Below are 144,179 nucleotides of genomic sequence, written 5' to 3' on the forward strand. Positions count from 1 at the left end.
AGCCAAGATCCATTTATAACCTGCACTAGATGGAGGATTAATGGGGCCTATAAAATCCAACCCCCACTGGGTGAAGGGCTGATCCACCTGAATAGGATGAAGAGGAAGAGCTGCAAGTCTCTGTTTGCCTGAGAAAAAAGCACATTTCTCACATTTCCTCACATACTTGTAACAATCATGGAACAGAGATGGCCAATAATATCCAGCCCTCATGATCTTCATGGCGGTTGTTCTTGCAGAGAAGTGGCCACCATCAGGGCCATCATGAAGTTCTTTAATCATCCTCTCAACTTGATCCTCTTCAATACATCTCAACATGGTCCCATTAAAATCCTTTCTGAATAGGATGCCATCAATTACAACATAAGGGATGGACTACAGTCTATATTGTCTTCTTTTAGCTCTGTCCAATCCCTAAGGGTATCCATTCCCTGATAAAAAATTCTTCATGTCATTTATCCAGCTCCTTGGACCATTAGCATTTCTTTCCTCCTGCTGCTCTACTATTAACATGGCAACTTCTTCATCTGAATTCTGATCTGATAAAATTTCTTTACATAATCCTCTTCCTCTTACTAATTTAGTAATCTGAATATCAACATCATATTCCATTACCCTGGTGATCCATCCAGCCCTCTTTTCACTGATGTCCTTGCTTAACAAGAAGTCTTTTACACTTGCATGGGGCACCAACAAATGGATCTTGTTGTGGGATAAAAGGTGTCTAAATTTCTTCAAGGCTCTAATGACTGCAAGGGCTTGCTTCTCCACAAAGCTGTATTTATCTTCATATTCTTTAAGCCCTCCACTAAAGAAGGCTATGGGCTGCTCCTCATTCTTGTCATTTGTTTGAGTCAGGACAGCAGAAATACTTGACTCACCACCTAAAGTGTAGAGGATGAAATCTTTCTCAAAATTTGGGTTCATGAGGGTAGGGGCCGATGCTATGGCTGCCTTGATCTTTTCAAAACTCTCCTTCCCCTCCTTGGTCCACGAGAAGACCATATCTTTCTTGAGCATGGCTGTAAGGGGTTTCACCATGGTAGCAAGATTAGGAATAAACCTTCTTACAAAATTTATCCTACCAAGGAAACTTTGCAGCCCTTTCTTGTGTTTAGGGAGAGGAAGGGCAAGTATTGCTTTTGTTCTTTCTGGATCAATGGTTAATCCATATTTAGATACAATGTGTCCCAATAGTTTCCCTTGGTTTGTAGCAAAGACACATTTGGCTGGGTTGAGAGAAACCCCAAACTCTTTACATCTTAGAAATACCTGTCTCAAATGATCAAGATGATCTTCCACATTCTTGGAATACACAGTTATATCATCAAGCTATACTAAGACAAACTTGTCAATTAATCTTTTGAAAGCTACCTCCATTGACTTTTGGAATGTGGCACCTGCATTTGTTAATCCAAATGGCATTTTTCAATAAGAATAGGTGCCCCATTTAGTAGTAAATGCTGTCTTGTATCTATCAGACTCTTTAACCAGCACTTGGTTATAACCAGAAAACCCATCAAGAAAAGAGAATCTCCTTGATCCACTGACCTTGGACAAAATTTTCTCCATAGAAGGAAGAGGATGGTGATCCTTAAGGGAAGCCTGATTGAGATCCCTAAAGTCCACACACAATCTGATTTCTCCATTCTTCTTCCTCACAGGGACAAGGTTAGCCACCCATGATGAGTGTTTAATAGGAAAAATTATGTTAGCTTCAATCAACTTGGATAGCTCTTTCCTCATCAAAGGTTCAATCTTGGGATTCACTGGCCTCTGCTTTTGTCTTACTAGTTTGACCCTATCAACCAAATCTATGGTATGCTAAAACAAACTAGGGTCAAAACCTTTTAAGTCATTATACGTCCAAGCAAATACATCACTAAATTCTTGACATAGATGAATGAAATTTTCTTGCTCAACTTTAGAACATACCTTCCCCATGTTAAGAGATTTTCGATCAGCAATAGTAAGTGGGGCATGGTCATCCTTTTCTGCAGCTAGATTCATCCCTTTATCCCTTGACTGATCATCAGGATTAAAGACACTCTCCAAGGTAATGAGACCCTTGGGCAGCTTGTTGGAACTGAGATGAATGATCTGATCACCATATTGATCTTGTAGTCTTGACTGATTTCTCTCTGAAAATTCTACTTCATTCTGCAAGAAGCTCACAATTTGCTCATCAGACTCAAACACTTGCCAATGAGTATTATTATAAGGAATAGCAGGCCTTACCACTACCCTTATTTATTGTTTCTTATCTTCCTCAAGATTCCCTGGCACATCATATGATGCACCCACTACTGCAAGTCTATCAGCATGTTTATTTTCTTTCCTAGGAATGCTCTGAATATTAAATGCATTGAAACCCTCAAGCAAATCCCAGACTCTGTGTTTATAAGACTTGAGCAGGCCATTTTTGGTGATATTCTGTTTTCTCACTTGGTTCACTACCAACTCACTGTCCCCATATACTTTCAAGGCTTGAATTCCCCTATTTTGGGCAAGTAGGAGACCCTGGATCAAGGATTCATACTCGGCCACATTATTGGTACAACTAAATTGGAACCTAAAAGAGAAGTAGTATCTTATTTGTGCAGGAGAGATCAACATAACACCAGCCCCCGATCCATTTCTATTCCTTGAGCCATCAAAGTACATACTCCATACTCCATTTATGTCATCATTAGTCCTAACAAGGTCAGGAACTTGAACCTCTTTCTCTATTATGCAATATGTGCTAAGGCCTGTCTCAAGGGTTTTCGACATAGGCTCAAACTGACATGTATTTTCCCACTCATCTAAGAAGAAATCAAGAATCTCTGTTATGGAAGTGATAGGCTCGTTTACTATGTTATTTTCATCCACCTCTAGGATAGGGCAATTCATATTGATGAAGTTGGGAGTGTATGGTTCAGTGTGATGAAGGGCTTGAGGTTCTGCTCTTATTGAAGCATTGGCCCCATATCTGGTCTTAAATGACATGTAAGACCAATCAGCAGATATGAATCCACCAATTTGAGCAGTGAAGTCTCTTGAAAGACAGATGGCAAAATAGGGCTTAACCTCAGCAACAGATATGTCTTGAATCATAGTACAACCAGGGCATGCATGTAGGGCCATTTCCACACTTCTAAGGATGCCTACGGTTTTGACAGTACTCACATCTAGTTGTAACACATCCCTAACAACAGGCTCATATTTCATCCCTAAAGCATCAAAAACACACCTAGGCATTACTGAGCTACTAGCCCCCGAATCTATCATGCAATTATGGACTAATTTGCCCCATATAATCAGAGAAACATAAAATGGAGGAGGTCTAACTTTTTTATTTGCCTCCACATCTCCTGCTAGTTGTACTAAACTAGTGGCACTCTCCATGGTAGATGACTGATCCTTGGGTTCAATCCTCTCCAATTCTTGCTGCAGCATCTTCCTCTGCATTGGTATGGTAGCAACAGCATCCCACATGGAAATTTTTACATTGGTCTTCTTCATTTTCTCTACCACACTCAATGGTGCACTAGGAATTTTGGTAGAACCTTGGGGGCTGCACTTATAAGAGGTTGAGATGGGGCAACAAAATTATCACTTGCATCCTCATTTCTTGGACCTTGCTTTTGCTGTTGTGAAGTGTTTGTCTGCTCATTTGCTGTTTGTGTATGAGGTGTAGGACTTGAAGTTGAGGCCTGCTTAGGAGAAGGAGGAGTAGCATGTTCCATGGCTCTCTTCTTGCTTCTTGTGTTATGAGCAACGGAATCCTGGTTTACATTACAATGCTCCTCCATCTGGTGATTCATGAAAGAGCAATCACCCTGCCTCTGAATAAATGAGGCCTCCTTGGTATGATCTTCTTTGTACGGTTGCTTTACTGTGGACTCCTGGACAGTTAGGGCCAAATAAGATTCTGCTTTCTAACATAGGCAGTAGTTATAAGAATAGTTACATGAGGGACAAAAATCTTGGTCTTGGGCCAAGTTATTTTGAGGGACTAAAGCTCTATTCTGATTTGAGCTTGAAGCAACAACATGACTATTTTGCCTATTCTGATCAAAAGAGCTATTCCACTGATTAGGAGGCCTACCACCACTTGGAGCCTGATATTGCAATTGGGGAGGCTTGCCACCTTGGGCTTGTTGCCTTTCTAAGGCCACCACCTTGTTACTCATCTTTTGTATTAGAGAAAAACTATCCTCTAATCTCTTCCCTTGGTCCTTCAACTCCCTCCCCTGCTCTTGTAATTTTTTATCCAGGGTCTTCTCTTTTTTGTCTATGCTCAGCACTAGACCTTGGAGTATTTCCTTGAGTTCATCTATTCCGTTTGAGGATGTGGAAGCTTGGGGAACTGGAGTAAGGGCTTGTGACGTAGGAGTTGTAGGAAGAGGGGCTATCGCTGGTTGGTGGTTGGGAACATTAGGAAAGAAAGGCATAGGAGGCCTTGGAGCCAACTTTCCACCTTGTATTAGGATATTCTCAACTTTTATAGCTGTCTCATAAGCATTAGGTAATGTATCTCCTCCCATAGTTTGGATTGTAGTGGCAATATCATTGTTAAAAGCTCTAAGGTAATGCAAGAAGGCATTACCAGGGGTAGGTTTCACTATAGTAGGTATTCTATCCCATGTCTTTTGGAATCTATAATTAAAATCAGTCATACATTCATGGGGGGCTCTTTTTATTGTAGTCAGCTGTTCCAGTAGTGACAAATGGTCACTCTTATCCTCAAAATGTTTACATAATCCTGCTCCTAGTCCATCCCAATCAGTTATGGAACCATGAGCTAAGCCTCTATACCACTGTAATGCTTTTCCTTTTAAAGATGAGGCTAGAAGTCTGACATCAACATCATCTTCTGTAATACAATGAATATTACAAACATTTGCTACTTCTTGGATATGCTCTAGGGGGGAAATAGAAGTTTCACCAGTAAAATCAGGTATGCTTTTTAGTGCAGCTACTGGTATATCATGTCTTTGGGCTAACAATAGAGGACTTCCACCATTAAAGGTGGCAAAAGCATGAACTCTTGGCTGTGCCATATACGCAAGTGTTCTATTGATGAGTGCTGATGGCAGTCTAGGCTGAGTTCGGACAGTAGGAGGAGTAGAGACAGATCTTATAGGTATATTAACTATTATTCCACCTCTAGCTGGTGATAATGAAGCTCTAGCCCTCCTTCTTCTAAGACTTGAAAGTGATAGTTCTTGATATTGAAAATTACCTCTAGAAGATGCCCTTGTTTCAGCCCTGGGCATGAATTTCTGCAACTTTGGCTTGAAACCAGATTTGTTGATGTTCAGAGTCACCAAGTATTTGATGAATCAGCCTCTTGAAGGCTTGAATACTGAAGCCAACACTACTTCTTCAGCATTAATCTCAAAAAATCTTTCTTCTTTTGACACCAGTAGACATGAAATCTTCTGGTATGAGTCCCACCGGGCATGCCAAAAACTGTTGTCACTTAGGTTTGCACCCTTGTCCAAAGCCTATGCGTGAGGACAACCTAGTGAAACATGGAAACAACCTCCAAGCTGTGGGACTTGAACTACGAGGTTGAGTCTTCGGAGAAGGCCGGCTTCCTCTTACTGTCAAGGTGCACCTATCTATTCTCAGAAGGGAAAGGGAGAAAGAGAGCGTTAAAGCAAATCTACCTAGTCTAATCTAAGGCAGTGATGCACCAAAATAGAGTGTTCAGACTCATTCTTGCCCATATATACACTACAAAACTAGGGTAACATACAAAAGTCATACACATCCAGACTTATATCGATCAATAATCACATACAGATCAGAGGACCAACTGAAAGACACCAGGAAAAGGGGATCTCACTTGTAAATTATCCAATAGGCCAAAGATAGATACAGTATGCAGATCACTGATCTCAACAATACACCAATGGGAGGAAAAATGATGCTCATGCACACTGATGGCTGAAAGAGATGATACAAGGTATTACATGGCTCAGAGGAAAAGGGATTTTACACTGCAAGTCTGCAAGTAGTAGCAGAGAAAATCAAGAAGAGTCCCCAAGAATAGATCACAAAATGGCCTTTATAGCTTAGGCATAACTAAAGATTTCTGCATTACATTCACTTCTCACCTATTGGCATTAACTCCATACTAAAAATCCAATCGGAGATCTGATTGAAACCTGAATTGCATATCAAGAGATCTCATATCCTTCTGAGAAGGAGCCCGGAGGAGACAGAACGGTGCCACAACATTCCCTGACAGGGTAGATGAGCTGACTGAATGGGTGGAGTGTCCTTATATCTTGCATTTATTCCTGGTAGGTCAAAAATGATCGCGAAGATCAGATCGCAAGATAACGTCGATCATCTTTGCTTCTTGGTTCATGAATCAACCTAGCCTATCAGTTGACCAGGCTTCTTATATGTCGACTAGGCCACGCGGGCCAATCGTATCTCTTTGTTTTTCCACCTGGAGAGTCCTTCCGCGGTTGACCACCTTCATCAGACTGACCGCGCCACCTTTAAATATTGTCACGACTGTGACGGTTACAATAACCGCTAACCACCAGCCGTTAGCTAACTGGACCCATGAGGACACGTGTCCTCCGAGCGCTAACTCGCCATTGTAAAATCCACACAATTACTCTATGGCGAGATAGCGTCGACCCTAGATTTTTGCAGATCTGATGGTAGAGAACCCACCCCTTAATGCACTGGTCATATCAAGAAAGTTGGCCCCTCGACATATCTGTGTTCTGACTCGGCACACATGGTTGTTTCTAATTCTCCGTGGACCCTCCTTCCTGCGATTGGGCCCATCCAAATCGGTGCCACAAAAGTGATGCATCCGGCGAGACCTGACCCCACCGACACGCATCAATTGGGCGCGATGTCACCATGGTAAAAATCTTGCAGCTTCGCCATAACATGATGGCACCTGCCGTCGATTGGCCCTGATCTATCAAGGAAGATCTTAAAGCTGGCTATGCTAGCTGTGCTATCAAAAATTTTGGCTTGGTTACACGTGGTGGTTCCTTATTGGCCCAACGCAACACCACCTGACAAACTTGCGACTTGGCCTTATAGGGGTGACCACGTGTCAACCAGGCACCATGTCGCTATGGGAAAATTGAGGTTAAATTCCCATAGTGCCATAGCGCCCAACCGATGACATGTCCCTATCCATGCGTGGTCCCTTCTGATTCGCTGTTGTGGCACCAGGCTCCGCCAATTGGGCAGATGAGGTACATAATGGGGCCCAATGTTTTGCCTGAAGTTCTTGCTGTTTATCTTCTCTAGCCCACCAACCTTTACCTGACCGCAACAACATTTTTTCGGCAACGTGACCTATCCGCCGTGAATATTTTCGTCGGGCGCTATGTCGCTATGGAGATTTTTTGGTTAAAATGTGATAGCGACATAGCAAAATTCTGGACCCCACCTCGCGACGTGTCACCAGGGCGCAATGTCGTTGATATAATCCTCGCACAATTCTGCCATAGAGAGATAGCGCCCTTCGCTGATCTCAGGTTATCTAACGGCCAAAAACTCACGGGTCGTAAGAATATATTATAAGATTTAAAACATTGGTAATTCTAATATCTCCATGGGTATTTGAATATGGGCATATCGAAGGCAGGAAGGGCAATATAAAATGCGAATTTTGGCCGGAATTGGAAATAGAATAGTCAACTTTACCCATTCACTAATACATTTTATTGCATCCTTGGATCTCAGCACTCTCTTGGGACTGTGTTATCACCAATGATACGTTTATCATAATTATACAATTATCATAATTATCATAAGGTGCTAAAGAAAATTGGCAGAGAAATTATACACACTCAGCGTCTCACCTCATTGTAACTGAGCCTAAATTGGAGAGTTCAATCTTCAAAAAAAATTGCAAACCTTACTTTGATTTCCACTTTTTTGTATCATGGATTGTTTAAGCAGTATACAAATCTAGTCCTAATGTCATTATTGTTTTTTCTTGTGAAGGTATATGGGCAGGTATGAAAACTGTGTGCTATTTTGATGGGAAAACTTATGAATGGGTGGGAATAAGCTGATAGCGTAGTATTATGGGTAAGGTAAGTATTATCTTCATGCTCAATTTTCCTTATCCAAGTAGAAAAGTATACTGTTTAAAAAAATTTCCAATCTAATTATATAGCTCTGGAAATAATGTATTCATAAGGAAGAATGTTTACCTATCTCATCTTTTAGAATTGTCAATTGTATCTCTCAAATCTTAGGAGATTAGTTTTATGTGATGATAAAAATCTTAACTGAATTGAATCTAGAAACCAATCCCTATAACTATAATAAATAGTAGAAATTTAATATCTAATTCTCTATGATTATAACTAAGAAGGATATATATGATATAGATTTCATATATATTTTCTTTACAATGTTGTTTAGATGAAATTGGGAGGGTTAGGAGAAGACAACATATGTACTGATTAAAGTTGAATCATTGTAGTTATTTTGGATTGGATGACTTAAACATCACACATTAAGGCTTGATTTTTAGGCTAAAAATATTAAATAATCCAAGTCTACTTATTTTTTAAGCTTTATTTTTCTCTTAATGTCTAATGTTTAAGAATGGCCGTTCTGAATTATATAAAATTTTATAAGAAAGAATGGCATGATGCAATTTTGATTTGGTTGATGGCAGTCTTATGTGATTTCCATGGGAGAACATTATAAAGGAAGTGTGAGGGCTCATTTGGCTGCAGAGTCTCATTATGAAGTCATGTCATCTGTTTTGGGAAGGTAATAGATATAAAATTTAGAGCCCTATTAGTCAGATATATTTTTTATAAAACTAAAAATAATCCTCTGGACCCATTGCTTTACAAGAGTCCATTAGATTCTACATGGATCAAGGGAAATATGTGAATTTTTGATATTCTTCTTCTTGATTATATAATAGATCAAATTATGCATTGTAATTTGAGTCCTTTATAAAAAAAAATTCTATGCTTATGTAATACTGACAGTTCATTTTTCAAATTCATTTACATAAACCAGATGTCACATATTTTTTAAAGATTATTTTACCAATCATTTAGATAATCCTCAGAATTTATATTGTTTGATTCAATTCTAAAATCTCAATTTTTTATTCAGTGATTATAAACTTAAAGAACAATATTTATAAAATACAATGATAAACATTTTTTTTCTTGATAAATTTTTGAAATACTTTTGTTTTCTTGTTCATATTATATAGGTCTATTGATATGTAGATTTTTGTCCTGAATTTGATTGTATATTTTTTTTTGGATCAACATTCTGTCATCTTGATGATAGATTGCAATCAAATCGAAAGACAAAAATCTATTATTCAAACTAATCAATCGTTTCTTTCATTTTTTTATCCTTCCAACCATCCATTGTTGAGTTTGATCCCTCTTTATTGTAACTTAATTGAGAATGTGAAATATTTAAAAACCTTCCCAAATCCCTACTTTAGCCTTATCAAGGAAAAATGATATTTGTTCTATTCCTTTGTTTCTATGGATGGCAGTTATTCATTTTTTTCTCATAAATTCTCCATTTTTTTGATTGTTTTGTCTAATTTTTTTAGCAAGGATGCAGTCAAGGAGTCAATCTTCTATTCATACTCTAAAACTATTAATGGGTTTGCTGCAAAACTCTAGGAAGATCATGCTCTTGCCATTTCAAGTAAATTCTTACAACTATGATTTTTTCTTCTCATTATGTATTGGCAAACCATATGTTTAAGATCCCTAACACAATAGTTTTTCTTTAGAGGTCCCAGGAGTAATATCTGTGGTTCCTGATAGTTTGCGAAAGTTGCAAACTACTTATTCATGGGCTTTCTTGGGCCTAGAAAATGTCAATCAACAAATCCTTCTGCAATCACTCTGGAATAAAACAAAATTCAGACAAGATGTCATTATTGCTAACTTGGATTCAGGTAGAAGCTCATCAGAAGCCCTATCATTAGACTATATATACAGGGGATTATGTCATATATAATGCAATATAGCTAATCTTGGTTTGCCTCATGTCAGGTGTGTGGCCTGAATCTGCAAGCTTTAGCAACAAGGGTTATGGCCCCATTCCTTCACGATGGAGGGGAATCTTCCAAAATAACACCGGATTCACTCGCGATAGGTACTCTCTTATACCCATCACAAAATCCAATCTAGTATTCTAAGTTTTCAAAACATTTTTGAGCAATCCAAATGTCAATTTAGAGTAATCAGTGTAGAAGATGCTTTATATTTATATTCAAAGTTTTTGATAGATAAGTGTGTGCAGGATGTTCTAATTGTTAAGAAGAACTAGGGATCTTTAGTAATTAGATAGAGTGAATAAGGATCCGAGCTTTCAAATAATCGCTAGGTTATTGTGCTTGTATATACCCTCGATATAACTAATCCCTAAAAGAGATTTCCAAGTATTAGAGGAAGAATGTCCCTTTTTAATGGATTTGTTGATGAATGTCCCTTCTTAATATCTTCCCATTCATTCTGATGATGGATCACGAAGTATGATCCGAAATGTTGATACTAAAAATAAATATAATCAAATTCAAAAATCTATGATAATAATTATGATTAGATTGTGGAAATTTGATATCTCTGGTAGATTTGTAGAATCAAAAACCTGTGTCTTAAGATTATTTGTGCTCCACCAGGAAGTTGATTGGAGTAAGGTACTTTCACAAGGGATTTGAGGCTGAAACTGGGCCTCTTGAAGGAGGGGAAGAAATTTCAGCTTGAGACATGAATGGGCATGGATCTCATACCTTGTCCATAGCTGGTGGGAATTTTGTGGAAAAAGCAAATGTTTTTGGATATGCCAAGGGAGTTGCAAAGGGAGGGGCTCCTGCTGCTAGAGTTGCGGCCTACAAGGTTTGTTGGAAGTCGAACAATAACAACACAGAAGTTGGATGCTATGATGTAGATATTCTTGTAGCATTTGATCAAGGGATATATGATGGAGTAGACATATTCTCTATTTCTCTTGGAGGTGTTTAGGGTGCATTACTATGCCTTTCTAATGTGGTTTCGATTGGAGGACTCTGTGCTGTCCAAAAGGGAAGGGTTGTGATTTGTTGTACAGGAAACAGTGGCCCAAGTCCAGGTAGTCTGTCGAATGTTGCTCCTTGGATTTTAACCGTCAGAGCAAGTAATACTAATAGACAATTCACCTCAATTGCTTTCTTGGGAAACCAGAAGCATTATAAGGTGATCACTAAAAAACTATTTTATAAACATATCATTTTCATGAGCTTTTTTGTTTTGAAATTCCTTTAGGGTATCATATTTAAATACATATTTTAAGATGGTTATAAATTGAAGGGCATTTTGTTGCAGAAGAAGAGAGATGATCTGTAGAGGGCATTGATGTTTAGTCCAGAGGGCAAGGTTAATATTAAGTTATTTACATCACACAAACACACAAGCACACTCTAATTAGTAGCCATTCCTGGCCTAGACAAAAACCAGAATCTAATTACCAAAATTGTAAAGGTAATCTAAAAGAAGCCAACAATTTGTTTTTTTTTTTTTTACTTTGTATCCGTTGCAATTGTGATGTCAACCACAAGCATTGCAATAGGCTTGTTGTAGTGGCGACGCCCACTGCCATCACAATTGCTAGGGTTTTCGTCGTAATTGTGATGCCAGCCACTAGCATTGTGACGAGCTCGTTGTAGCGGTGATGCCCAATAGCTGTTGCAATTTCTAGGATGTGCATTGCAATTGCGACGCCAACCACAAGCATTGTGACAAGGTTGGAGTCATAATAAAGGGGTTGCATAGCAATGGATAGACATTGTAATTTGCAACGAAAAAACAACGACGTCTATTAGTGTCACAATGACAACACATGGCTGTCGTAATTGCGACATGCAGCTGTCACAAATCGATGCCAAATGTATTAGTGTGTTAGGTGTGGACTTTCTTCACAAGAAAATATTTGGGCTATAAAATTACATCAAATATAAACATACAAGCATTAGTAGTATCTTGTATATAATCGATAATAATAAAATAATAAAATATTACTATCTCTTTAGTAAAGATGACATCTAAGAAAATCAAATGAATTATACAAGATAAATATTGGCATACTCCACCTACCAGGTTGCCTACATACATGTATACATGGAATCGAGACCCTTGAACTACTCACTCTAACAAATATGTAGTTCTAGTTTCTAATTGTTTTGATGTAGCTGTATTCCTATAATCACTGGTGAGCTTTACTCACATATACAACTCTTCACCATCATACACCCACTCAGATGAATCAGGCAGTTTTCTATAATTACAATCCTATAATATCCTAGTGCAACCTTTGTGTTTTAGTTTTTAGTTAACGTAAGGTCAACCTATATACGTCCTAACTCACTCCTTATATAGTTATGTTTAAAAGCTTGTGACAATAATCAATGGTTCTAAATAGATGAGTCAAGTTAATGCTAGCTGGGAGCAACTGATTGTTCATTTTATTGTACCTAATCTATACATACATACATACACACACAAACATACTACATACATCTACATATGCAATTTTATCACCTTGGAAGGCATTTGATTAGAAAGATGTAAAAGTTGTGAAAATTGACAAAAAGTTGTCATCCAACAAATATTGTTACTGAGCAACATTTTTTTCAAATTTGGAAGGTCAACAGTTAGAGTTCTATTTTGATCGAACAAGTAGGAATGAATATGTAAGGTCAAGAGATATAGCCTATAAGTGAAAGTTCATCAACCTAGGAAAGGTTTGGAGTTGATATGTATGGATTTGAATCAATAAGAAAGCAATTTTGGTGGGAAAATACGTGTAGACAACAACTACAATTTTAAGATCTCCTTGCAGTCACTAGTACACTTCACCCTATTTTTCTACCAATTTTTTTTACCAAAGGCCATATTGGCCTATACTTTCATGTTTTTAAAAACTTTTATCCCCATGTTGTTCAAAATTTTGACCAATCTAGGGTTTTATGCCCGAGTTGGTCAAAATTTTGACCAACTCAGGTTCATAACAAAAAAAAGAGAAAATTTGGCATTGGAGCTTTTTGAGGTAAAACTTTCCCTATATTTTTCTAAGGTGGATAAGGGTTAGAAATGCGAATCAATCCTATCTTTTGGCAGTCAATGAGGTGAACTAGACACTCTGGTGCTATTGCCTCTGCTCTCGCTATTGAATGAAATGTAACTGTTTGCGATTGAGTTGATGCCCATGTTGAATTAAATCAATGAATGTTGTTGATGGTGCAAAGTGATGAATCTACAAAGGCAACTACCTTAGGCCTTAGAATTTTAGGGAGGGGTGTTCATGTGGGAGTTCCCACACCAGCTAGGATAGGTTCTTGCCCTACGACCCTTAGGAGCTTGGAAGAAGGTCCATAATGTTGGGGATTTGGGATAGCTACCTCCAGTCCCAATTCTCTCTCCTATTATTGCCCTAACAAGTTAACACTTCCATTCCCCTTCCATCCATAATAGAAATATAATAAGATGGCATGTGGAAGGAAGTTGGGGCCCTATTATTTTAAGTTTGCTACTTCTCAATTAGGGAGGAGGGACAAGTGAAAGAGATATGGAACTCAGGAATAGAGATGAGAATAGGAGCTCCCACTACCTAGGGTAAATGAGGACTAGTTTGACTAGCCAAATGAAGAAATCTCCTATTGGCTGGGGTTCGAGCAGATGGGTTTTTCCAATAGCCTAATAGGGGCATTACAAGCTTTCTTTTCTAGGTGAGTTTTTAGTTTGTAAGTTCAAGAATACATTGCTTAGATGAAAATGTGTTAGACCCACCTGAGATTTGGAAGTGTTACCTATTTCATGAAAGCAACCCATGGCTTGAGAAGAATACCCTCTTATAGGAGTTGAACATTAGACCAACCCTTTAATCATATGCATCTAATCATATATGCTTGATTTGGCCTTAAAATGGGATTTGATCACTTCACCCACATACTGGGCCAGTGTAGACAAGTAAAAATACTCTTTGTATGAGACAAAAGGCTTTTGCCAAATCCTCATTAATTATTCTATCTATACCTTCTTCTTCACTTCTTCTTGTATACCTGATAAAGAAAATCTCTTCCCACATGGGTATTCGATTGCAAGGTTCTTCTTGCACTTTAAGGCATACAAAATTTGAAATCTAAGTCAATCAGGCATACCCATCAAATCTATTGCTTGCAACAGGTCTTTGTAGTTTTGTAGGTTATCAAATTTAGGACATGAGCAAACTTTAGATGTTGTAAATTCTTTCACAGTTTTCATGCATTTTCATACTCTGATTTTTTTTCTCTTGAATTCTAATAGTCTCAACTAAGCCAATGTATATTCTCTAAGTTTCCTCATTTCAAATCATTCAAACTCTGTTGTTTTTTGAATTGAATCAGAGTCAACTACATTAGGCCTCAATTCCTTTTTCTAGGGTTTAACAATCATGCAACTTAATCAAATCTATATTCTTGTGCTCTAAATCATGCAATTTTTGTTAGTTTCAAGGGTTTCATAATCTTAACAACAACACATGGTCATCTAAAACCCTCCATACAAAAACACATTATGCCCCCTACACTTTATTTGTGACTGGGGCCTCAACCTATGGAAATATTACATTTGGAATGGCCTCGAGATTCCCAAATCCAAGTGTTGTTAGTTTCAATAAAATAGGAAATCTCTGCAACTGTTTAACCAAATGAAATATCATGGATGCCAAAATACACTTAAGTTGATGATTTAGCTTATATAGTGCATGGAACTTTAAAATTCAGACATTAACAACACAAATCTAACCATTAAAAACTATAATTATAGTGAAGAGATTCATCGATATGCAACAATATGACTTTATTAATATCTCAATCTACATACATCATGTTTCAAGACAAGCCATGATCTATAGAACTTTACTCTTAATGGCATCACTCCATATACTTGTTGCATACGTCATTCTCCTTGGCAAAGAAAAACATCTCCAAGTTTCAAGGTTCCTTCATGTTGATTACCTTTGGATGATTATATTATCTCTAAATGTTGATTACTTATTGCCTTACTAGAATCAGATGCCCTTGTTCATTTGATTATGTTCTTCTCTCTTGTTCTATGTTATATATTAATGGTCTTGATTCAGATTTGAACTTGTGAGTACATTATTTTTTCACTTGTTGATTAGATTGATGCTTTCATGGATTTTTGTCATGAAAATTTCCACTTTGATGAATACAATACCTTTCAACTCTCTCGATTCCCACATATAACAAACAATAGTATCTTGAATTTAACCAAATACTAATGCAATGCATAAGATATAAGATATTTAGTGCTCATTATAGCTGGTACTTGATTACTAATGCTATAATATTCCTTGTTGATTGCATTTTTGTATCTTTGACAACCAACATCATACTACGATCTTATTGTTCCATAGAAAATTTCATCATATAAAATCATTATTCTAGAGGCAACATCATGAAATCATTCAGTTCAAGACACTTATGATAGGTCCCCCAATCCTATCCTTACTCAATTGATAAACTTCAAGGTTTATTACCTTTATTCAATCACCATATTCACAAGATTGTCATTCACTATGTTGCAATGTTTCTCAAGAGCATTAGTTCAAAGGGTCATCAACTTAATCATCAATAAATCTTACCTTATTAAAAAAATCTCATTCTTTCCATTCAAGGTTTCGAACATATTTATCAATCCAAGATCCTTGTCCAATGTCCTTATAACCTACACACACAAAACCTTTACTCTATTGCCAAGTTTCATTATTAACATACCTTGTCCAAATACTCATTCTAAAAAAAAAGATTCTTACATTGTTGTCAAAAACCAATCACTAAACTCATTATCATATTGACATTATAATCTTCATTACATAATACCTCCAATGTTAAATTAGATATCTTTGAGCATCAAGCACTATCAAACTCTTACAATATCCTTAAGAAACCAACAATGAAGTACAATAACATAATATTGTCTATTAATTATAACAAGGAATATATATTCACTGTTAGCATTCAAACTATGTTAATAAGATTTCATTTAATCTCAACTTTTAGAATCTTCAACATAAGGAAACCTTAGTCCTTCCAATTCATAATCCTTAATGAATTGGTGAATCAAACTTCACAAAAAAATTAATGGTCCAAAATTATTGTAATATTTAGACAACTAAGCTGAAGTTTTCATGAAAATTATATTGTTTATCTTTATTGGAACATCCAACCAAGAGTAGAGAGCACCCATTAAATTTTCCTCTTCCTTATTAACCTATTTTCATTGTTCACAAACCCTTATATAGTATTCTTTTGATTAATAAGACTTGTTACAACTAGAATACATGGATCTTACTATTTTAACCACTAGGGCATCATGACGTTCTCACATGGAACCACTTCTCAATGCAAATTCAAAACCAAGTGAAATATTACTAAGTTTACTATCAAATTTCATAATATTAGAATTTTTGACTAGTTACCTAGTGAGGGTTTCAAAAATCTTACACAAAACATAGATATCTTCCTCATTATTAATGAAATCTAATCCCACAAAAACCACAATGGTGAGGAATCAATGCTCTTTCATGCTATGCAATTGAATCTTCAGAAATAAGTCAAATATACTATAAAGAGATTATGTAAACAATGCTTTAAATATGCTAAAATAAGTCATATTTATATTTTTTTATAGTTAATTTTTTTGTATCTATTCTATGCATTGATGATTGTAAGATCCATTATCTTTAATATGTTAAGATAGTAAATAAAAAGCATCTTGGTTTGGTGACACTGGTTGTCAATTAGTTTTAACAAAGAAATAAGTGATCATTTCTCATTGACAAACCCTTAGGTTGGAGAATAAATGTGACTGTCACCTTAAATATAGTGAAATATGGGTACAAAAACCATCTTTTAGTTGTGAATCATCCTTATCTAAGGCAATCAATGTCCTTTCTCTTCAATTGAATTGGGTGCAGAGGTTGTGTTGCATCAATTGGGTACACTGCATAATTGAGTGGTATATTGAAACAAAGGAACACAACTTCTGCACACTTGATTTGAATAAAGAGAGAAAGCACATGGATCCCCGATGTTTGACGAAGATTCTTCAAGACTGAAAGATGGTATCCTACTATTCATAACTTAAAAGAAATTTCATGATCTAATATGTCCTTCCAATGCATAATGCTCATCTATGTACATTATTGCCAACATGAGTCATCATTAGACTACTCTCATAGTGCATCCACCACATAAGACATCCCATACATCCATCATAACATATATTCAACATCTCATGAAGAGTTACAATGTTCCTTCATAGATCATAGGAAAGATTTTATATGATATCTTGGAAATTCTTTCGAGGCAATGAAGATGGGATATCGTCTTTTGATTGTGAAGCATCCTTATCCAAAGGAGATCAATGTCCTTTCTCTTTAATCAAATTATGTGAACAAGTTCCTTTACATCTATTGGATACACCACATAATTGAGTGATATATTGAAATGAAGCAAAGAGACTTAAGTACATCTAATTCCAATAAAGAGAGAATGTTGTATGATCTCATAATGCATCCAACACAAGCTATCCCATACATCCATCATAAAATATATCTGATATCTCATGAAGAGTTACAACATGCCTTCATAGCTCTAAGTTATTTTCAATCAAGACTTGAAAACTCATGCTGTGTCTATCTAGATTGACTTAAGATCCATTCTAACTTGTCAAAGAACCCATCATATTTTGGGTAGATAAAAAGGAGATAGAGAAAAAGAAGAATACAAATGAGAGTAGAAAGTAAGAGAAGGGACAGAGAAAAGACAGAATAAGCCGTGGGCAACAAGCACAAATAGCACGAGGTCAAAGAGTATCTTGGGTTTGAATTATAATAGGGTCCTAAATGTGCCTTCTTACTTTGGCTTGAGTATTCGATTAATTTTTTTCCCATAAAAAAATTGTGCAAGATGTAAAATATTTTTTATTTTCTTGTCTGGAACCTTTGGTTTGAAAAACAACATATGATTATGTGTAACGCCCCGCCAAGGGATCCAAAATAATTAACCTAAAGTTTTACTAAATTTGCCAAACCTTTTTTTTTTTTAAACAAGAAAGAATAACATACACATCAAACATATAGTAGCAGAAACAATAACATATAATCATCTATAAGCATACATAACAGGTTACATTCCTTAAGGATCCCAAGATGTTGAGTCACATTTAAATTTTAATAAATACTATGATGCAGGAGCATCCTGGGTTTCTTTGTAATCCTGCACATTAGTTCATTCTGCCTAGTTCCAATTGGGCCGACTTTGCTCACATTTAATTTTGGTATAGTTAATTATATTTGATGAGGGCCGACTTGTGGTTTCTCTATGTTCTAGAATTATCTATAAGCCATTTTGTTAATTATAAGTAGGGTGTTTAGGTTTAGGGTTAGGATAGATTTTTGGAGAGAGTTCAAAAGAAAAGAGATATGTGGATTTAAAAAGCTGATTTGGAGATTTGGAAGTTGTACATTTGTAATTGGTCGTAACCTAGAAGGCCTTACAGCTGGGCATGTATGCTGAATATTTGATGAATCAATAAATATATCCTTATTCTCTCTTTCCTTGGCGCTGTTCCTCGTATTTGCTTCCATTGTGTTAACTCTTACAGGTTGGTTTGGATAGCTGGGTGTGCCTTTGGCCCTAGTTATTCATCCCTTTCTTGCATCATACTAAGTCTAATAAATAACACATCCACATGAAAGAATAATTAAAATTCCAAATTCCATTTAAATAATATACATTTGTTTCGAATGCCACTTGGCAAATAAATTTGGAATGCTCAATCATCCACTGTACATGTCACAGGGTATGAAAGGCTAAAAGAATATACATTTATAAAAATAGAATTACATCCTCCTCCTTGGATCCATGATATAAAGTACAATACAATAAATGAAACTATCCATCATAAATATATAACCATCCATCATAAGATATAACCATCCATCATAATGATACAAAGATAGAATGAAAAAAAAAATAGACAAGGAAACTCCAACCACAATATCTACAAATGGATCTCAATGGTAAGAGTAAAAAGCATTACCACCCAACTGTGTGGAACCTAAGTGGCCCACTTCCACCATGCTAAGGAGATAGTCTCAAGTCCCAAATAGTATAACAAACCAAATATCAAAAGTAAACTCTAAGTTTAGGAAACCCTAAAAGCAATCTAACTCAAAGGTTCCAAGATAAATTGACATCTATAGCCAGAGGCACACAGAGACATGTAAGAAACCTACTATGTAAGTGGGAAAATGTCATTGCATGAACCATGCTAGAGTTACCTTAACAGTCTCTCATGACCTCAACCCCCTAGTGATCCCTATGTGGCACTAGTATCCTCTCATATTGACAAGGCATACTAACGATGCAAGGTCACAACCAAGCGTTCTCTCTATTCACATCCTAGTCTGTACTAGCAATCGAGGCATGCACAACAACCTACAAAGACTCTTATTAGGTTTAATTTATTCCCATTTAGTGTAGTATTTTCACTTATTAAACAACTTACAATGGGTTACCCTGACAGCCACTTAGGGCCCCAACCTCCATTGCAAGCCACTTCCTGACATTACATATAGATAACCTACCCTAGGCTCATAAAAATATAAATCAAAGAATCATATAAAATTACCTCAATCCTATATGAGTGACTAGAATGCATCAAAAGATAATTCATAATAACACATCAGTTCTCTATGAGCAACTGGAAAGCATCACCAAGAACAAAGCAAACACCAAACACCTCAATCCTATAAAAGTGACTAGAAAGCAATCCAAACACAAGTGATTAAAGACTGAAAATAGTTATATCAGATAAGTTAGACCTTTCACCTCAGTTTCACAAGAGAACACTAGAAAGCAATACCAATCAATGGATCAACACACATTATAGAGCATACCAAACACATTAACATGGTTGGGTTAAAAAAGATCAAGATAAATTCAGCATAATACCACAATCACAAAACTCCCAAGCCTCTGGTAACTTCCTAAGACTGGTCAAAGCTAGGTCAAACCTTGAAACCCCAAAGTAGAGACAACACAAAGAAAACAAAATAGTCTCACAGTTTGGTTTGATTTGAAAACACGTAGTTGAGTTATATAGTAGGGTTTAAGTTTACAATTTAATATATGTTTCAAGTAATAAGTTTCACAATTACCCCTTACAATTAACCCATTCTTATATTTAAATGAGCGCAATTATCCCAATTTGATTTTAAGTCATTTATTCCAAGTGACTTAAGGGTAATTGTTTAATTAAATCACTAAAATAATACATATTGATTTTTGAATAAACTATGATTTTATTAAAATCAATATCATAATAATAGTTGAATAAATTTAGAACTTCATTGAATAACTTCTAGTATTAATTTAAACTTTAATTAAATTATATTTAATTAAATTAATTAATAATTATATAAAACTATATTATTCATTCATTAATAATTTATTAAATTGAATAATAATTATTAAATAAAATTTATTAATAAAAGTAATAATCATTAATTAATAATTAAAATTACTAATATTTGATAACAAAAATTTTTAATAGAAATTGTTAATTAAAAATAAAACATTAATAAACGACGTTTATAAAATAATATATAATAATTTTTTAAAAAAAAAACCTACCTTTAAACCACACTTGTGACTTTATAATAGTCGCAAGCAGGTTTGTTGTTGGCAGCTCCTGTTGTCGTGACAGCAGGGTCTGCCACGACAATACCCTTGCTGGCACGACAACAGGGCCTGTCATGTAGTTCATAAAGGAGGCCACCATAAGGAGAAAAAAGGGGGAGGTGGGGTAAAACCCCCTCCCCTTTCAATATTAATTTTTTTTTTATATTTTTTTTAATGAATACAACAATACAACCCCCCTGCTTAATATGAATTTTTAAATATATATATTTTAATAGGATTATGACCAAACTCTGATAGGGAAAATTCAACAAACCCAACAAATTTTCATTATAAAATTTCCATATCATTTCAAACCCTTCCCGAATAAAATTGAGACTCCAAATCTACAGAATGAGGTTTGTTTTACTATATTTTAACCCTCCACATATATAGAAGATATTGACATGCATTCAGTAATTTATAATATTGAAATATTCATGAGTTCATCATAGAGAAATTCGTATTTACAATCCACAGTCACGAATAAGACAAGAAAAAAAATAGCGTAAATAATCTGTGTGAATAATCACAAGAATCTACCTGGACTCTAATGCTAATCGCTATGCTCGAAAAGATTGTGAGAGAAATTTCTCCTCTCAAAACCTTCTCTCTTTCGAAATTCCTTTGCCAAAATTTGTCGTTTCTTCCCAAAATTTTGGTCCTTCAAAAATGAACCCTCAAATTGTGATATGGAGTTCTCTCCTAAAATCGGGGCACTAATTGTACGTTCACTTGAGAGGACTCCTTGCTCACTAGACTTTAACTCTTTATTATCTTTTCTTTATCTTTTCCATGCACATTTATTGAATTATAAAATAACTTTATTTAATTTTCACTTTTTCAATCAATTTATTAAATTTTAATCTCATACACACTTCATGGAATCTTAAAATTTTTAATAAATTAATATCTATTTTCACTTTTAATTTGTTATATTTAATCTCATGCATACTTTATGAAATTTTAAAACTCTTAATAAATTAATATCTTTTCATGCTTTAATTAACTTTGAAAACATTAATTGATAAAATATTTATTAACTTAAATAGTAATAGCATTTGGCATTTATTTAAAAATGAACTCTAAATATATTATTATTAAATAAAATAAATATTATCATGTTCTAAAATTATTCTTATAACTTTTATCTTCAAATTTAATTTTGTTTATTTAATTAATCTTCCAATTAATTAAATATAATTAAATATTAAATTACCATAATAATTTTCCATTAAATTAAATCATTAATTTAATAATTTAATTTTACTTAATTAATAGAAAAATACCAAAGACTCATAAAACAAAATATGAAAACTGATCATAGAAAAACACATAAAAGATCAAACTAAAGGGTTATAATCATGAATCAACGTCATTTGATGCATTCAGAGGGTAAACAACTCGGATAATTGTCCTAATTTTCTAGGACAAATGGGTTAAAGGTTTAGGATTTTGACTTAAGAATTTATCTCCCCTCTCTTACCATTGAGATAATGCAATAGGGTATGCTCATCCTACCAATTCAGGCCAGTCGATACTCGGTACTTGCAATCTGCATAAAATCCATACATGTACAAACACAATATTCTAAGCTAAACAGACAATGGCAGGAAATGTTGCATCATGTAGATCCTGATTAGCAGGTGACTACGACTCCCTTCCTTAACCACATCAAAAATGCCATACATAAAGGAAACATACACACACCCCATACACATGCAGTATGGGGTAAGTATCCATAAGAAAACACATGATAATCCATCTAACTAATCATCATCAATAATTGAAATCAATGAATAATCATCATGCATACATGAAGTATAGAGTACCAAGTAATATCATCATATAATCAATTGAATATGAAACAATATTTGATAATCTCAAAATAATACTACTAATAATCAAGCATAAAACTGGCGTAAAAGAGTTTAACAATAATAACAAAATGTAAACTAGGGGCAGGCACTATAGTGCAATATTGCATGATGTTCCAATTTTTAAAGGTTCCCTTAAGTTCATTATTCTAGGTTTTGAAAAATTATAGAGGTTGTCGTACCCTTTCATAAGTATTATCTATCTTGTTTCCTTGGTGTTTTCTCTGCTCAAGAATTGTAGAACGATTTAGATATGATTATCCAATCTTGAAAGAGTGCTTTATATTACTAGCTAAAATGGATGATTCTGTGGGTGAAAAATAGCATGCTGCGTGAAATGTCTTAATCAGTGATTTTCTTGTAGTAGAACTCCAAAATAGAAGGAAGCACATGCTGGTTGCTGAATGAATATGGATGTACACACTACACTAAAACCAAAACCTTTATCAATTTCAAGCATGCCCTATTTGCAAAGGCACGTAAAGTCTCATGACCTTGCTGAAAAGCAAAACCTGCATCACAAGAACCAATGATAGTTAACGTTGACATGTATGATTTCAACATAAAAATTCAAATGGTAGAATATTCCTCTATAGAATCAAGTTTATGTGCTTTGAAACCATCTCAAGAAATATTCATAACCTAACAACAATTTCCATAGACTTAACTAAAATACCTCAAGATCTAAATGATTCTAGAGAAAACAATAATTCATATTATTTCCAAAACTACTCATAGATAGGTAAACAATAAATAACTAAAGAGAGATATAGAGTGACTAGCCAAGAAAGAGATTCGGGGCAATGTAGATTCTATAAAATAATAAAACTACATAACACAATGGCTAATTAGGTAGCATCTTTAAGAAAACTAGAAAATCTGGTTATAATGAATTTTAATGGATTTTGAGAGAAGTAATTATGTTGCTTCTAGTTTTGGGAAGAAAATAGCAACCGCTTTCACCTACGATTTCACCAAACCTATTATTATTGGTCCTTAACATGAATTGATTGAACAAGTTGCTGTTCTATGGGGAGAAATATGAAAATTATGTCCTTGTATATGAAGTTCTAAGTTGATAAGACCAATAAACAACAAACATAAACATATATATACAAAAAGAGAGCATAAAACAACAACAAAAATGGAACATAAAAATAGCATGGCCTAAAGGAACCCAAAATGCAAATAAACCGTAATAACCCTAGGTGGTTGTAGCCTTGTCTAACTCCAATTTCTTGACTATTCAAACATTTGACATTTTGTCAAACACTTGGGAGGCAAACTTAGCACCACCAAAATTAAATCGACCCACCTCTAGAGTCTTATGCTGATAGATTGCCAAACTTATATGCCTTCCTTTCTGCTTGTAATTAATGCTTTCATATTGTTTTCTGTTGAATTTTCTTCTTTCCCACTATGTATTTGCTACTTTCCTACCCATTTCTACCTTGTTTTGATAATATAGTTTTCTAGTTGATACCAAAGCTGTAAATGTTGCTAACTAGCAATACAAGTATAATGGAGTCTCCTTAGTCTCCTCTGTCTAATTCAGGTTAGTTTATACATTATAGATTAGTTCAATTTTATTTTTCTCTCATTATAATTCATTTTCCCCTTTAAATTTCAAATCTTTGTTGGTTATTGCATAGTTCTAGGTCCTCAAATTAACATGGATGGAACTTTTGGAAATAGTTCTATGAATGACTTTTCCATTTGAAATTGAAAAAAAAATCAAATCCAATTTTATAGAGAAACTAATTTAGTTGGCGCAGAGGACTCTTAAGCAAGCCTATAGCCAATAGGTAAGTCACACATCAGTTTGTGCAGAAACAAAATTTGAATGCAACTATTCTCATGTCTTTGCTTCAGCCTACTCTAGAAACATATGAATTAGTTGATGACATTATGCTCCTTTCAGAAAGGCAAATTGTCTATTATGGACCAAGAGAAAATGTGCTTGAGTTTTTGAAAGTTGTGGATTTAAATGCCCTGAAAGAAAGGGTACAACAGACTTTTTATAGGAGATATACATATTTTTAGAGCCTTAGTATAGTAAAATTTGAACTTCATAAAGAACAAATTTTTTAAAGATCTGATTCTATCTAATTTGGTGATGGATTTCTGTATCCTAGATCAAATTTTCTTTATTTATGGATTGTGTGCCTTTTTCATTATGGATATGGATGCTTAACCAAAAGATCAAACTGGACCTTTGCAAGGTTTTAATTTCCATTATCTTTCTCCAAGATATGCATACATAACATACATGAACTTTGTAGGTAACTTCATTAAAGGACCAAGAGCAATATTGGGCAGACAGAGTTATACCATATCACTATATTTCATTAGAGTAGATACCTTGGTTAGCAAAAAATGCAACAGGCACACATCATTTTCTTGATTTATTAAGACAACAAAAATAATGCTCATGAAGCCCTAAGTTAGAGTTTTCATGACGTTCAATCAAGACATGATGCCAAAATTTGATCAAGTTTAGGGCACTTGATGGAAAACTTCTTAAATTAGGGTTCATATGGTATCCAAAAGAAAATTTAAAAGTTTGAAATTTATTTTAAAAAGACACTTAGACAATTCTCATGGTTTGCAGTGCTTGTGGTAACATTTCTATGATTTCATCGAATCCAATCTTGACCTATACCTCCACCTCATCTTGCTTAACTAATCATTGTTTTTTGTTCAAATTCCTCAACATGTAGATTTATTTGATCAAGCACACATGTGCACTACATAGATGTTTAGTGCACACTATTCCTGTGAACGTTCATAGCGAACGAGGCCATTGAGTGTTGCACTTTCTATCTTTGCCAATGTATTGCCCTCTTTGGTAGGCCACCAATGTTGAGAATCCTTTGGGTTATTTAAAACCTCCATTTACCCCCATTTTTAGGCTTCTTGGTTATTCAAATTATTTTTGGAGTTATCTCTGCAACTTTCTTGACCATTTTGGGTAGTTTTCATAACTCTTTGTTCATCTTGCATCATTGCTCCACACTCCTTCATTGCATAGTAACACATATTGACCTTTATTCCAACAAGCTTTGACTTCTTGGCTTCAAAGGGGTGTTATCCTTACACTAACTCTTATAGATTTGAATAAGCATATCATAGTGCCTTTATCTTTTCTTCTCAAATTTGTAATGTAATGACCCGTTTCAAAGCCATTAGATTTTAAACCTCCACTGTGCATATATTTTATGTTTTTTTTTCTTGATGATCCTTTACTAAAGTTTTTATTCCCTCTTTATATATTTCGATGGTAGGAGTTGTGTCTTTTTAATATAATAGTTATATTAATATATAATATAATAAATATAATTATATTAATACATATTATATTGATATATATTATTAATATAATCATTATTTTAATATTTAATAGTTATATTAATAGTATAATTATATTAATATATATTATATTATATAAGTTCATATCTATTGTGATATCATTATTCTAATAGTATTAGTGATATAAGTATTATTTATTTATATCATAATATGGATGTGTGTGTGTGTGTGTGTGTGTGTGTGTGTGTGTGTGTGTGTGTGTATAAATGTTCAATAGTATATTATTTAATATCTAATTACTATATATATAATTATATGATAATATTTATTTTATTATGATCTATAATAATTTATATTTTAGTACTATTATATTATTCCTATATATTATTTATTCTTTAAATATTATAGATCCTATGTATAATACTTATTTTATTATTAAATTATATGTCAAATGGGGATATCACAATCCTCCCCTCTCGAATTTTCTTGTCCTTAAGTTATTGATTTGTTCCTCATAGTTTGGATTCATTCTCTTTCCTGCATATGTGTTAGGTAGTTGCAAAGTAGACATGTTTGTATATAATAGCATGTACAAGAACATATGAATAAAGCCACACAGTAGACACTTTAATGCATGAAGACAAAATGCAAACACGAGGTAGACACACGAATGCATGAAGACATGAAGAAGACACAAAGAAGAAATATTAATGCATGAAGACACGATGTAGACACATAATATAAATGTTATAATCTAGCTTACAAATTTTAAAAAAAGAAGAAGGAGAAAATGGTAAAGAAATGTTTTACCACTTTGATCGTGAATTGCACTTCTTTCCCTTGTCTTGAAATAAAAAGTTAGATTGAAGATGCATATTTTCTAGAGCTAGTACTATAATAGGGTGTATAATTCCATAGTGGATGGTAGATTTATTGCGCCTTTGAGTTTGGACACGCTCAGCTTGGGGCTCCCTCAAACCTTAGTCTATATTGGGATTCATTTTACCCCAATGTGACCGATTTACTCCTCCACCTGTGTACACTCCCTACCCACTAGGAACATGTTTAATTTTGGCATGGATGGTATATTTTTATAATTATTGCCCTTGTAGTAGGTCCCATGATGAATGGAAGATTTATTGCTGCTATGAGTTTGGACATACTTAGCTTGGGGCTCCCTCAGACCTTAGTCCATATTGGGATTCATTTTTCCCTAACGCGACTAATTTACTCCTCACCCTATGCACACTCCCTATCCATCATGTGACTAATACCAAATTCATATGATCTTACTATTATTAAATTTATAATTGTATATTTTATTTTAATATTATTAAATGTCTTATTTATTTACATTTATTATTACATGGTGGGAAGAATTATAATCCCATATATCAAATCTCGTAATGGATGGTAGATATACAACATCTCAAGTTTGGACATGATCTACGTGGGTCCCTTACTAACCCAATGTGAATGATTCACTCCTCTTATACACAATCCCTATCCATTATGTAATAAAATACTGGTATTTATAAACATATCCACAATCTATTAATTATGGTTACACTAGATTGAAGAAGACAAATTTCATTTCCTTCCTTGTTAATATCATATATTTCTTATTGTAAATTAGATAATTGAAGATTGAACTTATTTTCAATAATTATTTAGAATAACAATAATGTCATAGATCTATCCACCATTAGTAATAATAGGTTGGACTCCCATATTTCTCCTATATATATTTGGATATATGATTCAATATTCATTAGACATTACTAACAATACAATATTCATATTTATAATAAAACATAACCATAGAAAAATATTTTAATAATGATAACAATATTTTAAATTAGTAACTTAGATGGGATCCATACCTTTTTCGACTCTGGTTTCCATTTATCTTAAACCTTGCCCCCTTCAATAATTGTGGGCCCCTCCTATAAATTCGTCCCAATAATAATGCAATATTCTTCCTTTATAAATTTAATCACAACAATGCACTATCTTCACATGTATTCGCACTTTAAGAATTTTATTGAATTTGTATATTCCCCTTGCAAGGAGTTGCACATATTCTTTAGAACAACTGCATGAATTTTTCAATATAAATCTGAGTCACACCATCTTTTATTCTCTGGCCTTTCTTTTAAATCCTATGTTCTCCATTCTTTGCACTAATCACATATTAAAAACTATTGTAAAACTCTACTAGTTACTAAAAATAACATTATTGGTTGTGCCCTCATATTCCAACAATGTATGCTACTTAGAAACAATGAGATTGTCCTTGTTTAATTCTCTATGCTGATAGAAATGGACAATTCTAATGGGTGAATAAAGGCAAGTGCTTGTCTGAATGGTACATTTTTTCCTTTTTTCTGCATAATGCCTTCAAAACATATTGACCTGTTCATATGGGATGCTAAAATATTTTATGCTGCTCAAGCTTTGATGACAAGTGTCACTCCAGAGAGAAGCTAGCTATGAGTCCAAAGTAAATGACAAGATTCATCTTGCACAACTATATTCTAAAAGCAATTTGGAATAAAGGGAAAATGGGGGACATGGATGACGAGCATGAAGAAGAGATGGATAAAAGAATAGTTGTGGAAAGAAATCATCATTCCTCTCTAGGAAATATTGTATGAGAACTAATCAGTTTGACTTCCCAGACCAATGGCTATACTTTGGGAGTTAGATTGACAAGGTTATCGATGATTTTTGAGCTCTAGTATGCTGAAAAATAGCCTAGATCTCTTAATTACGGGCTATATTTGTAATGTTCCCTTATGGTTTGCTAAATTGTTTGAGCACTGAATACCATATGGAAATATTAAATGGATCTATTCGAGTAGTTTGGTAAGTGTTTAATCTATATGTTCCTTTTTTGAATATATATCTATCTTGTCTATCCTCATTTTAATTATTTATATATAGAAAAAATATTCAAAGATGGATATTTTCTCCTGGTAGTACTGAGACTGCTTAGATCTAATGTATAGTGTGTAAAGGTAATTGAACTAAGATATTTTCCACAATCCCATAGTGGCACATTTATAATAGTGCATATTCCATGAAGTAGATCTATGCTCTTTATCATTGAATATGGAGTAATTTATTGATAAACATGTAATACCATGTGTCGTTCAAATATTTGTAATTATTTCCCTTAAAATCATTTCTTGATCTGGTCTTACAATCTATTTCTTCTCATCTACGTAAATGCTAATTGACTATTTTGCTATTAGCCTAGAATTTGGTTTGTTTAGTCACATTGATGTTCTATTTTTTGTGTCCAATTCTTCCCATAGTATGGCAGGATTATGCTCTGTTTAGTCACCTTGAGGTTCTATTTTTTTTGTGTCCAATTCTTCGAACAGTATGGTAGGATTATGCTCTGATACCAATTGTAATGACCTGTTTCAGGGCTATTAGATTTTAAACCTACACTGTGCATATATTTTATGTTTTTTTTCTTGATGATCCTTTACTAAAGTTTTTATTCCCTCTTTATATATTTCGATGGTAAGAGTTGTGTCTTTTTAATATAACAGTTATATTAATAATATAATTATATTAATATATATTATAATAAATATAATTATATTAATACATATTATATTAATATATATTATTAATATAATCATTATTTTAAAATTTTATAGTTATATTAATAGTATACTTATATTAATATAAATTATATTAACATATAGATTATATTATATAAGTTCATATCTATCGTGATATCATTATTCTAATAGTATTAGTGATATAAATATTATTTATTTATATCATAATATGGATGTATATAAATATCTATTAATATTGAATAGTATATTATTTAGTATCTAATTACTATATATATGTAATTATATGATAGTATTTATATTATTATGATCTATAATAATTTATATTTTAGTATTATTATATTATTCCTATATATTATTTATTCTTTTAATATTATAAACCCTATATATAATACTTATTTTATTATTAAATTATATGTCAAATGGGGATATCACATATAATTATTTATCTAATCATCTTTATCTTGGCTTCCATGGATTTGGAATCACCAAAACATGGGTTTGACTTTGGCATGCTTCTTAAACAAAAAACCACAAGCTTTTCCTCATGTGTGTGTGTAGGTTTGAGGAGTGGATTGAAGTGGCACATTGGGAGTTTCCATTGGAGGGTTGTAATTCCTCTCTCCTTTCTCTTGGCTTTAAATCATATACTTTTAGTTTGTACTTTGCTTTTTGCTTCATGTTCTTAGTTGCTGATTTATATTGAACTTACCATTTACAATAGATGCCCTCGTCAATCACAAACCATTTTAATGTATATCCAAGATAGTTTTAAAACCAACAATATACTGAAAGCTTATGTTCATGTTTCTTAATATGGTTGTGGTTGAAATATGGTGCTCTACACATAAGGAAGACTAGTTTCTTAATGTCTATGAAGATCTAGGCTATTAATTGGTGATCAATAACAAATATAGAAATGTCATGGAAGGTTTTATTAGTCATATATAGAAGCAAATGATTCATAGAGATTATTTTTCTACACCTGTCAGATACATCCAATTATAGTTTTTTGTTTTCTGTAAATGTATAGGCAATAATGGATGTGCATAGTTTGTTTTCTTCCTAAAATGATGTTCACCTTGAGCTTTATTTTAATAGGCAACATAAAGAAACACAATTGCTAGGTCAAAGGTGTGGATTGAGGACATAGATTTGGCTTGGGTGGATGGTGAGGTAATTGAAGTTGTAAATGGGTAAGCTAAAGTTCTTTTAAGTAGAGGGAAAATGGTAAATGTTTCTGCACATTTGATTAGACCATCTTTCTTGGCTGGCATAACTATGGGCTGTCGTCCCTTGCTTTATAAAAATTTACTCTGAGTGAATGAATGTCTTTGCCTATGTTAGGATCCAGATAAACAACTTGGAGGAGTAGATGATATGACTAAATTGGCCTACTTCAATGAACCAGGTGTTTTATATAATCTCAAGAGAAGATATGAACTGAGTGCCATCTATATGAGTGATATGAGTATGTAATATTTCTTTCTATTGCAATGGAAGAAAAAAATTCTAGCATTCATGAGGTCATGTCAATAGCATTATTTTGTTGGACAAGTTCTAGAGGCTATTTCCTAGAGGTTCTTAGCAAATAAAATTTCTGTTGGTTTTGTAAAATTAGCTTGCAATGCAATAGTAATTTTTTGAATATTAAATGATGTGTCATCATGGTGAACACTCCTTACATGGCCTTTGTGTGTGCATCTTGATAATTATGTGATTTTGTATTCATGTCTTGTGAGCATTTAGTAATTAATGTTGTAATGAACTTGTGGTAATAGGCAATCTTATATACCATTGCAATAAATGACATTTAAATTTTAGATTAAAAGAAATATATAGTTGTTTCATCCCTATCTTAGCATGGTTTCATATGGTTTTCTCCATGTCAAATAGCTTCCTAGATGGCTTATTTCTATATTGTCTTGAATAATTAATGATAGAACATTTTTTGTTTCTAATGATTTCTTTTTCAATGGAGGTAGACATATACAAGAAATATCTTAATTGTTGTCAACCCATTTATGAAGCTTCCACATCTATATGATGCTCACATGATGGAGTAGTATAGAGATGCCCCCTTTGGAGAATTAAGCCCCCTTTTTGCAATTGTTGATGCTTCATATCGGTAAACTTTTCAATCATGAATGGCATCATATACTATGTTTTATTGGTTGATTACTGATGACAGAAAAGTTTACTTTTATTTTTTCTCATTTTGACATTGTCATTACAAGGCAATGATCAATAAACAATGTAGCAAATCAATCCTAGTTTAGTGGAGAAAGTGGAGCAGGAAAAATAGAAACAAAAAAACTCATAATGCAGTACTTAGCCTATATTAGCAGTCGGTCTATGATAGATCATAGAATAGTTGAACAAGAAGTTCTCGAAGTAATAATTTTTCCTAGAATTTTTATGGATCCACATTGAAGCATGTTTTCTTTGGATACCAACTAAACCTTTCTTAACAGGAGTTGAAGGTGCCCACATATATTTAATCTTCTGGTTCATTATATGGTGAAAGTTTGTTTGGGCATCTCTGTACTTATGTTGGATTTTTGTTTTCTCTAGTCAAATATGCTTCTAGAGGCATTTGGTAATGCAAAAACAATTCAAAATGATAACTCAAGGTGAATCATGTTCATATACTAGTTTTGTCTTTGTAATGCATTGCTACCTACAATTATTTTCTAGTTAATAGAGTGAGAAAATCTTGTAGCTTAATATGATTTCATATAAAGACTACTTGTAGAGGAACTTTACACTCAAAGTTTGGATACATTTTGTATTTATTGATGATAACTAATCTTTATAGAGATGAAAAGATCATTATATATAATAGTCTTTGAATAATGTAATTTTGAAAAGTTGCCACCTTTAAAGCATACAAATTGGAAATCCCATCGCACATTGACACATTGTATTTCTGAAAGCATTGAGAGACATTGGTACTATTGGGATAGGGTGCCACCCATATATAAGCCCTCACAAAGAACTCAAAGCCACAATAACAATACCAACCCTTCAACTATCAAAAAATGAGAATAGTTTTCCATTGATTGCTAGCCCTACTCACCATGCTTTCTCTTGTCATTCATAGCTGAGTCCATACTAGAAAAATGAACTCCAATAGTTCTTCCCTTCTAGAGTGTCATTTAAATATGGAAGAAGAGAATCAAAAATAATTTTTTAGGAATAATTTTCATTTCCACATAACTAATATTAGAGAAAGTTATGTGAAAGTTATTTCCACAGCCCTTACAACCACAATGTCAACCTCATGGAGATTAGAAACCTTATATTAATTGGTGGCTTTGACCCCCAAAAATTTGTCTACATTTGCATCACTCACATAATTGATGGTGCCCTATGCATAAATGTTCATTTGTTCCATGCTGTATCAAGCAATTATTTCTTATCCAAGCCATTTGATTTGCAACCTTTTAAATCTCCACATAGCTAAAGTTGGAGCAGGAGAATTTTTCTTCTCAAAGGTGTCCTCTAATTGTAAAGCATCCATTCCATTATTTGTTGAACTAGATATGTCTCATTTTTTGAACATATAATGGAATGGATGCTTTACAATTAGAGGACACCTTTGAGAAGAAAAATTTTCTTGCTCGAACTTTATCTTTGCAGAGATTTAAAAGTTTTCAAATTAAATGGCTTGGATAAGAAACAATTGCTTGATACAGCTTAATTTTTTTTTTTGACCAAACGTTGGTGGAAATTTTGACCAATTCTTGATAGTTTTCTACCAAGAATTGGTCGAAATTTCCACCAATTATAACATTTTTTGACCAAACATTGGTGGAAATTTCAACCAATTCTTGATAGTTTTCTATCAAGACTTGGTCAAAATTTCCACCAATTATAAAAAAATTTCAACCAAACATTCGTGGAAATTTCAACCAATTCTTGATAATTTTCTACCAAGAATTGGTCAAAATTTCCACCAATTCTAATTTTTTTAAAACCAAACAATGGTGGAAATTTTGACCAACAATGACAAATCAAAGCTACAAAAAAATAATAAAAAATTCGATGAATGTATTGGTCAAAATTTTGACGAGAAAAATTCCCATGAACTGCTTGGTCAAAATTTGGACCAACCTAGGTCAAAATTTCGACCAAAATTCATCGAATAATGAGTTCAAATTTAGTAGTGAGTTTTACAGTAGGTACATGCTTATATTATGAAAAGTTGTATTTTTTCTTCCTAGAAAAGGTGTTAAAAATTGTGTGAATGAAAGTATGTCTTGTATCTTGTGAGGAAGGGAGTGATACTTATCATAACTAGCCACAATTTCTTTATTTGTTGGTAAGGCTACGAGGATTAGCTATTTTTGTAGATGAAGATGAAGCATTAGTGTGACTAATTTTCCTTTTAGGGTGTTACTGTCTATTATCCTCTATTTACTATAAGATACAACTTTATAAACCATTTTAATTTTTTGGTTCATAGCATTAGATTGTCATCCTTCGATACTATTTTTGTGGTTGAATTTGTTTATTCAATGCATACTATGATTAATTTTGTTTACATGGCTAAAATCTTTATAAATATTTCTACAGCCATGACCAAGTCCTATGGAACATGGGACAAAACCATTAGCAAACCACCATACAAGTAAGATGGAGTTGTGTGCTTGTTGTGACTAACCATCAATTTTTTTTTAACTTTCAATATCATTGGACCTATTTGCAAGTTTGCATAATTTTCAGGCAAGAAAAAAATACTACCAACACCATCCAAGGGAGTAGGACTAGTGCTACATGATGTAGGTGCTTATTACGTGATCATGGCATTGATGTATAGCTTGAAAATGCATGCAACTGAATATTGGACTGAAGATTATGGATTAGTAAAAAGAGTATGAATTTTTGAGGAAATTTATGATCATCTGCATTCTTTCAAATGACCCATATAAAACAATTTAAGCATGTAAATAAAGTAAAAGAAACTGGAGGAACACAAATGTTCTATATTCACCCTATTCACTACCATGTAGATGTTGACAAGTTTATTTCAATAAGACAGTAATACTAGATAGATATGGGTGGCTATAATTCATCTATTATAGCCTAGAGCTATCTATTTCTCCTACCTTTATGTACTAAAGAGTAAATTTGAAGAGAATGATACTGGTATTGAGGTTTATAATGATCTATCCATTGTTGTAGAGATTTTGTAGTAGTTGAGTTTCACTTTTGAGACTATCTAGCCAGATGGAATGATTTATTGGAATTTACTCTATAAGTGAAACCTTTAGGTCACACAAACCTACTATGTGCCCTTTCTGCCATTCTCCATATCATTGCAACTTTTGTTATCTCAATAATATAGATGTTGTAGCAACTATTTAGCCAAGATACTCATGTTGAAAGTGCAAGCAACAATATAATTTGGGCAGCCTTGGATATGGAAAAAAGAGAAAGATTTATTCAAATGGAAAAAAGGACCAAAAAACCTATTTTTCAAAGTACTTTTTAGAGGCTTATGCTAATACACAAAATGATGTCAAGCAGAAAAAAATCTTAGTCTTAGGTAGCATTGCAAGATGTGCCAACCAAAATTAGTTGAAAGATAGTGCAATTCATTGTTCTAATGTGGGTTGGAGGAGGAGGATCTCTTACTATTTATAGTGGAATTTGATTCTTTTCTTGATGGAGAAAACATTGCAAATAATGCTTTCTCTAATCCCATGTTAGAGGATGCTGATGTACCATCCTTTGCTTTTCTTGATGAAGACAATGTTGCTGATAATGTTATTTACAATCATGATGTTAAAACATTGGATGGAACATGGGAAAAAACCATTAGTGAACCATAATACAAGTAAGATGGAGTTGTGTGCTTGTTGTGATTAACCATTAAACAATTGCAGTCAATTAGAAATAAATAGAAACATTATATAATTAGAAACAATTTCTTTTGGCACACCACATTTTATAATTAGCAATGATTTCTTTCAGGGAAAGATCCTTAATTTGCCCCATCTTGATCATATTTGAGGTTAGAGTATGTTTCCTAGTCCTACAAAATTATGCTATCTTCGTCATAGCAAAAATTACATTATTAAAATGTGAAAAATGTTAAAAATCTATGAGGAGATTGATGAAATTTACTTAGACACAACAATTGCTCAAAAAAAAAAAAAAAAAACTATGTATTCATTTAAAATATCGAGAAAACCTTTTTGTTTATGAGATGAAAGATCATCTATAACCTCATTATATAAATATATTTGCACAAATTTAACATACTTGGAAATTACAATAAGAATGCTACAAATAATAGTAAAAATATGAGCTTTCTTTAAAATACCTAATTCTTATAGGTTATTGATTAATAATTTATTCCACGCAAGTAATTGTAGTTCATTCTATTCACAAGGAAGAAATTACGATGCCAACATAAATTAAATTTACCTTTATAAGAAGGTCCATTTAAATTCCATTTGTTCAATTCTTGCCATTTCTTTAGTTATTTATGGGAAGATAGAATGCAACCCTCATATACTGTATTTCCACTCTCAACATCAATGAATGTAAATGTAACAGATTGAAGACAACTTTAGATTCATTAATTAACTTTAGATTCAAATAAAATTGGGGGATGCAACTTTAGATTCAGTGGAGAATGAACACCCACATCATCTCTTGCCTATCCAAAATACTTGCAAAGAAAACTAGAGAGGGTTTTTTTTGGTATGGGCTAAGGCAAGGCTAAGAAAGCCTATGTAGTGATGAACAAATTATAGTGGAGAGACAATTCGACATAGAGCTTTGGGTCAAAACCAAAGGAGCCTAATGTTTGCAATGCAGATTGGTGCAATTGTCATAAAAAAGACAACAGAGTAGAGGAATTTTCCACCTGGCCATTTCTATCCTGGCAATTGCCTTTTCCTCTTGTTGGATTGAAAGTAAGTGCCAAAACAACAATTATGGTAATGTATCTAGCAGAAATGAAAGTTAATCCATGAACCCTTACCTTGAAAGCAAGTTCCAAATAGAAGAGGACTAGAATGAAAGTTAATCCATGAACCCTTGCCTTCAAAAAAAGTTCCAAAAAAAAGAGGACGAGAATGAAAATTAATCCATCAACCTTACCTTGATGGCACTGAAAAGATCCTTGTCATGCTTGAAGCCTCCTGCTCGCACTTTGTTGCATGAATAAATGAAGTTTCACTTTTCTTTTTTTTGTTTATATCTTCGACAATGTCAAAATTTTGATGATAAACTTAACTATTGTCAAAATTTTGACATTATTAGGATCATATTAAAAAAGAAGAAGAATTTGACAAGCCAAATTGGCTTGCCATCAAACATTTAGGTCAAAAATGACCCCCAAATATACTAGTGACACAATTAATCAATTGTTTTCAACAATCTCTCTCTTCGAAATTGATGGTAACACAACATGTCATAATACAATAAAATTATTAGACCAAATCCTTACTTTTCTTCTAAGTCTCATCCATTAGAATGCCCTATATCAATGTGAACTCTCTTTGACATCAATCTCTCCCTCTGGAATGATATTCTAATTAATTTAATTACAGTGACTACAATATCAAACTCTCTCTCTTTGATATAAACTCAGGTTCATTCTCCCTCTTTGACATCTCTGACATCTATAAAAGTATCTTTGATATATGACAATAAAATATTCCTCTATTAGACATACGATTTATTTGATGTATGATAGGACTCTCCCTCTTTGACATCCTATGCCAAAGATAACATTAAGTGAACTTCCATGTACTTCCTTATCTTGCACCAATTCTCTTAAAAAAATGATACTTAATTGCAATATGCTTGGTTTTGGTATGAATCACAGGATTCTTGGAAATGTTAATTACACTTGTGTTATCACAAAGAACAACAACTAGATCTTTAACCTTATCCTTCATACCTGTCAACAATTGTTTGAGCCAAATAATATTTGAATAATTGACTACTAAAACAACATATTATGGTTTTGCTAATGATTGAGAGATACAATTTTTCTTCTTTCTTGTCCAAGATTCTATCCTTTTTTCAATAAAGAATGCTCCACTAATAGTTCTCTTCCTATCATCAATGCTTCCTACCCAATCAGCATCAATGAATGTTTTCAACTCAAAGTTGCCTCCTTTCTTATACCAAAAACCATAATCTTCAATGCCCTTTAGATACCTCATGATTCTTTTGATTTCCATCATATGAATTTCTTTTGGATTAGTAGAGAATCTTGCGACCATTCTAACTACTAATGCTATATCAAGTCTTGTATGCACCAGATATTGAAGTTTTTCAATCATTGATCTATATGTAGTCTGATCTACTTCTTTTGAATCATCATCTTTAGAAAGCTTATGTTTAGTAGACATAGGTGTTCCAGCTGGTCTAGAATCCTCCATTCCAAACTTCTTTAGTATCTCCTTGATGCATTTTGATTGAGTAATATAGATACCATCCTTCTTCTATTGAATATGCAAGCCAATAAAGAGTTTGACTTCTCCAAACATTGACATGTTAGATTCCTTCCTCATTTCCTCAAAAAAAATCTACACAGATCATCATTTCTAGTAAATAATGTATCATCCACATAGATTTCTACCAACACAATATTCTTATTTGGTCCTTCTTTGATGTATAGGCTGCTATTATCATTAGTTCTTTGAAAACCAATCTTTATGAGATACTTGTGCAATCTCTCATACCATGCTCTAGGGGCTTGTTTGAGACCATACAAAGCTTTGTGTAGTCTGCATACCATGTCCCTTTTTTTTAGGATCAACAAAACCTTTTGGTTGCTCAATGTAGACTTCCTCTTCTAAGATTCCATTTAGGAATGATTATTTCACATCCATCTAATACACTTTGAATTCTTTTTGTGCTACATAAGAAAGGATTATTCCAACACTTTCAAATCTAGCAACAAGAGTAAAAGTTTCTCCATAGTCAATACCTTCCTCTTGAGCATAGCCTTTGCAAACTAACCTTGCCTTGTTTCTTGAAACTTTTCTATTTTCATTCAATTTATCTCTGAATACCCATTTTGTGCCAATTATATTCTTATCCTTCGGTCTAGGAACTAGAGTCCAAGTATTATTCCTTTCAATCTAATCAATTTATTCATTCACAGCTTCAATCCAAATTTCATTCTCTAATACATATTTTATAGATCTAGGTTCAAATTTATTAAGAAAACATGTACCTTTTAACTTGTTCCTTGTCATTGTACCAATTGATTGATCTCCAATGATTTGATCGGATGCATGATGCCTTCTGTAATATCCAACAAGTATGGGATTCTTCTTTTTGAAATCACTAGTTTCACCATGATATTTTGTTTGATGCTCAAGTCCCACTATTTGTGACTTGGGTCCATCAGACTATAATTTGGTTTCTTCTTGCTGAAACTTGGGTCCTTCTAATGACTCTAGTTGCACTTGTTGCAACTAGGGTTGAGTTGGAGATTTTGGATGCTTGGGTGGTGAAGGTTGTTGAATCCCATTTGCTTGAATATCAGGAACAATATCAGGCTCATAGTAAAAAAAGTTTCTATAGTCTTTAGGTTCCTTACTACTTTGATCTTCACTCTTCTATCCAAACTCATGAATCTTCACATGCACAGTTTCTATAACTTTATGAGTAGATAGATTAAAACATTTATAATCTTTTCTCTTATTTGAATATCCTAGAAATATTCCTTCATCACTTTTGACATCAAATTTTCCTTTTCTAGACTCCTTTAGAATATAACAATTACTGCCAAATACTTTGAAGTAACACACATTAGGTTTGTAGCCATACCGTAATTCAAAAGGTGTTTGATTTGAATCCTTCATCAATTGAATTCGGTTCAAGGTATGAACTACAATGTTGATTGCTTTGTTCTAGTATTTGATAGCAATATTCTTTTCTATCATAAGGGTCCTTGCACAATCCATGATTGATCTATTCCTTCTTTCAACAATGCCATTCTGTTGAGGTGTGCCAGGTGTAGACACTTGTCTTTTGATTCCTCTATCATTGTAGAATTTATTGAATTCATTAGAAATGATTTCTCCTCCTCTGTCTAATCTTAAATGTTTCAGTTTCTTTTCCATTTCTTTCTCTGCTCTAGCCAGATACTATTTGAACTTTTGAAAAGCTTTTGATTTGTCCTTTAGATACAAAATAATCATCATTCTAGTATAAGCATCAACAAATAAAATAAAGTACTTATCTCCTGTGCAACTTTCAATGCCAATAGGTCCACAAAGGTCTATAAGGATGAGCTCCAAGACTTCTTTAGAATGATAGTTTTTTCTTTAAAAACTTGTCTTGGCTATCTTTCCAATTTGACAATTCTTGCACATGCCCATGTCAGGTTTCTGTAGGCTTAGAATGCCTCTCAGAATGCCTCTAACCCTTTTGTTATTGCTTATGTTTATCAGGTTATCAAAATTCACATGACATAACCTCTTATGCCATAACCAACTTTCTTCTACTTGAGCAATGAAACATGAAATTTCATTAAGATCTAGGTAAAATTGGTTACCTTTTGTTTTCTTTCCAATCATAACTAGATTACCTTTTCCATCCAATAGATTGGTCTTTCCATTCATTAAATCTACCTTGAATCCAATGTTATTCAATTGAGCCACACTAAATTGATTATGATTTAGTCCTTCAACCCAATAAACATTATCACATATAAGATCATTGATTAGTGCAATACAACCTTTACCTTTCACATAACATGGTTCATCATTGCCAAATCTAACACTTCCACCATCAATGTGTACTATGATCTCAAATTTAGATTTCAACCATTATCAATTATCCATGCATCATTCTCACTAATATGTGAGATAAGTGTCATTTTATCATTCTCATCATTTGCTTCATCCTTAACAAGAATGTAGACCAGACCAACTCATTTTCTTCTTCACTACTTTTAGAATCTTTAGCAATGTAACAAGATTACTTACCTTTGTCCTTGTACCTTTGTCATCCTTGATCTTGAACATGTCATTCTTCTTTTCTTCTTTTCCTTCTTTATTTGGACACCTTGCATCAATGTGACCAACCTCTTCATAGGAAAAGTAGATCAAAGGAACTTTGCCTTTGTACTTCCCTTTGCCCTTGGGAAATATTCTTGCAAGTAATGCTTCAATGACTTCAAGATCTTCATCAGAACCATTTTTATCCTCACTGTCAAATTGCCTTTTATATTTTGCATCTTTCTTCTTGAGTGATAGCTTGGTTTGAAATGCAGACTCAAGGTTTCTAGTGTTGAGAACATAATTATCATAGTTATCTAATTCAAATGTTATTAATCTTCCCACTACTGTATCCTATGTTATATCATTCTTGGGATTACATCTCATCTCTTGAATTTTTGACATTCTAATTGCATATATAGGAAGAAGTGTACCAAGAAACTTTCTTACCACTATCTCATCTTCAATATTTCCTCCTAAGGCTCTGATTGCACACACACTGGCCTTTATTCTTTCACTATATTTTGCAATATTCTCATCTTCTCTCATCTTTATTTGATCAAATTGACCTCTAAGAATTTTTACCTTGGCACTTCTTACATTATCATCTCATCCATAGATGTCCTTTAGCTTAATCCACATCTCATGAGAAGTACCATAGTCTATGACTTCATCAAATTCATCATAGCTGAGAGTTGAAGTAATATCAATAATCATAATATTATGATTCTTCTTTTATGTGATTTGTTCAACAATCATAGTTCTAGTAGGTATGACATACTTGGCATCTAGGTACTTTAGGCTTAAGTCTCCAATGGTTTCCAAATGCAATTTCATGAGTTCCTACCATGCGTTAAAGTTATCTCTATTTAGCTTAGGGATCTCCCTTCTGTAAGACATCCTGATCTTTAACTTAGGTCCTTGAAACCTTCTTTGCAACACCAAAAGCTCTGATACCAATTTTTTGAAACATAGGAGGAGTAACTAAGAGGGGAGGGGTGAATCAGTTATAACAAAAAAAATCCCAGATCCCTTAAATGTCAATACAAATCAAAATATAACATCTGCTAAAACTCAGTTAATACAGAGACACTCAATTAACACTAAAAATTTACTGTCACTCGACAAGTACTTAAATATCAACTATAACTTGATAAATACTGGACATGAAAATCTTAATATATTAAGTGTGATTAACCTTAATTAACTTAGTTGCATTCACATAAAAGAAATAGCATGAACACAAGTGACACTAGGATTTAAGACAGAAACCCAATTTGGGAAAAACTACCAATTGCAATTAGTTATTGTTTTTCACTCTTATGAAGTGAGCCCTATTAGGAGCCACCCCTGTTAAAGGTTACAAAACACACTATTAGGTGTGATCCTATTAAAGGATTTAATCAACCTATTAGGAGTGGTGTTGTTAGAGGTATTTAGACATTTCAATCTAGAAATGCCACCTTGTTAGAGGATTTGGCACATAGCTATTAAGCTAACTCTTTTAAGAGATTTGATACAATGCTACAATTATTAGATAGTAACAATCATATGACTTGATTGCTAATGTAATTATATTACTAATTTTAGATCTCTATTATGGCTTGACTACTTGTTCCTCCTTGATCAGATAAAAATTTGCAACTTGGTCAACTCAAGATACTCTACTATCCTTCATATTCACTTGGTTTATCTTTTCAATCCCATGCTTCTCATCATTCAATCCCACAACTTGACTTTATACTTATATCTTCTCCCTTGTCAAGTTGGTTTGAATACACCTACAAATATTCAATATTCATCCCTTAAGTCAACTAGACTTAACAAATAAATTCATTAAAAAAAATATTCTTATTTAAGGAAATCCTTCATTAGTTGACCCAACTCGATAGACACTGACTCTGAAATGATTTTCTTGTGTTAACCAAGTGAACTTGGTTAACACTGCAACTTCTTAAACTTCCTTCTGTAACTGAGTGAGCTTGTTTAGCACTAGTTCCATGCCAACTTTTCTTTGTTAACTAAGTGAGCTTGGTTAACATTGAACTTTTGCAAACTTCTCTTTGGTGCTCGAGTGAACTTGGTAGACACTGCCTTCTAAACTTGGTTTACTCTAGAATGCTTGATAGACATTTGAAGCTATCTTCATTGACCAAGTGAGCTCAATAGACACTGACTAGTAAAGATATGACATTTTGTGTAACATCAAAGACAATATACAATTGATCAATTATTTTCAACAAGGTCAACCTTGATTAATGGATTTCAATACTGATACAATGGTTAAAAAGTAACAACCAATTTTTCTTTGACAAATACAACTCACATTGAAAATACATATCACAGTTCAACTCACATGCTAATCTAGTGACTGGCCTCCATTGTCACCTCAGTCTCTAATCTGCTTGTCAATCCTTCAAGCAATCACACTTCACCTCTTCACAACTCTTTCAGCACTCTACTTGAGTTTGCCAATAAATAACATCAACAAATGATCCAACCTTTCTACCTTAACCCTTGTACCTCCTTAAATAGGCAATTCTAATATTTTTCCACTTAAACACCACCATAGAACTTAGGGTTTCAATTAGAGTCAATGCATACAATGAATTTTTCCACCTTCTCCTTCATTCTTTTCTTTTCTAGAAACTTTTGTAAACTTCTCCTTGAGTCCTTGTATAAAAATGAACAAACATGGTTTCCCTTGATTTAAATATTTTAGGTCATCCATCCTTATCTTTAACATGCTTTACATATTCCAAGAAATCAACTATGTCGGTTGGAAATCATGATTTCCTCATAAACTGTCAAAATGTTGTCCCCGGACAACATTGTGTTCTAACACTCAGTCATCACTAAGTTACTCTCTCATGAATAAATTTTATATTTAGGACATATACTAATGCTTAGACAATGCTGATGCTTAGTCGATACTACTTTTTCTTGACACATACTATGGCTCGGTCAACATAACCGTCACTCAACATGTACTTCAATTTCCTTAATCTTCTTCTCTATTGCTCGATAAAGCCTCTTCATTTGGTCATTATTTTTTCACTTCTTCAAGGCTTCAATACAACTATCTTCTTTACTTGTAACATGATTAAACAATCACTTTATCTTGTCAAAGTATAACTAATCAAGTGCCCATTGTTGTTTCCTTTCATAAGTCATCCTTGTTACAAGCTCAAGTTTCCATTGCACCAAAAGATCAACTTGTCAATGCTTGATACAATCAGTAGACTTATAGAAAAAATGAGGTGGTTAAGCCATGTCACAAATCTCAAAGGGGGACATTGGTAGTTAGTCCAACAATCCCCCCTTCAACGTTACTCAAGGAGATTCAAACTTGTGACCAAGCTCTGATACCACTTGTTAGAGTGGGGTTGCCATTGCACCAAAAGATCAACCTGTTAATGCTCGATACAACCATTAGACTTATAGAATGTAGGAGGTAGTTAATCCACGTCACAAATCCCGATGGGGAACATTGGCAGTTAGTCCAACAAACCTTTCCTCTAGGTGCTATTGTTATGTCCAACTTCTCAAATCCTCTTCATCAATTATCGAGATATGACACTCAGATCATATAGAAAATTATCTTAGCAATTAGGTTTGACATTGATGACAACATAAGAATTGTTCTAATTTTAGTTTCCAACACTCCATAAGGTGCTTCTAAAGATTGGATTTTCTAAAAAATGGTGTAAGTAGGTTATGGCCTACTTAAAATGGGTTAGATTTTTGGTAATCATAAACAATACTGCTTGTGGATTATTCAAGGCCTCATAATGTGTGAGGCAAGGTGATCCACTTTCATCATGTCTCTTTATCATAATGGTTGAAGCTTTCACTTGGTGCATAATTGCTTCTCACTAAGAAGGTTTACAGAAGGGTGTTCAAATCCTTCATTAAAATTTGACTTCCACTAACTCGATCTTTGCAGATGATACACTACTATTTTATAAAGCCACCATAAACAAGGTTATAAATGTGAACAATATTTTGGGTGTTTATGAATCAATTTCAAATCAAAATATCCATCAATAGAAATCTTCAATTTTCATACGTAATGTGTACCCAAAGATCAAGTAGGAGATCCTGAGAATTTTGGAATTCACAGAGGCACAAATTTGTAGCTCCCACCTAGGTATCTCCTTGTTCCAAGGGATCAATAGGAAACAATATTGGGGTGGATTCATTGAGTGATTGAAAGCCAAAATGGTGAAATGGAGAGCAATATGGCTCTTGTTTGCAGGTAGAATTACACTTGTTAAAGATGTCCTAGCTATGATTCCCAATTATTTCCTTGCTTTCCTTAAGGCTCCCAAAGTAGTGATTAGGTAGATTGAGAAAATTGTCTGATGGTTCCTTTAGGATAAAAATATGGATGATAAGAAAGGGACATCTTTAATCTCTCTATAGGGTTTATTGAAGGGAAATAAGTATGGTGGGGTAGGATTGCATGATCTAATGTTGAGGAATGTGGCCTTTGGGTCTAAGCTAGTATAGAAGTTGTTTAGCAAGTTGAACTTACCTTGGTGTAAGATGGTGAGGAGACAATACCTAGATTCAATTCATCCAATCAGGGTTTTCATAATTTTTAACCTGACCTACATATTTGAAATGTGGGACTTTTTAATGTCTTCAAGATTTCTCATTAGAAACTAATATATAATGAGAAGTTCATAGTGGAAAATATGTATTGTTCTAGTTAGACTCTTGGAATGGATTTGAACCATTAGTTTGAAGTTCTAAGTTCAAGGAAGTGTGTGCTATCATGATAACCTATTGGGGGCCAAATTTTATTCACTATGTTAGTTCAGTAGATAACACTTCAGGCAAGATAATTTGGAAAGATTTTTCTTATCTCTTGATTATGAAGGAGCACAAGGTACCCTTAAAGAAATAATGGATAGCAAAAATGTATTTTTCTCTCAGTAGGAGGATAGTATTTTTTACATCTCTTGATTATGAAGGATTACAAGGCACCCTTAAAGAAATAATGGATAGAAAAAATGTATTTTTATCTTAGTAGGAGGAATGTATTTGGTTGTTGTCTCCAATAGGAAAATATATTGTTAGTCTGGGCTATAAGGCACTACAGATGAATGATTCTCTAATAACTCAACAATAGGCTTATAATTTTTGCTGGAATGGTTGCATTCCTCCAAGGGTAGGAAGTTTTAATTGATTCACTCTAAGGCATAAAATTATGACTAGTAACAAATTAGTTAAGGTTAAAATCACCAATCCATTCAACTGTATTTTATGTGAGGAGGAGCTCAAGAATGTTGATCACTTATTGTTAACTTGCACATTTGCTAGTGAATACTAGAATTTCATGTTGTCCAAACTTAGTTGTAGCATCCCTTTTCCAACAAATATTTGGGATCTCCTTCAATATTGGCCAATCATGCATTATGAAGCAATGTTTGCAAAGTTATTGGTTATGATTAATCCATCCTTAGTAATATGGTCTATTCAGTGGGAATGAAATAGATGCATATCTCACAATAAAAGATATAAAGTTCAAGAACTTCAGAGCAATATTTCTGCATGGATATGTGAAAATATTAATTTTATCAGTAGTCAATCTGGGTCTACTAGTCATTCATTTACTTCATGGGATAATTAGGTCCTAAAAGAGTGGCGATCCTTGAGGTTACATACTTACAAAATTGACAAGCCTAGAATGAAAGTTAATATGAAGAAAGTAAGGTGGTGTAGTCTGACTGCCTCATTGTTCAAAATGAACTTTTGATGTAGGAGCATATTAGGGTTGTTAGCAATCCTGCATGTTGGAGGAATTTTGGCTAGGAGAAGTGGACTCAATTACCAAAGGAGTGGTGCTCAGTCACTATTAGGTGTAGTGCTAGCCGAGGTGCTCAGTCATTGTTGAAGCTCGACATCTTATGTTTTTCAAAACTCTCAATTGTGCTCAATATGTGTTGGTTTCTTGAAAATTCTTGGAAGTTTTCTAACACTCGAGAGTGTGTTGGTGCTAACCGGAGTTCTTGTTGGATTTAATGAATATAACATGTGATCATGATGTGGATTGATCTGGGAGTTTGTGTGGACCTATTTGGGTCTTGGTTGTTTCTCTTATGTGCATTTGATTTGTGCTATAAGCTTTCTAAGGAATTTTGACATTTAATATTTGTTGGAGGACAACTTATGGCTTAACATGTATTTAATGTAAGGGTTTATTTAATTTTTAGCTTACTAGGCTGACTTGCGGCTTAGTTGGGTATAAGTAGGGGGTCTTGTGGAGTCTTAAGGAAAATGGTAGATCATCTAGCTTGGAGAAGAGGATGAAGTGTAGGAGCAAACTTTGAGAAGGGCTAGTAGTTGAGGCTTGGGAAACAAGGAGATTGCTTGGTGGGCTTGTGAGCACAAGTTGAGATCTTCCTTGGAGGTTTCTACCAGAGTGTAGATATAGACTAGATGGATTAGGATTGTGAGTTAGATATTGTGGGATCTTACATAATTTTCTTGTAAGTTCTATTGTATTTTGCCCACACTCATAAATCCTTATGAATGGGTAGTTGCATGTAATCAATTATTTTATGAATAAAGAGTTGTGATTTGGTATCAAATCTTTCATTGTTGTTGTGTTTTTGATGTATGGTTATTTGCTGGGGGCTAGGACATCTCCTTTGGGGATTCTCCTTGCACTGCATTAGGCAGTATTAGAGCAAAGGTTTTCTTGAGTGTGTAGACAAATTGCCAAAGTTGAGTTAGTTTGTACTAGGACTTGGGTGAAGGCTAGAAGTGTGAAGGTTGATTTTGTAGAGCTGATTGATCTTTTTAATTTGTAGATTTGTTGTAGAGGGTTTTGTAAATTTTTTGGAAGATGCCTCCAAGAAGATTAGACCCCAGGGCAATTGATGATCTTAGTGATGCTATAGAAGAAAGGATCTCAAAGAAGGTTAAAGAAGATTTTAGATTTGAAATGAAGGAGGTTAATGCCAGTTTCAAATCTAACATGACACTGATGAAGAGTGACATGATTGCTGAAATTGTGAGTGTTATACCTCTACATGTGGGTACTAAAGATTGTTATGATGAAGTTGCTAAAGACTTTGAAATTTCTGGATCAAGTGGTGAGGATAGAACTAATTGTGTGGAGAGACTTATTAGAACTAGGGTTGGTCAGTTTGATAAACTTGGATCTTAGTTGAGGTTGAAGCATAAGATGGAGGTTTCTAATTTCTTAGGTACTTTGACTCCTGAAGAACTGATTGATTGGATTGGTGAATTGGAAGACTACTTTGAGCTAGAGGATATTGGAGATCCACTCAGACTAAGTTGAAAGGACATGCTGCTCTTTGGTGGAAAGAACTACAAAGAGATAGAGAGGAGGAAGGTGAAATGAAGATCACTAGATGGAGATTGGTGGTGACTAAGTTAAAGGCTAAGTTCATTCCTACTGATTATGACCTTGAGTTTCTCAAAAGGTTGCAAAATTTGAAATAGCAGGATATGAGTGTAAAAGATTATACCGAGGAGTTCTACAAGTTGACTATTTAATTTGGGAATAGAGAATTGTGAAAGGAGAAGGTAGCTCGGTATATTAATAGTTTGAGATTCAATATCAGAGATGAGGTTGGTATGTTGAAGATTGATTCAGTTGAGGATGCTTATTAGTATACCCTAGAGGCAGAAGATAAGTTGAAGGGGACAAGTCAAGGTAATTACAAAGGGAAGGATAAGTGGGATAGCTCAACAAAAGCTAAATTGAGTACAAAAGATGAACCCAAACCTATTGATTACAAGAGGAGGATAGGTGGATGACAATTCAACTTGAGCAAGGAGAAATTTTTCTAGTTTGACTTGTACTGGTTGGTTAGAGGATAATGGAATCTTGTTAGAGGACTAATTTGTTCAGGACTTGTTGTAAGGTTGGTGGTAAAGTTTACAAGGTGATTATGGATGGTGGTAGTACTGAAAACCTTGTTGTTGAGGAGATAGTTCATAAAATTGATTTGAAGAGAGTGAGACATCCTTATCCTTATAGTATTGGCTGGTTGCAAGGTGGGCATGCTTTAGAAGTAAGGGAATAGTTCCTTTTTGAGTTCCAGATTGGGCAGTATAAGGATCAAGTGTTGTGTGATATTGTGGACATGAACAGTTGTCATGTGTTGCTTGGTAGACCTTGGTAGTATGATTGAAGGGTTGTACATGATTGTGTCAAGAATTTGAGTTGAAGGATTTTGAGAGAGTTAGAGATCAACATGGAAAGCAAACCTGTAGCACACTGAGGATGGATATGATGAAGCTAAAGTGGAACTGTTAGAAACAATAGTCCACCAAGATAACTAGGGGGGGGGGGGGGGGGAGAGTGAATTAGTTATCCAATAATTAAAACATTTATTAATCTTAAATAATCTTAACCAATCAACCAAACTAATCAACATCCATAACAAGATGCACATTTACAATTACACTAGATATGTTAAGTAGGGAAACCCTTGATTAGAGAGAAAACCCCAATGGGAATGATGCCCACAAGATGATGTACTAATAAAAATACTCCTTGTTAGAGGATGGACCCTATTAGGAGTCTATTACAACATTTAGTACATATGAGTCCTTGTTAGGAGACTTTAAATCCTTGTTAGGAAATTTCAAACCTGTTAAGAGTTGTGCCAACCTTATTAGGAGTTGTGGAAGAGAGAAGGACCCACTATCCAAACAATTTTTGGGGCAAGACCATTGAACTCACCGTCCAACTGATCTCTCAACTATTCCTTGCAAAATAATTATCTATACTATACTTTAACTTCTTACCTAGTCCTATCAACTAGACCAATCATTGTTAGACCTTGTAGACCAGGTCACAAAGATCCAAGTATCAAAGTTTGGATCACACAATAAAACCTTTACAAAAAAGTTTCCTTCACCTTTGCTCTTCTCTACTTAGCTTCACATTATGGTCTTTTTGATGTTTACAATCATTCACTTTATTCCTCACATGATACAGGAAAATGTATTTCCTTTATAGTGAATCTATAAAAAAATTCCCTGAGTTAGCTGTTACACCTTCTCAATTAATTATTATAGGACCACATTAAAAATATGTTACACTTAGAAATAATGTTAATATTTCACCTTTTAACTTGAATATCTTTCCATATGTTTAATATTATGACAAGTGAGCTTAGCCACATCATCTCCAACATGTCTTCTTCACATCTTTATCTTTGGCTTCTTAGAATAACAAATATGCTAAGAGATATAGCAAGTTTACCAAAACAAGCTTCTAAAAACTATATCTCAAAATAGTCTTCAATGAAACTTGCATAACTTCTTCTAGACTTAATATCTTATGATTATGAGGTTAGTTGCATATACTAGACACTTTGTATAATCTCCCTTTAACCTCGCTAGTGAATGTACTCAATGATCTATTTGTACCAACTTGATCTTTACCATTGTTCTTCTGTCAGATACCATAGAAAACTACTATGTTGACATCAAAGACAAAATCACTCATGAATTTAATATATTATCATGATAATGATCTAATCATATTTCTATAATACTCCTCCATAGGAATATTATTATCATTCATGCTTACAAGAATCTTCCCCTTTGGCATTGATGACAACATAGATGAAAAATATCTAGTTCCAAAAATACTAATTGCAAAAGACGGTCAACCTTTCTTTTCAAATCCTCTTCTTTAATCATTCTCCACCATTGATATACCTCAATGTGCTTTATATGAAACTATTACTTCTTCCAAATTGTTTTTCAACCTCAATGTGTTTTATATGAAACTGTTACTTCTTCCAAACTATTTTTCATGCTATACTTCTCCCCCATTGACATCAATGTCAAAGGCTTCAACAACCATCAAACTCTACAACAATTGTTTTTGAATTTCTCAAGTTTCCAAAGACACTATCCAAAATAACATCCAAAAATAATCCTAGATGACTTTGTCCATCACAAATACTCCCCCATACAAGAAGCATCAACATTCAATCTAGACAAACAACAGTGCTATGTTACACTGGACTAATGCACTCTTCCATTATGTATTATAATGTAGGAAGGGGCATAACCCCTAATATACCTCACAAATACTCAAAAGTCTCTTTGGGAAGAGGCTTAGTGAAAATATCTACAATCTAATCTTTGGTGTTTACATATTCCAATCTAATTTCCTTTTTTTGCAACTTTCTCTCTCAACATGTGATACTTGATAGAAATGTGTTTAGTATTAGAATGCAACACTAGATTCTTAGAAATATTTATTGTGCTTGTGTTGTCACAATGTATGACAACAAGTTCACTAACTTCTATCCTTATATCCTTCAGCATTTTCTTCATCCAAACAACTTGATTACAATTTTTTGCTGCTGCAACATATTATGCTTTTGCTGCACTTTGTGAGATATAGTCCTACTTCTTACTTATCCAAGAAACCAATCTTCCTCCAAGAAAGAAGGTTCCACCACTGGTTCTCTTTCAGTCATCCATCTTGCCTGCTCAATCAACATCAGTATAAGCATATAAAGTGAAATCATTAGATTTTTCATATCACAATCTGAACTCTAGTGTTCCTTTTAGTTATCTAAATATCATTTTGACTACTGCATAATGTGCTTCTCTGGGATCAACTTAAAATCTTGCAAAAATTCCAACTACATTTTCTATATCTAGCCTTGTGTGAGTCAGATATTGCAATCCTCTAATTATAGATCTATACTTCTTCTACTCAACAGTAGCTGTCTCATCCTTTATAGATAACTTGTGTCTAGTTAATGTAGGTGTTCCAACTAGTTTACATGTTTCCAAACCAAAAATTTTCAATAGATCTTTCAAATACTTAGTGTGAGAAATAAAGATTCCTTCTTGTCCTACACAATCTATAATTGTAGAAAATACTTCATTTCTCCTATCATGCTCATTTCAAATTCCTTCTTCATTTCTTCAAAAAACTTGTCACGTTCATCATTATTTCATCCAAATATGATATCATCAACAAATATTACCAAAATAATTAATTTATTTCCAATATATATTACTATCTGCAATACTATTGCTAAATCCAAGCTTTGTCAAATGCTTGTCCAACCTTGCATACCAAGTTCTCGGTGCTTGTTTTAAGCCATACAATGCTTTCTTCAATTTTCATATCATGTCCTTGTCATTTGTTAAATGACAACCTTTAGGCTATTCTATGTATACCTCTTCTTCAAGTTCTCCATTCAAGAATGCTGACTTGACATCCATTTGATATGCTTTGAATTTCTTATATGCTGCATATGATAAGAATAACCTTACTACTTCTACTCTTGCCATAGGAGCATATGTTTCATCATAGTGTATTCCTTCTTGCTATGAGTAACCTTTACATACCAATCTTGCCTTGTTCGTTACAACTTCACCTTGTTCATTCATCTTGTTCCTGGATACCCATTTTGTTCCTATCACATTCTTGTCTGCTGGTTTGGGAACCAATTCCCATGTCTAATTCTTCACTATCTGATCCAATTCTTCTTTCATAGCTTTCTTCCAATAGTCATCTTTACATGCTTCATCTGCATTCTTTGGTTCAACTGGAGATATCAAAAATAGTTCTTCATTGATTCTACTTCTTGTCATTACACCTTTATCTCTGCATCCAATGATCTACTTGGGTGGATGATTCTTTGTCATATTCTTACTAGAAGTAGGATTTTTTATCTCAACTCTTATCTCTATTAAAGTTTCCAAGCTTTGTTCCTACCTTAGCGCTCCTTCATTCGGAAAATCATTGTTAGTCTCAAAGAATACTTTACGATTCCTTGGTTTAGTAACAACATCATCATCTAAATTGTAATCAACTACTCTTTCTTGTATCCTAAATTTCTCATCAAATCTTATATTTGTACTCTCAACAATAGTCTTATTTCTCAGATTATAACATATATGAGCCTTTCTTTTCAATGAATAACCAAGAAAAACACCTTCATAACTTCTAGCATCAAACTTACCAATACCATCATCTCTTTTGATATAACATTTACTACCAAAAATTCTAAAATAATTAACTGTAGGTGAGTGACCGAACCACATTTCATAAGGGGCTCTATTGTATCTTTTCTAACTTGCACTTTGTTCATAGTGTAGACTATTGTATTTACAGCTTCTCTTCAAAACATCTTGGATACATCATTCTCAGCTAACATAGCTATTGCTACTTCTGTTACTGACTATTTCTTCTCTCTACTATGCCATTCTATTCAGTGGTTCTCAGAGTAGATAACTGTATTTTGATTCCATTAGCTTCAAAAAATATGTTAAACTCATTTGAAGAAAACTCTTCTCCTCTATCTAATCTTAAACATTTAATCTTCATACCCGATTCATTCTCAATACTATTCTTGAATATCTTGAATTTGTCAAATGCCTCAAATTTTTCTTTAAGAAATGCAATCCACATAATTCTAAAAAAATCATCAACTAAAATCATGAAGTACCTTTTACCATAGAATCCTTTAGTCTTTTTAGGACCACAAAGGTCTGTATGTAAAATCTCCAATTTTGCTATAGTAGTAAACTTATTGCTGGGAAAAGAATTTTTGTTATGCTTTGCCAATACACACTCCTTGCAAATTGTGTTAGTAGGCTTAACACTTTTAGGAAAATCTCTTATTTCAAACATACTACTAGTCTTTACTATGCTATCAAAGTTTATATGACAAAACATCTTATGCCATAACCAACTATCATCTACCTTTGCAACCAAACATGTCATTTTAGTAGGATTTAGCTAAAACACATTACCTCTAGATCTAGAGCCTATTCCAATTACCTTTCCATCTTTATCTTTGATCATGCATGTCCTCTCTATGAACTATAACTAATAACATTTATCCACTAGTTATCCAGCACTCAAAAGATTGTGTTTCAACCCATCAACAAAATATACATCCTTAGAATTTATTTTACCATCAAGAGTTATAAATCTAATACCTTTAACATGGCATGCTGCATTATTTCCAACTCTGATAATGCCTCTATCATGACCTTTGAAGTCAAAAAACTCGTTCATATCACCATTCATATGATGTGAGCAACCACTATCAATTATCCAATCAGATTTCTTTTCAACTTGTGATACCAAAGCTATTTTCTCTATACTTTCTTCTTTAATTGTTACAAATCCTATTTCATCATCACTAGCACTTATTGTTTGTTCATAGAAATATTCTTAATTTTCATATAAACACTCACTATCTGTTCTAGGTTTGAGATTTCCTCTATACTTTTCCTCTCTTTTAGGACACTTAGATGCATAATGACCAAATTCATTGCAAGTCCAACATTTAAAGATTTTCTGACTATCATTTTCTCTTCTTACTAGAAGGGATACTCCTTCTTCTATCTTTCTGTCCTCATCAAATCTACTACTGCTAGTAAAGTCTCCTCTAACACTTGCGCTCCTTGATAAACTAGTTTGAATATTCAAGGCACTAAAAGTTGTTTCTCTTCTAGTCCATTCTTTGGACTGTCTAAGTTCATTTTCAACTACTTCAAGTCTCCCAAGAAATGTCTCTATGAAATATTTGGTACAAGATATCAACAACTATAACATTTGAATTGCTTGATTAAATGGTGGTGTTAAGCTCTTTAATATCTTTCAGATCACCTCATCATATTCTTTGGTTCCTCCTTAAGATATAATACCTACAGTAATTTTTGATATCCTACCTACATATGTTCTTATAAATTCATCTTCCATCATTTTAGCATCTTGAAATGCACAAATCCAACTTTTTTGCCTCAATTTCTCAAAATTTTCACCACATTCAAAACTATTTTCCAAAACTTTCCAAATCATATGAGAAGTATCAAGTGATTCTACTTGGTTGTACTCAATTTCAAGAAGTGCAGATAGTAGTGCTTCTATAGGTCTAATGTCAAACATGAAAAGTTCTCTCTCTTCCTTGGCACAAGTTTCCAAATCATTTTCAGCAATGATTGTCTTTGGTGATTTTGTCAAGATCCAATATCCTAGACCCATGCAAAACAAATGTGTCTTCATCTTTTTGTTCCAGCTGTCATAATTTGTTCCATCGAACTTTGGACCATCCTTCCTCAATATGTTTTCCATGGATCTCCCAAAGTTGTTAAACTTTATCTTCAAGGACCTGATGCTTTGATGCCAATTGTTAGAAATAATAGTCCACCAAGATAATTGAGGGGGGGGGGGGGTGTGGGGGCGGGGGGTGTGGGTGAATCAATTATCCAATAATTATATCATTTATCAACCTTAAATAATCTTAACCATTCAACCAAAGTAATTAGCATTTATAACAAGATACACATATACAATTACACTAGATATGTTAACTAGGGAAGCCGTTGATCAGAGGGAAAACCCCAATGGGAATGATGCCCACAAGATGATGTACTAATATAAATATTCCTTGTTAGAGGATGGACCCTATGAGGAGTCTATTACAACATTTAGTACATATGAGTCCCTATTAGGAGACTTTGAATTCCTGCTAGGTTATTCCAACCTTGTTAGTAGTTGTGCCAACCCTGTTATTAGTTGTGGAAGATAGAAGGATCCACTGTCCAACTGATCTCTCATCTATTTCTTGTAGAATAATTGTCTATATTGTAATTTAACTTCTTTCCTCTATCCTATCAACCAAACCATTCACTGTCAGAGCTTGTAGACTAGGTCATGAACTTTGGATCTAAGTATCAAACTTTAGATCACATAATAAAACCTTGACAATGAAGATTCCTTCACCTTCACTCTAGTCTACTTATCTTTACATTACAATCTTTGTGCTACTTAAAATCATTCACTTTCTTCCTCACATGATATAGGAAAATGTCTTTCCTATATACTGAATCCATAAAATAATTCCCTGAGTCAGTTATTACACCTTCTCAATCAATTATTATAGGACCACATTAAGAATATGTTATACTTAACAATAAAATTAATCTTTTTCCTTGTAACTTGAATAAATTTCTATACACGTAATATTATGATGAGTGATCTTAGCCACATCATATCTAACATGTCTTCTTCACATATTTATCTTTGGATTTTTAGAATAACAACTCTACTAAGAGATATAACAAGTTTACCAGAACAAGCTTTTGTAAACTCTATCTTAGAACAATCTTCATTGAAACTTACATAACTTCTTTCAGACTTGATATTTTATGCTTCCAAGGTTAGCTACATATTCTAGACACTAAGTATAATCTCCCTTTAACCTCACAAGTGAAATTACTCAATGATCTATCCATACCAACTTGATCTTTAATGTTGTTCTTTTGTCAGATACCATAGAAAATTTCTATGTAGACATCAATGACAAACATAGTCATGAATGTAACACATCATCATGATAATGATCTAATCATGTTTCTACAATGCTCCCCATAGAAATGTCATCAAAATTCATGCTTTCAATAGGAACAAGTAGAGGATATGTATTTGAAGAACCAATTTCAGATATATGTGTTGAATTTTAGAAGATGTTCTTCCAGCTACTAAGAAAATCTTTTCAAACCTAGGGTGTCTGATGCAGGAGCATCCTAAGGTTGTTAGCAATCCTACATGTTGGAGGAATTTTGGCTAGGAGTTGTGGACTTGGTCACCAAAGGAGTGGTGCTCGGTCGCTATTGGGTGTAGTGTTGGATGAGGTGCTTGGTCATTGGAGGAACTCAATCATTATTGGAGCTTGACATCTTCTATTTCTCAGTACTCTCTAATTTGATTGATATGTGTTGTTTTCTTGACAATGCTTGGTAGTTTAATAACACTTGATAGTGTGTTGGTGCTGACTAGAGTTCTTGGTGCATTTAATGAATGTAGTGTGTGATCATGACATGGATTGATCTAGGACTTTGTGTGGACCTATTTGGGTCTTGGTTGTTTCTCCTATGTGCAAAAGAATTTTGGCATTTAATATCTGTTGGAGGCTAACTTATGGCTCAACATGTAATTAAAATAGATGGTAGATCATCTAGCTTGGAGAAGAGGATTAAGTGTAGGAACAAACTTTTAGAAGGGCTAGTAGCTGAGGCTTGGGAAATAAGGAGATTTCTCAGTGAGCTTGTGAGCACAAGTTGAGATTTTTCTTGGAGGTTTCTACTAGAGTATAGATTTGGACTAGTTGAGATTAGGATTGTGAGTTGGATCTTGCAAAACTATTTTGTAATTACTATACATTTGACCTTAACCCCAAAGGCCTTATAGCTGGGCATGTTGCATGTAATTAGTTATTTTATGAGTAAAGAGTTGTGATTTGGTATTAGATCTTGCATTTTTGTTGTGTTCCATTGTGTGGTAATTTGGTGGGGGCTTGGACATCTCCTTTAGTGATTCTCTTGCCTTGCACTACATCAGGTAGTATGAAAGTGAAGGTTTTCTTGAGTGTGTAAAAAAATTACCAAAGTTGAGGCAGTTTGCACTAGGACTTGGGTGAAGGATGGAAGTGTGAATGTTGACACAGTAGAGCTGATTGATCTTCTAAATTTTTGAATTCGTTGTAGAGGATTTTGCAAAAATCTTGGAAGATGCCACCAAGAAGATTGGACCATAGAGAAATTGATGATCTTAGTGATGTTGTAGAAGAAAGGATCTCAGAGAAGGTTAAAGAAGATTTTAGATCTAAAATGGAGGAGGTTAATGTCAGTTTTAGATCTGATGTCAAATGAAGAGTGACATGATTGCTGAAATTGTGAGTGCTATTGATGGTGTATCTCTGCATGTGGGTACTAAAGATGGCTATGAGGAAGTTGCTGAAGACTTTGAAATTACTTGATCAAGTGGTGAGGATAGAATTAATAATTTTGAGAGACCTATTATAACTAGGGATGGTTAGTTTCCTAGACCTGGATCTCAATTGAGGTTGAAGCATAAGATGGGGGTTTCTAATTTCTCAAGTACTTTGACTCCTGAAGACCTGATTGATTGGATTGGTGAATTGGAAGACTACTTTGAGCTAGAGTATATTGGAGATATACTTAGAGTGAGGTTAGATTAGACTAAGTTGAAAGGACATGCTACTCTTTGGTGGAAAGAACTGCAAAGAGATAGAGAAGAGGAATGTGAAATGAAGATCACTAGATGGAGATTGATGGTAACTAAGTTGAAGGCTAAGTTCATTTCTATTGATTATGAACTTGAGTTGTTCAAAAGGTTGCAAAATTTGAAATAGAAGGATATGACTATGAAAGATTCTATCAAAGAGTTCTACAAGTTGACTATCTAGTCTCGACATAGAGAATTGTCAAAGGAGAAGGTAGATTGGTACATTAATGGTTTGAGATTCAATATCAAAAATGGGAATGGTATGTTGAAGATTGATTGGTTGAGGATGCTTATTAGTATTCCTTGAAGGTAGAAGATAAGTTGAAGAGGAAAAGTCAAGGTAATTCCAAAGGGAAGGAGAAGTAGGATAGCTGAACAAAAGCTTAATCGAGTGTAGAAGATGAATCCAAACCTGTTGATCAAAATAGGATAGTAGATGGAGGTGAGTTTAGGGGTACTTGATAAAAATGTTTTGAAGTAGGGCATATATATTTTGAATGTACTCATGGTAGGAGAGTTTCTTTTGTGAATGAGATTGAGGATCATGGAAGTCAACATGAGAAAGGAGAGAGTTTGCTAGCTCAATGAGTATTGGTTAGTTAGAGGACACTGGAATTTTGTTAGAGGTCTAATTAATTTAGGACTTGTTGTAAGGTGATTCTGGATGATGGTAGTACAACCTTTTTTCTGAGGAGATGGTTCATAAAATTAGTTTGAAGAGAGTGAGACATCCTTATCCTTATAGGATTAGTTGGTTGTAAGGTGGGCATGATTTGGAAGTAAGGGAGTAGTTCCTTCTTGATTTATAGATTGGGCAGTATAAGAATCAAGTGTTGTGTGATATTGTGGACATGAGCAGTTGTCATGTCTTTCTTGGTAGACCTTGACAATATGATTCTAGGGTTCTACATGATTGTACGAAGAATGTGTTTACAATTGTGAAAGGTGCATTCCTTGATTATTTTACAAAATCAAGAACTTGGTAGAAGGAACCTAAGTATTGGCACCTGAGTTGAGTTAAAGGATTCTGAGATGGTTAGAGATTAGCATGGAAAGTAGACCTAGAGCACACTAAGGATGGATGTGAGGAAGTAAAAGTGGGACAAGGGAAAGAACATACAAGTTGAGGGCTTGTAGGATATGTATGTGAAGAACCAATTTGGGATTTATGTGTTGAATATCATAATATTTTCTTCTAGCTACTAAGAACATCTTTTCAAACTTGGGGTGTTTGAGGTAGAAGCATCCTAAGGTTGTTACCAATCTTGTATGTTGGAGGAATTTTGGTTAGGAGTTGTTGACTAGGTCACCAAAGGAGTACTGCTCAATTGTTATTAGGTGTAGTGTTGGATGAGGTGCTCGGTCATTGAAGGGGCTTAGTAGTGTTTGGAGCTCAAAATCTTTTGTTGGTTGACACTCTCTATTGTGCTCGACATGTGTTGGTTTCTTGGAAATGCTTGGGAGTTTGTGGACACTTGATAGTGTGTTGGTGCTGACTAGATTTCTTGGTGCATCTAATGAATGTAGCATGTGATCATGATGTGGATCGATCTGGGAGTTTGTGTAGACCTATTTGGGACTTGGTTATTTCTCCTATGCACACTTGATTTGTGTTGTAAGCCTTCTATGGCATTTTGGCATTTAATATCTATTTGAGGCTGACTAATGTCTCAACATGTGATTAATGCAAGGGTTTAATTTGTAGCTTACTAGGCTGACTTGTGGCTTAGTTGGGTATAAGTAGGTGGTCTTGTGGGTCTTAAGATAAATGGTATATCATCTAGCTTGGAGAAGAGGATGAAGTGTAGGAGAAATTTTTTAAAAGGGCTAGTAGTCGAGGCTTGGTAAATGTTACCCATTTTTCCTCCTGCCAAAATTTGAATTTGAGTGCTGCCCTGCCCAACAGCTATTTCCCATCTTTCATACTATTTTAATTCTTGGAAATTTAAAATGCAAAAAATTATATAAAATGATAAAACCTTATGTTATTTTCTTATTTCCTAAATATGTTTTCGCTGGCCTGCACTTTCTACACCGTTAGATCTCGCACAGATCTACGATGGGTGCTTTCTCACATTTTGAAAATGCATGATCTTTACATAATGCGAGGAAGCCCCTCTGTGACATGTGGCTTAGTGGGTCCATGTTCATTTATGGGCCCTAGAGGGAGGAAGTCTCAGTCCAGGTGGCAATCCTATTGGTGCTTGCTTTCCTGCATTCTGAGTTTTTTTAGATTTCATGACAATGTAGGGAAGCACCTTTTGGCCGCATGGTAGGTGGGTCCATCTTCTTTAAGCCATTGAAAATAGGTTAGACAAGGTGGTAGGGTGAATTGGCAATTTTATTGGCACCTTCTTTCTCGCATTTTGTCCTCTGTCAGACCTTCTGACAATGTGGGCAAGCACCCTGGTGACACATGTCTGGATGACATCATAGAGGATATTCACCTAGGTTTAGAAGGTACAAATTATGTCCACCATCCGATGCAAGCTGATCAATGGCTGGCACATGCCCACAATAAGGAGTTGTGAGGATATTAATTAATGTAGGTATGCACCCTTGTGACACATGGCATGATGTGACATCATGGGCCCACTTTTCTTAGAGGGTATTGATGGCTCATCCTTGGTGGTAGTTGTCAAGAAAGTCAGAGTATGAAGAGGGCATTCCATTTTTTTGTCCAGCTGACTAAGTATGCAGTCATGCAGAAATTATAATCACCAAAGATTCAAATCAGATCAAGGGGTGGAGCTTCCCCGCAAGATGAAGTTGCAAGAAGATTAAGCAATGCGGGCAAGCACCTTGCTACCGTGTGTCTCTATGGGACCTATTTCTTGTGTGGATCACCAAGGTGGTGCTAGTTGTATGCCAGGGTGATATAGTTGGGGCCGGGTAAGGTTGAGTTAGATGTTGAAGTGTTTCATGGGCCTAGGTTTTTGTTGATAGGCGTAGTATGTGAGGAATCTTTCTCGATCATTGATCTTGTGGAGATCAACGATTGGTGGTTTCTCACAATATGGAGATGTGAAGACTTTAAGCAATGTGGGAAAGTGCTTGAAGGACACATGTCCTTGTGGGCCTAGGGAGATACATTGTGGCTAGGCATTGACAGTTAGAGGCTGGCAGTTATGTAACATTATGGTCAGGGTTTTGAGGAGGTGGTGTGGTTAGTAAGAAAGGTGTGGTCAACCACATGGGGACTTTGTGAAGTAGGAAAAAAGAAGAAGATCATTGGTCTATGTGGCTCATCGTTGTGATGGAGTTAGGTTGACCTGCTAATCTTGCTAATTCATGAGCTAGAAATAGGGCAATTTGAGTTTTGTTTGTGTGATCTGACCCTCATGATCAATGACAACCACTCTTGGATAAATGCTGAACTCATTAAATGCAGGAAAACACTCCACCACCTTTGATCCTCCCATCTACTCAATCAAGAAAATTTAATGGCACTATTTCTGTCTTCTCAGGGCCATGTTCCAACAAGATTAGATATCATTGCATCTGGGTCTACACTCAGATCAAATTTTCTTCAAATTTGCATGATTGTTCTTGATAAGACTTAATGGCAGTAGTTGTAGAGCAATGCCAGTTGGAAAATATCTCAGTTATGCCTGAGCCATAAAGGAAATTTTTGTAGATTTTGCAAAGTTTGACTCTTCTCTAACTTCTTTGATATTCCTCAACAATTTCATGTGTAAATTCCCTTTGCCTCTAAACTATATGACATTCTGCCTTATCTCCTTCAGCCATTAATGTGAGAGTGCAAGGACTATTTGCCTCTCATTGATGTTTTGTAGTGATTTGCAATTTGCATGACTATATCTCTTTCAGCATGTGAATGATATATAAGTGAATCTTCTCTTTCGTTGTGTCATTTATTTTGGATTTCTGATCTGCATGTGATTGTTAGATTAAAGCAATTCTGAATGTGTGTATCTTTTGGTGCCATGATGGTCCAATAGTGCATGTATGGGTAGATATTGGTTCAAACACTCTATTTTGATGTATCACCCCCTTATATTAGAATACGTAGATTTTCTTTTCATGCATTCCTTCTCCCTTTTCCTCTCCAAGAGTAGTTAGGTACACCCTGATTGTAAAGGAAGCTGACCTTCTCCAGATACTCAACCTCACAGTTCAAGTCCCACAGCTTGGAGGTTGTTTCCATGTTTCACAAGGTTGTCCTTAGGTAAAAACTTTGGACGTGGGTGCAAACTTTTGTGAAAAATAGTTTTTGGCACACTTGGTGGGACAAGATTCAATTTTTTTTAAAGTCTACTAGTGTCAAAAGGAATATTTCAAGATTAATATCGAAGATATAGTACTAGCTTCGATATTCAAGCCTTCAAGAGGTTCATTCTTCAAGTACTTGGTGACTCTGAGCTTCAGATACATCTAGTTCCAGACCAAAGTTGCAGTAATTCATGCCCAAAGCTAAAATGAGGGCATCTTCTAGAGGTAAATTTTAATACCAAGAGCTTTCATTTTCAAATCCTAGAAGAAGGAAGACTAGAGTATCTTTATCACCAGTTAGGAGTGCAATAGCAACAAATACATCTGCAAGATCTATCTCTACTCCTCTTGCTATTAGATCTATATGGCACAGCCTAGAGGCCATACTTTTGCCACCTTTAATGGTGGAAGTCCTCTTTTTTTGGCTCAAAGACACGACATACCAATAGCTACACTCAAAAGTATACCAAAATTTATTCGTGAAACTTCTATCTCTCCCTTAGAACACATTCAAGAAGTTGCAAATGTTTGTAATATCCAGGGTATTATGGAAGATCATGTTATAGTTAGGCTTCTAGCCTCATCTTTGAAAGGAAAAGAACTACAATGGTATAGAGGTTTGGCTCATGGTTCTATAATACATTGGGATGGATTAGGAGTAGGACTATGTAAACACTTTGAGGAAAAAAGTGACCATTTGTCACTTTTAGAACAGTTGACTACTATAAAAGAGCCCCCTAGGAATGTGTGACTGATTTCAACTATAGATTTCAAAAGACATGGGATATAATACCTACTTATTAAAAGCCACCCCTGGTAATACTTTCTTGCATTACCTCAGAGCTTTTAATAGTGACATTGCCACTACAATCCAAACTATGGAAGGAGATACCTTGCCTAATGCTTATGACATAGCAATAAAGTCAAAAAATATCCTAATACAAGGAGGTAAGCTAGCTCCAAGGCCTCTTATGCCTTTCTTTCTTGATGTTCCAAATCACCAACTAGAAATGGCTCCTCTTCCCATAGCTTCCACATCACAACCCCTTGCCATGGTCCCTCAGGCTTCCACATCTTCAAATGGAATAGATGAGATCAAGGAGATGATGGAATCTATGATGTTGAACATAGATAAAAGACTACAAGGCCAAGAGAAGAAGCTGGAGGATACTTTCTCTATGATGCAGAAAATGAGCAATAAGGTGGTGACTTTAGAAAGATAGCAAGCTCAAGGTAGTAAGGCTCATCAATTGCAGCATCAAACTATGAACAGTGGTAGGCCTCCAAATCAAAATTATGGGAACAATTCTTTTGATTAGAATAGGCAGAGTAGTCATGCTTCAACCTCAAATGTAAACCAAAGTAGGGCCATAGTTCCTCAAAACAACATGGCCCAAGATCAAGATTTTTGTCCCTCCTGTAACTACTCCTATGCTCATTGCATGTGTCAGAAGGTTGAATCTTATTTGGTTTTGACCATCCAAGAGCCTACAGTAGGAAAATCATATAGGGAGGACCAACTTAAATAGGCCTTATATATGCAAGGACAGGGTGATTGCTCCTTTATGAATCATTAGGTGGAGGAACGTTGTAATGTAAACTAGGATTCCATTGCTCACAATACTAGGAGCAAAAGAAGAGCTATTGAAGATTCTACCCCTCCTCCCCCTAATTAGGCCTCAACTTCAAATGCAATACCTCATAAGCAAGTAGTAAATGATCAATGAAATACCTTTCAGCAGCAAAGGCAAAATAATGGCAGAAAGAATGTAAGTGATCCTCAGGTTGTTCCCCCTCAACCTCCTACAAATGTAGCTCCCAAGGTTTCTACCAAAGCACCTACTATGCCATTCAATGTGGTAGAACAAATGAAGAGGAAAAATGTGAATATTTCCATGTGGGATGCTGTTGCTACTATACCCATCCAAAAGAAGTTGTTGCAACAATAATTGGAAAGTATTGAACCAAAGGACCAACCACCTAGCATGGAAAGTGTCACAAGCCTATTAAAACCATCAAGGGAGGAAGAAACAAATAAAAAGGTTAGACCCCCTCCATTTTATATTTATTTGATTATAGGGGATAAACTAGTCCACAATTGCATGATTGATTTAGGGGCTAGTAGTTCAATGATGCCTAGGTGTGTTGCTGATGCTTTAGGAATGAAATATGAGCCCATTGTTAGGGATGTATTATAGTTGGATGGTAGTACTTTCAAGACTGTAGAGATCCTTTGGAATGTGGAGATGGCCCTACATGCATGCCCTGGTTGTACTATAACTCAAGATATATCCATTGCCAAAGTCAAGCCACATTTTGTCATGTGTCTGTCAAGAGACTTCACAGCCCAAATAGGTGGTTACATATCTTTTGATTGGTCATATATGTTTTTTAAGACAAGATATGGGGCCAAAGCTTCAATTAGAGTAGATCCTCTAGCCCTCCATTATTCTGAACCCTACACCCCTAATCTCATCAACATGAATTACACTATCCTAGAAGTGGACGAGAATGACATAATGAATGAGCCTACTACTTCCCTAGCAGAGATACCTAATTTTCTCTTAGATGAATGGGCTAATGCATGTCAATTTGATCCTATGTTAGAAACCCTTGAAATAGGCCTCAGTACATATTATATATTAGAGAAAGATGCTCTGGTTCCCAATCTTGTGGAGACTAAAGAAGATATGAGTGGGATATGGAGTATGTACTTTGATGGATCAAGGAATAAGAATGGGTCTGAGGTCAATGTGATGTTGATTTCTCCTGCACAAGTAAGGTAATACTTCTCCTTTATGCTCTAGTTTAGTTGCACCAATAATGGCTGAGTATGAATCCTTGATTCAAGGTCTCCTACTTGCTCAAAAAAGAGGAATTCAAGCCCTGAGTGTATATGGAGATAGTGAGTTGGTAGTCAAACAAGTGAGAAATGAGAATATCACCAAGAATGGTTTGCTCAAGTCTTATAAACATAGGGTATGGGATTTTCTTGAAGGTTTCAATGCATTTAATATTCAAATTATCCCTAGAAAAGAAAATAGACATGCTGATAGACTTGTAGCAATAGGTGCATCTCATGATGTGCCAAAAAATCTTGAGGAGAAGAAGAAGCAACAAATCAAGATGGTAGTAAGGCCTGCCATCCCTAACAACAACATCCATTGGCAAGAGTTTGAATTTGATGAACAAGTTATAAGTTTCTTGCAGAATGAAGAAATTTTTTTAGATAGAAACCATTCAAGATTGTAGGATCAATATGGTGATCAAATCATTAACCTCAGTTCCAACAAATTGCCTAAGGGTCTCATTACCTTAGAAAGTTTTTTTAATACTAATGACCAAGCAAGAGGCAGAGTCATGAACTTAGCTGCTGAGAAAGATGATCACACCCTAGTCATGATTACTGATGGAAAATTTGTAAACATGGGGAAGGTATGTTTCGAGATTGAGCAAGAAAGTTTTATTCATCTATGTCAAGAATTTAAGGATATATTTTCTTGGACATATGATGATTTAAAGGGTTTTGACCCAAGGTTGTTTCAACATACCATAGATTTAATTGATAATCTCAAACTAGTAAGACAAAAATAGAGGCCAGTGAATCCCAAGATTGAACCCTTAATGAGAAAAGATCTATCCAAATTGATTGAGTTAAATATAATTTTCCCCATCAAGCACTCATCATGGGTAGAAAACCTTGTCCCTGTTAGGAAGAAGAATGGAGAAATTAGATTGTGTGTGGACTTTAGGGACCTTAACCAAGCTTCCCTTAAAGATCACCATCCTCTCCCTTCCATGGAGCAGATTTTTTCCAAGGTTAGTGGTTTAATGAGGTTTTCATTTCTTGATGGATTTTCTAGCTACAATCAAGTGCTAGTCAAAGAGTCTGATAGGTAAAAGACTACATTCACTACCAAATGGGGTACCTATGCTTATTGTAAGATTCCATTTGGGCTAACCAATGCAAGTGGTACATTTTAGAAGGCAATGGAGATGGCTTTCAAAAACATGATTGAAAAGTTTGTATTAGTTTACCTTGATGATATTATAGTGTATTCAAAGAATGTAGAAGATCATTTTGATCATTTAAGGTAGGTGTTTTCAAGGTTCAGAGAGTTTGGGGTATCCCTTAACTCGAGCAAGTGTGTCTTTGCTACCAATCAAGGAAAATTATTCGGACACATTGTATCTGAGGATGGTTTAACCATTGACCCAGAAAGAACAAAAGCAATACTTGCTCTCCCTCTTCCTAAACATAAGAAAGGGTTGTAAAGTTTACTTGGTAGGATAAATTTTGTAAGAAGATCTATCCCTAATCTTGCTACCATGGTAAAACCCCTTACGACTATGCTCAAGAAAAGTAGGGCCTTTGCATGGACCAAGGAAGGGAAGGAAAGTTTTGAAGAGATTAAGGTAGCCATAGCCTCAACCCCTACTCTCATTAATCCAAACTTTGAAAAGGATTTCATCCTTTATGCCCTAGTTGGTGAGTCAAGTATTTCTACTGTTTTGACTCAAAAAAATGATAAAGATGAAGAACAACCCATAGCCTTCTTTAGTGAAGGGATTAAAGAGTATGAAGAAAATACAGCTATGTAGAGAAGCAAGCCCTTGCAATCATCAGAGCTTTAAAGAAATTTAGACACCTCCTATCTCATAATAAAATTCATCTATTAGTACCCCATGCCAATGTGAAGGATTTCCTTTTGAGAAAAGATATTAGCGAGAAGAGAGCTGGTTGGATTACTAAAGTAATGGAATATGATGTTGACATCTTGATCACCAAGCTGGTAAGAGGGAAAGGGTTGTGTAAATAGATGATATCATCTCAGGAATCAGATGAGGAAGTTGCTATGATACTAACAGAGCAACAAGAAGCAAGAAATGATGACCCAAGGAATTGGATGGATGATATGAAGAATTTCTTATTAGGAAATGGATATCCTCAAGGATTAGATAGAACTAAAAAGAGACAATATAGATTATAGTCAATTCCTTATGTCATAGTTGATGGCATCCTTTTCAGGAATGATTTTAATGGAGCCCTATTAAGATGCATTAACATAGACGAAGCTAAAAGAATGATCAAGGAGCTTCATGATGGTCCTGATAGTGGTCACTTCTTAGCAAGGACAATTGCAATGAAGGTCATGAGGGATAGTTACTACTAGCCATCCCTATTCCATGATTTCCATAAGTATGTGAGGAAGTGTAAAAAATGTGCCTTCTTCTCTTGCAAGCAAAGGCTTTTAGCTCTTCCTCTTCATCCCATTCAGGTGGACCAGCCTTTTGCTCAATGGAAATTGGATTTCATAGGCCCTATAAACCCTCCTTCTAGTTTTGGTCACAAATGGATTTTAGCTACTAGAGATTACTTCACTAGATGGATGGAGGTGGTTGCATTGAAGGATGCCACATAATCTTTAGTTGTTGAGTTCCTTGATGGAATTGTAACCAAGTTTGGTGCCCCTTCAACCATTATTTCAGATAATGCAAAATCTTTTATAGGAGCTCAAATTTGTGCATGGGTGGTTGACCATAATATCTACTTGAACACATCCTCAAACTACTATCCTCAAGGAAATGGTTTAGCTGAGTCATCCAAAAAAAACCTGATTAGGATTATAAAAAGAACTATAGAGGATAACTAGAGGTGTTAGCATCAAAAGTTGAGGACTGCACTGTGGGCTGATAGAATAACACCTAAGAGGTCAATAGAAAATTCACCATTTATGTTGGTATATGGAAGAGAGGCAAGGCTTCCAATTTCATTAGAATTCCCATCCCTAGAACTAGCTCATCAGCTGGAGCTAATCGAAAATGATGCCATGATAGTAAGAATGGCAAAGCTGATGGAGCTAGAAGAAAAAAGAGGTTAGGCCATGCAGACCCTAGAAATACATTAGCAGCAAGTGAAAAGGAGCTTTGAAAAAAGGGCTAGGGTCAAAACCTTCAAAGAAATTAGTTTTAAAATGGGATGCAGACAGGGAAAAACCAGGGAGACACTCAAAATTTGATGCACTATGGAGTGGTCCCTATTTGATTGTCGATTGCAAGTAGGCCAATGCCTTTCAATTAAGCAAGCCTGGTGGTCAAATTTTGCCTATCCCAGTCAATGGGATCCATCTTAAGCCATGTCTTTTATAAGGTTTGAAGTTTCATGTACATATGCGGCTCAGTTTTGTTTCCTATAGTTCCCATTTTTCAAGAAGTGCACGAGCACAGACTGTCTCTCTGTGAGGCAGCCAATTTTCAAAATTTTGAAGATTGTAGAGATGGGGTTTTCCAATTTTTTTCTATAGCAGAGGTAGGGTTAGGGTTTTTTACAATACACAGATCCAAATTTTTACAACTCTATAGCCCAATGGATGTAGAAGGCCACTAGTCACAAGCATAGTAGGCTTGCATCCCCTCTGAGTCACCAGAAATGTTACCCATTTTGCCTCCCACCAAAATTTGAATTTGAATGCTACCCCACCCAATGAATATTTCCCATCTTTTATTATTTTAATGCCTGGAAATTTAAAATGCAAAAAATTAAATAAAATGATAAAACCGTATGTTATTTTCTTATTTCCTAAATATGTTTCTGTTGGCCTGCACTTTCTGTGCCGTCAGATCTCACATAGATCTATAGTGGACACTTTCCCACATTTTGAAAATGCATGATCTTTAGGTAATGCAGGGAAGCCCCTCTACGACACATGGATCAGTGGGTTTGTGTTCTTTTGTGGGCTGTAGAGGGAGGAAGTCTTAGTCCAAGTGGCGATCCTATTGGCACCTGCTTTCTCACATTCTGAGTTCTGTCCGATTTCCTAACAATGTAGGGAAGTACATTTTGGTCACGTGGCAGGTGGGTCTATCTTGTTTGAGCTGTTGCAAATAGGGTAGACAAGGTGGCAGGGTGAATTGGTAGTTTGATTAGCACCCACTTTCCTTCATTTTGTCCTCTATCAGACCTTCTGACAATGCTGGCAAGCACCTTGGTGTCACATGTCCAGATGACATCATGGAGGATATTCACACAGGTTCAGAAGGTAAAAATTATGTCCATCATCTGATGCAAGTTGATCAATAGCTAGTGCATGTCCACAATAAGGAGTTGCAAGGATATTAAGTAATGTAGGTATGTGCCCTTGCAACACATGGCATGGTGTGACATCATGGGACCACTTTTCTCAGAGGGTATTGATGGTTCGTCCTCAATGATAGTTCTCAGGCAAGTCAGAGTATGAAGAGGGCATTCCATTGGTCTGTCCAACTGACTAAGTACACAATCATGAAAAAATTATAATCACCAAAGATTCAAATCAGATCAAGGGATGGTGCTTCCCAGCAAGATGAAGTTGCAAGAAGATTAAGCAATGCGAGCAAGCACCTTGCTGCTATGTGTCTTTGTGGGACCTATTTCTTGTGTGGGTCACCAAGGTGGTGCTAGTTGTATGCCAGGGTGATATAGTTGGGGCCGAGTTAGGTTGAGTTAGATGTCAAAGTGTTTCATGGGCCCAGGTTTTCATGGACAGGCACAGTATGCGAGGAATCTTTCCTAATCGTTGATCTTGTGGAGATCAACAATCAGCACTTTCCTGTAATATGGAGATGCAAAGACTTTAAGAAATTTGGGAAAGTGCTTGAAGGAAACATGTCCTTGTGGGCCTGGGGAGATACATTGTGGCTAGGCATTGATATTTAGGGGCTGGCAGTTATGTAACATCGTGGTCAGGGTTTTGAGGAGGTGGCGCAGTTAGTAAGCAAAGTGTGGTTAACCACATGGGGACTTTGCAGAGTGGCAAAACAAAAGAAGATCATTGGTCCACCTAGCTCATCCTTGTGATGGAGTTAGGTTGACTTTCTAATCTTGCTAATTCTTGAGCTAGAAATAGGGGAATTTGAGTTTTGTTGCACAATCTGACCCTCGTGATCAATGCCAACCAATCTTGGATAAATGTTGAACTCAGTAAATGTAGGAAAACACTCCACCACCTTTAATCTTCCCATCTACTCAATTAGGAAAATTTAATGGTGTTGTTTCTATCTTCTTAGGGCCCTGTTCCAACAAGATCATATATCATTGCATTTGGATCTGTACTCAAATCGAATTTTCTTTAGATCTACATGATTGTTCTCGATAGGACTTAATGGAAGTAGTTGTAATGTCAGTTGGAAAATATCTTAGTTATGCTTGAGCTATAAAGGCAATTTTTGTATATTTTGTAAAGGTCGACTCTTCTTTGACTTCTTTGATATTGCTCAACAATTTCATGTGTAAATTCTCTTTGCCTCTAAACTTTGTGACATTTTGCCTTATCTCCTTCAGCTATTAATGTGAGAGTGCAAGGACTATTTTCCTCTCATTGATGTTTTGTAGTGATCTGCAATCTGCATGACTATATATCTTTTGGCCTGTGAATGATATATAAGTGAATATTCTCCTTCCTTGTGTCATTTATTTTGGTTTCCTGATCTGCATGTGATTGTTAGATTAAAGCAAGTCTGAATGTGTATATCTTTTGGTGTCATGATTGTCCAATAGTGCATGTATGGGCAGAGATTGGTTCGAACACTCTATTTTGGTGCATCACCCCCTTAGATTAGAATAGGTAGATTTTCTTTTCATGCATTCCTTCTCCCTTTTCCTCTCCAAGAATAGTTAGGTGCACCCTAATAGTAAAGGAAGCCATCCTTCTCTAGAGACTAAACTTCACAGTTCAAGTCCCACAGCTTTGAGGTTGTTTCCATATTTCAAAAGGTTGTCCTTAGGTAAAAAATTTGGACATGGGTGCAAAATTTTGTGACAACAATAAACAAGGAGATTGTTTAGTGTGCTCGCAAGCACAAGTTGAGATATTTTTAGTAGGTTTCTACTAGAGTATAGATTTGGACTAGTTGGGATTAGGATTGTGAGTTGGATCTTGCATAACTATTTTGTAATTGGTATTGTATTTGACCCTAACCCAAAATACCTTATAGTTGGGCATGTTGCATGTAATTAGTTATTTTATGAATAAAGAGTTTTGATTTGGTATCAGATCTTGCATTTTTGTTGGGTTTTCGCTATGTGGTTATTTGTTAGGGGCTAGGAAATATCCTTTGGGGATTCTCCTACCTTGCACTAAATTAGGTGGTATTAGAGAAAAGGTTTTCTTGAGTATGTAGATAAACCATTGAAGTTGAGGTAGTTTTCACTAGGACTTGGGTGAAGGCTAGAAGTGTGAAGGGTGATCTTGTGGAGTTGATTGATCTTCTAAATTTGTGGATTTGTTGCGAAGGGTTTTGTGACAATCTTGGAAGATGCCTCCAAGAAGATTGGACCCTAGGAAAATTGATGATCTTAGTGATGCTGTAGAAGAAAGGATCTAGAGGAGGTAGAAACATATTTTAGATTTGAAATGGAGGAGGTTAAAGCTAGTTTCAGATCTGACTTGACATTGATGAAGAGTGATATGATTGCTAAAATTGTGAGTGCTATAGGTGGTGTACCTTGGCATGTGGGTACTAAAGATGGTTATGTGGAAGTTGCTGAAGACTTTGAAATTGTTGGATCATGTGGTGAAGATAGAACTGATCATGTGCAGAGATCTATTAGAACTAGGGCTAGTCAATTTGCTAGACTTGGATCTTAGTTGAGGTTGAAGTGTAAGATGGAGGTTTCTAATATCTAAATTATTTTGACTTCTAAAAACTTGATTAATTGGATAGGTGAATTGGAAGAATACTTTGAGCTAAAGCATATTGGAGATCCACTCAGAGTGATGTTAGCTTAGACTAAGTTGAAAGGACATGCTACTCTTTGATGGAAAAAAAAACAAAGAGATAGAGAGAAGGAAGGTGAAGTGAAGATCACTAGATGGAGATTGATGGTAACTAAGTTGAAGGCTTCATTCCTACTGAATATGAACTTGAGTTGTTCAAAAGGTTTCAAAATTTGAAACAAAAGGATATGCTTGTGAAAGATTATACCGAGGAGTTCTACAAGTTGACTATTTAGTTTGGGCATAGAGAATTGTCAAAGGAGAAGGTAACTTGATACATTAATGGTTTAAGATTCAATATCAAAGATGAGGTTGGAATTTTGAAGATTGATTTAGTTGAGGATGCTTATCAATATGCCTTGAAGGCAAAAGATAAGTTGAAGAGGAAAATTCATGGCAATTCTAGAGGGAAGGAGAAGTAGGATAGCTCAACAAAAGCTAAACTGAGTGTAGAAAATGAACACAAACCTGGTGATTAGGAGAGGAGAAAATGTAAAGGTGATTTTAGGGGTACTTTTTATAGATTTGGTGAAGTAGGGCATAGATATTTTGAATGTCCTCATGGTAGGAGAGTTGATTTTGTGAATGAGGTTGAGGATCATGGCAGTCAACCTGAGAAAGGAGAGAGTTTTCTAGCTTGGTGAGTACTGGTTAGTCAAAGGGCACTAGAATCTTGTCAAAGGACTAATTTGTTCAGGACTTGTTGTGAGGCTTGTGGTAAAGTTTGCAAGGTGATTGTGGATGGTGGTAGTACTGACAATCTTGTTGCTAAGGAGATGGTTCATAAACTTGGTTTGAAGAGAGTGAGACATCCTTATCCTTATACAATTGATTGGTTGCAAGGTGGGCATGCTTTGGAAGTAAGGGAGCAGTGCCTTGTTGATTTCTAGATTGTGTAGTATAAGGATTAAGTGTTATGTGATATTATGGACATGAACATTTCTCATGTGTTGCTTGGTAGGCCTTGGTAGAATGATTGCAGGGCAATGCATGATTTTGTCAAGAATGTGTTTACAATTGTGAAAGGTGGTAGGAAGCATTCCCTGATTCCTTTGCTAAATGAAGAACTTGGTATAAGGAACCTAAGTTTTGGCAGACAAGTTGAGTTGAAGGATTTTGAGAGGGTTAGAGATTAGCATGGAAATCATCCTAATGATGGATCACATAGTGTGATTCAAAACATTGATGGTAAAAATCATTACACAATCAAATCCATAAACAAATCAATTATGGAAAGCATACTTGTAGCACACTGAGGATGGATGTGAAGAAGTAGAAGTGGAACAAGGGAATGAGTGTACAAGTTGAGGGCTTGGAGGATATGTATGTGAAGAACCAGTTTGGGATTTATGTTTTGAATCTCATAAGATGTTCTTCCAAATACTAAGAACATCTTTTTGAACCTAGGTTGTCTATTGTAGGAGCATCCTAAGGTTGTTATTAATCCTATATGTTGGAGGAATTTTGGCTAAGCATTGTGGACTCAGTCACCAAAGGAGTGGTTCTCACTTACTATTGGGTGTAGTATTGGCCAAGGTGCTTGGTCATTGAAGGGGCTTAGTCATTGTTTTTAGCTTGACATCTTCTACTGTTGAACGCTCTCTATTGTGCTTGACATGTATTGGTTTCTCAACAATGCTTAGGAGTTTGGCAACACTTGGTAATGTGTTGATGCTGACTAGAGTTCTTGGTGCATTTAGTGAATGTAGCATTTGACCATGACGTGGATCGATTTGGGAGTTTTTGTGGACCTGTTTGGGTCTTTATTGTTTCTCCTATGTGCATTTGATTTGTGTTGTAAGGCTTCTAAGGCATTTTGGCATTTAATATCTATTCAATGCTAACTTATGGCTCAACATGTAATTAATGTAAGGTTTTATTTAATTTGTGGCTTACTAGGCTGACTTGTGTCTTAGTTGGGTATAAGTAGGGGGTCTTGTGGAGTCTTAAGCTAGATGGAGATCATCCAATTTAGAGAAGAGGATGAAGTGTAGGAGTGAACTTTGAGAAGGGCTAGTAGCTGAGGCTTGGGAAACAAGGAGATTGCTTGGTGGGCTTGCGAGCACAATTTGAGATCTTCATTCAAATTTTCTTCCAGAGTATAGATCTAGACTAGTTGGGATTAGGATTGTGAGTTGAACCTCATGGGATCTTGGAAAACTATTTTATAATTGCTATTGTATTTGACCCTAACTTGGAAGGCCTTATAGCCAAACATGTTACATGTAATTAGTTATTTTATGAATAAAGAGATTTGATTTGGTATGAAATCTTAAATTATTATTTTGTTTCTATTGTGTGGTTATTTGATGGGGGCTAGGACATCTTGTTTGGGGATTCTCTTGCCTTGCATTGCGTCAACTTTGATGGGGCATCTCATGGTAACCTAGGAGAGTTAGATGCATAGGTTTGTATAAGGAATCAAAATGGAGATCTTATGGTTGTATGAGCTATTCAACTACATCAGGAGCCGATAATCAAGTAGAGGCCATGATGCTTCATTATAGACTCCTTCTAGCCATATTGATATTACTGAAATTCATATTGAAGGAGATTTAATTTTATTGAATCAAGCCCTGCAACAAAGACAATCTCAGAATTGGAAGATTAACTATATTCTTCAGAGAGCATTGCCTTTATTAGAAAATAATTAGATCACTTTGAAATTTTATGTGTATACTAGGAAGGGAATTCCCTTGTAGATTATTTGGCCAACCTTGCAGTTGATAAGATGTCCAAGACAATTCTACCAAACAAAGAGGATATTTTGGCTTATCCAAGTATATTTGATATTGTAGATAATGAAAAATAGCTACATTTTGGTGTTATGGTAGAGCCCTTGGAAAATTCTATATCTTAAGATCTATGGGGGGCCATATGGAAGATATCAACAATATTTTTTTGCATACCATGAGTACTACATGTAGGAGTAGAAAGAGATTTGCTCCAATTTTTACTCCACCTTAGATGCAACCATTAACTTCTTATTCAATGCAAAGCCATGCACCTTCAGGTTTGAGGATGCTGTTCAACTTGAGGTATCTATGGCTTCTAGCCTAAGCTTGACAGAGATTCAAAATGCATGAGGTATATTTGATGTATTTTTGGAGATGTTAAATGTTCTAGATCCTCATAGAAAGGAGGATGTGTAGAAAGAAGTGATTATAGATCTTTTTGGGCAATTTCATACTTACCAACAATGTCTAATGCATCTTGTGAATACATCCTCGAATGAGAAGCTTCTTGGTTAGGGTCTTGCAATTAATGATGAATTGGATGATGTATGAGGAAATCACAACTTTGTTATTACAAGGTATCGTGTTCCATGGGAAATAACATCAACTCATGTGGCTCTTCTTGTTAGTGTTAACCATGAGGAAAATGAGATGAAGGTTAATTTTAAAACAACTAGCTCGCAAGTCAAGATGCATTACACAAGCTCATCAGAGAGTTGATAATGATGAAATGAATTAATCAACAAGTCAACCCCCATTAATACCTCCTCCACTAGGACTTACAAAGTGGATAATCACAACCATCAAACTGAGAAGCCAATGGATTTTCTTAGTGGCAATGTTTATGAGTCACCAACTACTTTAACTCTGCCAACAACTAACATAGTCAATGAGTATTACACATTCACCACTAGTTTCTCTTTCCCAACAAAATTTATGATATCCATTGAATGCACAATCAAAGATAACAATTTTTTCAGAAACAACAAGCTTTGGGTTCTGGTCAATTTTCACTTGGTTCCAATGAATCAACATAGGTTGAGCTGATTTTAAGGACACAAAACATCTCCATTCATGATGGAACTCACAATGATGTATATGAAACTTACAACAATTTTCAACTTCCTATAAACATGTTTTAAACTAAAGATAAGTTGTTTGTGGCTACTTGTATATTTGATGGTTAGCATTTTGTTGTCGGGTCTATAGGATTAACCAAGGTGTTTAATAGGTGGCATTTTCAGTTCAGGGCTTTGTTCTATAAAATAACCTTTATTATTATTATAAATATATAGATATTTATTTTCTTTTGGATAAAAAAGATCCATTATTATAATTAATAAATCAAAAATTTAATATAAGATAAATATACTATTAATGTTATAAGTAACAATTAATTGATAATATATATAATTGATTATTATACAAAACAATTTTAGTAACTAATCAATTATATCACTATTAATAATAATTAACTAACAAAGAAGTAAGATTTAAATTATTAAAAAATTATTGATCACCTATATACTAATCACTTACCTAAACAGGTCATGACCTGATAACCAAAGGGCACGACACATAAGAATTAACATAAAAAATGTGAAGAGGGGAATGTGGATTTATTACCACCAATGAAAAATGATATCAAAGAAGTTATGAGATATATAAGCAGCTCGTATATATCATTAAAAGGATAATATTTAGTGTCAAAACAAATAACACCCCCAACGTGGAAGTAAGGGGTATACATAGTAATTTATAGAGAAATAACTATTTGGGAAAGACACGAATTTAGTCCCTATGTAGGACACATGCTGCATAGGTGGAAAAGGGTTCAAAATATTATTAGAGGTATGTATTCTCTAGCCTTCTTATTTATACATGAAAATACTTAAATGATAAATCATGTTCTTAAGTACTAATCTTATATGTGAGGTTTAATGAGGGGCTCCTCCCCCCATTTGTTTCATGCTTCTGGTTGGCTATGGTTATGCCCGTTAGTTTGTTTATGCCCCCTCCTTGGTTGGGCTTTCATGCTTGGTTGGGCCTTCATGGGGGTTGTTGATTTCTCACCAAATTGTCTTTCACCACCTTCGTTGTTTCCTTTGATCACTCTATCCAGGGTATTCTAGCTGCTCTTTGTTTCATGGTCTTTGTTGATTTGGTAGCTATGCCACTCTCTATGCCATAGGTATCCATTTTTGTTGTGTTTGGTTAGTATAAAGAATCTTGCCTATGAGATTTTCCTCATGGAATTTCTCTTTGCATTGTTTGGGGCTACCTTTCCTCCCACTCTATATATATAATAATAATAATAATAATAATAATAATAATAATAATAATAATAATAATAATAATAATAATATGACCTTTTCATTTATTTATTTAAAAAGTGATCACAAGTATAAATAAGTTAATGTTTCAAAGGATTAATAAAGTGTTAGAATTAGTAATGCAAAAGCATCTTAGGTTTTTTAGTTATCTTGCTTAGTAAATGTTGTTGCAGTTGGTTCGATGGATTTATTCTGCCTTCTTTCACCAAGTTGACTTTACTTGGCTCAATGTACTTGGATCTTTTGGTTCATTTTCCAAGTGATCCTTTGCTTCATCCATCGAGTGTGTTTGGTGAGTTGTTTGAGTTTATTGGTGATGCTTTTATTCTTTTTTCATCGAGTTATTTATATGGCTCTTTGAGGGCTGACATGTGTATTTAATTTGTGACTTGGATTTAGTGTATGGGATTGATCATTGGGAAGGGTATGGACCTATTTGGGTCATTTCTTTATCCAATGAAGATCTAGAATATTCACTAAGCTATTTTGGCAAGTATAAATATGGAGTCAAGTCCTAGGTTTAGGCATGTTTGGGTAATAAGATGTTTTGAGTCTGAAAGATCACAAATCTTGCATGATGTATGAGGAAAATATTATTTAATTAAAACTTTGGATTTGGCCACAATAAAGAAGGCCTTACATCTCAATATATATGATTTAAATTGTTGAATGAATAAAGATTTGTTTTTTCTCTCTCTTTTGGGCATTGTCTCTTGGTTATTTTACTTTTGTTGTGTTTATTCAATGAGGTTGCATGGTAATTGGGTGATCCTTCAGCCCTAGTTATCATCCTACCTTGCATTAGGTGGTAGTAGAGTGAAGGTTTATTTATTGTGGAGTTTGGGATCATGGAGAACCCTAATTAGATTAGTTATAGGATGACAAATGTGAGTTTTGACCATAACTTGCAGAGGGTTACGATCTTGCAAGAACCTATTGTCAAGATGGTTCAAGGTAGAGGAAATGTAGACAATACTATCATGGACATGTTGAGACAAATTTCAGCTAGACTAGATGTTGTTGAGACAACCCAAAGGAGATGAGTACATCTTGATGATCAAGCAATGATAGCACCTAATCCAAAACCTAAAGTAAAAGAGGATGAAGATAGACTTTTAAGGTTTTTGTCAAGATGAAATTCTAAACTCGCTATTGAAGTTGCTAGTTATGATGGAAAATTGGATACCAATTCCTTGTCAGATTGGGTATTTGAGGTGGAGAAGCTATTTGAGTATGAAGGAACCCTTAATAATAGGAAAGTAAAAATAGTTGTCACCAAGTTGAAGGGTCATGCTTCACTTTAGTGGGAACATTTGCAAATTGATAGATAAAGAAGAGGAAAAAAAAGATGAGAACTTGGGTGAAGATGATAGGTAATCTTAAGAAGGAGTTACTCCCTATAGATTACCAAGTTTATTTGTTAAGGAGAATGTAAAAATTGAGGTAGAAAGATATGATTGTGAAGGATTATATTGAGGAATTCTACAAGTTAGATATCAAATCTAGACATGTGGATGATGAGGTTGATCAATTTACTAGATACTTGAATGGATTAAGGACTTCAATTCAAGACAAAATCAATTATGTAAAGATGGATAATGTAGAAGAATCATACAAATATGCCTTGAAAGTTGAAGAGGTGAGGAAAATAATATGGTGAAAATAGAAGATCTGATATTACATTGCTAGATAAAAGAAAAATTGAATGGAAAGATGAATATAAAGAAAAAATTGAGTGGAAAGGTGGTAATTCACACTGAGGAAGAGGCATTTCTTACTAGGGTAATTATAATAGAGAAGGATTTCATTGAGCTTGTTTTAAATGTACACTCTAAAAAAAGAAAGGAAGTGGTGACATAAATGCCTTGGTTCAAGAAAAATCTTTGAGTCCACCTAATGAACTTGAAAGTGGAAGGAACTTGATAATGAGAACCTTGTGGAATGAGAAGGCTAATGAAGAACCTATTTTAAGAAGAAGTTTGTTCATGACCATATGCAATATTGCAACAAGATGTTGTAAGGTAATCATTGACAATGGAAGTTCATATAACTTGACATCAGGCGAATTAGTTAACAATTTGTAGCTGCAAAGGTAGAGACATCTTAAGATATATCATATTTCTTAGATAAAAAATGAGAATAAGTTATCAGTAAGTGAATAATTCCTTGTGAAATTTAAGATTGGGAGGTATTATGATGAAGTCTTGTGCAACATCATGCTTATGGATTATTGTCATATTCTTTTGGGTAGACCTTGGTAGTATGATAGACAAGCAATGCATAATGGAAGATTGAATTAGTTACCATTTGGGCTAATGGATAAAGAAGGTATTATTACCCTTGATAGAGAAAATAGATGAAGATCATTATACAATAGTTAGGGTTTTCCTAGTGAAAGAAAATTAGTTCATTAGAGATGTGAAGAAGTATTAATTATTGTGATTCCTAATACAATGAGTTGTGATAGTATTAATTGAGTTCCAACATAATTTGAAGAGTTACTCAATGAGAACAAGGATATTATTTTAGGGAATGTACTTGATGGTTTACCAACAATAAGAAGTATAAGTCATCATATGGACTAGATTCCTAGAGCTAGTTTTCTAAACAAAGCACCTAATAGATTGACACAAGATGCAACCAAAGAAGTTAATAGACAAGTACATGAATTGTTGTAAAAAGGTTTGATTGAAAAGATTTTGAGTCCATGTGCAATACATGTTGTCTTGGCACCTAAAAGGAATCAAGAATGGAGAATGTGTACTGATTCCAAAGTAATCAACAAGATCAAAGTGAAGTATAGGTTTCCTTTGCCAAGGATAGATGATATAATGGATTGTTTCAGTGGTGCAAGATACTTTACCAAGATTGATTTGGAGAGTGGAGATAAGGTAATAGATGGAAGATTTCTTTCAAGACAAAAGAAACTTTGTATGAGTGGTTGGTTATGTATTTTAGCTCAACTAATGCACTGAGTACTTTTATAAGCTTGATAAATGAGGTTTTGAAGAAATCCATTGGTAAGCTTGTGATTATATACCTTGATGATATTTTGATATTGAGTAAGACTAGAGAAGAATATTTGTTGCATATTACAAGTATTAGAGAGATTAAAAGAAGAAAAGTTGTTAATTAATTTTAAGAAATGTTCATTCATGAAAGAGTAGATTGTGTACCCTGGTTATGTGATTTTTGCTGATGGTTTGAAGATCGATCCTGAGAAGGTAAAAGAAACTCTTGATTGGCCTACACCTAAGAATGCTAGGGAAGTTAGATCATTTTATAAATTGGAAAGTTTCTATAGGAAGTTTATCAAAAATTTTAGTTCAATTTGTAATGCTATGACTAAGACAATGTAAGAAAATTTTTAGGAATTCAAGTGGACACATGGAGTTGATAAAAGTTTTGGGACTTTGAAGAAGTAGGTTGCCATATTACTTGTCTTAGATTTACCTAATTTCAATAAGGTGTTATAGTGGAATTTGATGCAATTTGTAGTGCAATTAGAGCCATATTGAGTCAGGAAGGTAAACTTGTTTCTTTCTATTGTGAGAAGTTGAATGATGCTAAAATGAAGTATTTTATGTGTGATCAAGAATTCTATGCTACTATTAAAGCTTTGAAGAAGTGGAGACATTATTTGGTACCTAAGGATTTTGTATTGTATACTAATCATAAGGATTTACAATATTTGGGAAGGCAATAAAAATTGATTTAGAGGCATATGAAGTGAGTTTAGTATTTGCAAAATTTCACATTTGTGATCAAGCATAAAAGTGGAGCTACTAATCGATTTGAAGATGCATTGAGTAGGATATCTTTGTTGGCTAAGATGAAGATTGACATTTTTTGGCTTTATGAGATGAAAGATTTGTATCATGGAACCGATCTTGATTTTTCAGAGCTGTGGAGAGCATACTAAGAACTAAATATTTTAGATCAACTGAGTAATTATGATGATTATTTCATTCAAGAAGATATCTTGTTTAATCGAATTTACTTATGTATATCAAGGAGATCTATCAAAACTAACTTGATAAAAGAAAAGTATAGTAGTGGCTTAGTTGGAAATTTTGGTATTGATAAGAGAATTAATTTTCTTAAAGAGAAGTATTATTAGACTCAGTTGTGTTGTGGTTACAAAACGTGCACCCCATTTCTTAACAAAAATGGGCCCCATTACTTTTTTTTGGCTTTTTTGGAGCCCCAATCCAGGGTCCAAGTCATTTTGAGGTCTTTCCCAATGCCCTAGCTCATGCTCTAGGTCTTGACAAAGTAACCTAGAGATCAAGAAATTAGAATTCTAAGCGAACATGTTTTTTTGCATTTTTTGGGCATATTGGGTGCATCTCCTTAATTGTATTAATGCACCAAAATTTTGTAAAGTTGACCTTTAAATGTGCATCTGGGTAGATGGTGCACCTACACATCTACATGGGAGAAAGGTTCCTATCTATAAAAGGGGGGAGAGGTTCATATCTTCCTTTTTCATTACCTTTGCTGAAGACTCTGATACCACAACTCCCATACACATGACCTCTGCTAAATCTCCTTTGAATGCAGCTCTGCAAGCACCAAGGTGTGACCACTCCTTGCTCTGACCTATGCCACACACACACAAACCATTAGTTATGGTGCACATCAACACACCATCCCTCAAACTTCAAACATAACAAACATGAAAACAAGGCTAAACCCTAATGAGGGTGCACATTAAAGCATCTAATTAGGTGTGCTATTGTGCACCCCCCTCTATGGAAGAACATAAAGAAAATTAATACTTAAAAGAAAACATGAAAGCATTTGCATTAATCTCATGTTAAGGTGCACATTAGTGCACCTAATTAGGTGTGTTGATGCACACCTTATAGTGAGGTTTTTCATAATTAGGAGCACATTAGGTGCACCTTCCTAGTGCGCTTGTCGCACCTTTATTTTTTGCATTCTTTTTGCTTGTGGAGGTCTAAAATAGGTTTTGTCGTGTCTTCAAGAAGTCATATTTTTTGGGGTTTTGTGAGTCATTATTAGGGTGTAATTTAATAATTTTTCTCCAACCTTGGACTAATGGAAGTACTTTTTTTTAAGATATTATGGCATCATCTTCATCTTTGGTTGAGAAAATGACACTAAAACTAGTGGTTTTTAAGTTCCAAAGCATTCCTCTAGTGAAATCAAGGTTTCATGATGATAACTCAAAAATCAGAGATAGAGAGTTAGGACACACAAATTTGGGAGAATTTTTGAAGATGACAAGGAAGATGAAAGACCTATTGGTTTTATGAGTTGTCCCCTAAGAAATGCCAAGTTGAATTATTCCAATCTCGACAAATAGTCTTTCACTTTGATCAAGGTGGTAAAGAAGTTCTGCCATTACATACTAAGAAGTAAGGTGTATGCGATCATACTTGATCCAATAGTAAATATATTATTGATGCAAAATGAACTTAGTGAAAGATGAGGAAAATGGATGGCAATACTTCAAGAATTTGATTTAGAGATTCAACCCATGTGGCTAGTTAGAGGTCAAGGGTTATCAAAAATGATAGTTGATAACCAGGTTGAGGATGAAAAGGAATTTAGGTTTGACAATGAAACAATTGAGAATGATCATATCTCAAGTTGATATTGGTCAAGGTGTAGTGACGAATGTTTGGTACTAGGATATTGTTTATTATATTCTACATAATTAGTGCCCCAGTTGGATGAATAGTTCACAATGTAGGGGATTTAAATTAAGTGTGAGTCCTATATTTTGCATGATAGAAAGTTGTACAAAAAAATTTATCAAGGAATCTATCTGAAGTGCCTAGGATGTGAGAAAGCAAAGAAAGTTCTATAACTATTTCATGACAAGTATGGTATAGGGCATGGTTTTGCAGAAGCCACTACTCATATGATTTTAAGATCAAGTTATTTTTGGCCCACAATATTCAAAGATACTTTTGAACACGTACATTGCTATCATATTTGTTAAACTAGTGCCAATAGAGAAAGACACCCAACGATGCCATTACAACTAGTCTATGAGGTATGCCCCTTTGTAAAGTGGAGGCTAGATTTTATTGGTCCAGTAAATCCACCATCTTCAACTAGACACACTTTTATTCTCATAGTGACAAATTATTGTATGAGATGGACAGAAGAAGAAACTTTTAGAAATTGCATTGCTAAAGTGGTAACGAACTTCTTGAAGGAACACATTATTACTAGATTTGGGATGCCATTCACCCTTGTGTGCAATAATAGATCAGCTTTCACATCAGTATTTTGACTCATTGGGAATTTGAAAATTATATTATTATCAAGTTCTCATCAAATTATTACCCACAAGGAAATGGCGTAGCTGAATCTACAAACAAGAACTTAATCATAGTAATAAGCTGGTTATTGAAGGAAAATCCTAAAGATTGGCATACAAAACTCAAATATGCTCTATGGACAGATTGAGTAAGGGTCAAGAATGCTTTGGGGACTTCTCCATACTGGCTATTCTATGGGCAAGAGCTAATATTTCTACTTAATCTTAGAATTCCTATTTTGAAATTCATGAGTGGGTATGTTGAAGGTGTTGACAAAGCACAAATCAAATTGATGAATCTTTTAGAGATGGATGAGAAACAAATAACTACATTGGAGCACATGGCTAAACATCAATATGTAGTGAAGAGATGGTTCAACAAGAGGGCCATGAAAAAATCCTTAGGATTTCTAATCTTGTTTTACCTTGGGATAAGGTGAGAGAAAAGCTGGGAAGCCACACCAAGTTTCAATGCTTGTGGATTGGCCCTTATCAGATCGCAAAAATTCTTAGAGAAAATACTTTTAGGCTCAATTCCTTATAGGGGAAATTAATTCCATTGCCAGTCAATGAGAAATTTTGAAACATTATTTTGAAGTCTAGAAGAACCCAAAAAATAAAAAAATAAAAAATTAGTTAGCTTTTATTTCTAGAAGCATGTTTATTTTTTGCAAGTGTGCTTTCTTTTAGTTGTGTGTTTGCTTTCAGTTGTGTGTTTTCTTTTAGTCGTGTGTTTTCTTTCAATGTTGTGTTAGTCTAGGGGGAAGGTGCACTTGAGATTTTATATCGAGATACCTTACTAACCACCCTTTTGGTTCTAATTTCAGGAAGAGGTATTTCTTTGTGAAAACATTTTGACAATTGTGCGTCTTATACCAACTGAGAGATGGATGTTGCTTATGATAATAGGGGGAATTTCAGTCTTAAGTTTAGGATTCTAGATTGATAGAGTTCTCAACACTTTGAAAATTTAATGATTGATCATCTCAGGTGTTTTCAAACCAAGGTTGAAAGTACCAAGGGATGGTCGTAACCCCAACTAGTTCAAACAAGAGGGGTCTTCTTAAAGGATTCCTAAGATAATTTTTTGGTGTGAAATTTTCTAAAGAAGTTCTAAAAGAGGAATGCAAGGGATGTTCACAAGAAGATCAAATCTAAGAAACAACATCAATGTCTTGGCTACATAGTCTAAGCATAGTCAGGATGTAGAAGAAAAAAAAGGAAAGAATAGTGTTAAGATTGAAGGATTCTAAAAGATCTAAAATTTGATAAATAGATACAAAATGAGCTACTTAGTATCCAAACATTACTTCATCTAAGAATCAAGAGGTGACATTATGAATTATGTGGAGCACATATTTGAAATATTTTCTAGGAAATTTCAAAAGAAAAGTGACATCTCGTTAAGATCCCTCAAACTAATTCTCTCATTTGGTTAAGCAAATGATCAATAAACAACCTTCATATAGATTCCTAATGAATGAGCCAAGATAGGTGAAAGACTGTTTCCAAGTTGTCGAAAGTTTTTGATTGATCACATCCTAAGATTTTGAAGGAAATGAATACATTGAACATACAATGAGCATGAAGGTTTTGGATCCTGAATTTTTGACTATGAAGTCATTCAAAATTTTCTTGGAATGTTCAGGATTCAGTTGTTGTTTGACATACATTGAAAGAATGTTTATTGATGAAGAAATGCCTTGGTCATTTCCTACTTTTTTTGGGGCTATTTTTTGTGGTTACACAATGCATGCCACATTTCTTGGTAGAAATGGGAACCCCCTACTTCTAGTCGAGGCCCTAGGCCATGGTTCGATTCATTTTGAGGTCTTTTCTAGTGCCCTAGCTCATGCTCTAGGTCCTGACGAAAAAACCTAGAGATTGAGAAATTAGAATTCTAAGGGAACAAGTTATTTTTCATTTTTTGGGCATATCGGGTGCACCCCCTTAACTATGTTGATGCGCCAAAATTGTGTAAAGTTGACCTTTAAAAGTGTAGTTGTGTAGTTGGCACGCCTGCATACTTGCACAACTGCATGGGAGAAAGGTTCGTGTCTATAAAAGGGGGGAGAGGTTCATATCTTCCTTACTTTGTTCATTACCTCCACCAAAGACTTTGATACCATAGCTCCCACACACATGACCTCTACTAAATCTTTTTTGACCATAGCTCCACAAGCACCTAGGTGCAACCACTCCTCCTTGCTCCAACCTGTGCCACACACACACAAACCCTTAGTTATGGTGCACATTAGTGCACATAATTAGGTGCACTCATGTGCACCATCCCTCAAACTTCAAACACAACAAACATTAAAACAAGGCTAAACCTTGATGAGGGTACACATTAGTGCACCTAATTAGGTCCATTACTATGTATGTACCTCTATGCAAGAACATAAAGCAATTTAAAAAAAAAAAAAAAACATGAAAGCATTTGCATTAGCCTTATGTTAAGGTGTGCATTAGTGCACCTAATTAGGTGCATTGATGCGCACCTTATAGTGAGGTTTTTCATAAGTAGGAGCGCATCAGGCACACCTTCCTGGTGTGCATGCTGTGCCTTTATTTTTTGCATTCTTTTTTCTTATGGAGGTCTAAAATAAGTTTTTTCATGTCTTCAAGTGGTACTATTTTTTGAGGTTTTGTGTGAGTAATTATTAGGGTGTAATTTAATCATTTTTATCCAACCTTAGACTAATGGAAGTACTTTTTTTGCAGATATTATGACATCTTCTTTAGCTTCAAGTGAGAAAATGGCACTAAAATGAGTGGTTTTTTAGTTTCAAGGCGTTCCTCCAGTAAAATCAAGGTTTCATGATGAAAGCTCCAAAACTAGAGATATAGAGTTAGGACACACAAATTTGGGAGAATTTTTGAAGATTTGTAACAAGCCCACTGAGAGATCTACTATGGTTTTTGCTTTGATTTGTTTGGGTTTAGTGAATGCAACATATCACTCGATGTCTGTACAATCTTTAGAGCTTGTTATGAAACTTTCACAACACTTTATCCTTGAGGAGAGTGTTGATAAGAGTGTTACAGGAGAGATCATTCTCAAATCTATGACCCAAAAACATTAAGAGAGTATTCCATCTCCTGAGGGCGGATCAATTTATCAAGTTAACCTATGAGGTAGTAGAGAGATGGTATAGAGAATACTTAGAAGAGGCATTTGAGATCATCCAATCCTGTTATCTTATAGAGAAGACTCCTTTGGGGAGGAAAACTAGTAAGGTAGACATGACAAGGGGATATATAAAGGGAGATATTAGGTACTCAATCATACTTTTGAGTAGAGTAATGGGTCTATCGACAGCAAGATAGCTAAATATCTTAATGGTACATTTTATTGAGACTATAAAGATGACAAAGATGCCACTTGATTGGGCCACTACGTTGAGTGAAAATTTGTGTGAACAGTTGGAGACAACAAAGAACAAGAGGAAGTTCTACATGACATCCTACTTGGTGTACTTATTAGCCACAAGGGCTACATACTATCCATGGCTATATAGAAGAGGCAGCATGTAGGATCCTAATGCTTGGCCATATATTATCTATCCACAATTGGTGAAGAAGAGACTTTTGGGGTAGAGAAAGGAATACAAAAATTGTTAATGATGCCTTCATATTTGTCATCATCTAATTCATAGAGGGAGATTATGTGAAGAGATTATTTGATGATGTAGTGGCATAGATAATAGCACTTGAGGCATATCACATTCATTTTAGAACATTCACATATCTAAGGGTAGCTGGTACCATGGTCAACCCAAAGAAGCTTCCAAAGTATCCTAGTGATAGACTTGTTCTTTTGGAGATTACTTGACAACTTGAGTCTGAATATGATAGAGTTAGGAAACAACATAAATCCTGTTGGACATGGCCTCTAATCATAGGACCTTTTCAAGTGAAGTGGAAGTAGGATATTCCTTCTTTTGAGTGTGAATGGGATCAGTATCCCTTAGAAGAGTACAATTCTCGATGACCATGTTTTGATAATATCAAGAGAGTACAATATCTAGCAGGAAAATAATTCACACATGAAAAAGCTATTGAAGACCATTGGATGAATGCAACAAATGACTATGATGTTTGTATCAAGGATTATTTTAGGATGACTTTGTATTTGGTAGAAAAGTCTCTAAAGATAATGATTCCATTTTAGATATTGCAACAAGACTTAGGGGAGCTGCTTGACCCTTTGTTCAATGAAGATAAAATTGGGGAGCAACCCATTATAAATGATTAGGTTGATAGGGAAGAGAATGATGATATTAATCATCAGGTGAGGCACATCATCAAAATGACATAGGATTGGATTAAGAAACCATTTAAAATTGATCCAATACTTGAGATAGTAGTTTTCCATGCACAGGCCTGCCTAACCAAAGGTAGAAGGAAGAAAGTCAACATCCCTACCTTTGTAGCTCAGTCACTTATTAGGCCAAAATGGTATACCAACTTGACAGACTAGTTGGATACTATCACCCTCAAGAGAGAAAAGGAAAGGGCAAAAGAAAGAGGAGTTCTTCTCAAAGTGCTGAACTAGAAGAGGGTGAAATCCTAACACCTCCGCAACAAGAAGAAGAAAATGTGCAAGGGTCGAAAGATATTGGTGCTTCACAAGTCTAGGCAGACCCTCAAGAGCCACTAGTTACACCCAGCCAAGTAGAAATAGAGGTTGAAATTTGAGAAGTTTCCCCTCCTTGGCAAGAAGAAAAAGTATCCCCTTCTACCCCTAAAAAGGGAAAAAATATTAAGACTCTTGTTAAGAAAAGGAAAAAGGTGATTAGGAGGGTAGTGCCCTTCCTATCTATCCTAGAACCCATTCCTAAAGATGAAAAAGAGGAGGACGATGAGGATGATATACCCTTGAATAGAAGAACCTTGCTAGCAAGAGCCATGGAGTGAGAAAGAAGAATAAGTTCCACTGTTACACCGCCATCAATTCTAGAAGAACCCCTGCAAACAACTACATCTAAGGATGAAATGTAGCAATGGATTGATGAGTAGGATGTAGAGGGCACTGGCATATTTCAGATGTTAGATTTTGATTTCATGCCCATAGAGATGGAATTAGTGGGAGACAAGATTTGAAATACCTCCAAAAATGAGCCCCAACAGGAAGACTGGATGCAAATGCCGCAAGAATCATAAGGTCTAGAGATGACTCCTTCATCACTATTGCAAGTTTTAGTTACAGATAAAGGCTCTGCTACTCCCTTGCTTCCAAGTACCGAAGAAGAACAAATTAAAAAGGAGTAGGAGGAAGAACCACAACAAATATCAACTGATGAAGTGTTTGGGGAAGGCAAAATGGTTCAATATCCTCAACAACCTCCCTAGGACACTGAGGTAAGAATAGTGAGCTCCATAGAAGTAGAAACTACAAAGGGAGAACCATCATAGAGGGAAAGAACCCTAAAAAGGAGTGATAAGGGAAAAGGGGTGGCAAAAAAAACTTCTTCATCCTCAAGAGGTAGGACTTCGGTAGAACAAGTCCCAAGGTGGCTATGCAAAGAAATGATAAGAAGTAAAAAGCCACAATTCAAAATTGAAAAATAAGATTTGATTGAGGTGATTGAGGTTTTGACAAAGTTTGAGTTCCCATCAAAAGAGGCCAGAGCATTGACATTCATCAATAGTGATTGAAATCAAGATTTATTTTCCCAAGTGGCTATTCCTCCTCTTGATGTTGATGTAGAAGATTTGACTCTATAGAGAGGTTATGCTTGTAAAGTTGACATTAGATACAACCAGGTTGATGGTTACAATGGGGATGAAGGAGGTGTTTAGAAGTTTGGAGCAAGGAGGGGAAAAACTAATGACACTTCATAGGAAAAATAAAATTATAAAAGGATATTTAGCCGAAGTTGTTGGTCCCTTGGATCCTGAACACCTTGAGGAGACTCTGAATGCTACACTTGACAGAAGAGATGGGGGAGGAGTATGTTTGGATTCATTTTTGAAAGCCTATTAGCAGTGGTGGGAAATTTTTGAGGAAAAGGGTGTGCTTATCATCCATGGAAATCTAAAGCTACTGCATGCTATGCAAGAAAATGTAGATAAAATGGTAGCAAATTTGAAGTAGGATTTCAGTATTATGGATGAGGTACATGCATGGGGTAAGGATTTACAAGTACTACAGGCCATAAAGGGGAAGAGGTATAGAATACTTGTAGATGTATATACAATAGAAGAGCTACATTTAATTGATGATTGGATTGAAAAGATAGTAGATAGTAATAAGGTAATGGAAACATTAAATGTGGAAATCCATCAACTCATGGAACAAGCTCGAGAGTAGATTTTGTAGGTAGAGAAACATTACAATGATGCATGTCTCAACATTTTTGAGGATGATGAATGAGAGAAATTAATGCTAGTAGAGGTAGTGGTAGAGAAGTTCAAAAATATTTTTGAAGAAGCTTCTGGTGATGAGGATATCCAACAAGTGTTTAGAACAGAAGAAGCCTTGCTAGAGTTAGATACCAAACTCAGGGATTTTGTTGAGACTCGTATTGAAGTAGAAAACTATAGACAAAAGGTCAAGGATAAGTAAGATGCCTTAGATTTACTAGATGCAACAAAAATCATTGAGATTATTGCAAAATTCAAGGGCAAGCATCCAGACATATCTCTGGTATAAAGGGGAACAAAACCTAGAAATTGGAATTTCAATTTTGACACTTGGTGAAATTTTTGCATTTTTGACCTTTGAGGTGCACTAGTGAGCTGGTGAGCTAGTGTGGTGTTGAGATTTTTGGCTACAAAGTGTTGAAAGGATTTTGAAGAAGTCAGAGATGAGCTAGTGCACTAGTGCGCTTCTTGTGAGGTGTGCTTTTCCAGAGGTGCACCGACAATTAACTGCTAGTGCTAAAAATAGAGATTTCCATGCATCAGAAACACATTCTGGTAGTAGTTTAACTTTGACAGACACCTAGTGAAGGATCAACTTCTATTTTTGACATTTCCACATTGATTGAAGGCTTTCTTATTCTTTTTCTCTCATAAATTCTTTGTTCATGACATGCTAAGTTTCATGTATCCAATTAATGAATATAAAATGGATACATGTATGTAGTAAACTATTAAATCAAGAAAGATTTGTTGTTTCTCTCTCTTTTTGGCCTTATCTCTTGGTTATTTTTCTTCCATTTTGTTAACTAAATGAGGTTCCATGGTAGTGAGATGAGCCTTTGGCCCTGGTTATCATCCTACCATGCGTCAATAAGATATGGGAGTACTCCCATTTGGCTAACATGATGAAGTAGATTAAAAACTCTTAGTGTCAATATTAGAGATGGGTGTAACTACCCATTTGGATGACACAACATAGATGGATACATAGTGTTGGTATCAAAGATGGGTGTAATGTCCATTTGGCCACACACACTGACTAAAGGAATACAACATCTATAATGTTGGCATGCGAGAGTTATCTCCATCTGACCAACATAACTTAGGTAGTATAATGGTAAGAATATTCTAATGATGTTAACATATTCTTTTGTTAACCTTAAGGGGCACACTCTAGAAAAGATGGTTAAACAACCAAGGTTAGGAAACCCCATCTAGAGATTTATTTAAGGTTGGGGTTAAATTAGAGGGTAGAATAATATAAATATATTTTTTATTATTATGTTTTAATAATTGTTTTGTAGGTATTACTTGTCCAAAGATGACCCTAATATTGGGTATATTATACCTTGTAAATACCTTCATGAATGGCTATTGAAATCATACATATTTATGAAGATGCTTTTATGTTTCTTGACTTGTACATGATTAAGCTTGTAGTGTTAAAACAAATCAATGATGCATTAAAAAATGTATGGATCTATGAATGTTGTCTTAGGTCTTCAATTTTTCATGCTTTATGACCATGTTCTAAGTATTAAGAATGAATGCACATGACTTAATGAATGATCTTTTTTATTAATTTAGAACTCCCTACTTCTCTATTATTACATAGAAGCTTGCTAAAATGGAGAATATTTCCTTCAAAATTCCTTGGATTCTTGGAGAAATGCTATATCTTGAATATTTTTCTTCAAATCTCAAATTCATTTGACTTCTTGATGATTCATATTTTTTTTCTCAATAATAGATTCCAAAATAAGGAGATATAGGGTGTTCATAAACCTATCACAAATTTTAAGTCTCAAAAATTACCAAGGCCAACCAAGGGATCTAATTTCCCATTAAAACACAACAATGGGGCCCCACTTTAAATCTAAAGTCAAATATGGGAGAACACAGTGCCTTGGACATTATTTTCTTAGGATAAAATACCATAGTTTAAATGGGGAGCCAAGAGGACATGGAAGATGATAGCTAGATCAAGCATAACAAATATTAAATCTTGAAATTACTGAAATGGGGCCTATATGAGCATCCAATTATGGGTGCTAACTTTTTAGGATTGTACATTTAGCCCCCACTTTAGAAAGAGAATGAGATACTCTTTTACTCATAGTAAATTAGATTAATAAGTTAGAATTTTTATCAACTTATGCTAGATCACCCATAAAAAAGAGGATTATCCATTTAAGAAAGAGAAATAATTGATGCAAAATATGGAATTGGTAGTCTAGCAAGCTATGAGACTCTTGACAACCCATAAAAAGAGAGGATTATCCCTTTAGGAAAGCACGTTTTTATTAAGGGATCCATAAAAAATTTTAGTCTAAGGACCAAATTAAAATGATTGGTCTAAGGACCAAATGAAAACTATTGGTATAAGGAGCATTGGATTATTATGTGTGTGTAAAAATTGAAATGAGGAGAAGAGTATATGCCCCTTCATTAAATAAATTGTAAATTCCTTACATAGAGAAATGACTTTAATGGGGAATAAATGCACTCGCAATATACATTTCCACTATTAGATGTCCCCAAGAAAAGATAAAACAAGAGAAATGAAAAATATGACAAAAGGGATGTACTAATTCTTAGATTAGTATGATCACATGATAATTCATGTATATCAAAGTTATATTTATTTTGAATTGTGATCATCAACCAAAGGTAGAAAAAATACAAGAACAATGGAAGGTCACATAGACACAAATAAGAGTGTTTGGGTTAACATTATAGAGACCAAGAAAATTGGTTGTTATCATGCTTAAGTACATAACACAAAGGCACGTTTATGAACAATGGAACATGCACAAAATATCATGTCTACAATATATAGAAGAAATGAGATACAAATATAAGAATTCCATGACAAGTCAATTCCTTTATCACCTTGTGCTAGTAGAGAAATAATGCTATCTAAATAAATATACACAAAATAAAAAAGAGAAAAATTGCAAGTCAAGCACATTGTAATAAGTAAAGAGAACCCACCACACAAAAGGAGCTAGTCAAGAATATCATATGCCTCCCCCATCTTGTTCTTTATTATTTAGGGAAGGTGGGAAAGATGCAAGAGGAGAAAAATTAGGCCAATAGATAGAAAAAATTCCAGTTCCATATGATGACCATTCTTTAAGGTTGAATCACTTTGCTTCTGATTAAGAAAACATGTTTTGAAGGGACACTAAAACCCAAATATAAAGTAGGTGCAAAGCTAGATAACCTACAAACTAAACTAAAAGATATACAATACATTCTTCAAATAAGAAATAGGGCATAGACATAAAAGGACACAAACAAAGGAGGGGGAACCCAACATCACATAACCCCCACACAAGCCCTTAATAAACTGAACACCCAACAAAAAGAAACAAGGCTACAAAATTAAGATTTCCTCTTAGTCCCCAACTTGTTGGCTTTAGGAGAATAATTGGATGATAACTTCTTTGAATGTTTTCATTAAATCGTAATCCATCCCTTGTTAATCTTGGCTACCATAGAGTGCCAAGCCAATGAATCAACATAGTTGTTTAAATGTGCAGACCATTCATTAGACCTTCCTTGAAAAGCCACAAAACCAATACTCTAGTCATTTCTAGCAACAATAAGATCTTCAACATCATGCTAGGAAGAGCAACAACATTATTTTGATAAGAAAAAACAACTATAGTAACTCCAGAGACATCAGGATTAGAGCTAACCATACGAGGGACCACAGTGATAGTAACCACCTAACCAAGACCAACTACCAAATGATCAGGAGAAGGGACAATATTGCATTCATGATGATGAACAATAACCTTAGAGGGAACTTCCACCCCATATGAGAGCTTCGTGGACATTGTATAATGTTGCAACAAAGCACCCTTGCACCATGGGGATGGTTTCTTAGATTTGACTTTTTTAACCTCACATTTTCTGCAACATGCCTAGTGTTGAAGCAAATCTTGCATATGAATGGAAGACCTTCATATTCTAAAGATTGAAGCCAAGAGCCAATAGGACTACATAGTTTAATCTCTATTGGAAGGCCTTTGAACACATCAATATCAAAAAGAATCTGAGCATAGGTATGTTGAAATGTTTAGATGGACAAGATATTGAGGAGGGTGGGGTGAGGGCGGGGGGGGGGGGGGGGGGGGTGGTTAGTTAGTATCCATTGAATTTTTCCTTTTAACAAAAGTTTAGTGGATTCCTTGCTTCCTTTGTCACTTAGTATAAACTAAACACATACCATATTACTTGTAAATGAAAGTAACGTAACTAATCTAAAGATCTTCATACATAACCACATAAACAAAATTCATCACACATAACACAATCATTTTGATCATGCAAAAACACTTGGTCAGAGGGAAAAGTGTAGTGGCGGTGGTACCCACAAATCCATCACTACTACAGTAAGAGGATTCGTTGTTAAGGCTACAATAGTTTGTCACTTCTCGTGACTTACTCTCTTAGGAGTATACAATAAGATCTTTTAAATCCACCTTTCACAAGGATTTTTACAAAAATCCTTAAGTGTGTACTCAATTAAGAGATTTATAATAGACTATTAGGTCTACCTTTCGCAAGGATTTAAAATAACTACAATGATACGAAAGTAGCAACAATGATATGTGTGATAGAAACTTGCTTTTCTTGATTAGAGCTCACTTCTTCTCAATGTATTGCATCACCTCCTATGATTGATTTGATAATCATCTTCCATTGCTTAATATTTCTAACCTCTGATGTGTTCAAATTTGTCCTTTGTCATAAAATTCTTCTCGCTGCAATTCCCCTCTCAATGGAAACTAACAACAACATAAAACTATTTCAAACTAGTCCTTTTATAGTTTTATTTTACCTGTACAACATCTAACCTAATTAGTGTTTTGGAACCCTCTAGAATGCATCACAAATCAAAATCAACACTTCTATAATCATATTTAACCTTTCCTTCCTTTTTCATCTTTATTTTCATTGGTTTGTTCAACCTTGCAGTCATCAACAATCAGTTCACATTCTTCAAGAAATCTTTTCATATTTTTACCTCAATCAATGTAAACTATTTATATCACTCAAAAAGATCATGTCACATCATATTTTTTGCCAAATTAGACTCTTATGTAGTGTCTATATTACTTAGTAAGTACTTTTTCCTTTTTATTGTAATTCTGTGGAGTCTTTTCTCAGGTGTAACTATTCTGCTTAGTAGTCTATATATGACTCGGTATATACTTGTGCTCAATGAAAATTCAATCTCCTGAGAACTACTAGATGCTCGATTATAACTATATGCTTTAACTTGTCTTCCTTTGGAATTAGACATATCATAACTTGGTTACTATGTGTAACTACTATTTTTGTCACACCTCCTTGTCCATCTTATTTTCACTAATTGGCAACATAGTCCTTATGATCATTTATGAGAATAACGAGGTAGAATGTAACAAATCAGAGGATTCTAAGTCCACCATTAAAAAAACCACCCAATTCCTCATCTACTTCCTCAAGAATAGAATCATGCCAAATATGAAGAGGGAGGTTAGGAAATCATGCCCATATAGGCATTTGTAGAAAGATTTAGTGGTAGGATTGAAGTCCTTGTTTCAAGGTTTGATCATCAAAGGGAATAAATTCTCCCATGTGAAAAAATTATCACATAGGATGGTTCTCCTATCATCCACAATTTTGAATCTAGCAATAAAGAAACCTTTCATTATAGGAAAATTATGAACAATGTTAGTTAGATATGGCTCCTAGTGCTTAGTGATCCAAGCACGAAGTTCAATTAGAGAGGGCCAAAACTCACTAAAATAATAAATAAACACATCCACCTCGAGGGCCACAGGCCTTTGCTCAATCTTTGAAACTGTATCTTTATCTAAATCAATTGCAATAGATTTACAAGTAGGGAAGTGTATAGAGATAGGGCTAGAGTCAGCCTTAAAACCCAAACATTAAATAGATTAAGCATAAGAGGGCCCATTTGGAACCCCCAAACCCCCTGCCAAAACCTCCTTCCAAACTACAAGTTCTTGTAAAATTGCTTCATCAATAGCATAATGAGATACCAAAAACATGATCATAATCACCCTAGCTAAGGTAACTCGAACCCAGTAGTAGACAATAATTCTAGATCCTTGGAGCTATTAGACATGTAAAAAGGCTCACCAAAGTTAGATACGATGACCTCAATGATGACACGAGAACATCTGTTGTGGAAAAAACCCCCCAGTGTCACTAGTAAGGGAGCATATTTAGTTAGTGGATCAAAGGGCTACATATGAGCACATGCCAGGGATTTTAAATTCTCCATAATAGAAACCCAAATAGTATCACCACAAAAGATGGACGAATCACTTTGTTTGTCACTAGGAGAAAGAGATAATTGTTTTACAAATATAGACAATGAATCATAATTATATCAATAAGATCATATACATCATAAAAAAATTGTAGCATGAGCATCATTTGCATTAGAAACATTATAATTATCATCATTGAGAGTATCTTCTCCATTCAAATTATTGAAAATATGACCTCTAATCCAAATAGAACCATTATTTTTTTTGATTTCATCTTTTTAAGATTAGCTTCCTCCCTTGGGATATTCTTAATTTAGTCAAAGATAATAAAACACATTAGTAGGTGTTGTAGGAGAGGAGAGGTTTTGGGAAGCATAGTCACAATATCTAGCATGACATCTACAACGAGAGTAACAAGAATAATAATTGTGTTTGGTTTAGTTTGAGATTTGATTGGTTTAGGATCAATAAACATTGGATCCTTCTCTTTTTTAGTAGGAAGAATCAAAGAAACCTAGTATTTGTAAAGCATTTATAAGATATTATAGGAGAATCAAAAGCATAAATAGGAGGTGTAGAAGTTATTGAAATCAATCTAGGGCCACAAAAAGGACATGGAACAATATAAGAAGAATTTAGTCTTTTTAATTTTTAATTTTGGAAGGATAAGAAATAGGTATATGTTTAAGGATGAATTGGTTGGGGCATTGAAGGCTGAAATAAGTCAATGTCAAAGTTCACTTAAGTAGCTCAAGGAAGATATAGACTAATTAATCATGATGATTTATCCATCATGGGAAAAATTAGAGCACTTATGAATAAGAGAGACAATAGATTTCATGGAAGTGAGCCAAGGAAGATCAAGTCTAACTTGAAATTGATTTAAAAAAATGGGATATCAAAAAAGGTGACATTAGAGATTTTCTTACCTAATTATATGGGAAAGGCAACAAAAACATGAGTGGGTTATAAGATTCCATTTTGTTTTGATCATCACATATGATTTTCCATACAAATATTATTGGAGTTGTCTACTCTAAAGATGATATTAATTTATAAAATTAAAAGAGAAATTAGAATCTATAAGAACTCCACAACAATAAGGATATTAATCTTTGCAACAATGTAAACAAGACCATCACATGTTCTAATCATATCCTTAGGATCAAATGTAATACAAAGTTTGGGTTTAGGTTCATATTGATCAATAAGGTTGACAATATTTTTTTGCTTTGGTACACTCAACACTATAGTCCACAATGGTAGGAGGGTTGACAACATGAGTGGAATAAGGTAAACAATACATATACTTAATGGTATTTTTGAATGGGAAGGTAAACACTTGGTATAAAATTGAATTTCTTTTTTACAAATGGGAAAAAGACTATTTCCTTGATCATTAACACCCTTAAAAAGTATATCATTATAATTAATGAGGTCTTGAACAATAGATTTCAAATAGAAACATATTTTAGTATCATGATTGGGTTGATGATGATATAGATAACTTTTTTTGGGATCAATGTTCTTGTTGGATTGTATGGAATGGTCAATTGGCTTAATGGGATGAGGTGTTAAGATATTATCATTAAAAAATTTAACTTTACATTATGAAATTTTTTAGAAAAAGGTGTAAAATTAGGTCTAAGTAAGATGAAAAATGAGCCACATCTTTGGATGCTCCTGCCACTTTTACTTTAATATATTTTTATGAATTGTTGACTAGATATTTTAAAAGGTTTTTGAAACTTATAAAAAGGATTGGATGTGGCATATCTTATCAACCTATGCCATTAGAGTGGTGATCTCAAATTGACTCACTTGAAGCTAATACTTATGATTGACAATAACACAATTGTTTAAATGAAAATAATTTAGAAAAAATATATTATCTTGATTGTTTTTTTTGTAAATTAGCTATGAAATATGTTTAAATATAAACATTAGGCACATGATAAAAAATCTAAGAATGTAAATACTTAAATCTACCAATGAATTCTATCACCCTTTCTTTACCACCTTGTATGTAATGCATTAAATCAATAAAATAAATCTTAGGACCAATAATTTTTTTGTAGATGTTGAATGAAATAATTAGCAATATTTTTGGAAGGAATCAATGGAGTAAGGAGGTAAAGAAAAATACCATCACAATACTTTATCTCAAAATATTCTAGTAAACAATTAGTTATGAATTTATGATTGTGGGAAAAATCACTACACAATGTTTGAAAGATCTTAACATAGGTCAAGGGTCATCTTAACCATTGCAAATATTTAAGTTCTATATTTCCATATATTGAGAGATAAAAACACAAATGATGTATAAGGACAAAGGACTACACATATCACATGTAGAAATATTGTATTTTGATTAATTTGTAGATGTATTTTGTTGTTGCAAGGATGAAATGATTTAGTCAGATGATTGATAGTGGATTCAATAAAAAAATTTTAATATGGGACATATGTGAAAGGTTTGGACAATCATGCAAAATGAAAGGAACGTTGAATATCAAAATGGGGCATTATTGTAGTAAGGCACAAATAAAGGTTGGGAAACACATAGAACACTTGAAAGAGGTGGAACAATGTGATAAAAAATGCTTTCAAGACTAATATTTTGAGATTGATGTTTCAAAAAAATGTTGTAATGAGAGGCAAAGCAAAAGTAGAAACACTAAGAAATGAAGAAGGAATATGAATATAAGTTTCAATGCTAGTGGGAGGTTGAGTAAAACCAAGATGTTGGACATTATTGTTAAGAAATTTAAAATTACTATAAAAAAGATATAAAATAGTTCATAATAAGTCAATACCATGTTCATCATTGTGAATTAGCTTCCTCAAACCTTCTTCTAAAGAGATAGCTATTGTATTAGAATTCTCTTCATTTAATTGTTGCTCAAATTTTAAAAGTAATATGAAGCTTTTTCACTTTCATAGGAGTAAATCTCAAGGACTCATCTTCATCATGAGAATATTGGGAAGAAGGATTCTCAATGGTAGTAGGAATTTCATTAGTATACATGTGTTTCATCAAGATTCCTAGGAAAGAAAGATAAATTGGGATTAAAGGAATTCATTAGTCTATGACTTCCTTTAACCAATATATTATACATATGACTCAATATTACAACACTCGTGCACAATAAAAGAAATGAATGATACATCTAACAAATACAAATATAAAATTTGAAAGGGACATGTAAACAATCATTTAATTTATGAGGTAGTGCAAGACATGGTCTGTATTTTTCCAAAGCATAATTAGAGAGAAGATGACCCAATAGGCTCCAGTGGGACTTCAATGCTAAGTGAGTTCAATGATCCTTCATGATTATGACTAAGACAAGATTTTTTTAAGGGGGAATGCTATAATCATGAAAATAGGAGGCTAAATAAGACACATTGACAAACTTAGGAAATATAGATTAATATAAAATAAACAAACACCATTAAGTTATACTAACCTGAATGGAAACCATTAAGCTATACTAACCTATAGTTTAAATTTGAAGTAATTTTATAGAGTATAAATTGAGCTAGGTATTCTATTATAAGGAACAATTTGTAGCTTTTCATTGTGTTCCTTGTGATTGCACCTAGACTTTTTCATAGTTGATCCAATAGGTTCCAATTTTTTTGGATTAAATTAGAAAGTTGCACCACTTGTTCTTGCACAAAAAAAGGTGAAATGGTTGTGGAAAAGGTTCTTCCTTTCTCAAAACCTTGTTTAAGAATCAAACTTGAAAATGAAATTAAATTGCATAAAGGAAAGAAATCGTAAAGGTAAGTATTAGATCTACCTTATAAAAACTTTCATGACTGGATATTGAGACTACATATATTCATGAAGATGCTTGTATGTTACTTGAATTGTAGTTCTTGAATCTTGGAATGTAGAAATGAAACATGGATGAAAAATCATGGATCTATAAATGACTCTTTTAGATATTCAATGTTGTATTTCATGATCACCTGCTATGAATAGAGAATGTATGTGGATGGATAACATATCTTTTTTCTTGATTAGGAACTTCTCTACTTGGCCATTGTGGGAGAGAAGCTCTCTAAAATGGAGAAGACTACCTTCAAAAAACCTTGGATGATTGGAGATATGCTAGAGCTTAGATGGTTTCCTTTGAATCTTGAATTTAATTGATTTCTTGATAATCTTGATCTTGATTTTCAATAATTGATGCCAAAATGAGGAGAGATAGGAAATTTATACTTTTCATGCACTTCAAGATTCAAAGCTAGTCATGTCCGACCACAACATCTAATTTCTCTCTAAAACACCACAACAAAGACCCAATTCAAATTTGAGTCCAAATATGGGGGACCACAACAATGTTCCTAGATGAAAGAACCAAAATTGAATGGGGACTTGAGAAGGTAGGACACATGTGATAACAAGGAAGATAAATGTACTCACCCAAAATTGGTCCCTTAAACCATGGACCCTAATCTAAATTATTGATCATAATTTTAAAAGTCTTAACCAAAAGGCAATAAATTTCTATCATTAATTTGATCTGATCATAAAAATTCATTAATTGATCAATAGTTACAAATCATATATATATTTAATTGATTCCTAAGCATCAAAATCAATTTGGCAATTAAATCAATCAAAATCAATTAATTTAATTAAATGTCCTTTAAACCCATTTTCTATTTACATAGAAAAAGTAATTAATTTGAGATAAATATCCAAAATTGAGAGAATTAATAATTGAAAAAAATGAATTATCCTCTCAATTACTCTAAAAATTGATTAAAAAAGAAAAGGAAAAGAAAAGGAAAAGAAATTAACTCAACTATAAATAAATAAATAAAGAAGTTAACCGAAGAATGCGTAAATTATAAAAAGAGACATAGCTTTTTACTTAGTCATGTAGATTAGATCTATATGTTATCTTAGAGTATATGATCAACTCAAAATGCATGTTTTTATCTCATCTTTAACAAAGCTTTGAGTTAATTTAACCATTCATCTCAAAATATTTTTACCATTGATTTTACCTAGGTTTTCTACAAAAGAAGACTACTCTCCTTATTTCTCATGTGCAATCAAAGAGTAAAGTTATCGTGTTGAATTTTCTCTAGCAAAATTTTGCATAAATATCAAGGATTTTTCTTATTGTTATCATTCTACCTTAATTTGCATATCATGTCTAGCTTAGAAAAAATGTTTTCTTTATAGGATATTATAGCTTTAGATATAGATAAAATTCATTTTATTTTCATTTTAAAAAAAAAGCTTAATCTTGCATCTATTTAAATCCTTCATTTCAATGGCATCTATCCTCACCATATAGCTTGGAAAAATTGAGAGCACTCATAGTCACATTGAATAGGAGGTGATATATCAAGATGTGTGGGTGTTTATGCTTATTTATCTTATTATCTATTGAATCTAACAATGCATGCAAAGATTTATTAAAGTATCTATGTTTGTAGCATAGACTGCCATGTCGAATTTCACACACACTATATAGCTAGATCAATTATAATGAACATGAAATACCAAAATCAACAAAATAAGACCTAATCAAACATTTAATTATAGACCTACTAATATTTTAAGACAATAAAAGAACAAATGAACAATACAACTATTTGATTTAATTATATTAAGGGACAAAAATAATTAATTAAATTAATTACAAGGTTTACAAGAGTAATAACTACACATGAATTAATTGTTGATCTCAGATTGGTTTTGACAAGTGAGTTTCAACATACTTAAGCCAATTAGTTAGTTCATGTTGAACTAGTAATACATGTTGAGCACAACATGTAAATATTAGACCATGCCAAGTTGCAATGAGTGCCGAGTCACTCAGTAGATGATGCTTTTCTTCTATCTTTAGAAAGTGTTGATGATTCATGGGTTTTAGATTCTAGTGCTTCATTTCACGCTACATCTCATAGAGGTTATTTCATTGATTATGTCCAAGGGGATTTTGGGCATGTTTATTTGGGGATAATGAACCCTATCAGATTGTTGGAAAGGGAAAAGTTAAGATTAAGTTGTAGAATGAAAATCATTGGCTACCACATGAGGTAAGCCATGTTCCAAGGCTGAGTAGGAATTTAATTTTAGCAGGGCAACTTGGTGATGAGGGTTGTGTAGTTACTTTTAATGATAAAAATTGGAATGTTTCAAAAGGTTCCCTTGTAGTAGAAAAAGGTGTGAACGTAGGCACCTTATATCTTTGTACAGGTCATATTGTTCCTTCTACTTTAATTGTTTTAGAGAAAAATGAATGTTTAGGAATAGTTGCTATAGTTGAGCAAGGAGAACAAATAGCTGCTGTAGATTCTAATACAATGTTGTGGCACAATAGACTTGGGCACATGAGTGAGAAAGGTATGGAAAATAAAAGAGAGTGAGTTTTTTGAAGACTAAGAAGGAAAATAAAAAGGAGAAATTAGAGCTTATGCATATAGATGTATGGGGACCAACTCAGGTATCTTCCCTTGATGGCTCTCATTATTGTGTTACATTAATTGATAATGAAACTAGAAAAGTATGGGTTTATTTCCTTAGACAAAAAATTTGATGTATTTCAAACTTTTAAGAAATGAAAATGCTTGGTTGAAAATGAGACTAGAAAGAAATTAAAATGTCTCACATCTGATAATGGTGGTGAGTATTGCAGTCATGATGTACAACAATTGCAACAACAAATACCACAAACACCAGTGAATGTTAAATGGTCAACAGGGCTAATTAGACCTCTGGAAATATTTTCTCCCTCTTTGTATTCTATTTTGATTACTAATGTTGGTGAACCTAAATGCTATGATGAAGTTTTGTACATGGTTACTAAGATTCAGTAGGAGTCTACAATGAAAGATGAAATTGACTCTTTACTGAGAATTAAGACATGGAATTTATGCAAGTTGCTTGCAAGTAAAAGGGCTTTAAAAAATAAGTGGGTTTATAGGTTAAAAGAAGAGGGTGGAGGTAAGAAAAGTTTTAAAGCCAAGTTAGTGGTAAAAGGATTTGCAAAGAAAAAGGGCATTGATTTTGATCAGATATTTTCTCCTATTGTTAAGATTACTTCTATCCATATTGTTTTAAGTATTGTGGCTATTGAAGATTTGCATTTAGAGCATCTTGATGTTAAAAAACCTTCCTTCATGGTTATTTGGATGAAGAGATATATATGGCTTAGCCACAAGGATTTGAGATCAAAGGTAAGGAGAATTTAGTGTGCAAATTGAAGAAAGTTTATATGGCTTGAAGCAAGCACCTTGGAAATGGTATTTGATATTTGATATTTTTATGCATGAGCATGGATATCGTAGGTGTTATTTAGATCATTGTGTTTACTTTAAGAGGTTGGATGATGATAGCTACATTATTTTATGTTTATATGTTGATGATATACTTGTAGTTGGGTCAAACATGGATTAGATTAAGGGGCTAAAATGCCAGTTAGCATATGCATTTTCTATGAAGGATTTGGGGGCAGAAAAAAAATCCTTGGTATGAAGATTTGTAGAGATAGGAAGAATAGAAAGTTGATGCTATCTTAGGCTGATTATGTTGAGAAGGTGTTGCAAAATTTCTCTATGGAGAATGCTAACGCTATCAGCACACCTTTACCTAGTCATTTGAAGTTGACCAAGGAGATGTGTCCCAAGACACAAGAAGATGAGGATAAGATGTCCAAAGTACCCTATGCTTCAGTTATAGGAAGCTTGATGTATGATATGGTATGTATAAGGCCAAATATTGTGCATACAGTGGGTGTTGTTAGTAGGTATATAAGTCATCCTTGAATTGAGCATTGGAATGTAGTCAAATGGATTATCAAATATTCAAGAGGAACATCTAATAAGTTTTTACAGTTTGGAGACTCTACTGTTGATTTATAAGGCTATGTTGACTCAGATTTGGAAGGGGATATTGATACCAGCTGGAGTACTATAGGTTATGTAATTTCTATTGGTGGGGTAGCCGTGAGCTAGGTTTCTAGGTTATAGACGGTTAATGCTTTATCCACTACAAGGGAAAAATATGTTGCCGCTATAGAGGTAGCCAAAGAGACGATATGGTTTTAGTTCTTCTTGGAAGAATTGGGACACCCTCAGAAGGATAATTATTTGTTTATAGATAGTCAGAGTGCCATTCATCTTGCCAAGAATTCAGCTCTGCATTCAAAGAAAAAATACATATACTTGCAGTACCATTTCATTCAGTCAATTTTGGAGAATGGATAGTTAAAACTAGACAAGATACATATAGATGATAATCCAACATATATGTTTACAAAGGTAGTAACAAGGTAGTGGTATTGTTATAGGATTAGTCTCCAAGTAGGAGATTGTTGTCTAGTATGGAGCCTGATTAGTCCCCAAGTGGGAGATTGTTATTTTGTGGTGACTAATTAGGAAAGTATTGTACATACTTCATAAATTCTTTGAGGCTTAGGATTTTGGGCTGACATGTAATTATTAATTTTAACCCCGAAGTAGCAAAAATACTTGTATAAAAGGGCTTAGAATTAGGGATTGTTTTGTTGTTGTGATGTGAAAATTGGTTCCTACAGTGATATTGAGTTGTAAGGGATTATGAATTGTAATCAGGTTGTAATCACTAGAATAATATCGGACTTTCTATTTGGTGGATGTAGCCTAGGGATTGGGTGAACCACATTAAATCTTGGTGTTTTGTGTTCTTTTCTGTGTGATCTATTATTTTTTGATATTGTTTATATTTGCATATAATTGTTATTTATGTCCATGGTTTAATCCTAACACATCACTTATCTATTGTTGATAATATGGTAAATCTGGTGGTTAACATAGAGATTGAGAAGCAAGTTCTTGAAATATTGAAGATAAATTGGGACAACACAGTGGTCATCACTATCATATTGCACCATCCATTTAAAAATAGTTTGACATTCTCTTGGAACCCCAATTGAATATTATTTCCAAGCCTAAGTCACAAAAACAATAGGGAAATATTGTATGATGAAGCAAGTATGAGTATGAAGGTATATGATTTTTTATGTATGGAGTAATAAATTTTTTTATGTCTTGATGTCGAAAGAAATTTTTTTGGAAAAGATTTTGAAAAAATCAAGTCATAGTAGTAGATGTGGACTGAGCTACAGGTATGGTGTACATTCTAAGGAATACATATTTTTGAAGTTTTGGTATGTCCAATTTTGATTATGACAAGAATTTTTGCCACTAATGCAAAAGGGGGAGATTGTTGACCCTAAAGGTAATCATAGTATTATAGGCTACTGCAAAACACTTAGTCATTGCACTAGATAGAGTTGGTTGGTCAATACTATGACCAAGACACTCTATATAGGATGAGCTATTTAAAGGAGAAGTATAAATATTTAGTTGTTGCCAAGAAGTACTGACTACCAAGAAAAAAAAGTGTCACCAAGTATTCCAATAGTTGTTGAGTTGTTCAGGAGACAACATATGCAATGAGTGATATAGAGGCCAAGCAAAATAGTAGAAGCTGAGAATAGCGTGAATTGAGAGGCAACATGAAGAAAAAATATGACTGAGCATTAGAAAGTTATATGTGTTGAGTTAGAAATTTTTCTATATATATTTGGAATTGCAAAAATTATTATTTAAATTGTTGAAGTTGATGAAAGATCAAACCCATAGCTCCCAAGAATCACTTGCATGTAAACAACTATCATAGAAAGAGAAGAAAAAGCTATAGAGGTTGGAATTCTTAGATCTACAGAAGAGATATTATTGATGAGAAAAAAGAGAGATTGCTATTACCAAAAGCGAATGAATTATTACAAAGATATCAATCCTTATAAGAGGAGATCAAAACCCTAATAGGTAAAACCTAGGTTGCATGATAATAATTAATAAAAATAATTGATTATTATATGCCCAAAGTTTAGATTAAGTAAACTAGAGATAATAAGTGACTTAATAATTAAATCAATATGATTTAATTAATAAGAAAATATTGTATTACTCTAACACCCTCCCTTAAGATAAACTTAGGGAGTAGCTAAAAGCCTAGAAACTACTACTAAAAGTAAATTTGTATCTTGGCAACAAAGCCTGATGAGGTACCCAAGCACAACCAAATTTGTAAAAAGAGGAGAAATAGAGAAAACCACGTGGGAAAAATCCTACTCCAAAAAGATATGGAAATAATGTTGAAAAGAACTAGTGAAGGATTGAAGAAGCTTCCAAACTAGGGAATGTCCTAGAACATAGGAACAAAAGATGGTCATGAAGAACACCACTGGAGCATGAAGCTACAAACACTACCAAATTGCTCATCTAAAGAACCTCTACTGTGTAGAACATGACCATGTAGAGAAGGCTAAGTCTAAAGAGCTGATCAATCTAAGATTCAAGGTATCTTCATGGCCTCCAAAAATAGGAATGAAAGAATTTCTATATGGTAAATGATCCATCTCACCAAAATTCATAGGTATCTAACCACTATAATTGCCTAATACATAGGATCAAATATTGAATACATATTTCACTCCATCAAACCAAGCAAGTGATAAAACCAACATAACCCCCTATAATGCTGAGAGGTAAGAAATGAATACTGAAACTAAATGTAATATGTTATGTAGAAAGAAGAACCATGCACATTGAAAGTACAAAAGAAATACAATAACCTATAATGGAGCATTTCATTGACACATCATGAGGCTAATGTCATGGAAGGAACACTCAATTGGTAAAGGAAGATCCCAAAATGTAATAGATTGACACTTTATCTCAATGCGTTTGCAAAAAATACTACAAAAGGATGTCAAGAAAGATCAAAAGAGACATAATGATATAAGAGATAGTACAACCCATGATAAATCATTTGAAGAAAAAAAATCAATTGAATGGGATGTGCCTTGACGTAGGAGCATCTTAGGTGTAAAAAAAATAATCCAAAAATATTTCCTTTCAGTTGTTTCAATAAGGGTTGTCTTAATGCAAAACTATTGTCTGTGAAGGCTTGCTACTAACTAAGTCAATCATACGAGCTCCAAATGTTCTAATTTTAGACGTGAAGGTTCATTTTAGTTATATAAATTTATCAATGGAGTTTCATGGCTAGATCATATGTATTTGTCAAGTTATTATAGATTTTTATTGTGTAATTTTGGTATAAAAACTTTAGGATTAGTTTTTAAGGTCTTAGAGGTCCTAGATGAGGCCTGAAAAATTAACGGATGGGCACTTGCACGTATCAGAGCCTATATATTAAGAGATGAGGTTTCTGAAAAGTGGCTATAATGGCCAATCAAAGCAACAATTTTAGAGTTATGGTCTTTTGAAGTTGGGCTACCAAAATTTCTAAAATAAATGTCAAAAGTGTATTTGGCCTACTGTATATGTATTGTTAGGGTCTATCAGCCTAGGTATTAAGTTTGAGTGTCTGAAACCTTACCAAGTGGCATAAAATTACCTATTTAAGAAAGGCCTAAATATTGTCTAGAACAACTCTGTGTGATTGTTTGTAGCTTTTTCTTGTAGATTACTATAATGAAGGTGCCCATGTGGGTTAGCATTTTGTAATTTTGAATTCTATAATTTTGCATTTGAAACAATAATAAGAAGCTCATATTTTGTTCTTGCAATTGTTGTTGTTTCTTTATTTCTATTATGTGTTTATGGTATTAAGGGGAGCATCCTTCATTAATTAGTATCAAAGATGACCCCTCATCATGCCTGGAGAAGAATATGGATAGTAAAATGTCTCAAATTATGTCTCCTAGAGTGCAAAATAGAACCTCTAACTTTGACTACATAAACTAATAGTAAAACAACATCAAAAGTCCAAATAAATTGCACTATCATGATGGGGTCAGAAGTATCTTTCCAATGATATCTCATGTGAGAAAGATGGAGTTTGAATGAGCAAATTATGAACAAAAAACCACAAGCAGGTAAAAAACAAGCCAAAAGGGAAAAGTAAAAAATCCCCACCTTAAAAACCTTGCCAAAATGCCTTGGGAAGTGTATTTGGTAGCACCAAAAATTACCTTAGGAAACATGCCAGAGCATACTAGCAACTATCTCAGGAAGTGTGCAAGTTTCATACCAAAATTTCCTTGGGAAGTGTGCCAATTCCATATCAAAATGGCCTTGGGATGCATGTCAGTTCTGTGCTAGAAATAGTCTCGACTTTTGTGACAAAAAAATCTCAATTTTTGTACTAGAAAACCTTGATTTTCATTCCAAAAAATCTTGATTTCTATTTTAGAAAAACTAGAAATTTGTGTAAAATAGCATAAAATTGCCACCTCGAGAAATGTGCCCAATTTGGGAGTAAATGTTTTTGCCTCAAATTCCAACTGTGTCCAAATTAGACATGTGTTATATGAAAATAAGGATTTTTGGGTACTACAAGCTCAACGATGAGGTCCATTTTTTCTCAAAGTGAACCGAAAATTAGTTACCCCTAAATCCAACACAAAAATCCTTTGAAAAATGAAAACCTTTGAAAGAAAAAGAATAGATCTAAAAGCTAAGTCAAACCTCTTATAAATAGAATAGGGGCATGAAGCTATGCAACTTTGATACCATGTTGAAGTTAATGAAAGATCAATCCCACAACTCCCAATAATCACTTGCATGCAAACACTTGTCATAAAAAGAGAGAAGCAAAAGCTATGGAGGTTCGAATTCCTAAATCCACATAAGAGGCATTCTTGATGAGAAAAAGGAGAGATTTCTATTATCAAAAGTGAATGAATGAATACAAAGAGATCAAAATCCTAATAGGTAAAATCTAGATTGCATGATAATAATTAATAAAAAAATTAATTATTATATGCCCAAAGTTTAGGTTAAGTAAACTACAGATAATAAGTGACTTCATAATTAAATCAATATGAATTAATTAATAAGAAAATAAATTATTACTCTAACATAAACCATTTTTGCTGAGTTGGAATTGTGTTATTAATATCAAGGATTTAATCAAGGAGTCAATTATGCCTATAATTACACATAAGTAATCCCTATGTAAGGAGTTTAACCAATCAGAAAATTAGAAGGACTAAGTCACAAAAAAGAAACATCTAGATCATTGATCAAGATCTAGGAGCTTCATCAAATATTTATTTAAGTAGCATTTTATAGCTAATTTTGTGCATATGAAGTTGCAAATGAAAGGACTACATAGTTTAAGGTGATTTATTAAGTTTTGAAGGAAGGAAGTCGAGTAGTACAAAGAGTAGCTACTACATATCTATCATAGAGCATGCTATATACAATTGATTAGTTGTGTATTGTCTTTGATGTTACACAAATGTTATATCATTATCAGTCAATATATGCTAAGCTCACTTGGGCATTGAAGATAATTTTTTGTGGCTACTGAGCAATCTAGAGTTTTCCTAGTTTAGAAGGGAGTGTCTATCAAGTTCACTCGGGCACCAAAGGAAAGCTTGCAAAAGATGAGTGTTAACCAAGTTGACTTAGTTAATGAAGGAAAAGTTGGATGGAACCAATGTCTACTGAGTTCACTCGATTACCAAAGGATTTGTGTAAGTATGTAGTATTAACCAAGTTCACTTGGTTAATGTATTGCATAAAATGTAACAAAAGAATAAACAAAAAGAAACTAAATTCTATTCCTACATATTCATGCAAACCTCAAAATATGGAAGTAAATATGTAAATAGTGATGAAATGATGACAAAACAATTTGAACTATGCAAAACAACACTAATGCAAACCTCCTAAAATCACCAATTTGATGATGATTTCATTATTCTGGGATGTGGTTGCTCACATTCCTGTAGCATAACAATGGGTTGAAGATTGCATATGGAAATGAGAACAGGGCTCTTCTTTTATAAGAAATGAGATGAAATGGACAGTTGAGATTCGATGTGAGATGAAGGGCTAGGATTCTTCAGGATCAATGAGGTGTCCACACTAGTACATTTGACCCTATTTTTTGACCAAAATTTAAGACCATCTATGAAAATGTTTTAGATTGGTCGAAATATGGAAGGAAAAACATCTTTTTTTTTTAATCCATTCCCGTGTTGGTCAAAATTTTGACCAACACGGGCTTCATAATGTTAAATTGAAAAAGGAATTTTTCTATTTCATTGTTATGCATTTGCCCATGCGCGAGAGCTGCATGCAAAAATGGTTTTCGCTCTTCTGGATGCCTTAGAAAGATCTATCCTCACTGTGAAATGCTAGAAGATCTATCCTCGCTATGAAATGCCGGTAGATGCTCTTTGTAAGTTTCTCTTGTCTTCATTCATCCATTTTTGTTTTGATCTGAGATCAGTTGGTGGAGTATTGAGGAAGAATGACTTGTTGTAACAGTGGAAGCTGTGGGTGTGCCCTAGTTTGTCATTTTTTAAGCTTCAAACTTTTGTTTCTTCCAATGAGCTGATAGATGCCTTTAAATTTTAGGGAGGAAGAATGTAACATTATATTTTTTGAAGTTTGTTTTCTTTTTGTTAACTCTTGTTTGAATATTGGTGCTCGAAGACCACAGTTTGGGTTCGAAAGACTTGAATCAAATCCATCATGGCCATGAGTAGGAGCCAAGTCTAAGACACCTTACTGCATGCCCATGGATATTTAGATCCCACTGAATGTAAGAGACCATGGACAGGAGAGTCTCCAAGTCCCACCGGGTATATACTTCCAGAATTACCTGTATATATTTATATTTATCAAAGAAATACAAAATATATAGTAAATAAAATTTAGGTAAATTAAACACACTACATTGCAAATGATAATAGAGCACATTTATTTTTCTATCAGTAATGGATATTGTGTGTTTACTTGAAAAATGACAACTAAGAAACTCAACAAAAGAAGGAAAAGACTGGATGCAAAAGATGAATGATTGTAGAAGTAATATATCCTATGAAGTGCACTATGATGAGACATGTCTATTCAGACACCCCACCCTTTCTAAAACTGTTGCAGTTGCACCTCTCTATTCTTATTGAAAACCATAACATCATTAAAATATGAACCAAGGTAAGGACCAAAAATATCATTCATGTAGTTCATTTATATTCTTAAATTTAAAATGATACCATAACACATATAATTAATATCAGCCATATTGTGTGGTCAATTTGCTTCCTTCACATTCTCTTCGTGAATTGTGTGTTTGCAAACATTCTCTTCTAAGACTCTGTTGAAGAAAATATTAACCATTTTGATGGAATTCAAAACAACCTTATTTCTCAGAAGATGTCACTTAACCTCAATGGTTAGCTTAGCAAGTGTTGAAAAATCCATTAAGAATAATCATAAGCAATACTCATATATTGACAACATCCCACACTAAAAGTCAAGTTCAATTTCTTAAAAAAAAGAAAACAACTTCAATTCTTAGAAGATGCCTTTTAACCTTTATGCTTAGCTTATCAAGTGTTAGAAAATCCATTAAGAATAACTATAAGAAATGGTTATATATTCACAACATTTTACACACAAAGGCTATCGCATTTTCTTAAAAAAAATCAAATCTTCTTATTTTATTATAACTGAAGAAAGATTATACACACTCAGGTGCGATAGGAACTCTTCGGGAGAAATACATTACCTGTGATAGTAATCAATCACTCAGCTTTACACATGATCATGTATAAATAAGCCTATATGCAGTTATCTTGTAGTTAGAACAACAATAACTACATCCAACTATCTTTATCAACATCATCATTTGTAACATTTTGTCATTTGAACACTCATTTTACTGCTTAGTCATTTGAAAATTTTGGCTGTGGATTAGTATCAATACATTAGACAGAATGAGTGCATTAATTGATTCAATAAAGCAGCTGGTCCTAAGCAATTGGAAGTGAAATTATTCATGTTACATGTTGCTACTACTTTGTTGTACTATTATCATCAACTGCGCAAGTTGGCTAACTAAGACGAGGGTATAGCCATTATATTTCTAAGTGGTCTTTGGATTGAGAAATAAGTGATTGACATTTATATTTGGGCTCTGAACTTTGACTTTTAAATTTGTCAATTCATTTTGTATGTATCTTTGTGTGAGGGGACTGCTATCCTTGGCTCCAAAAACTTGAATAGAAAGAGATCAACTTGTTCCTGAAAGACTATTTCTATTATCTGTTCAGTATTGGTTAATGATTCATTCTATGACCTATCATTAAATTTGCCAATTTAGGGGATGTCTCCTGCAAGAGCAGAGGTAACAAAGCAATGCTCATTAAATCCAAATTTAATGTCCATGTTGTATAGGCATATCCATGCAACTAGTACATTTGACCCTATTTTTCAACCTAAATTTTTGACCATCTATTAAAATGTTTTAAATTGGTCAGAATATGAAAGCAAAATATCTTTTTAAAAAAAATCCATGCCCGTGTTGGTTGAAATTTTGACCAACATGAGCTTAACATGAAAAAAAAGGGTTTCAGATTGGATGTTATTCAACTCAAATTTGCCCATGCCAAAATCTCTCTTCTGATTACGCTATTGGGGGGTCAGCTTATCAAGACCTTATTCAAGTGTATGATATGAGCTGACTCCTCTTGGAGACAATAAGCTTCCCTCTTCCACTTAGCAGTGGCAACCATCAAATAATTTTAACACGGAGCACGCGAGAGCTGCACAAGCACAAGAATTGGTGAATGTGATCGACTGTATTTTGGGGCTCTTAGCATGTGAATGAAGGCCATTAATGTTCAAATGATGATGAATGGAATTGAGTTCTTTTTCTCATGCTTGTAGACGGATATATGGATTTTAGATTTCAAAGTGGTGATTTTTGTGCAGAGCATTTATGATCAATTTCCCATCTTGACAGTATCGAATCACGAGGTTATGGATATCAAGAAATCTATCATCCAAAGGAGTTTAAGGTTCATCGAGAGGCTTATGAGTCTCGTGGAGAATGGATTTTTGACTGAAATTATTGCAGTTAGAGTTGGAGACAGAGGATGCAAGAACACTGCCACTAACGAAGATGGGATTTCGCCGGCCACTGCGGTGTGATGAATCCGGTCCTTCCTCAGCTCATTAGGGACCACAGTAACCCTAATCTCTTTCTTTTTCTCATTATAATTAGTAAATAAATTCATCTATTTCTATTACTAATTATTCTTGGACTAATTATCTTGGAGTTCTTCTGCAATGCTCTATTGATATGTGGGTTTTGTTTTCACCCTATCAGTGGATCTATCACTTAATTATCACAAATTGTAAACCCATGACATTGAAAGTTACAATAAATAAGCCCCAAATATTCACTATCCATGATATATATCTAGGACGTTAAGGATTTATTGAGGGTTCTTAAATTTATTGTAACTAATAGGAAGGCATAATGAGTGGCTGAATGTTTCTCTTGGACCTGAAAAAAAACATGATACCTATATCTTGTTCAAGTTTTCAATAACCGTACTCATTCTAATTTTTTTCTTAGCTTTAAGTTTTTAAACAATCTTTAGAGATTAGATAGATTTGTTCAATTATGTAATAGTAAGTTTAACTTGGAGTGTCTGGTTATTGCTTTCCATGGGAGATCAACTGTATGTTGTGAATGAAGCTGCTTCACAGGCTTTCTATTATATATCTCAAAATTCAATATAGTGGTAGTGTTAAATGTTTTGTATAGTAAATAATACTTCATACATTCACTTGTATGATAACCTGGTGTCTATATACTATGTAGGTGATTTTATCCCATGATGAAGACCCTCCAGTTGTTAGAATAATGGATTGCAGGTAATCTCTCGTAATATATTTTTTTAAAAAGACAAACGTTCTTTTGCATTTTATTTGATGAAAATAAGATCTACTATAAAGTATGGATTTAGTGACGACAGATATCCATATTGGTTCTCTATAATGATAGAATTTGAAATTGATATATCTGTTTCTTATAGTTCCCAACATAGTCAGAGATACTTTAGGCACTCATCTTTTTGCTATCATTGTTGGCTGTACTTTTGATTAAACTTCTATTTATCTATTGGTCATTCATAAACATTAATACAATTTCTTTCTTTCTATTAAATTATGAATTATTGTTGTTGTTACTTGCCCAAGGTAAAGTAACAATATAACAAGGACAATGAAGGTCCATACAATTAAAATGGCACAATAATATGTCTTCTGTAACTTATTGTTTGTATATGGTTTTAAAAGTTAGGAAATTGATGAGAATGTGGCTGAGAAAAGAGATGTACAATTATATGAAAAGTGCTTTACCTAAACAGGTTAGAGGAAAAATTTAATATATAATCTTTTATAGATCAGTGATGTCCAAATCCAGTAGTAACACATAATTTACATTTGGATGCAAATTATGTACCATAGTGATTGAAATTTCATGTTTTAATAAACTTTTCACAGTTCTACATCTTGAAAACTGAGGCAAGATGGTTAAAACATATGTTAAGCACTATTATTCATTTTATTTGGTGACTTCCCAATGAGAAATAAGAGAAGCTAAAAATGGTGATTGGAAGGGGTAGAATCCATTGCTAGTCCTTGGGACCAAGTCCACATACCATGCATCAAAACAAGTAAAAGCTTGGGAACAACTCTACTTAAATGCTACACCCACATATTTAAGTTTACTAATCTTAGCTCAGTCAAAATGTGAAAAGAATAAAATTAGCAGATTTCATTTTCAACATTCCATATTCAAGCATCCCATCTTGAGTTCCATCCATCATAAAAAAGAAGAATGGGTAGAACTCAGATCAAAATTGATATTTTGAACTCAAGATCATCTGTTAATTGACAGCCTATGGGATTTTTGTTAAGTGTAGTTAAACAAGGAAATGAAAGCATTACATTCTGCTGCAAAATCTGGGATTCGATAGTAGACAGCCAAAAATTATTTTTCCATTTTATTGTTTTTAGGCCTTGATGATAAACTCTGCAATTTGAATAGCAAAAATAAGGCTATTATAAAATCAAAAGGCAAGTGATTCTTAGGGCTATTCTGTATATATTTCTTATTTTGTGTGGGTGGGTAGTGAGTGTTTAGGACATGTTGATTATTTATTGGTTGACTAATAATTCTCTATTGAAGATAGTTTGCAAAACTCATGCATATCTTTAATTTTTACTTTTAAAATCAATACAAAACTTCTTAACTTCATCGATTTATCAATCCAAACAAAACAAGGAAAAACCTAAAATAGAAAATATTCATTTAGCAAATGACTTATACGTAATGATTACAAGGTCTGATGTTGAATTTAAAGTATGTGATAGATAAGTTGAAAATGAGGCAGATGGCATGACCTTTTACTTTCAATCAGTCAAGTCGATTTGAATTTCATTCTCTACTCTTTCATTTTCTCTTTTTTTATTTGCTTGGTTGACATTGATATCCCCTATTATTGTCATCTCCATCAGTGCTATGAGCTTTTCTTCTATCTCCAAATCCTTGCTTATCTTGTCTTCCTAGAATTCTCTGGCCCACTTGTTGGAGTGTTTTATCAGCAAATCTGGTAATTGTTGAACACAACCCTGAATAAGCTCTCTGAAGCAACCGATCATTTCATTTCCCAAGCCAGTGATTACAATGTTACCGTCCTTAGAATTATTATCATTTTCCAATTTAGAGATGTAAGAATCTAAGATAGGGATGTAGACAAAATGTTAGCTCTTGTTTAGTGCATGTTTCTTATAGTATCCATGCTCTTCTTTTTCATCTCTCCAGAGGAACATAGTTGTTATTGTAATTGGGACAAATAATAGTAAGTATAATATTGTTATTACAATTACGATCATGCAAATTAGAAGTAGGACTCCAAGGCATCTGACCACATACCCAAGACACACTGCAAGATAGTCAACCACATATCCATCTGCACCGGTCAACAATTCAATCACAAGCTCTTGTGATTCATTCACAAGCTCCTATGATTCATTCATAGGCTCCTGCAACTCATTTGGAGGCTCTTGTGATTCATTCACAGGCTCCCATTTTGCTCCCATTTGTGCAACCATTCATCTAGGCATTTCCAGAATCAAGATGAACGGCCAAATGAATACGAGAATGAATCTTGAAAGTGTCACATAGGAAACATTATCTCCAATTTTACACTCTGAGTTTTTCATCTCCTTCTCTAATTCTTTTTTCTCTTCCTTGAGGAAATAAAAATGGTGTTGACTCATTGTAGTCCATTGAGAATCTCCTCCTCCATGCTGCTCAATTTTATTTTCTAACCATCTCATGTGCTTGTCACTTCCAAACTCATCTCAAAAGCTTCAAAGTTACATGAACCAAACATATCCATCGGTTGAATGGCTATGTTCTCAGGGAAGTCCACAAATTCTAATAGATCTTTTATTTCTTTATAAGCTTTCATCATATCCTCTACACCAACATCTGTCTTCAAATCCCACTCAAACTTTGTCAGTAGCGTCACCATGATATCGATTAAGGCCACTGCTGCCATCTTAAATGACCAATTGGAATTCTGAAGCTGATGTAGAAAACTTCCACCTTTTCCACCAACATTTAGTACCTTGAAAAATTCCTGACTCTCTTCAATTTCTTGATAAACTTCTTTCATACAAGGATTTCTTTGGTTATAACATTTCAGATGATATTTCCATAAATGGTAGAATTTTATCACTGCTTTTGGTAGAATTTTGGTCTTCATTAGAATGTTTTTGAAATCACTTTTGTGCTATTAAATTTCTTTGGAGACCTCTTTTTGATCTTGAAATAGCAGTGGGGATCTCTTCTGAGTGGTAGATGAATTAGGGCATTTATTGCCACTTAATGAGCGCTTGAACTGATATTCTTAGTTTTATTGTGCTTTGAACCATGGGCAGGATGTATGTAATTGCAACGATATCTTATTTGATCAATCAGTTTATCTAATTTAATTAGAATTCGATTTCTAGTGTGGAAAATTAATTAGGGTCATGCAATACTTGAAATCTTGCCAGTGAGAAGTTTTATGTATAATATTAAGGGCTGATATTACTATAGGTCAGTAACATGGGGAGGCTATTTCTGGTATAGCTAAAGGGGCAGATTTATGTATGCAAGTCCTGCAATAGTCATCTTGCAAATATTGATGAGGTTGTCTCTAAGGTAGGCAACTTGTACTTGTAGCTTGGAATTTGCATAGGAATCACATTAATCTAAATTTTATTTGGGCTTTAGTTAGGTCAAATGGAGGGGCATTCAAGACTTCTTTAAAGTGGATGACTATGCTTTTGATTTCTTATGTGTCTAAGTTGTCAAGTATATTGTTTGAAATAAGCCCATGCATTCATTGATTCTAGACTTTCACATTTGCTGAGGTTATTTTACTTGTGTGTTTTTAAAGCATCTTAATGCAACCTCCACAACTAGTCATTGAACTAAGACATATCTTCCTCATGTATGTTGGTATTAAGGACAAAGGGACCTACATGGCATATAGTCATTTAAAGACTTTTTGACATTATGTTAGTAGGGGAGTAGTGAATGGTATAATCCTTCCATGTTGAGATTTTCACTATCTAGCCACTTGTCCTATTGACAAAGCATTTTGGGACATGTGATGCTCTATATGTTATCCTTGCTATTTAATTTTGACCAATGTAGGATTTAATTCAATGACAATCCAATTATATATTTGTGTCAAGTAATTGAAGGATTCTACCAATATTTATGGTTACTTTTCATTTAGAAATTTGATTGTATTACTGTGAGTTTTCATTTCAAAATTTTCATTTTTCCACATATATTTTGCAAATAACTACAAGAAAAGGGGTTACAATTAGCACAAAAGCACCTTTAGTCATCTAGTAGTAGGAGGAAAGGATGTATAATCCATTACATTTACAATTTCACCCTCTTTCTTGGGTCATATATTATTTTCATGGGTCAATGGGTTTGACTCAAAATTTGTACAGTTGAATCGTGATAGCAATATCACAATTTGACTTGCTGTGGAAAATATCTTAGGCTTATCTATTGATGAGCTCAAAGGAATTTCTAATGAATGGTTCATAAGGCACAACACTTGTTGTAGGTTTTGCAAATGGGGTTCCAAGTAGAGTGGTTAAAACGATGGAGGAAACTCCATAGTTAAGCCTTCTTGAGATGGAGTAGTACTGGAATGGTTGAGCCTTTGAGAAAGTCATGGTGCTTCATCTTTGTGAGCACTCCCTCGATGCAATGAGTGCAAAGTGTTCATTCATTCTCATGAGAAATGAGTCTGTGTGAACTACTATGCATGAATCATGGTTCAATGAGTTTGACTCAAAAACTACACTGTTGAATCTTGATAGCAATATCATAATTTGACTTGATGTGGAAAATATCTCCTACTTATCAATGATTTATGTGTCTTAAGTTTTAACATATTACTTCAATAATAAATACACCTTCAAAGTTCAGAGTTCAAACAATTCTGCTTTTCATCTTCCTACAACTTTTTTTTAACTTTTGCTATCTCTAGTCCCTTGTGGACATTACTATAATTTTCTTTTCTTTCTATACACAAGGTCCGGTTTGACTATTTTCTTTTGAGATTTTATCTTGAAGTTCATTTGGTAATGCTAAACTATATTGATCTTTAAGCTTCCTTTGGAACTCAATGATTTCTTTCTTGAGGGTGATTTCTATTTATTTGTTCTACCCGTAGTTTCCATCATCTTCTTTCTCATGGGACATGACAACATCGTAGGCATAATCTTCTTGGTTAATTGGAATGTGCCTTCTGATCCATGCCACGGAGGATCCAATTTAAGTCCTTTGTATGATGATAACTTATAAAGTGGCTATAAACCCCAGATGTAATTCCTTCAAACAAAGAGTAGCACAAGAAATTTATTAAGTTTTTCCATAATCTGTACAATATTTATTAATTATTGTGCATTATAGTCTTTATTAATTATTGATCATTATGGAATATGTGTAAATGGTATTGCATCTAGTCCAATTGAAGGTGTTCCTGGAATGGACATACTTTCACCCAAGGAATTCCTAGGTGATCTTCGGAAAAACCAATCTCTTTATAAAGAAGGAGAAAAATGGGATGTTTCTATGGCAATCATCTATTTGGCATCCGACACTGGTTAGTATCTCTTGAACCTATCTAATAATCAATATTCAAATCTACAACTCTAGCCTCATGTTCATATTTGCCTACAAGTCTACAAAATAATGTTTGAATAATATAAGAGGGCATTTGTTGATTTCAAAGTACATCTCTTAAAACCAGCTGACAATGGTCAAAGCTCTTGGTGCATAGCAACGAGAGTATAGCCACCGATTGTTCTTGTTCCTTAGGGGTGCCTATATCAAGAAGCTCTACTATAGTCATGATGCAACCATCAGTATTGACAATCGCTATTCTTCCATCTTCAATGGTAGCTAGATTATATAAGATGCTAATGCAAATTTCTATAAAATCAACTTCACAGACAGTGAGGAGATGAACAATCTTGGAAACGACATCTGCTGACACCATTCTAGACTAATTTTCAGCATTTGTGGATAAATGATATAATGAGTTTAGAGCATCTTGTCTACATTGGTAGGAGCTTGAGCTTAGTAGTTTAATTAGGTAAGGAATAGCTCCCAAGGAACCAATGCTTGCCTTATTATCATCCCAACTAGATAGCGCTAGTAAAACTGCCAATTCTACTTCAGCTGCTTTCGAATCAAGAATATTCAATAACAATGGTACTACACCTGAAGATAGAATTGATGCCTTGTTCCTACAAAATAAAAATTTAAAGAACACTGTAAGAAATTTTTCATAGATATTACATGAATACATTTAAAAAATTGATTGCTAAAGATGGTTGAATGAAATGCCAAAAACTGTTTCAACATTTTAGATTAAAATTGTCTACCTATTATTGTTCCAAGTTATTTTGAGAAGTGCCAATGCCCCTACTTCTTGAGCCTTCGTATCTAGTGCATCTACAGAAGACTGCAGGAAATTCACAAGAGAAGAAATAAAATTATTGGCACCCATATAAGAGAAAGCACCATCATCCTTACACAATAATGCAACTTCTTGTGCAGCTACACATTGTACTCCTAAACTTGATGAATTAAGGTTTGCAAGCAACCTTTCATACTTTTCAGTACTCTGCTTTTCTAGATTTTGAGCATCCACCATATTGTAAGTCAAAGAAGGGTCTATACCACTGATTTGTATCAATTTTCCTTGTATAGATAAAATTGTGGACTCAGAGGAGATGTTATGATCTAAAGTGGGAGTTGATAAAGCACCAGCATCTCCCTCACCAAAATTTGCAACTTGGTCATTGTTTGATGATCCCACCTTGACTCTTTTAAACTGACCATCAACAACACTTTTCATGGAATCTAACCACTCCCATCTCTAGTATATCAGAGGCAAAGAAGTTGGGGGAGGTGTTTCTAGAAATCTGATACCATTTTTCTCACACCAACTCCCAATTAATCTCTTTACATAGTAGTTAGGAGTGACAAAAAGATACGATAATTTTTGCTATGTTTTTGGGCATGTATCATTACCCTCAGTGAACCATTTCTCTATGCATACTCTTTCATATGTTTGACCAAAGAAAATGATCACAGGATCTAACATTAACTATAAGGAAATTGGACATCTAAATTCTTGAGGAACTACTGGCAACATTCCCATGGAACTTCTAAGAGTTTCCTTGGAACCCAATTTGAATGACTAGATTTTAGAATCATCCTAGTCCCTCCTCCTACTATTAACATGAGCTTCATCCAAAGAACTACTGACTGTAGGAGAACATGGATTGGAGTACTGAGAATCGGCATCATCCATACATTCATTTGTGAAAAGCTTGTTGTATTTTCTTAGGATGTGTAGGAGGTATGAAATAATTAATTCTTTTCTCTTGTCATCCTCACAATGAGATTTATCAAGTTGCTTCCTCAAACTTCTCTTCTCCATTGAAATTGTTTTAGGAGATACTATTCCCAACCTTGTAGTTGCTTGATGGAAAGCTTCTAGTTCTGATATATGATTTAGACCACTGACATCCTTGTCCTGTTGCAACAATGTTATAAGATCCCTACCGATTTCCTTTTCTGTGGGTTCAAGAGCAAATGTTTCTTGTTCGAGCTCCTTGAAAATTTTAGTAATCTGCACAAAAATATGACCTTTTGTATATATTAAATTAATAAATACTAAACAATATACCATTGCATAGGATTTTGACTGCACTTTCTAAAAAGAACAAGTATAACACATTATGATAAAGTTAAAATTTATCTTTCCGATCACATTTAATATATATTGGAACAAACCACTTGAACAATAGAATTAAAACATAGACTTACCAACAAAAGGAAAACTATGATGCATAGAATTTAGCAAAATATTTCACTTATTCATCAACATTATTTTATTCATAACATAAAATTTCTCTATTTTGAAAAATGTTAATCTAATTTTTTATTTAAGGCCGAGTCATTTTGCTTTTGGCATGGTATTATTGAAGTAAATGCTAAAAATCACTATTGAAAGAAAAATCTATTAAGAAATACAACCCAATCTATTAAGAAATATAACCTGTACCATACCCACATAGAACTATTCTTTCTTTCTTGAATATTTTAAGCTACTGAGTCTTTTAGGTCTCAAACATGAGTGATTTTGATGTGTATTGTGCAGAGTGTTAAATAGGTTGTACACTTCACGTCCAAGTATCCAGCTACTGAGATCATCACAAAAATGGAGGAGCATGCAAAGCCTCTTGGTTTCAATGTTAAAAGAAGAGATTACAAGGTTATGTTTTTTCCCTAAGATTCTTAGTTTTAGTATAGTCTTATTAGTTGATTTGGTGATGTCTGATCTTGGCCATATTAACCAACCTGTCTTATCCGTCCAGGTCAAATGTTTTTCTTTTAACAAACATTCTATAGTACCAATGTCATGCTCACATTTCCTTGTGAAGGATGAGTTTGTGAGGTGGTGAGCTTGATAGGAAACTTTGGTTGAAATGATAGTCTTCCAGCAAAAAATTGGTGGGATTAGTATGAGAATGGTTGCATTTGTCAGTTTTTGACTCTATGAGCAGCATGCAGTGAAGGATAAAGTATCTGCATGGGTTATTAAAAGACCCTTGTGCTTACAAACTTGAATATTTATATTCATTGGAAATGGTTTCTTCGATTGTTTTGAACTCTTTAAGGATCCAAACAGAGGCTCAGGTCACAGCTCCCCAGAAATTTAATGCATTGAGCTCGAGTAGCATTTTTTTGAAATGATATTCTTGCTTTTAAGAAAAAAGCTGAGATTGAACTGAATCTGCCTAGTCTAAGGTAATTAAGACAATAGAAGTAGCACTCCATATTGATTTAGTAATTGGTTCATTAACCAAATCACTTCTTCTCATGATGTTGATGTGTATTGACTGCTCTTCAACTTCTTCCATGTATGATGCAGATTGATATCTTAGCTACTAGTGAAAATAGTTCTAAATGATGATTTATCCATAGTTGTGATTCTCTAATATGAGTACTTTCCTTCATCTAGGAATGATTGCTCAATACTAGATGTCATGCTGAGGATCCTTCACCATTTGATCATGGATAATCGTGTGATAGTTATTGCTTTACAATTTACATGATGACTAGTTTGAAGATGTCATGCTGACTATCCTTTTGAATGGTTTACCCATACAACATAAAGTGTTTGATGCTGGTGAAAGCCTATATATGAACTACTTGAGCTCCTCCTTTCCTCTTTTTGGTAGTTGTAATGATTTTTATGCATCCATAAACAAAATCCACATCAACCTCTGATTGAAGATAACACAATTTACAGTTTAGAAACTATCATGTGTATGCCTATTGCTTGATGAAGATAAATAATGACTTAATTCCTTTATTTTTTCATCTCCTATGCTGCATCTTCTCAGTGTGAAAACAAAGGTTGTGATGTGTTTGACTATTTGTCATCTAGCGGTGCTAATGTATGTAACTTGATATCTTTATGTTTTGATTTGTTTAATTTTGTAACAATATTAACTAGTTTTTGTTGTATTCATATTGGTGGAGGTTCTTACTCATCTTTGTATTCAAGTCGTGGCATGGGTGGTGGATACTTAGGTGGCCGTGGCTTATCCTATTATTAAACTGTAAGTATAATTGTCAGATTTTCTACTATAAAATTTTAGTCTCTAATAGTAAAGTCTAATCTTTTGTTTGTGAGACCTTACTATGGTTTGAGTAGTAGACTACATAGTTGTCTTAGTATGATGTCTCTTTAACACATCTCTATGGCATACAAATATGTGATCATGAGGCTACCATAGCCTGGAATAGAATCAGGCTCTAAGAGGCATAACTTAATTTTTTAAAGGCAACATTCTTTTTATATGAGAAGAGGCTCTTGTAGCTTGAGGTGGCTGAATGAGAATCGAAGTGCAAAAATATTAGACAAGCTACTAGTTGGTAGCTTGAGAATTTGAAGAGATTCTGGTGGTAGCATTTACTATTTCATAAATTAAAGATATTAATATCTCAGGTGTGGGAAGGCATAGGATGCAAGATGAGTAGCACATTATTGTTTACTTGTATCTGGAACTTTGCTATTTTTGTAGGAATTTTCATAGAATGACTCTTGTAGATAGAGGTTCTATGCATCATCTCCAAGTGCATATTACAAGTACATTTCAGTATTATGGATCTTACGCTGATCTAAAAATGTTTGCATGCCTTTCTGGCACTTTTAATGATGGGATGTTGTTAGATCAGCAAGATATATCTAAGTTTGAATTGGTATATGGCAAACTGGAAGATTCCCTTTGTGATTATTGCAAAGTGCTTCATTATGCCCTTGATACTGACAAAGCCCGCCATTAAAAAGAATGTTGGATGGTTTTATTATAATTGTAGAATCTTAACATATGGTTGTTCAAATTTTGTATCTCCTAAATGATTTCCTTTTAGCGTATAACTTCTTGTGCATAGTTGCCAAGTTTGCTTATTGTATCGGGCATATTAATGAAGAAGCATATTAGTTACTGTCGATATTTTTTAGGCATTCTATAAAATAGTTCACATGCCTTGCGTATGATATGATATTTTGCATGCATCCTGCACTCTCTTATCTGGTTGATGATGGATTACGGAGAGTGATCTGAGACGATGATGCTGAAAAACACACAATCAAATCCAAAATGAACTTGCATTACAAATGGATTGTGGAAATCTGATATTGTTGATTTTGCACACATGTCTACCAGGACAATCATAACTTTAAACATATATAACAATATATGTTTTAAGTTGTGATTGTCTTGGTAGACATGCATGCAAAATCAACAATATTAGATTTCCACAATCCATTTGTAATGCAAGTTCATTTTGGATTTGATTGTGTGTTTTTCAGCATCATCGTCTCAGATCACTCTCCGTAATCCATCATCAACCAGATAAGAGAGTGCAGGATGCATGCAAAATCTCATATCATAGGCAAGGCGTGTGAACTGTTTTATAGAATGCCTGAAAAAAATTTACACCCAGGCATTGGTAGAAATTTCTACCTTCATTGGTCGAAATTTCTACCTTCAATGGTCAAAATTTTTGACCTTCATTGGTCGAAATTTCTACCTTCAATGGTCAAAATTTTTGACCTTCATTGGTCGAAATTTCTATCTTCAATGGTCAAAATTTTCAACCTTCATTGGTCGAAATTTCTACCTTCTTTCGTCAAAAATTTCTTCCTTTTTTGGTCAAAATTTCAACCAATTTCCGAAAAAACTTGCATAATGGCTATGGAAGTTTTTTGACCAAAGTATTGGTCAAAAATTTGACCAACAAGAAGGTTGGTCAAAATTTTGATTGAAAAAATTCTGACCAATGGGTTGGTCGACTTTGGTCAAATTTTGGTCAAAAAATGGGTCAAAATTTTGACCAATAATGGTCAAAAAATGGTCTCAGATGTACTAGTGCCATGAGGTGGAGGCCAAGTGGACTCCATGTGGATTAGGGTTTTGACCATTCAAAGGGGGAAAGATGCTCACACATGTGTGAGAAACCTTTGATGTGATGGGTCAATAACCTATGTAAGAGGGTTGGAGGCTCAAGGTTTCTCACACATGTGTGAGATATTTTTGAAAGCAATGGGTCAATGACAATATGTAAGAGGTTGGAAGCTCAATTTTTCTCACACATGTCACATGTGACTAGGGTTTGCTAATCCTTTGATTAGGATTGTGCAAATGATTAAGGATATAATTAGATGAGAAACTAGGATTAATTAGTGGATAAGTGGATTGACCTAAGTTAGAAGGATGGGTTAGGTTAGGGAAGTGATGTTAGGTGAGGGTTAAAGTTAGGAGCCATGTGCTCAAATAGAATTAAATTTAATATTTAATTCCAAGTGGGATTAAAAATGATTAATCAAGTAAAAGAATTAATTTACTTAATTAAAGTGAAGGATTAAGATGCAAGTGGGATGAGGGGAATAGGCTAGGATTAAATAAAACTAAATTTATTTAAATCAAGGAAAGATGAATGTAATTAAATAAATGTAAATTTATTTAATTAAAGGTAGGATAAGACTAAAATTAAAAAAATAATAAATATCTATTTAATTGGCTAGGATAAGGGTATTTGTGCTCAAGTGGATAATTTTAGGTGTCTACATTTTTCCCCTCTTTGATATAACATTAGTAATGTTATATCAAAGAGAAATAAAAAATAGTGGATGGAAGGATAAGACTAGTAGCATGATTCCCCAATCATGGAAGGATTAAGGAAGGATGATGAGGGTGGAATGCTATGCCCTCTTGAGAGGACTTGCAGGTTAGGAGAGCATGAATGTTCTCTTGAAATGGATGGGAAGGGAAAATGAAAAGATTGATAAAGGTAGGATAAGACTAAAATTAAATAAATAATAAATATCTATTTAATTGGCTAGCATAAGGGCATTTGTGCTCAATTAGACAATTTTAAGTGTCTACAGTTAACATAGGAAAATCATTTCTGAGTTAGTGTCTATCGAGCAGGGTCAGCTAACGAAGGATTTTCTTATTTTGGCATATTGAGTTCAATTGATTTACCTATTGGTTCTAGCTGACTAAGAAGATGAATATTAATTATTTTAAGTTATATATGAGTCAACTTGTCAAAATGAAAGATATAAATAAAAGGTCAAGTTGAGAATTTAAAAAGATAGAAGAGTGAGGAATGTATGTGTGATATGATGATGCCAAGAGGAAGCAAATCAGATGGATAAGTAGAATATCCTTGTGGAGATAAAAGGATACATTTGATCAAGAAGGATTAAGTACAAGCCAAAATTAAGATCTATAATTAGCAATTCAGTTGCATCAAAAATTAGGTCATCTCATTGTTACTCTCTAACCATTTTAGAAGTGATCTAAATCTCTTAAGAAAGTTGGCTTAACAACTATTTGTAAATCCTCTAACAAGGTGACAATTCTATTGAATTGTTTAAAGAAATCTAACAAGACCACTCTTAACAAGGTGATTAAATCCTCTAATAGGGTCATACCTAATAGTTTGTTTTGTAACCTTTAATAGGGTTGGCTCCTAGCATGGCTCACTTTAGAAGAGTGAAAACAATAACTAGTTGCAATTGGTGGTTTTTTCCAAATTAGGTTTCCATGTTAAATCTTGGTGTCAAATGTGTTCATGTTATTTTATTTCTATTCTTGCAACTAAGTTAAAGTAATGATAATAAAAGATAACATCTTAAGATTTACACGTTAAATAGTTAACGAGCATTCTCAATATTTACCGAGTTACAACATTTCTTTGTTTGTCAAGCATCAACACAATTAAGTTTTCTACTGACATCTAAGGGATCTTGGATTTATTTTGTAGTAACTAATTCACCCCTCCCCTCTTAGTTACTCCTCTTTGTAGACACCTAAATTTGATTACACTATTTTAGTAATCCTATTTAGTTATCTAAAAAGGGCATTATTAATTAAATTTCTATTTAATTAATCCTTTGTCATTCCCTAGTTGATTAATTTAATTAATCATCTATAGTCCTAATTGATAAATCAAATAATCTATTATTTATCAATTAAATCCTATTCTTCTATTTAATTCCAAAAATTCCCATTTATTAAATAAATCTATTTGATAAATGAAATCCTCAAATTCAAAAACCCCTAACCTATCTCTAATCCTCCATTTAGCCTAATCCACCCCATCCACCCATGCTAACCAAGCTTAGCCACTAACTCACCCACCCTCATTAATGCCATCCACTTGCACATCTCTAACATCCCTAATCTAATCCTAAACCCAAGCCTAATCCACCCCCTAATGTTGTCACATTCCTTAAACAAGTTTAAGACTTTCCTAATCCAAACCAAAGTCTCCCCTCAAAAAAACCCAACCACTAAGTCATGAGTGCTCTTACAAAACATAAAGACTCTTACAAGCCCACTCATGACTCTTACACCCATCTTCCACACTCTTCCCTCTTCCACACTCATTCCTCTTACATCTCTCTTACATACTCAACCCCACTCATCATGACTTTAACCAACCCTTTACCCTACCCTCTCACACTCATCCTCCTTGTGACAAGTGTCACCTTCCCATTGGTGCTAAACAAGCACAATCCATGTGCTCCCCTTTGAGTGCATCTTAGCCCTCCTTAAGCCTTCATCCATCCTTGCATCTAAGCCCTCCATCCCTCTACCCCTTAGCCTATAAATTGAATCCCATCCCAAGCCATTTCATCAACAATCTTTGAGCTAAAGTTACCATGCTATTTTCAGAACCAAAGCCATCAATATTACCCTTATAATGCCAAATTGAGAGCTCACAAAGCTACCAATTTGCCATTACCCATCTCCATTGAAGCAACTTTTGAGCATCTTGAGCATACATCCACAGCAAAAGGACACATCTACAGGATCAAGAAAGCATGGATTGTTTTCTCTTGTGAGGTTTGCACTTCTTGTTTGCATTCTTTGTCTAAGCATATATGTGAATTTAGTTTTTGGTTTGTGAATGTTTACTTTATTTTTTAATGTTCTTTGCACACTGATTCTAGTTCTACATTTTGGCACGCCCAGTGGGACCCCACTATGGGTCATTTAATCATCTATTTTCATCTATATGTCATTTTTCTAACCATCTAATGTTTGCTGTTGTTTGAGTGTGTTGTGAGGGTGTTTTCCTTGTTTTTGCAGGTTAAAGAACACACTTAGGAAGAAGAAATACCATCTAAAAAAAAAATTCGCAATTTTCAGCATTTTTTGGCGCAGTTTTGGCGTCTGCAACTTGTTCTGTCTGCGAAAATTGACGTCTACGAAAATCCGCGTCTGCGAAAATCGACATCTGCGAAAATCCGCGTCTGCACAAATCGACATCTGCGAAAATTTGTGTCTGCAAAAATTGACGTTTGCGAAAATTTGTGTCTGTGAAAATCGACATCTCTGCTTGCTTATGTTCCATTTCTGCTTTATTATTTCTGTACTTTTAGTGGTTCCGTAGGATTTAGACCATTTTAAGTATTTTTACGCGTAGAAAAAACAACAAAAAAAGTTAAAATTTTTTTTCCCATAGTTAAGCTCTCATTTTTGAAGATTTTGGCTAACTAACTAAATTGTTTTTTTTTTCTCTCATTGCAGGTTGGAGCACATATGGAACCACTAACCATGCTTCTTGCAGGTTTTCATGTTGCTAAAAAATGAACTTGAATTTTTAACCATTTGTCTTTGAATGCATGTTGCTAAAAAAAAAAAAATGAACTTGAATGGTTAAACACATTTTCCATTGAATGAATGTTTCTCAAAACACACTCTTGAATGTCATGGATTAAAATCAACTTTCTTTGGAATGCATGCTTAAAACAAAAAATCCAATCTTGAATGCCAAGGATCAATTAACCCTTACAATATCAAACACTTCATTTGGAGCTTTTAAAATTGAACAAAACAAATCTCTTTTTCACATGCAATCTAGGTGAAGTTTGATTTTTGGACATTTAAGAAACTTTGTTAAGTTAAAATACAAATTTACAAAAATCAATTTGAGTAGTTCCTTGGACTCACCTCTTTTCTAATCACCCATCAAATATTAACCATTGGTTGCAATCTTAGCGCCATTTATGGGGATGGGTCTACTTGAAAAAGGTGTTAAATGTTCCACAATCTAACTCACTCACTTGGTCTTTGAATGTTTGCTTTAACTTTATCAAAATTCTTAAATGGCCAAAACTCTAGATTAAATCGATCACACTTCAAGTTTGGGCACTAAAATTGAACAACAACTGACGTGGAGAGCCTTCGGGCGCGCGCTTGAAATCGAATCTCACACACTTTTGTTTTGGGCTTAAAACAAACTCACACTCAATCTTAAATGCCTTAAAGAAAATTAATCGATACTTGACGTGGAGGGCCTCCGGGCATGCGAGTTTTCTTTTGTTGACCCTAACTCTTCTTATTGTTTGCATTCTTCAATCGATTTACTTTTGTTGGCGCTTCAAGTTGGAATTGAACATTGTCTCTTAAACATGAGTGCTTACAAAGTCTAGATTAGCACACATAAGAGTCAGTTGGTAAAAGAACAAGCGTGTTTTTTAGCCCAAGGTCATCCAAGTCTTCTCTCCCCTTGTCGTCTTTCGAGGCCATCTTGGGTGCATAAGATTAGGATCCAAAACCTTGTTTCTTTTTAGGAGGCCTGCTTGGGGATTTCATCACCCCTTGGACGACCTCAACTCCAGCGCTCCGACGGAGTATAAGAATCGGGAGGTGAATCGAAAGACACCTCTCTTGGGATCAAGATTTTGTCATTCGGGCTAAGCCTCAAGGAACTTTATACCCTTGAGAAGTGAAAGAGGAGAAGTGGGTTACCGCTCCTCTCGGCTGTGTGACATCCTTTTGGTCTCATCTACGGATTTGGGCCTCACATACCTTGCGTATATCGAGGACTCCCTAGCTAAACCAATTGTCAGCCTTGCAAAAAACCATCTAAGATGTTAATGTGTTTGGAGTGACTGATCGAAACATTTGTAGAACATACACACTCCTTAGCGCAAGTATCACATTCTGAGAACCACAAACTTCTATCTGGGTGTTCCTATCTATTGCTTGTTTTTATTTTACTTGTTGAATGAATGTTTGCCAAACTTGGTCAATCCTAGCTTAGGGCACACTTAGCGTAGTCACTGCCTATTTTGGAAGTTGAACAAGTTGAAGCAAAACAACTAAGATTTTTCCCAAAGCCAAGCAAATTCAAGAATTTATGTCGGAACAACCCAAACCCAAACAGAAGTTTCACAAGGTCAAACTCAAGCCATCTCTAGCATACCAAGAACTTTCAGCCAAGAGAAAAGAAATAACACCAAGCCCACAAATTTCCAAACTCCACAAAGCAGAGGACAAAGCTACCGACGAAGCACTTCAAGAGGCCTGGTTAGAGCGCACCATCAAATTTAGCCAACATCCAGGAGTTAATCCTGCTTATGCCTTACCAACTAGGCATGATTTCTATGATTAGACACCCTTGTTTCTCCACATCTTTTTGGATAAGCTTCACTCTAGAGTCATCTTTGTAGAAAAGCCAGCCATCTTAGCTTATCCCCTTAAGCATTATTAGCTCATCCATCTCATTTAGAATCATACCATCTAGCTAGTAATCAAAAATCTGCACATCTAAGCTTTCAAAATTGTTGTCACCTTGCTAAAAGTTTGCCATTCCTAAAATCTTCCAAATCCACCAATCTCACCAAGGTTATCCCTTTGACAGAGCTTTGTCTAGGGTAATCTAGCTTTGTCACTTGTTATCCCTCATCACCTTGAGCTAAAGGTTGGGATTCGCAAGTGGTCAATCTCGTGTTCTTCCTAAAGGATCATCAGTCTATCCTTAAGTTGACACAATCACCACCAAGCTTGCACATAGGAAAGCAGACCTTTTGTACTTTGACAACATATCTTTGAAGTTAGAATCCCCAACCCAATCCTCCTTAGGTTTTGTCATATAGCTTTTCCTCAACCTAGGAAATCATTTGCATAGAAAAGCCTTCCCCCTTTTGCATCCATCAGCATTATTGCATCTCATCCCTAGGAGCATTTTTCATGCCACCCATCACTCGCTTAGCCAAGAAGAAAGAAACAATGGAGCCCTATCATTTGGATCGAACAGCCTCACCCCCCTTGAGCACTCAGCCATCCTTCAGCCCAGAGCAAGCTATGCCATCACCTACTGACATTGAAGCTTTCATGAACCAACCAGGAAATGCAGTATTGGTAAACGCCATTATAGACAAAAACAAAGAGACAATCATGGCTAATTTTCAAAGGGACAATGTAGGAACCTTTGACTTTGGAAGACCCCCTCCATTATCATATCCATCTCACCCATTGTTTGGGCAGCTACCACCACCCATAGGCTCTTATGATCCAGATTATCCTCAATATATTCCAAAAGAAGAGCCTCCAGCCAATCCATATGACCCAACAGACCCAAACATACCATCATCCACCCAAGTTGAAATCTCCATGCCGCAAGCCAACCCAGCCACCACCACTCCATCCTTGGTTCATACCTCTCCACTCCAAACCCCCTTTACCCAAAACATCTCACCGGTCACCCCCTTCACTATTGCTGCTGCTCCCACACCTAGCCTTCCAAATCCACCCATCTCCCAAATTAGTGCTAGCATCTTTGGCCAACCTCAGCAATATACAACAGGGATGCCACCCATGGGGCCAAGTAATCAACCTTTCATCGTCCCCAGCTTGTTCACCATAGCCCAAAGCACAATCCCATCATTTCCATTAGGTCTCTCGGGAGCTCAATACCACCAGCCACAAATCCACAAGCTACTACCTTCACTCCACAAAGCTATCAAAACCCACAAGCTACTGCCAATCTTCTACCAAGCTCCCAAGTGACCCTAGCTCCCACCACCACTCTACCAAGCTTCCAAATCCAGCCACAAAGCTATCAAACCCCATCAGTTCCATTCCCAAGCTTTCAATTCCCACCACCTCCACCACCAACTAATTTATTACCTCCAATTACCAACTACTTTTCAATGCCACTTCTAGGAGGTAATCCACCACCCCAACCAACCACCAATTATTTGCAGATGCCATCCCAAATGGGGGCACAACCCACATATATTGGTCAAACCCCACAAGCCCTCCGATCCTTTCCCCAAGCATCACAACCATCTTATACCTTACCTCCACAAAGCAATCCATTTACCCCACAGCCAGCTTATGTTCCTCAATCCCAACCTCAAATCCCATATCAACAACAAGCCTCGCAGCACATGTAGCAATATGTGCCACCTCCCCCTCAACAACCCGTCATCCACCATGCAGCTGCCCAAACAATGTACAATCCCTATCAGCAAATCCCTCATAACCATCCATATTCAATGGCCCCATCCAGCACATACCTACCTCAAGGCACTCCTACATTGGGGGCACCCCAACCATCACCTATCAATTCAGAGTGGGAGCAAATGAAGACAGCTTTGAAAGCCATCCAAGAAGGGAATGATCCAAAGACATTCAAGTTTGAGAATGTGTGTCCTTACCCATTTGACAGAGCCATTACCATGACACCATTTCCCAAACACTTTGAGGTACCTAAATTTGACAAATTCAGAGGAAAAGGAGACCCTGTCACACATATCAAAGAATTTTACATGCATTGCCAGGACGTGGCATACAATGATGTCTTCCTCTTGTGCCTTTTTCCCAAAAGCTTGGCTAGACCAGCTCTTGAATGGTTTTATAGAATCCCCTATGGCACAATTAAAAACTTTGCTGAATTATCTGAGGCATTTGTAGCCCAATATGCCCATCTTGTTGAAACAGAGCTATCAATAGTTGATCTTGTCCACACCAAGCAAAAAGGTGGAGAAAGCCTTGCCGAATACCTACAAAGATGGCAAACCCTTACCACCTGCATATCCTGCACCCTTCCAGAACGCCATGTGGTGAAAATGTTTATTGATAATGCACATCCCAGCTTGGCTCACCACATGACCATGAACTGTTTGCAGACTTATAAGGATATCAAAGAGAAAGGAATGATCCTTGAGCAAGGACTCATCAAAGATGGTGTGGTAAAGATTTACAAAGAGGCCAACCAAAATCAATCACATTCCAATGAAAAGTCTAGGTATTGGAACAAAAACAAGCATGTTGCAACAGATGGGGTTACTGACACCAGACATGTGAATATCGTTGGTCCTTCTCAAAACCAGTCTAACCCACCATATCAAACAATCAACCAACAAGCTACCAATTACCAACAACGAAATAACCAAAGCTATCAAAACCACAATACAAGACCGAACTTTCAAGGGTCTAACAATCAAGCTAATGCCATCAATGTAGCTGCAGGGCAAAAGCCCAGATTCCAACCTGCACCTAGAAACTATACACCCCTTGGTGAGCCATTGGATGTTATTTTTGAGAAATTGGCTAAGGAAAACCTCATCAAATTTATTCCTACCCAGCAAATTGATCCAAGCCAATCCAAAGCTGCATGGTACAAGGACAATGAGAATTGCAAGTTCCATAGGGTAAACGGTCACACCACCCTCAGATGCATGAAACTGAAAGACTATGTGCAAGACCTCATTGATCAGAAGGAAATCACTGTTGGTGCCCAAACCTCTCCCAATGCAGGCTTACAGATTTATCAAAATGCTTTTCCTCCACACAACAACCAAAATCCTGGAAAAGCACCTATCCAAAACAACACCAACAACCGCCAGCCAAACCAACAGCATGGGAAGAAAAATGACCACACTTCATCCTATATAGACTATGGTAGCCTTATAGGTTGTATATCTGAGAAAGAGCCTTCTGTCAATGTTATCAATATCCGAGGACCAGACAATGAGTGTGCGGTCACCACTTGAAGAGCGCAATTTAACATCGCAGGCCCACCAGTTTCATCAACACCATCAGCTCCATCAAAAAGCCGGTACAATATCGTGGAACACCTTGGGAACATGCCAGCCCAAATATCCATTTTAGACCTTCTCTGCACTAGTCCTGTGTACAAAGACATCCTTGACAGTGCTCTCATAGAATCCCGTGTCCCTTCTGATATCAATGCTACTAATTTTTGTAATCTTGTTGGACACCTTTCATCCTCATGTGCCCTATCTTTCAAACCCATCGACATACCCGCGGTTGAGCCAGATCACACCCTTTCACTTCGCATAGCCATCATGGTATCCAATTTTGCCATGAAAAGAGTAATGATAGATAATGGATCAGCCTTGAACATTTGCACCCTAAAATTCATAAAACAAGCTGGGTATACTGAGGCAGATATGATCAGTGAGGTTATCACCATCAAAGCTTATGACAACTTGGAAAGGACCACAGAAGGGACTATTTTGCTACTAATCAAGGTTGGGCTAGTCATTCAAGAGACAGTTTTCCATGTTGTTGATCTAAACCTACCATTTAACATCCTCCTCGGTTGCCCATGGATTCATGCTATGAAGGCCGTTCCATCCACCTACCATCAGTGCATCAAATTTCCGCATCAAGGCACTGAGGTAACCATCCATGCCGATCCAGAACCCTTTGCTTACTGCAATGCAGTTGAAGCTTCATATACAAACCATTGCCCTGGAATAGACATCGGCACAACCATCGCCAACTCATCCCACACTTGTAATGAAGCAGAAACCATCCTTGCCTCCACCCTATCTACTGTAAAGATCAACAACAAAGGATGTGGAGAATATAGTCTATCAGATGCATTTGCTGTCGGAGCAATCCCACTTGATCCACATACCCATGGACGACCAACATATCACAAAGCTAAGGAGATTCCACCTCCTCGATACAAACAGTTTGGCCCAACCACCTTTGTGTCCTCAAAAACCCCTCTTCATGAGGAGCTCACTCCAGATATCAACAATTTTCTACATAAGGATGCAACTCCAAGAAATCAAGCACGCCTTGATCACTTCAGCCAGAAGTATCCCCAACAACATAAGCTCGTCACTGAAAAATGGAACTATCAAGGAGGTGGACTAGGACCAGAAGAAAGGGGCATGCAATGTCCCATCGAAGCACATGATTGGGAAATAAATTCAGGTCTTGGCTTTGGCATACCCACAACTGGGGGCACCAACGAGAATGGTCACGCTTTTTTGAACATCCACCGCGACCTTGTCAAAATTGAAGACATTCTTGAAGAAGTTGAAAAGAGAGCCTACGACGATATCCCAGACCAAATCTTCCTAGGAGACTCTGTTCTCCGAGAACTATCCATCCATCTCATTGACCTACCACTTGCTCATCCACAAATCATAGATTGGGACCAACCAAGTGTCATACATATTGATGAGTTTGCATCAGAGGAAGTGATTCTAAGATTCATGGGAGCTAAAACTCCTCATAAGAAGACAAAGCCAGATTCTGCCTACATCTAAAAGCTAGATCCCAAGGGGTATTTTGGAGAAAATCCCCAACCTAGTTTCGATACACCCAAAACTGGAACTAAGGTAAATCTGGGACTAGCTAAGGCAGCGAAGAGAACCCCTCAGCAAGAAAATCCAGAGCCACAAGAAGAACATGAGGATTTAGTATTGCCTCCTCAAGATAATCGACCAGAGGTGTCTTCTATTCTAATAGAGGATACTAGAGAAGTCAACATTGGTTCTTCAAAGATCCCTAGAATTGTTCACATTGCTGCATCCCTATCACAAGACCACGCTGACCTCCTCTTTGAGGTTTTATGAGAGAACATTGGCCGATTTGCATGGTCATATCAGGACATGCCAGGACTCGATCCAAAGATCAAGCTCGTCAGACAAAAGCTTAGGAAAATGCACCCCAAGGTGGCATTACTAGTCAAAGCTAAACTAGAAAGAATGTTAGCTGCTAAGGTTATCCGACCTATCAACTACTCAGAATGGATCTCCAACATGGTCCCTGTCACTAAGCCTTCCGGTGACATCAGAATCTGTACTGATTTTAGAGATCTTAACAAAGCTTGTCCAAAGGATGATTTTCCCTTGCCCAACATAGATATGATTGTAGATCTTACAGCTGGACATGAAATCTTGTCCCTTATGGATGGATTTTCTGAGTATAATTAGATCAAGATTGCAGAAGAGGATCAGCATAAGACAGCATTCACTACCCCTTGGGGAACCTTTTGCTACACCATGATGCCTTTTGGCCTAAAGAATGCTGGGGCTACCTATCAAAGAGCTATAACAGCCATTTTCCATGATCTTATCCATAGCATTTTGGAAGATTATGTGGACGATATCCTGGTCAAATCTCACACCTTCATGGATCATCTTGCTGACCTGGAAAAAGTCTTTGATAGGTTGGCCCAATATTATCTCATGCTAAATCCCAAGAAGTGTGTCTTTGGGGTCACATTTGGCAAGCTTCTAGGCTTCATAGTTTCTAAACGGGGTATAGAGATCGACCCCAAAAAGGTCAAGGCTATCTTAGACATGCCTCCTCCCCAGACACTGCGACAACTTCGCTCTCTTCAGGGAAAACTTCAATCTATCCGGCGCTTCATCTCCCAACTTGCAGATAAGTGTACACCATTTTCACACTTGCTAAAGAAGAATGAGAACTTCAAGTGGGATCTTTTATGTTAGCGCAGCTTCGATCAGCTCAAGCAGTATCTCACCAATCCCCCTATCTTGGTTCCACCAGTTCCTGGTCGTCCCTTGATCTTGTATATATCAGCAACACCTACTACTCTAGGGGCACTTCTAGCACAACATGATGATTATAGCAGAGAGAGAGGCATCTACTATATCAGTAGAACCCTAGTTGGTTATGAACTCAATTACACTCCTATGGAAAAAGCTTGTTTGGCAGTTGTTTTCTCAACTCAAAAGCTTCGCCACTACATGCTAAGTCATACCATCCAACTAGTCTCCAAGATTGACCCTCTCAAGTATATGCTCTCCAGAACAGCACTTACAGGCCGTTTGGCCAAATGGGTTATGCTACTAAGTGAGTTTGACATCCAGTATGTGGACAAAAAGGCAATCAAAGGGCAAGCTATAGCAGATCACCTAGCTAATGCACCTCTAGTAGATGCATATCCTTTGCTCACAGAATTTCCAGATGAGCATATCTGCCTAATTGAAGAACAGCCCCCATGGAAGCTTTATTTTGATGGCTCATACACCTCTCATGGATTAGGGGCAGGAATATTATTAGTTACACCTCAAGGAGATTACATTCCAAAAGCCTTCAAGCTACAATTCCCTAGCACCAACAATATAGCAGAATATGAAGCTCTTGTAGCAGGATTAAAGATAGCTGCAGAATGGAATATCATTGAGTTACAAGTCTTTGGTGATTCCCAACTCATCATCAAACAAGTCTTAAATGAATATCAAACCAAAGATGAAAAGCTATTACCCTACAAAGAGCTAGTTGATCAGCTGACCCAGCATTTTACAAAGCTTCAGTTTACACAAGTGCCTCGAATGCAGAACAAGGCAGCAGATGCCATGGCCACTATCGACTCGCTCTTGGAAATTCCCCAAGAAGCTACGCAGTATGAGTTTTTAGTTGAGCAGCTCCTCACACCTGCCTATGCGAATGAGGATTCAAACCGTGTTTGTATCTTGGTTGGTCCCCAATCCCCTTGGTACCATGAAATTCATGCTCACCTTAACGATGGTATCATATCCCCTCACCTCACATGTACCCAATGCCAGAACCTCATTCAAAAATCATCCCGCTATGTTATCATAGCCAATACCCTATATCGTCGAGGTTATCACAATACTCTTTTTCGATGTTTAGATGAAAATGAGGCCGCGATGGCATTAAAAGAAGTACATTCTAGACTTTGCGGTGCCCACACGAGTGGTATTGTCCTAGCACAAAAAATCCTTAGAGCAGGCTACTATTGGCCTACCATTGAAGAAGACTCTTGTGACTTTGTCAGAAAGTGTCTCCCATGTCAGCAGCATGCAAATCTTGTGCACGCTCCAGCACAAGATCTACAGCCTATTGCACCACCTTGGCCTTTTGCTTGTTGGGGCCTTGATCTAGTTGGAACTATCACCCCTCTCTCATCTAATGGACATAAATGGATAATAACAGCTACAGACTATTTCACTAAGTGGGTGGAAGCAGTCCCCCTAGTCTCAGCTACAGGAGTTCAAGTCTCCAAGTTCATCTTGTACCACATTGTTTGCCGCTTCGGCATCCCATCCACCATCTTCACTGACCACGGAGGTAACTTTGAAAATCTCAACATGGAAGAATTATGCACTTCCCTCCGCATCCATCACTGCTTTTCTAGCCCATATTTCCCACAAGGTAACGGCCAGGCAGAGGCAACTAATAAAACCCTCCTCAAAATCCTGAAGAAAGTTGTCAATGATTCCGGCCGTGATTGGCACCTTCAAATAAATTTGGCTCTATGGGCCTATCGAACTTCCTTCTATACATCCATAGGCACAACTCCATACTCCCTAGTCTATGGTGCCCAAGCGGTATTACCTATAGAAGTTGAACTTCCCTCACTACGCATATCTTTGTGAGGGCAAATCTCAGATGAAGAATACAGAGTAGCTCGACTCACCTAGCTAGATCTCTTAGACGAGAAGAGACAACAAGCCTATGACCATCTCACAGTCTATCAAACTCGTCTCAAAAGGAATTTCAACAAGAAGGTGCTCCCAGGACACTTTCAGCCAGGTGACATGGTCCTCAAAGAAAATATGAAAGTCCAAGCAGATCGAGAAAAGAAAGGCAAGTTTGAACCTACATGGCTTGGTCCCTATGTGGTTACTGCCTCCTTTGGCTCCGGAGCCTATCAATTATCTACACCAAAAGGAGAACTCTTGAATGATCCCACTAACATCATTCATCTCAAGAAGTTCTATGCTTGAAGATCCTTGGTATACCCAGCTTTTAAAAAAATACAAAAAAAAAAAATAGTAAAGAGAAATAAGCGTCCAATGGTGAAAACTTGGCAATTCAAGCGCCTTGGATAGGTACCTTGGTGAAAACCTGGTAATTCAGGCACCTTGTTGCTAAAGACTAATCCATTATCTATCACTATCCTATCCCTCATCCATCCACCCACCATCCCATAAAACACCTGCTTGTTCCCTTGGTGTTCCAATCAAATATCCAAAATCTGATGGAGCTTGTCAATACCTCCTGTACAACTTGTAAATCTTGTATTATACCTTGTAAATCTTGTACCATACCTTGTATATATTCAAATCTTGTCCAAAGCTTGTACCATATTCCATCTTGTAAATGATCTTGTATCCTAGCTTGTATCCTATCACATGCACACACAGAATCCCATTTTCCTTAAGCTTTTCACAAACCATCTACCTATCCACCTATCAACTATTATAGACACCCCATCCTTCACAAACATTTCCATCTCGCAAAAAACCAAAACATGAACAAACTTGTACATTTGTAACATATCTTGGTCTGTCAGCTTGTACATCCTCTTTAGCTTAGTATCATTGTATCTATCCGGCTTTCGTGTTAGTTCATCCTTGGTCAACATCTTGCACACATCGCACACCTTGGTTAGATATTCCAATGCATCCTTTAGCTAGATCTCCTGTCACCAAAGTGTTATCCTTCTTAGTTCAGCTTGCCAGACGCATCACTCATCCCGATCCATCAGCTTAGGTGCTCTCCGATAGGTCCTTGTAGGATATAGCTTTCCTCATGTCTAATCTTGGTCTGTTAGTACCTCATCCTACCCATCTCGTTGGCAAACAGTTCTCTTTTGGATTTTCACTTTCTTTTGATTTGGGATCTTCCCTTTTGGGTCTTGAAATATCTTTTCCAAGCAATCTCCTTGTTCCCTCCTCAAGGTTGCCATGATCTTCCATATCATGGTATGCTGCGAATGGGGCAATTAGAGTGTAAGGTCTTGATCAGGTCTTTTGCTTGTTTTCTTTTTCTGCTTGTGGGTTACCTAGTGTCGTTTCCACGCTGCTTCCTCTGGGATTCATGTGTGATACTGGGGCAATCCTTGTGTGTTTGTTTTGAGTCAGTTCGTCAGTCCTCTGGACGGTTGGTAAAAAGGCCTTGATGTTCTTGGTAACCCTGGCAATTAACCAACAGTCTTATAGAAAATCTAGTGCTCAACTACATGGTGGTACTTCTCTTTGAAGTATCCCCCCGCTCAAAAAGCTTCAATGGATTCCCTTCATCTCCATTATCCCCCATTCATATCCTACATCTGTCACTCCTACCCCAGCTTATGCATTAGTATCTCTTTGAATCACTCCTCACGCTTAGCTTTAGGGATCCACAATCCTAGTCTTAGGGATCCACCAATCAAATCAATCCACCAAGCCTCATCTTTCGAGATCCACAATCCTAGTCCTAGGGATCTCCGAAACCCATCTTCTGCCAATCTGACTCTTTGAAATCCTGTTGCATCAGCTTTATCATTCTATCATCCATCTCCCTATCATGGATTCCTTTTATAGCGCTCTGCTCCTCCATCTCCCCCCCAATCCTGGAAAGTCTTAAGCTTGCTTTACTATTGTGCCTCTGATTTCCCTTTATCATTCTCCCGTAGTGAGAGTTTGAGCTAATTCAGCCCCTTTGCCAACCTGCGTCTTAGCTCGTCTCAATTTCTTATACTTTTCAAGAAGTTGTCGACCCTCATTTCTCTCCTCGTCGCCTTCTTGAGGGGGCATCATCTAAGTCTAGTCTCTCCTCTTCTTATCCGAGACTGGGGCAACCTTGTTGCTAAAACATCTTCCTCATGTCGTCTTCATTCAAACTTCTTTGAAATAGTGTTGTCTCGACACTATGTCAAAGAGGGGCAAAATTTAGACACCTAAATTTGATTACACTATTTTAGTAATCCTATTTAGTTATCTAAAAAGGGCATTATTAATTAAATTTCTATTTAATTAATCCTTTGTCATCCCCTAGTTGATTAATTTAATTAATCATCTATAGTCCTAATTGATAAATCAAATAATCTATTATTTATCAATTAAATCCTATTCTTCTATTTAATTCCAAAAATCCCCATTTATTAAATAAATCTATTTGATAAATGAAATCCTCAAATTACAAAACCCCTAACCTATCTCTAATCCTCCATTTAGCCTAATCCACCCCATCCACCCATGCTAACCAAGCTTAGCCACTAACTCACCCACCCTCATTAATGCCATCCACTTGCACATCTCTAACATCCCTAATCTAATCCTAAACCCAAGCCTAATCCACCCCCTAATGTTGTCACATTCCTTAAACAAGTTTAAGACTTTCCTAATCCAAACCAAAGTCTCCCCTCAAAAAAACCCAACCACTAAGTCATGAGTGCTCTTACAAAACATAAAGACTCTTACAAGCCCACTCATGACTCTTACACCCATCTTCCACACTCTTCCCTCTTCCACACTCATTCCTCTTACATCCCTCTTACATACTCAACCCCACTCATCATGACTTTAACCAACCCTTTACCCTACCCTCTCACACTCATCCTCCTTGTGACAAGTGTCACCTTCCCATTGGTGCTAAACAAGCACAATCCATGTGCTCCCCTTTGAGTGCATCTTAGCCCTCCTTAAGCCTTCATCCATCCTTGCATCTAAGCCCTCCATCCCTCTACCCCTTAGCCTATAAATTGAATCCCATCCCAAGCCATTTCATCAAAAATCTTTGAGCTAAAGTTACCATGCTATTTTGAGAACCAAAGCCATCAAAATTACCCTTATAATGCCAAATTGAGAGCTCACAAAGCTACCAATTTGCCATTACCCATCTCCATTGAAGCAACTTTTGAGCATCTTGAGCATACATCCACAACAAAAGGACACATCTACAGAATCAAGAAAGCATGGATTGTTTTCTCTTGTGAGGTTTGCACTTCTTGTTTGCTTTCTTTGTCTAAGCATATATGTGAATTTAGTTTTTGGTTTGTGAATGTTTACTTTATTTGTTAATGTTCTTTGCACACTGATTCTGGTTCTACATTTTGGCACGCCCGGTGGGACCCCACTATGGGACATTTAATCATCTATTTTCATCTATATGTCATTTTTCTAACCATCTAATGTTTTCTGTTGTTTGAGTGTGTTGTGAGGGTGTTTTTCTTGTTTTTGCAGGTTAAAGAACACACTTGGGAAGAAGAAATACCATCTAAAAAAAAAAATTCGCAATTTTCAGCTTTTTTTGGCGTCTGCAACCTGTTCTGTCTGCGAAAATCGACGTCTGCGAAAATCCGCATCTGCGAAAATCGACATCTGCGAAAATCCGCGTCTGCGCAAATCGACATCTGCAAAAATTCGCGTCTGCGAAAATTGACGTCTGCAAAAATCGACATCTCTGCTTGTCACCTGTGTTCTGTGCTGCAAATCTGTTTTGTCCTCTTCGTATTTTGGCGTCTCTGTAGTTCAGCGTCTTCGTATTTTGACAGACTGTCTTCTCTGCTTGCTTATGTTCCATTTTTGCTTTATTATTTCTACACTTTTAGTGGTTCCGTAGGATTTAGACCATTTTAAGCATTTTTACGCGTAGAAAAAACAACAAAAAAAGTTAAAATTTTTTTTCCCATAGTTAAGCTCTCATTTTTGAAGATTTTGGCTAACTAACTAAATTGCTTTTTTTTTTGTCTGATTGTAGATTGGAGCACATATGGAACCACTAACCATGCTTCTTGCAGGTTTTCATGTTGCTAAAAAATGAACTTGAATGTTTAACCATTTGTCTTTGAATGCATGTTGCTAAAAAAGAAAAAATGAACTTGAATGGTTAAACACATTTTCCATTGAATGAATGTTGCTCAAAACACACTCTTGAATGTCATGGATTAAAATCAACTTTCTTTGGAATGCATGCTTAAAACAAAAAATCCAATCTTGAATGCCAAGGATCAATTAACCCTTACAATATCAAACACTTCATTTGGAGCTTCTAAAATTGAACAAAACAAATCTCTTTTTCACATGCAATCTAGGTAAAGTTTGATTTTTGGACATTTAAGAAACTTTGTTAAGTTAAAATACAAATTTACAAAAATCAATTTGAGTAGTTCCTTGGACTCACCTCTTTTCTAATCACCCATCAAATATTAACCATTGGTTGCAATCTCAACGCCATTTATGGGGATGGGTCTACTTGAAAAAGGTGTTAAATGTTCCACAATCTAACTCACTCACTTGGTCTTTGAATGTTTGCTTTAACTTTATCAAAATTCTTAAATGGCCAAAACTCTAGATTAAATCGATCACACTTCAAGTTTGGGCACTAAAATTGAACAACAACTGACGTGGAGAGCCTCCAGGCGCGCGCTTGAAATCGAATCTCACACATTTTTATTTTGGGCTTAAAACAAACTCACACTCAATCTTGAATGCCTTAAAGAAAATTAATCGATACTTGACGTGGAGGGCCTCCGGGCGCGCGAGTTTGCTTTTGTTGACCCTAACTCTTCTTATTGTTTGCATTCTTCGATCGATTTACTTTTGTTGGCGCTTCAAGTTGGAATTGAACATTGTCTCTTAAACATGAGTGCTTGCAAAGTCTAGATTAGCACACATAAGAGTCAGTTGGTAAAAGAACAAGCGTGTTTTTCAGCCCAAGGTCATCTGAGTCTTCTCTCCCCTTGTCGTCTTTTGAGGCCATCTTGGGTGCATAAGATTAGGATCCAAAACCTTGTTTCTTTTTAGGAGGCCTGCTTGGGGATTTCATCACCCCTTGGATGACCTCAACTCCAGCGCTCCGGCGGAGTATAAGAATCGGGAGGTGAATCGAAAGACACCTCTCTTGGGATCAAGATTTTTTCATTCGGGCTAAGCCTCAAGGAACTTTATACCCTTGAGAAGTGAAAGAGGAGAAGTGGGTTACCGCTCCTCTCGGCTGTGTGACATCCTTTTGGTCTCATCTACAGATTTGGGCCTCACATACCTTGCGTATATCGAGGACTCCCTAGCTAAACCAATTGTCAGCCTTGTAGAAAACCATCTAGGATGTTAATGTGTTTAGAGTGACTGATCGAAACATTTGTAGAACATACACACTCCTTGGCGCAAGTATCACATTCTGAGAACCACAAACTTCTATCTGGGTGTTCCTATCTATTGCTTGTTTTTATTTTACTTGTTGAATGAATGTTTGCCAAACTTGGTCAATCCTAGCTTAGGGCACACTTAGCGTAGTCACTGCCTATTTTGGAAGTTGAACAAGTTGAAGCAAAACAACTAAGATTTTTCCCAAAGCCAAGCAAATTCAGGAATTTATGTCGGAACAACCCAAACCCAAACAGAAGTTTCACAAGGTCAAACTCAAGCCATCTCTAGCATACCAAGAACTTTCAGCCAAGAGAAAAGAAATATCACCAAGCCCACAAATTTCCAAACTCCACAAAGCAGAGGACAAAGCTACCGACGAAGCACTTCAAGAGGCCTGGTTAGAGCGCACCATCAAATTTAGCCAACATCCAGGAGTTAATCCTGCTTATGCCTTACCAACTAGGCATGATTTTTATTATTAGACACCCTTGTTTCTCCACATCTTCTTGGATAAGCTTCACTCTAGAGTCATCTTTGTAGAAAAGCCAGCCATCTTAGCTTATCCCCTTAAGCATTATTAGCTCATCCATCTCATTTAGAATCATACCAT

General features: G+C 35.0%; 1 pseudogene; it reads left to right on the forward strand.

Moving 5' to 3' along the window:
• The first annotated feature begins 8,063 nt into the window (after positions 1-8,063).
• Positions 8,064-112,613, forward strand: LOC149551873 (subtilisin-like protease SBT5.3; annotated as a pseudogene).
• Positions 112,614-144,179: the final 31,566 nt, after the last annotated feature.

Source organism: Cupressus sempervirens, chromosome 6 (assembly GCF_028749045.1).
Source record: "Cupressus sempervirens isolate cs-2001-9-10 chromosome 6, ASM2874904v1, whole genome shotgun sequence".
Lineage (NCBI taxonomy): Eukaryota > Viridiplantae > Streptophyta > Pinopsida > Cupressales > Cupressaceae > Cupressus > Cupressus sempervirens.